The 144,179-nt window shown below is 40.1% G+C and overlaps 2 protein-coding genes across 2 annotated transcripts; one reads left to right on the forward strand and one right to left on the reverse strand.

Annotated features, from left to right (window-relative positions):
- Positions 1-18,159: 18,159 nt before the first annotated feature.
- cldn1 (claudin 1) lies at positions 18,160-22,179 on the reverse strand. The gene is made up of 4 exons (XM_081374179.1): positions 21,763-22,179; positions 20,043-20,207; positions 18,845-18,929; positions 18,160-18,520 (listed from the first exon to the last, which is right to left on the reverse strand). Exons 1-4 carry the CDS (start codon positions 21,983-21,985, stop codon positions 18,361-18,363), a joined length of 633 nt encoding a protein of 210 aa, XP_081230305.1. The 5' UTR covers positions 21,986-22,179; the 3' UTR covers positions 18,160-18,360.
- Positions 22,180-28,199: 6,020 nt separating this feature from the next.
- On the forward strand, positions 28,200-90,525 carry LOC308695497 (uncharacterized protein). The gene is made up of 3 exons (XM_081373657.1): positions 28,200-28,292; positions 71,024-73,298; positions 88,923-90,525. Exons 2-3 carry the CDS (start codon positions 71,029-71,031, stop codon positions 88,927-88,929), a joined length of 2,277 nt encoding a protein of 758 aa, XP_081229783.1. The 5' UTR covers positions 28,200-28,292; positions 71,024-71,028; the 3' UTR covers positions 88,930-90,525.
- The last annotated feature ends 53,654 nt before the right edge of the window (positions 90,526-144,179 follow it).

The following is a 144,179-nucleotide window of genomic DNA, read 5'->3' on the forward strand; positions in this document are numbered from 1 at the left end:
ATCCGGCAGACTGCGGTAAACCTCGGGATAAACAAAGAGACTAATATTAGCGTAGACGAGTCCATCATGATTTGTGGGAAGTGTTCCACTTTAGTATCTTAAACGGAAGCTTGTGAAAGGCCCGATTCAAGACATGCAGATCCAAGAACAGCCAGAACCCACTGCCTTTCTTGATTACGATGAAGTGAGCGCTGTAAAACGTACACGTGGAGGAGCAGCGAAGGGGGACATGGAAGTGGAGAGAGAGAGCCCTAATGGCCATTTCTATAACACCAGAAAGGAGGAGACTCTGCAGGATACAGTGAAGTCAGGCAAAAAACAAAAAAAAAAAAATCCCAAACCTATAAGCCGCGACAGAAACTTTTCCACACTTAAACGCAGTAATAATAATAATAATAATAATAATTATATTAAACAATGGTAAAAAAATGACAATGCTTGACAATGGCAAAAGCCTTTTCAAAATCCCTTATATCTGCCATTACTGACAGATTAATTTGCATGTCCTAAGTCTTGAAAGGTTTACATTGTGCTGATGTTGTGTTTACTGAGCGCTACATTTATTCCTTATTGAATGAGAAAGCAGACACAACCAGAACTGCACAAATAAAAGAGTACTGTTTACATTGAGCACACATCCTTTTCTTATCGACATGACAAAACTACACAATATTTGAATCATTTTTCCTTGTATGCCAGGAAAGGTGTTTATAGGTGTACATGCATGGAGGTTTATATGTATATGTGTGTGTTTATAGGTGTGTCTGCGTGCAGCGAGTGTATATGTATGTGCGAGTGTTTATAGGTGTATATGCATGGAAGTTTATATGTATATGTGTGTGTTTATAGGTGTGTCTGCGTGCAGCGAGTATATATATATGTGCGAGTGTTTATAGGTGTATATGCATGGAAGTTTATATGTATATGTGTGTGTTTATAGGTGTGTCTGCGTGCAGCGAGTGTATATATATGTGCGAGTGTTTATAGGTGTATATGCATGGAAGTTTATATGTATATGTGTGTGTTTATAGGTGTGTCTGCGTGCAGCGAGTGTATATATATGTGCGAGTGTTTATAGGTGTATATGCATGGAAGTTTATATGTATATGCGAGTTATTCACAAGTGCATTCATGACTAACATAATATGTATTGGTATGGATTTCATATTAGTGTGCACGTGTATTTCATATATGTATTTTGAACATCCAATAGTATACATGTATATGCGAGTAATTTATAGGTGCATATGCACGTGTGTTATGTATGTATTGATAAGCGAAGTTTGATTTAAATCCTACCTGGCGCCTCATAGAACTGTACCTGAATTTAACTCAAATCCTGTTAACATGTACATGTTGAAAGAACTTCACACTAACAAAGTGTTTTGTAAGTTAATTTGCATTGTAAGATCATAATATACTGACAAACATGAATGTAATGGAGGATGTTTTTAGTTTAGCATCCCAAGTTTAGCATCCCAATCCCGTGTGGAGCATGCTGGGAAATTGACTGTACAGTTTCAGCTGTCAACAAAAAAATATTCTTGTAATTCCAACTCAAAAGCATGATTCTTAAACAATTTTAAGTAAATAGAGTGTAATGAAATCAAATGTTGTCTCATTTCAATAAGTAAACTGAACTTGCAGCAAAAGTATTTGGAGTGTTTTAGATGTCTTGTTCTGACAAATATGTTATAAAATTGTACTTGCCTGCAAGTTTGTCAGTCCTAGACTATTTCCCTAAAAAAGACAGAAAGTGACAAAAAAAGTGCAGGCCAATGTTATTTATTTAAATAAAACAGGTGATTATTGAAAAAAGTTATCATTTAGACAGTTTGCCAAAAATTCTGAGACTAAAGTATTCGTGATATTCCTGTAAAACACGTAGCATAATGCAAACAAAGCTAACATTACACAGATCACATCCTGATCACAAGATCACACATTAAGTATCTGATTACATGATGAGAAGTTATATAATATAATACAATATATACTACTAACGACAAGTCGAACATTTAATGTGTTGTGCCAACAAATTATGTAAATGAGACCCTCACGAGAAAAAAAAACATTATCTATCAAAAAGTACTATCACGCTGTGGTAAAGGACTTCCCGCATCAGCTCCGCTTATAAAGCCGTAATCTAATCTTGTAGACATGAAATAAGCTGCTCGTGAGCAGGGTTAAGCTTACGCACTATGACAGCAAGTTCAGGAAGAACCAAACAAACCAGGATCATGCCAAATCGCCAACAATCAAATCCAGCCAACTGAGCTAGCGACGTACGGAAAACACACCCCAGAACAGGGAAACAGATAAAAAACAAACATAACCCTGACAGTAATGGGTCCATTTGATGTTTATTTTACAGATATCAGATTCATTTATTTGGTTGGGAGGGCCTTAATTCAACAATAAATAGAGCATCATTTCTGAGCTCAATATTATTCAACTACTAGACCATCTTCAGACTGCTGGTTCGTATCAATATTCATATCTATGTTTAATAGCACGTTTTTGGTTTGAAATGTTTTGACGGCATAATATTGCTCATGATTAATATATTGGATAAAAAATAAATCTATAAATATAGCAATTGTTTATAAAAAATATTAATAATGCTATTTGTTGTTTATTTAAAAACGTACTATTTTGTTTAAAAGCAGATACCTGCTGAATACTGAAGGTCTTCTGTGAGGTTGAGACATTGACGAATTCCAGGTGAGTTGAAGGTTTATGCACTCTCTACAGCGGGATAACATTATAAATGGAGTCCATTAGTTTTCTTATTATTATTTTTCCCTAATGGGAGTCAATGTCAGCCGTATGAACTGTAAATAGGAATATTATGAAATATGGCACACTTGTAGTGATGGTAAAGAAAAGTAAAAAAATGTTAAAAATGTTACATTCAAACGGTTGTAATTTTTTAACCATTTGATCTAGAAAAATCAAACATAATACATCTGATGCTGATCACATTAAACATCTTACATCAAGACTCCACCAATTACAGTAGCAGCAATTTTGAAAAGTACAGTATTCTGTTTTTTCACCACTCCTTCAAATTTTGTCCAAAATCTGATAAAATGATATTTGGAACGAGCCGCACAGAAATGACTGAACAGTTTTTTTTTTTAAATGTATATTTGTTCAAAAGTGTACTTAACGAAGTCGACCCAGAATTGGTTCAGAGGCTGTATCTCGGCCGAACTTTGATCAATCGAAATGAAAACTGGTACGTTTAATCGGAACCACGATCTGAAAACGAATCTGAGGAATCTGAAAGGAGGAAGATAATTATTACACAGCGATGATTTAAGCACAGCAATATAACAATACAGTTCCAAAAGAAAGAAGAGGAAAGTTTTAGTTAACTACAATAACAGTGTAAAGTTTTACCAAATTGTCTTAATATCATGGGCGTAGAAGATGAAATAAATTAAAAATAGAGCAAACTACTACTAACAAACAAGCTACTCACATTATACTGACTTTAAGTCATGGGGTTCTTCTATATCATTTTATCATTACAATAGCAATATATATATATGTTTCTTTGTTTAAATGAGGAGGAGAAATTGAAAATGATTCCTTCATATGCTGATATGAGATGTGTTATGTCCTGTCTTATATCAGGATGGCCACGCGTGTGATTTTGTTTCTAACACTTTTTACTGGGATGTGCGTCGCTGATTCCAAAGGTACGTTTAGAATAATACTAGTAAAAATCTCTAACCATTGTGTATTATATTTTGATCAGATTGATTTATTAAAATTACACCCTGAAATATGGTAATTGAAAATGTTTTATTTATTTATATGTATTTGTAATGCTTTGAACCTGTCTTATCCTTTTTTTTTTTTTGTCAATTTCATATCATCTTGAACAGGGAATCTTGCTCTTAATGGCATGGCTGTGCAGTCCTCCTTAGGACACCCACAGGGAGATGCTCAGAATGCAGTAGATGGAAACAGAGACTCCGATTACAAGAAGGACTCATGCACTTTCACTAAAACTGAGTTTAATCCATGGTGGAGAGTTGACCTTGGAAATGTCTACAGTGTAAGCAACGTTACCATCACTAATCGTGGAGACTGTTGCAAAGAGCGGCTTAGAGGAGCTCAGATTCGTATTGGGAACAAGCTGGACAACAACGGAAACAACAATGAGCTGTAAGAAATGTTTCAGTTGTTCTGTCATCTTCCCATGTTTATGATGTTCAGTCTGGTTTAATAAAACAGGAGGCAATATTGTAGATCTTCCACACACCAACCACTCTTCGAGCCACAGCCATGGAGATGTACTTTACTTCAACATTTTATTCAGATTGTGATTAACATTGGTAAATTTAGACCAATGTTTCTTGTAGCAGTGCTATACAAAACCATTTGATTTCAATAGAGCTGAATTGAATTTGTTAGACGTGTGAATTGTGTTGTGTAGCTTCTGGTTTTCATTTTAACACTGTTCTTGATGTATTTGCAGGGTTGCAACTATTCTCACTGCTCCTAATGGCACACAAACATTTTCATTTGAGTCTGTTAATGGCCGATATGTCAACATTGTTTTACCTGGGAATGATGAAATCCTCACTCTGTGTGAAGTCGAGGTGATGGCAGGTAAGGGACAGAGAGAAGACTGGGATAGAATTTATGTACTTATTAATGTGTGTGTAACTGTTATTATTTTGTTAACAGTAAGTGACACACCAGCGTACATTTGTGGTCCAAGTGAGTGTTCTTCATTACTTTCAATGTTGTCGGTAACACACGTTTAATATTCTTCTTGATTTTTGTTAACCAATAAGGGATAATATCAAGACGGTTGTTATAGCAAAATAAACCCTGACAGGATGATCAGGACTCCAGCTTATTATTACATGGCTAAATTAAAGCATTAATTAGTTTGAATAAAATTATGTATTATAAATGATACACGCCTGCACACATATATATTTAGACGCGCATACCTAAAGACCAAACGCGCAACACGCTTGTGCACGCCGTCAGCTAGATCTAGATGGTAGTAAATAGTAAAATAGTTCTAGATCTGCTGTAAAGCCAAAACAATCTCTGTTACTAAAATGTCCTATTATCATTGTAAAGCTGCTTTGAAACGATCTATATTGTTGTTAAAGGGTTAGTTCACCCAAAAATTAAAATTATGTCATTAATGACTCACCCTCATGTCGTTCCAAGCCCGTAAGACCTCCGTTCATCTTCAGAACACAGTTTAAGATATTTTAGATTTAGTCCGAGAGCTTTCTGTCCCTCCATTGAAAGTCAATGGACGGCATACTGTCCATGTCCAGAAAGGCAATACAGACATCATCAAAGTAGTCCATGTGACATCAGTGGCTCAATCTTAAGCTTATAAAGCGTCGAGAATACTTTTTGTGCGCAGAAAAGGAAACAAAAATAACGACTTTATTCCACTATTCATTTCCTTCTCTCTGGGCCTCGAGCTATTTCACGTAGTGTTTTTGCGCAGCATGTCTGTGTTGTACGTCACACGTAGGCTCACTATTGGCCGACGCTGGTCATGTGTGATGCGTGTGACGTACAACACAGACGCGCTACGCAAAAACACTACGTGAACTCACTCGAGGTCCAGAGAGAAGGAAATGAATATTGGAATAAAGTTGTTATTTTTGTTTACTTTTTGCGCACAAAAAGTATTCTCGACGCTTGATAAACTTAAGATCGAGCCACTGATTTCACTTGGACTACTTTGATGATGTCTGTATTGCCTTTCTGGACATGGACAGTATGCCGTCCATTGACTTTCAATGGAGGAACAGAAAGCTCTCGGACTAAATCTAAAATATCTTAAACTGTGTTCCGAAGATGAACGGAGGTCTTACGGGCTTGGAACGACATGAGGGTGAGTCATTAATGACATAATTTTCATTTTTGGGTGAACTAACTCTTTAAGTGCTATATAAATGAAGGTGACTTGACTTGACAAAATATTACTTTGATCTGAAATATTTTATCTCTTGTAATAAACTTAAAGCTTCCGTGAAGAAAATAAATATTACTGGCACTAGAAAAAAACATTTATGGGATAATGTAAAGTCATGTACACCAAATAAATTATTACATGGACATATTGATTTGTGATGAAACCGTTTTAAATTCTTGCCTGTTTATTATCTTAGAATCCATTACAGTCTGACCAATCAGAATAAACTATTCCAGAGAGCCGTGTAATAATAATTTGGATTACATATCTAAGCATTATTTTGCTCATTTATATTGAGAATATATTAAGTAAAAAGAAAAAAGTTATTGATTAATATTGTATGTTAAACAGGAAATCTTGCTCTTGGAGCCACAGCTGTCCAGTCTTCCATATACAATGGAGCAGGAGCTCAAAGGGCTGTCGATGGCAACAGCAATCCACTGTTCAGTGCTGGGTCATGCAGTCACACTAATGCGGACAGGGACCCCTGGTGGAGAGTTGACTTGGGGGAGAAATACAAGGTAACCAGGGTTAGCATCACTTATCTTGCAGATGCTCCTGCAACGAGGATAAATGGAGCTCAGATCCGTATCGGCAACAGCCTGGAAAATAATGGCAACAATAATGAGCTGTAAGTATTGTCTCTCTCTTAATACTTTCATAAATGGTTTGAAAATTAGTAAATAAGATAACATTACTTTGAATAAATCCTTTTCATTCAAACTTGTCTTTGACTGAAGTATATTTAATATGCTTCATGCCGCTTTGATTCGCCCCTCTCTATTTCTCTCTCTGTCTTCACAGGGCTGCGACTGTTGTGTCCATCCCACTTGGAGACACAAAAACATTTGAGTTTAAGCCTATTAAGGGGCAATATGTCAACATTATTATACCTGGGCGTAATGAATATCTCCATATGTGTGAGGTTGAGGTGTTTGCAGGTGAGCGATAAAAGGAGAGAGAGATGATGTGTAGACATTTGTACTATTTATATTATGTGTATTGTGTCTTAATAAATGTTTTCTGATTTCATTGGCAGATTAAGTGGAATGAGAGGATGTTACGCCACAGTCCACTGATCCTACAAGCAAAATACCAAACTACGTTGTTGTTGTTTTCTGAGCAATACTAATATTGCACTTTTTTCATAGTTTTCATTTTACCTATGCAAATTTTATTCTTTAAGATAAAAGATAAGTTTCAGTGCACATTGAGTAAAGGTTTGAAATGGTTTTTAAAATGCACCTGACTCTTAACCCCAGTTTGATCCAAATAAATCTTTGTTTATCTCTCTGCTTTCTACATCAATAAATTACTACAGCATTGCATGTTGTATTGTATGTTTCTGGATCAAAAAAGAGAGGCTTATTTGGATATTTACAATGAGGAGGTAACAAAGTGAAGAATTACATTTTACAAAAAAAAAAAAAAAAAAGAAAGAAAAAGAAAACCATGGAGAGTATGAGGATTTCAACCTTCTGTCCCAGAATCAACAACACAACCACCAATTCCACCAATATTAACTTTTAATTTTCTGTTATAATGGGTAAAAAAGGCACAAAGGCAACAATAACTAAACTAGAAATATATATATATAAAAATGAAAATAGGAACAATAGCATTAGGGGAGAGCATAGCCAAAATAAACTAAACAAAAAACTAACTAACCCAGAAATTTCTCAATTTAAGACCGGGTCTCAAGACAGCACTCCTGACTGCGGTCACATGTACATAGAGGGTGTGGGTCCTGTAGTCATTTTCAGTCAGCGAAACATGCCTGGAATTTGGACCGGCTGACTCGCACAAAATCCTGAGACCCCGACCCGGATATGTGCCCAAAGTTCTCACAACCCCCTTCCTAGACCAGGTGGTGAACTTGCAAGCGCCACCCATGGAGGAGGCAGACCCAGAGACCCAGACCTTGCGTTGCAGTGTCCTGTTCATGCACTGCACATTTACGTGGACCGCACACAGAGCTTCAGAAGTTCTGAACAGATCTTCGTTTGCTTTGGAGATCAGCAGAAGGAAAAAGCTGTCTCCAAACAGAGGTTGGCCACTGGATAGTGGATGCCATCATCTTGGCGTATCAGTCCCAAGGTGTGCCGTGTCCCCTTGAGGTGAGGGCTCACTCTACAAGGAGTGTTCCTCCCGAGTGTTGGCGTGTGGTGTTTCTCTGTCACACATCTGCAGATCTGCGGGCAACACATTCACAAAATTCTCCAACCTCATGTTGGAGCCGGTTTCTTCCCATGTGTGATGTACAAACAGTAGCTTTGTTTATATTTTATTTCTTATGCTATGATGCTTTTCTGTTGTCTGATTAAGACATTTCGTATTTTGTAGGGATGGTCATTTCAAGCAAAAAATTATATTCGAGATCGCTGGGAATTGTTTGATTATTATTCAATAATCCCCCCCCCCCACATGCTCACCGGTAAAACGGTGTTCGCTCAAATTCCACTCCGACATTAAATGTCTCTGTACTGTAGGCCTACGTGTTGTAGCCATTAAAGAAAACGTATTTAGTTAAATATTCGTTTAAATAATGTTATTTTTTAATTGAATCCATGTTGATTATATGAAAAGTGATCAGCATGAGTAAAATAGGATCATAAGATGCGCAATATATATATCTATACAGCGCAAGGTTAAGTCTTCTCTGTTTATATTGTATCTCTGTGGCAGAATTACAGCACCACATACTGGAATTGTCAGTCAGCAGTCAATAAAGCTGACTTCATTCCAGCCTTTGCATCACAGTCTACTCTTAGTATCCTGGGCTTGACTGAGACCTGGATTCGTCCAGAAGACTCAGCAACCCCCACTGCTCTCTCTAACAACTTCTCTTTCTCTCACTCCCCTCGCCAGTCTAGGACGGGTGGGGGTACAGGGCTCCTCGTTTCTAACAATTGGAAATACTCAACTCTCTCTCCTGTATGCATTAACAACTCATTTGAATATCATGCTATTACACTTACAACTCCCAGTAAGATCAATATTGTAGTCATTTATCGCCCCCAGGTCAACTGGGAAGCTTCGTAGAGGAGCTGGATGTGCTGCTCTCCGCTTTCCCTGAGGATGGCTCCCCACTGGTAGTCTTTGGTGATTTCAACATTCATCTAGAGAAGCCGTATGTGTGGCACTAGTGTAAATAAAAGTCATTAAAACGGACTTTTATCCCCCCCCCCCATTTTGAAATTTGAGACTATTATATATTTCTATTCAGAGTTATCTATTCAGACTAAATTTCTGCTTGAAGTGCATTTTGGGACTCACTATTTAGTTACTATAATAGAGATCTGCAAGAATGTCATTTATTCATGTGTATACAGCGGCATAAACTATCCAAACCGCTAGAGGGAGCTCTCGCCAAGGTCTGCTCAAGAACGCGTAATATAGCAGTTAATGCAGAGACGAGCAGATAGACAATACACACAGATTTGAGATGCTCCACTTGTGATTGACTGTATATTGTCATATCTGTCTTGCAGGTTTGCATGCAATATTTCCCTATTAAATGTGTTGCACCAGAAACGACGCCTGCTCCTTTCTATATGTGTAACATATGCAACAGACTTCATCTCTCTCCTAGCCTCTTTCGATCTCAATCGACTCATCACCACAGGTACTCACACATCAGGCAACCAACTGGACCTGGTTTACACACGCAACTGCACCACAGACACCATTTTGGTGAAACCTCTACATGTTTCAGATCATTTCCTCATTACTTTCAGTCTACATCTCTCTACCCCTCCACCACCAACACCACCACCAGTCACCTTCAGAAGAAACCTGCGCTCACTTTCTCCCGCCCAACTTTCCTCTGCTTTGTCATCTTCTCTTCCCCCACCCTCACAACTCTCATCTCTGGATGTGAATACTTCAACGGATACCTTATGCTCCACAGTTATTTTCAAATCAAAGTACATTTGTAGGAGTAAAAAGTACGAGTAAAGTGTACTTCTGAAATGTGAGTAAAAGTACTATTGTTCAGTCTAAATTTCACTTGAGTAAAGTACAAATCCCTTAAAATAATATTACAGTAGGCTACAGCAATCAAGTATTTCACACTGCTTAACTCACACTGGACTCGTGCTTCTAATGTTGGGTAATATATATTTGAAAGCATATTGAATCATCTGAATCCCCGCTTGAAGCAAGCATCGGACTGATTATATATCTGATATCTTCTTGTATTTAGTTTACTGTTGTTTGTACTTCTTGTTGAGCTGTTATTGTTCTGAACAGAACTGAAAGATGGTTTTATCAGCAGCGAGTGTTGCTCTGCTGCCCTCTTGTGTTCACAATCATTCAGCTCCAATACTTCCATCATGTGTCCAGATTTAAAGTAATTAGCTGATGAGAAAAGCATTGTTTTACCTGGAGTGATGCAAGAACAGAACGCCAGAAAAGCTTTAGTTAAAAGCGTCAAATGACAGGCGATCTGAAGAGGAGTGTGTATGATGGAGAATTATATCAGATTATATTTAACTAATGCACAGATAATCATGAAGAACTAGACCAATTATTAATGACTACTGCTTCTGCTGCTAATAAACATTATATATGATTAATAGATTATTGTCATCATGTATTAATTCCTTAATAACATAGTATTAATTAATACTGTAAATTATTGTGTTAAGGGTCAAAGCCATGTATTTCAACTTCCAGTTGTGTGTGTTAATTAATCATCAGCATAAAGTTCATCTCTGTGAAAAAGAAAGCCTGTAATACTCAAAATAGTTTGTTTGTCTTTACGAGTGTGTGTGTGTGTGTGTGTGTGTGTGTGTGTGTGTGTGTGTGTGTGTGTGTGTGTGTGTGTGTGTGTGTGTGTGTGTTGTTATGTTGGGAGAAGGCCCAGAAGAAGTGAACTTGAATTCTTCTGATAAATGCCCTGAACTGAGATCTCTCCTAAATGACTTTTTACATGTCTCAAAAGTAACCGATAAAATTGAAAAATTTATGGACAATCTTTTAGTTGAACGTCTCCAGAAAGACCACGCCAGAAAAGTCCATAAAGCCAAGAAAATGGAGAGGAAGAAGAAATGGACCCAATTGTGAGACATGATCTTATGTTGTCTTCCCTTCTACTCCCAGGACTTCTTCTCTTACTCCCAACTATTCTCTGAATATTAAATAGATGTTGTCCTTTATTTCCACTGTCCCATTTTCTTTGCCACATATACTTTACAGATCCTTTAATTAGCCATTTTATTTCCAATTTGCTCATTGGAGCATTCACCTCTATGTCTGAGTGTTTTAATGCTTGTTTAACTATTTGGACCACCACTTCATGTCCTTCTACCCCTACATGAACCCATACAAATGAAATATCTGTTCTTGTTTGATATATTCTGAACAAATATCAGATAAAATGTCTTGCCTAGTCGATGATTTTCCACTCTTTAAACTTGATAATTCTGCAAAAGAGTCTGAACATATGACCATATTGTAATCTCTTCCAGCCACAGGTGGCCCCACCTGCGTGAAGTTGGCCCCCCACCCAACGCAAAACGTCGTCAAACTATGCTCAATCGTTTGTGCTCCGTTTGTGCTGGTTTGTGCTGTAAAAAATTTCGTTTGTGCTGTTTCGGTTTTTTAGATATTAAAAGAATATTTTTAGGTCATTCTGAGGTCACTCAGCCCCCCCTCATGTTCCAAATTCACCCAAAATAGTCTCGTTCGTTTGTGCTTCGTTTGTGCTGGTTTGTGCCGGTAAAATTTTCGTTTGTGCAGCGTTGGGTTTTAAAATATCAGAAATTGAATTATAGACGATGACGTCACCAGCCCCCCCACATGCTCCAAATTCACCCAAAATAGACGCAATCGTTTGTGCTGGTTTGTGCTGTAAAAAGTTTCGTTTGTGCTGCTTCGGTTTTTTAGATATTAAAACAATATTAGGTGGTCATTCTGAGGTCACTCAGCCCCCCACATGCTCCAAATTCACCCAAAATAGTCTTGTTAGTTTGTGCTTCGTTTGTGCTCGTTTGTGCCGGTAAAATTTTCGTTTGTGCTGCTTCGGGTTTTAAAATATTATACATTCAATTATTTTTGATGACGTCACCCGCCCCCCCACATGCTTCAAATTCACCTAAAATAGTCTCGTTCGTTTGTGCTTCGTTTGTGCTGGTTTGTGCTGTAAAAAGTTTCGTTTGTGCTGCTTCGGTTTTTTAGATATTATAATGATATTTTTAGGTCGTTCTGAGGTCACTCAGCCCCCCATATGTTCCTAATTCACCCAAACTAGTCTCATTTGTTTGTGCTTCGTTTGTGCTGGTTTTTGCGGGTAAAATTTTCGTTTGTGCTGCGTTGGGTTTTAAAATATCAGAAATTGAATTATAGACGATGACGTTACCAGCCCCCCCCACATGCTCCAAATTCACCCAAAATAGTCTCGTTCGTTTGTGCTTCGTTTGTGCTGTTTTGTGCCGGTACAATTTTCGTTTGTGCTGCACAACAAGTGTTACAATGTGGAAACAAACCCACAAAAAGTTTCAAAACATTTTTGGGAAGTTGTGAGACTCTGGGTGTGTAAAATCAGTATATTTTAATCCAATGTAATAACAGAAACTAGCATTTTCAGGTAGGGGAAAATATGTGCTCTAGAAATAAACTTGACTGACTGTTTAACTCAGTCACTAAGCTCTTAGGTTTTAAATGAAGCTCAACACTGGACATTAGTTAAGTGTGCAGTGAAATGCATTAAATGATTCTAACCCTGTTGTTGCATCTCTTCAGTGTAAATTCTGCAGTGGGTTTTATGGCAAGTGATAAGGGTGAACGCAGGGCTGCCCACGATCACACTGTTCTCACGCTCTCACACCACATGTTCACTTCTCACGCAGAGACAGAACACACACTGCTTCTCTTTCAGTCCAACATCAGTCTCTTCTAACAGCAGTGTGTGTTTCTGTGACATGATGCATCAAACACCATCACTGCACATTATTATGTTATTATTATTATTCCTGAATGTTGTCTGAGCGTTCAAAACATGCAGTGTTTTAAAATGTTTTTTTTTGTTGTTTTTTTTTTTTTTTTTAAATGAATTGGTTATGTGAACATTGGGAAGATGCCATTTTATCATTCTTCAAACATAATGGGAATGTTACTTTTGAATGTTCTGAAACAAGAAGCAGCATTTAAAAACGTTACTAAAAGTTTCACAAAAAAACGCTCCATGAACGATATTATTAATGTTTTTGTGCTGATGTTTTGAGAACATTATTAAAGACCAGATAACTTTGAACAAACGTTTTATTAACGTTACTGGAAGCAGGGCCGGTTCTAGACATTAGGAGGCCCCTATAGGCAAAATTGATGTTGGAGCCCCCCACCCCACCCCCAATAAACAACACTTGAAACAAATATGATATCTTAATATACCAATACCAATATCTTGGTTTCGGAGATATTTATAGTCCGCTCAGCTCGTAGAACCCTTCAGTTTTGTTTTGATACAATAAATTGTAAACAGATTCTTTGATCGCCTGTTGCTATGGTTACTCACAGCTGATAAAGCCAGCGCATTTATTTCTTAATTTCGAACGGTAAACTTTTCACGAGAACTCCTTGACTAGGTGTCCTCTATCACTTTTTAACGGACACCCTGCAGCCAATCAGAATCGAGTATTCACCCAGACCATGGTATAAGAGATAATAAGGCATGTGGTCCGGATCATATTACAGCTGAACATCTTAAACTTGCCAGTATGAAACTGTGTCCTCTGGTGGCTATGTGCTACACAGGGTTTTTTGCTCATGAAGAGTTACCTGATTCTATGCTGTCTGTTGAGCTGGTACCTGTTATCAAAGATAAAGTGGGGAAGCTGAATAGCTCAGATAACTATAGGCCAATAGCTCTGGCCAGTGTTATGTCAAAAGTGCTGGAGACAGTTATATTGTGTAGACTTGAGAGTCATGTCTTGTCTACTGATAATCAATTTGGTTTTAAAAAAAAGCATGGTACTGATTTATGTATTTTTGCACTAAAGGAAATTTTAGCATCTTCATTGATGCTTCTAAAGCATTTGACTGTGTCAATCATCAAAAATTGTTTTTAAAATTGATTAAAAGTGGGGTCCCTGGTTTTTTGATTAGAATCTTGGTCTATTGGTATTCTCATCAGACAATGAGAGTTAAATGGGGGAGTGTAACATCGGCTCCCTTTCAAGTGACCAATGGGGTTCGCCAGGGTGGAATTCTGTCTCCTTTTCTTTTTAATGTGTATATGAATGATTTGTCTGTGTTTTTAAATGTTTGTGGTAAAGGCTGTAGGGTTGGTGACTTACTATTAATCACCTCATGTACGCTGATGACTTGGTCATTTTTATCCCATATAGTGCTGGTATACAACAGCTTCTGAGACTATGCACACAGTATGGTGCGGATTTTAAAAAGAGTAAAATTATGACTATAAGAAGTAGAGAAGATAGACAGTCACACTTTCCTGACTTCTATCTATCTGGTACTGTACTTGATGTATGCACAGATATTACATATCTGGGCCATATTATTGCAAATGACCTGTCCGATGACAAGGATATTTATAGGGACATCCCGCGTGACGTCACGCCATTTGGAGCAGCCATCTTGACGGAATAGAAAATGCTAAACCGCCGGTGATACTCATAGATATAGTATATAAACTACAGTGATACTACAGCTCGTCGCGAAATATTCCTATCATGCCCAAGCGATGCTGTGCAGTTGGATGCGATCAGTGATCATACAAAAGGAATATCTTTATACTGTATCCCAAAATAAACAAAACGGAGAAACAAGTGGTTTGGCGGAAATAAACAGGCAAAATGCTGATGGTGGTGTTTGGCTTCCAACTGTTTGTGATATAAGGTACAAGAAGTAAAATGTAAACAAATTATAAAGTGCATGTAAAATATACAATAAAGTTTAGATGAAATTATACAATGTTACTTGACTTTTTACGTCTATTCAGTTTTTGTACCATGTCCATGACAACCGATAGCCTGCTAAGCTTTTGTATGCTTTTAATGCAGCTCCGGTGTAGCGTGATGGGAAGTGAATAAGGTAACGTTATAGCTATAGCTGTAAATGTCAACGAACTCAATGTCAGGAAGTTTTTCTACACATTAAATGCCTGTAAAAAGAACTTGTGGTGCTTCATATTGATCTATGATTTCTAATTCCTTTATCTTCCTCTTATATACTTGTATATATATCTTTTTGTGATGCTAATAATAAGTTCGATGACATGACGTGAAGAGTTAGCTGACGGCCGCTGCGCTAATAATAGTGGTGGGGAAAAAATAGATTCTGTTCAGTATCAAGATATTTTGCGCACGCAATTATATCAATACTGTAGTGCAAAGTATTGCAATATTTAGGCTAATTATAATATAATTATATTATAATAATATACTCCCTAATATATTACCCACCCCTAATAATAGATCCATTGCCACTGAGTAGCGGCTAGGGGTCAGGTGACTGGGACATCCCTATAGGCAGCGTTGTAAGCTGTATGTGCAAGCGAACATGTTGTGTCGTAAGTTTAGTATGTACTCTGTCCCTGTGAAGATCTCACTCTTTAGAACGTACTGTACACCACTGTACACTGCCTATCTGTGGTGTCGTTATAAGCAAGGCAGCTCATAGTGGCTTATAATGACAGCATGAGGCTTCTGCTGAGAGCTCCAAGAGACTCCAGTGCAAGCCATATGTTTGTTAGTGTTGGGGTACCTACCTGTGCTGCAGTTTTACGTAACTTGATGTATAGATTTATGGGTAGGGTGTCTGAGTCAAAAAATGACCTAATCGCTGTGTTGGTTAACCCTGGACGAAGTTCTGTAAGATTTTCGTCCAGACTGTGGAACCACTGGCGTACATTTCTGTATGTTAGACGCTGAACACTGTGGAAGTTTTTATTTATTTATTTGTTTTACTCGTATTTCTTTTTTATGTATTACTATGTATGTGTCTTGTATTGTATTATGGATCCCTCTGGGTCTGAAAAATAAATAAATAAATAAATAAATAATTACGGTTATGGAGGCCCCTCCTCAAAGCCCGAGGCAATCGCCTGCTCTGCCTATAGCTAGGCTGACTGGAAGAATGTTTGTTCATAACTGTGCCAGAGCGTCCCCTGTTTTCTGTGTGATCCTCCACATGATCCTGGTGTTCGGACCACCGATGATCGTCACTTGTGGTTATGTTTCTGATTGTTTTTACTTTAAAATAATTTATTTTAATTCTACATTTATTTAATTAATTATCTTTTCCAGCCACCAGAGAGTTGAGAAACACAAACCAACAGCAGATTCATCTTCAGATCATCTTCAGTGCATGAAGCAAAATCTAAACACTAACACGATCCGATCATCATATACATGTCGAATTTCTTCATCTGGAAGTGTAAGAGGAAATTCATGATTCAATTTATGATTCAGTCCCAGTCTGGTCATAATAATAGGCAGATCAGATCCTCAATCACACACTAATGTGTCTGACCTTGCATTATAATGAGCATAAACTAATATAATGCGACATAACCTCTGTGTGTGTGTGTGTGTTATTCTGCACTGTGATGTGTAGTGTGCTTGTTTGATGGTGTGTTTGCTGAGACTCATCTGTAGCCTGAGGAGAAACACACACCTCTCCTCATTATCAGATTCGCGACCTCATCCGTGGAGAGAGATGTTTCCATCCTGACTCTCTTCTGCTGCTATTCCGGGGGAGAATGAGGGAGGAATGTGCTGCAGGTCCACACAGGTTCAACCCCGAGCATGTACAAACACACACACACACACACACACTCGATAGAGGACAAACACTTCACAGCAAAGCCCGCTGAACGAATCTTTAGCAGATAAACTCATCTGAAAGCACCACTATCATCACAGATCAGCTGAACAACACCTGAGAACAGAGTAAAGCTGAAGTGTGTTCCAGCGTCACCATCAGCCCGACACTCTCACACAAGCTGCGTTTACGTCCATATATATTTTTTAATGTGAATTTTGCGATATCACATAAAAAACGCTGGATGGAAAGTCGAGATAGGATTGAAATCTTAAAATGTGCATGAAAGACTTGTGCGCTCAATTCTTCTGATAAACAGACGTGCGCATGAACTATGATGGAGACACATTTATCGAATGTATAGTTTTTGTTTCATGTTCCCTGGTTTGCCATGTGCTCCACTTTGTCATGTGATTCCATTGTCCTCATGTGATCACGTCATGTCCTTATCCTCTTGTGTTGTTTTCATTGGTTCATTGTCTTGATTGTTCACAGGTGTGTCTTGTTTAGTCACCAGTCCTTGTGTATTTTAGCCCTCATGTTTGCCTTGTTAAGGCTGATTTATACTTATGCGTTGGACCTACGCGTTGGTTCTCATTTATACTTCTGCGTCGTTGTCCGCGTCGACGCACAATTATGTAGCCTATGGCGCAGCTACGGCGTGAGTTCGACATATAAGTATACATTGAGCTTTACTTTGTCTAGTGTTGTCCCTGTAATCATTGTCAGTCAAGTCAAGTCAGTTGTTTATTTTGTATCTGTTCACATTGGAATTTAATAAATACTGCAGTTGTTCTATCAAACTCACCTACAGTGGACTACTTACAACATTCCTCAAAGGGGAGGAAGGGGAAGGGGAAGGGGAGGGGGAAGGGTAAGTGGAAGGGGGAGGGGGAAGGGTAAGGGGGAGGGGGAAGGGTAAGGGGGAAGGGGGAAGGGGGAAGGGGAAGGGTAAGGGGGAAGGGGGAAGGGGAAGGGGAAGGGGTAAGACACAGAATTGGGATTGGGCATAATTCCCTCCAGAAGCGTCTCTCACACGAGTGTGTTCCCAAACACCAGCATCCGAACGCAAGAGAACACGACAGCGTTTACTGTGTTTCGTCTGACGCTCTGAGACACACTCGTTTATGATGGAGGGGAAAACAGCCATATCACAGAAACTTACAGTTTTATTACTTGGTCTTTCCTGTAGCTCAAACAGTAGAGCGTTGGTGCTTGCAACGCCAAGGTCATGGGTTTGATTCCCAGGGAAAGCAAAAAGGAGGACAGCTATCAGTTTTCCTGACCAATGGCAGATTGGGGGCATGTCCATTATTTCAGCTCTGGTGACACTAGTGGAAATGACACACTTCAGCTTTACGGTAAGAATAAACTGAATAATGAATTAACATTAGGGCAGAAAATGTATTTATTAAAATATTTTATTGAGTATTTATGAAGCAACACATTGATTTAAATCTTTTGAAACCTCGTGAGAAGTTTTGGTATTACAACACATAGAGTAATACAAGTACATACAAAAACTGATTGGCACATCACTGGCAAGCAGACAGAGGTGTGTGTTCATGCCGCAGACAGAGGTGTGTGTTCATGCCGTTCCTGATTCACACACGCTCCGCTCCTGGCCGCGCTGCTGCACGTGTGGGAGGCGGGAAGGTTTTCCCAGCGGCTTTGCTGGGACAGTTACAGCACAGCATGCTTCCACCGATGACGGTCAGTGCCGACGCTCCCCAGCCCACGTACAGAGCCTTGCCGAACTCATACCTGTCGGCACACCAGCAACAACATCAGCGCCTGACCACTGTACCACATGACCACTTAGAGCCGCACACGTCACATGACTTCAAGACACAATTAATTAATCAAAAACAAAATGCACTATAATAGATGGATTTACCAGTGTATTATTGAGGTGTTAAAAATGAAGATATTAGACGTAAAGCCACACACATTTAAAAGGCTAATTATTGAACCAAACAATAATACGGTAAAGAAAAACTAATACATTTGGCTGTAATAAATTAAAAGCATCCAAAGTATCATTTTGAAGAGTGAACGCTGCCCGTCTCGTGGACTCCTGACGCTTACCTCGCATTTGTTGGAGTGAACGGATCGAAGAACTTCCGTCTTATGTTTTCTCCATACCAGCTTGTGGCGATAAGAGCACAAACCCTTGTAGAAATAAGAAGAGGTTTGACATGAACATGCTGCTGAGTTCCTGTTTCAAAGGGGTCCTATTATGCCCTTTTGTGAAGTCTTGATTTTGTTTTTCAAGTGCACTAGAATGTGTTTTCATGCTTGATTGTTCAATAAACACATTATTTTTCACATATTTTACATTATTATATCTCCTCTCTGCCCAGACTGGTTGAACGCATTATTTTCGATGAAGCCCCTCCCTCTGACTGGAAGCGTTTGGCTCGTGTTCGGGAAATGTCCCACCCCTTCATAATCGCAAGCTCTACTCAGATGTAAAAATCAACGATGGCGTCAATTTGAAACCATTTCGAGCCTGATTCAGACCCTGACAATGTTAACGAACAAGAGGATCGGAACAGATTTCAAGCACGGACTTTGCAAGCACTGATTTCACAGGACGTTTCTTATCATTTTCTTATACATTATAGATACGATGTTATCCACCATTTAATCATATTTGTCGGAAAACTATGGTAGTAGAAACTGTAATCGATCATAAAATCATGGATAACTTTCCTAAGGAGCGGTGAACTATCTTAAAAAAGCAACAGAAAACAAGCTGTTCTCCATAAAATGTGCAGCGCACAGATAAACGTTGAGGCTATAACATTCAGAAACAGTGCTTAAAGTAAAATGTAATCACTCTAAGTTCGTCAGCTTTAGGAAGGTCAAACAAATGAGTTTTGGAAACGTGGAAAAACAGCGTCTCTTCAACATAGCGACAGCACGGTCTCCTCAGCTCAACCAGGCCTCGTCTCCCTTACTGCGTATTCCATGGGCAGGGATTATTTAAATGAGGAACATTATGACACGGAAGAATCGTGTTGTAATCCAAACGCGCCACTCGTTGTAGTTCTTGGAAAGTGGATTCTGTTCAATAAAATATCTCCCTTTGGAGTGGACTTTGAGCTTCGTAACCCTGTAGATCTTTTTTATGCTCAAACAGCAACATTACACACTAACTACAGTGGAAAAAATGCAAAACCAAAATAGGACCCCTTTCATAATTCCATAAGTTTGTTGACCTCGTTAAGCTGAGCAATGGCACACATGAGTCGTTTCTATAATGAATATAATAGCAACATATCTGCGATGACGAAGAGGACGCCTCCAGCCAAGGCCACCTTGTTCTTCTGCTCTTTGTTGTCAGACAGGCAGGTGGTACACTTCATCCCGACGGCGGCGATCAACAGAGCGATGCCACACAGGAAGGTGGCGAGGATCATGAGGGCGCGGGTGCCCTGGACTTCCCCTGAGAGAGGACCGAGAGACATCACATCATGACATCGCATACCATCCCATTACATCAGCATATCACATCGGCACATCCATCACATCATCACATCACACCATCCCATCCCATAGCACCGCATCCCATAGCATTGCATCCCATCCTATCCCTTCCCATCCCATAGAATCGCATCCCATCCCATCCCATCCCATCCCATCGCATCCCATCACATCACATCACATCCAATCCCGTCGCATCCCATCACATCCCATCCCATCACATCCCATCCCATCACATCCCATCCCATCCCATCGCATCACATCACATCACATCCCGTCGCATCCCATCGCATCACATCGGCTGCTTCATCAACAGTCCAGGCTTGTTCACTTAAACCTGACAAGAAACACTATTCCATTAAAAAAATAAGATCTTGATTTCACAGTGACTTGTATGTGACTTGTACAGTGACTTTTCTTATCAAATGTAAGAAAATGAGTCACTTATCATGTGACTGTTTTCAGTTTATTCAATTGGTTATGCTGAAATAAAACATAAAAGAAATAGAAGTGTAAAAGAGAATCATTCTTGCCAACTCTGCATTTGATACATTTACTGAAAATACCTGGTGCCCAGCTAATAAAAATATGTTTTAAGACTGTTATTTCTGAATGTTCTCTGAGTGTTCAGAATGTCTTGGTTTTGCGAATGATAAGGGAACATTCCATTTTATCATTCTTCAAAGATTATGGGAACGTTACTTTTAAATATATAAAATAGCTGCACTGATCAAAAATTGTAGCTTAAATGATATCATTCACTGGTTAAATTCACAAAAGTAAAGAATATTGTTTTAAATTGTATTGTAATACTGCTGAATCAACCTAAATACATTAATTTATTCCAGCAAAATACATTTTTTATGGGTTAAATCAATTTTTTTTTAAATTCTGTGAACTTTGGCTAAAGTTATGAACAAAAGTTATTCAAGTGATGTTAATGTTAATAGAACGTTCGTTCAGTCTTATCTGGTCTTTAATAATGTTCTCAAAACTAGCATTTAAAACATTAATTCATCGTTTATGTGTTTTTTTCTGAAACGTTTTAGATTTACGTTCCTTTTTTAAATATAGCAACTTGTTTCAGAACGTTCAGAGAACATTAAATTACTCATAATGACTGAAGAATGATAAAATGGAATGTTCTCTGAACGTTCTGAAACAAGTAACATTTAAAAAGTGTTGACGAAAATCCAACTAAAATTTTGGAAAAACGTTCCATGAATATAATAGCGTAATGTTTTTTGTGCTAACGTTTAGAGAACATTATTAAAGACCAGATATCTTTGAACGAACGTTCTATAAATGTAACAGGAAGAACGTTTGTTAATAACTTTAGAGAACCTTGTTAAAATAAATTATTTTTCTCAAACATCCCGAGGTTTTCCAGTGATCTACTACGTCTTCTGAAGAATTCGCGGCATTGGCCAGACTTGTCTAAACCTGCGCAGGAATAAGCGCTCACACACACACACACACACACTGATGAACGGAGCGGAATGAACGGGCGCGCGCACCTGGTATCTGCAGTAGGGAGTCGTAGACTTTACACTGGAGCTGGCCCGTGCTCTGGGACACGCAGGACTGCCAGAGCCCCTCGTACATGGCCTGGGCTGTGATGATGTTGTCTCCGGCGTAGGAGGAGATCTTCCACTCGGCCATGGCTGTGGAAGCGATGAGACCCAGGAGACCCAGAAAGGCCAGGATATACCCGAGGAGCTGCAGACCCGCGTTGGCCATCAGTGCGCTGAGTTAAAGCCCGCTGGAGTGAGTGAGAAGAGCTGAGAGCTGCTGACACATGAATGAAACTCCTCCAGCATCATCATCATCCTCCTCCTCTGGAGCTCTGAAGCCACACCTGAAGATCCGCTGCGCCTCCTACCTCTCGCGCCCGCTCACAGACACTCATATACTCACTTTATCCGTTAGCTTCACTAATAAAACAACAACAACAACTAAACGTATATTAAAACATAATTAAATTAAATGACAAAATAAATAAATAAATAAAATAAAATAGTAGGCTAGGGGTGAGCGGGGCGCAAACTAACTAAGTTGGGGTTGTAACACTTTTTTTTTATTTTTATACTTCCACACATGCCAGCATTATGAGTGTGTTTACTCGTTTCCATATCAACACTAGAAAACATGGCGCCAAAATTCAGAGAGCTTTGGAAGATATCACTGAACATTTATTTAACAGTAGCAAAAGCTGGCTAAATGTCTTGTGTCAATTTTCATCTGTTTTTTTTTTTTTTATTTTTTTTTTATTAGACAAATCTTATCTGTTATTTAACAGTTGATATAATTGTTTAATGCTGATCTAACCAGCAGGAACACCGGGTTTAAACCCCAGTTGCTCAGGCGGGGAATGTTGTCACACTGTGTTACAATGAGCCCCTATTAGAACTATGCTATTAGATTATATTAATTCTATTGAGAAACCATGAGAAAAAGGTGCATAAGGACTCATAGTCAATGTTCAGAAATTATGAATTATTATTATGTTTTGAACTATGCTGTATAGCTGTGTTTTGCGATGTGTTTATTGTCAAACTCAGAAATGTGTTTATTTTGAATGATTAAAAGATGAAAAATTTAATAATAGTGTTTTATTGAGAAAATAGTTTAGTTTGTCTTGTATATTGTTTTGATTAGATCAGATAGCATTTTAATCTGTCATATGGTCATGTTACAGTGAGCACCACCTATGGGGCATGTTGTCACATTTCACTTCCATTCTTTCAGGGTATATCAAGAAAAAAGTAAACACTGTATTAATGAAACATTATTAACATTGTGTTATCCAACATATCTAATCGTGAAGTTTATTTAGATGATGTTGTGTGTTATGCTAGCACTTGGGAAGAACATCTTAAAATCTTAGAGGAAGTCTTCAAACGTCTTAAGGCGGGCGTACACGGTGCGATTTTTGCTGTTTTTACGAGCTCGCAGATGATTTTTTTTCACTCGGGAGAAATCGAGTGGAATCGGTGATGCTCGCATGGTCGCGGCTCGCAGCGTGTGAGAGGAATTACGAGCCGAGCCGAGCACGTTATAAGCACCTCCCCGACCTCCCGATCATCTTTAAACATGTTTAAAAAATTCGGGGAGTCGGCCCGATTTTCACCAGCTGTCCCCTATTTCCAAATTATACACAACCACGTGGGGCTATACCTCAGTGGCAGCAACCATACAGCGTGCGCATACACTGTCTCTCTCACACTCTCATACACACACAAACACACACACACACACACACACACACACACACACACACACACACACACACACACACACACACACACACACACACACACACACACACACACACACACTTCTCTCAATTCAATTCTGTTCAATTCAATAAAGCTTTATTGGCATGACAAAAATACAATTGTATTGCCAAAGCATCAACACAGCATAGAAAATTATTTTGAACATTGTACTACAGAACATAATAATAATAATATTAAATAAAAATAATAAAATAAAAATAATAATTCTCTCTCTCTCTAGTTTTTATGTTGAATGGCTACTGTTCTCTGCTTTACAACAAATCATTTGCACACACATTTCTGTCATTTTTTCTATCTGAAGCTTTGCCTGCATGCAATATTGACGGTCTCTGTGTTTAGCGCGAAAGCTCACGTGATTGCTGATAAAATTCGTGCAGGACAGTCGTGCCGTGTACCAGCTGCATTGACGCGATTATCAGTTAAACTGACTCGCAACGTGTGCAATATCTCACGACCTCCCGAGTGTCCGATCCTGGTCCGAACTCGCACCGTGTACGCCCGCCTTTATGGATGCTAATCTTACCTTGAATCTAGCAAAATGTGAATTTGGTTGTGCTACAGTCACATATTTGGGTAAGGAGGTCAGTAGTGGTCAGATTTGCCCTTTGAACTCAAGCTGTCCTTGATTTTCACTGAGTGATTGTGCTCAGTGCTGTTTGGGTTTAACGTTAGGGAGAAGTGACAGCGCGCTGTGAAGAAAAAGATGAAGCACTAGACGAACACGGCTAGTTTTTAATAGTTTTAAAGGGGTCATATAATGGTACATGCACTTTTACAAGTTGATTGCACTGAAATGTCTGTTGGCAGTGCCTGTACACAACCATCCTATCATGATAAAAATCCATCCAGTGGTTTTGTTTTAATCTCCTTATATGTTTGACCATCTCTGAAATCAAGCCGTTCGATATTGTGACGTCATAAGATCGTACGCCCCTCCCGCTATTGTGATTGACAGCCGTGTTTCAACACAAGACCCGCCCTGAGCGAGCTGTGACAGCTGTCGTCTGTAGTCCGCCATTGTTGATATGCTGGAGTAGAATGGCGTCTAAGCGATTGTGGTGTTCTGTTCTTAGATGTAATAAGGAACACAGCAATCATTTGGATGTTCCTAAATCCGAGCCGTTGAAGAAGCAGTGGCTGAGTTTTGTTTTTGAAGCGATATGCCCAAAGGATTGACGCGGGGATTCCCTCACGGGGATTCCCCACGATCGTCTGTGCTTTCATGTTTGCGCGAATCATTTCACACCAGACAGCTTCACAAACGAGAAAAAACGGATCGGTACCAACGTGTTCCTGCTGAACCTCCAGAAGATGTGAGTGTAATGTTTTATTAACCTTTATATTAGTATTTATATTAATCTTTGCGAAATTTGCAAACCTTGCTGCAGGCTTCACGATGAATGCGTCTAAGGTTTACACTCAAGGTACATTACGGCATGTTTTCTATGTACGACGTTCTCAATATAATTCATAATCCCACGTTTATAACGAATAACACGTGGTTATTGTGTATACGGTCAGAGAATGTCTAATATACGGTGTACCCACAGAACAGAGGGGCGGGGTGAGCAAAGCTCATTATCATTTAAAGACACATGCACTCAAACGGCGTGCTGAAAACAGAGCTGTTTTTGACCAGGTAAAATTAGTGTGTTCTTACAATACTAATGAGAATTTTTAATTAAAGTATATTACAAACTTTTAATTTAGACCCTAAAGAATCATATTAGCTTGTACAAAAATGGCATTATATGACCCCTTTAACTCACATCTTCTTTTTATAATCCTTGGAAGCCAAAATCGAAAATAAAATTAGATGAACTACCCAGATAAGATGTATATTTGATGGGCAGACTCTCTCGAAGCACTCGGCAGATATCATCAACATCTTATAAATAGCTTCGTGAAATATTTTCTAACATTAGTGTTCAAAACTCAACAGTCCATTGGATGTGCATCAAACTAACATATTCCAACATATTTAGAAATTTTAACATGCTTATCTGCGAAAATATACTTAACAATTCAATTGTTCCTTTCCAGCGGTGTCCGCCATCTTGTTTAAAAAAATGTACCGGCTTGCTGAGTCCGCAAGGTATCCTGGGTAATTTCATCTTCCACTTAGTTTTAAGCCTGCATCGGACCGCACTATGTTTTGAGGGTTGATTTTAAGGGGAGAATAGCACTCCCCCTTGCTCTTTAGAGTATTGGGACACCCTACCCCTACACGAGAACGTGCAAAAACAAGGGTTAGGGCAGAAATCTAGGGTAAGGGGAGGTATTGGGACAGACAGGCCCTAAGAGTGTCGTGCCAGAGAGATAGTGTTTAGTGAAACTGTGAGTGTTTGTTAAATGTAACTACTTCTGGTTCTCTCCTATATCTGACGCTAACCCTTCATTGTCAAGAAAATTCATATTACACGTCATCTCTCTGGTAGTGTGACACTCTTCCTTTTCCTGTTGGCGGCTGACCCCTAGAGGTCATAACAGTATGCATTTCTAAAAAAGAAGAAAAAAAATATTTATTTATTTATTATTAATTTTTTTTATTATTTTATTTTATAATTGTTGACAGTTGATGTGTCTTATATTCAGTCAATGTACATGTACATTCATTTTTCTCCTCACACTTCTGGGGTGGAAACCTTTGTCTTCTGTTGGACAGTGCTGTAGACCAGCACAAACAATGCTCAAACACACACTGTGTGTGTGTGTAGAGTGAGATAATGAGTAGGCTTACGTTAGATCTTATTGAATCATATAAGCTCATTTTATATTTTACTGTCACACTTTTATGGGTAAAATAATTTATTTAATGAACAAATCAAACACAAACATGTGAGGCTTTTATTTGTACACACAACATTGAAACTATGGAGTGTGTTGTGGTCATAGACATCATATAGACGAATCCGACGAGCGTTCTGTGTAGGCTGCCATCTTGTGGCGACGCCATTACTGAGCTGTTACTAGTATGTAAACAAACCTCCGTGATAACGCAAACGCACCCTCGATGACAGCTACAGCCAGGCAGTATGACTTGTTGGGTTGATGATGTTAGACAGTGGCCTCCAGTCACAGATGAAGGTACAAACGAACGATCTTACAGATTATTTATGAAAATAGCTTGGCAATAACTATGCTAGCTAGGCAACTAACGAGGAAACTATTAAAAGATCTGTCCATTTGGCAACAATAAATAAATTAATGATATCAAATAAACGAATTCATGTTTTTCATTTGTGACCATTATTTATCTCATTTTCACATTTCAAAAGGAAAGGGTAAGGTACAGCTAACTGCTAGCGTTGTTGGTTCTCAGAGTGAGAGTCACAGTCAAGCAAATACAGTAATGCTACTACTGCCCCAACGCGCCCCTTCGGTTGTTTTAAATGTATTCAAGAGTATTTTCTCCTTCGCCTGGCATCCGATGATCAACAAAATGCCAACTACAGGTCACTGATAGAGGGTCAAAAAAATTATCTGAGCTCCGTATGGGTTGGTCAAATAATGCACACTCTACCAGATGATAAATACATAGTTCTTAAAGGACCTGTCCGATTTTCACAGACCATTAACAACACTTATACTGTTCAAATAACTCTGCAGAGAAAGAATAGTAAAGTTGTAGATGTAACGTTAGTGACAGTCGTAAATCGCGGGTTGTTTATTCCAGTGGACGCAACCAAACCAATAGGAGGCAATGGCGCAACGCTACCCAGCAACAGCTCAGTAATGGCGCCCGCTTACTTCCGGTAGTTTCGCCGGATTCGTCTATAGCTAGACGTATTGGCCGCTGGGCGCAAGAAATGCGGCCGCCATCTTAAACCGGTCATATTTGCGTTGCATAGCAGCAGTAGACGCCAGACCACTGTGCAGCATATTCCTGCTCAAATCGGCGTACCATCGCTCTGGGATTACTTTTCACAAGTTAGATTTAACATTACCGTACTATTGGTTGTATTTTGTGAATAAAATATGCAATGTGTCCTCTATCATAGCTACCTGTATGACCTTTGCAGCAAAAAAACCCGCGTGAAAATCGGTTCGGTATTCAGTGAGATATGATTAATTACATGTGCTGACACCTGCCAAACAGATTACACTGAGCGGAGCGGCTGACCGGTTTAAGATGGCGGCCCCACGGCTCGTCCGTGCCAATAGGCAGTAGCGGTCGATAGGGCGTCTACCTATAGGCTATGATGTCTATGGTTGTGGTTGCTTCATCTGCCAGAGCTTCTAACACAGGCTTCTGGCGGCTTTATTTTAAATAAGCACCAGGTGGCGCTGTTCTCCACACTCTTGAAGCTTTGAGTCTTTCCCGGAACAGTCAGGGGAAAGCCTCAGTGATTCACGAGGCTTCATTTCCCCATCCCTACCACCATACGTCCCCTTTTCCCGGACATGTCCTCTTTTTGGACCTTAAAAAATGATCGCCCAAAAGTAGTGTAGTGGTGTAAAAATGGCTTTGGAATGGCAGCATTCGACCGAAAATCTTACTAAAAATGGTGTATGACCGAAACTTGTCTATAGTCGCCGTTCATTCATTGTGTGCGTTCGTGCATTGCTTTAGGTCCCGCCTTCTCGCACGCCACCATTGGTCGGTCGGTCGTAACGCCGCGGGAACTTTGAAATGCGGAAGTGACGCGTGTCGCGTAGCAGCTGATAGCATAGCCGATAGTCCCAGCAAACACAGACAGCTCCAGCACTGAACCCCATTCACCAGTGTTTCCGAAGCACGCGCGCCGGTAAGTTGATGAAATTACTGTGTTTTTCACTTTTAAACACTTCAGCCGTCCTCCCGTGAATCTAGTCAGTATAGTTGTATTTTATTTGACCAGCTTTAGTTAGTGTTTATTGGAAGAGAATAGTTAACTGCAGCTAGCTTAGTGACCAACACTTCACTAATGTACGTTAACGTTACCAGTCAGAAATGTGTAAATTAAACCCTGAGGTCATAGTTAAATAATGTGTTGCACTTCATAGTTTTGTTTTGTCAGCCCTATTTACTTAGGCTACAGAATAGGTGGTCAGAATATTAGAAATATATCTGGATATATAAAGCAAATAAGCAGCAGCAGCAGCACCCCCACACATAATAAGACATTATAGAAAAGCTGAATTCATGGCTGAGAATACAGTATCATAATGCAATAATGAAATAGTAATGTTATGTAATATAATAATGTTATGTTATACATTCATATGTTATACATTCATATGTTATACATTCATATGTTATACATTCATATGTTATACATTCATATGTTATACATTCATATGTTATACATTCATATGTTAAACATATGTTATGTTTTTTTGTGTTCTCATTTAAAGGTACAATATGTAAGACAAAATCCCCAAAATCACTATATTTCCTGCAGTTGTGTACTTACAATATCCCAAAAGTCTCCAAATATTTTTTATATTCCATTGTTTCCAAAGAATCCTGAAAAAAATGTGTACACAACTGTTTTCAACATTGATTATAATAGCATTACCTTTAACGGGATTAATTTCAGTATACATTTACATTTACACTTGCTGTAGATCGTATGACTGTATCTGTGTGTGTTCTGATGAACGGTTTGAATGGAAGTAGGGGTACATTAGCCATACTGAAATTATTTTAACAGAAACGTTAATGCTAGGGATTGTATAGGAACATAGGCTAGTTATTTCACTCCATAGCACTTTGGGCTTTCCTCTACTTGGGCTTGAGTCTTGGATATCACCAAATATCGGGTCTGACACAATGTTAGCTTGTTTTTCTTATGATTTGTACTTGATTGATTTTCTTATTTTCAAACAAAACAAGAAATTATATAAACAATCATGTACTTGACATATAACCAAACCACTAAATCAAAAACTTGTACATAAAAAAAACAGTTAATCAATAAATTGTAACAATATAACAATATAAATAATAAGTGAATAAATTAAATAATATGAGGTAAAAAACAAAACAACAAAGGAGAAGAAGAAAAGGATCACCAGGGGTGTTGCCAGCACCATAAGTTCCCACGGTATGCTTTACCATGACTATTATTTTATTTTTATCTCACCACATGCCAATACCAAATGCAAAAATGTTCCCCATTTATCAGAATAAATATCAATCCTCCCGTGCAGACTGCAGACTATAGGAGAGTTTTTTAAGGGCTGCCACCGGCCCTAAATCCAAAAGCCACTCAAAAATAGAAGATTTCCTCAGTTTTTCTCAGTTATCATTTATAATTTCTTAATTTCATTTTAGAAAAACTACTGTCAAATACACCTTGAAACTCAAAGCTCTTCCCTTCAACCCATCAAAATAAAAACCCGCTTTCTAACTTGACAGTAATTACGATTGTACAATAAAATGTACTTTTCAAAATAATTATAATAATCATAATAGTAGGGTATTGCAATTTATTTAAACAATGTTTAAGAAATATTAATTTTACCCCATCATTTAATTGAGTAAATCTCTGTTGTGCAGCACTTTGCCAAAATATAAAAGGATAAGTTATTTTCAGTTGATTACATTTTAAAACTTTATTTAAAGTATGCATTAATTTCATTGCCACCATTTTGTATAGTATATTTGTGTTAAATCAGTACAGAAGCCAGAAAACAGTCAAACCAGAATTCCTGATTTTTTTTATAAATTATTAATGATAAATATAAGTAGTTTAACTAATCTGTAATTCAATTATTAAATTTAATTGATTGGATGTTTTTGATGAATAAAATAGAACAAAATATAATATGCTTTACAAATTAAAAATACAAAAATGGTTTGACCATTTAATACCGAAAACGTGATATTTTCGGAGACTATTATCGTACCATGAAAATCTCATACCGTTACACCCCTATAGTTAATACCACCCCTAAAGAACAATTACAGTTCTTTAAACTATAGGACAGGAAGAGCTAAATAAACTAATCTCTGCTTCTAAACCAACAACATGTTTATTAGATCCAATACCCACTAAACTACTGAAAGAAGTGTTACCTGTAGTGGAAGAGCCTCTTCTCACTATTATCAACTCGTCTTTATCTATAGGTCATGTTCAAGATCATTCAAGCTGGCCGTTGTTAAAGGGTTAGTTCACCCAAAAATGAAAATTCTGTCAGTAATTACTCACCCTCATGTTGTTCCAACCATGTAAGTCTTTCGTTCATCTTCGGAACACAAATTAAGATATTTTTGATGAAATCTGACAGAATTCTGACTCTTCCATAGGCTTCCATAGTGACCGAAACTCGCCGACCCAGAATAGTTATTAAAAACATTAAAATAGTCCAAGTGACTCCAGTGGCTCAATCTTAAGTATATCAAGCGACGAGAATACTTTTTGTGCGCAAAAACAAACAAAAATACCGACTTTATTCCACTATTCAATTCCTTCTCTCTGGGCCTCGTAGTGTTTATGCGTAGCGCGTCTGTGTTGCACGTCACCACGTAGGCTCACAATTGGCCGAAGCAGGTCATGTGTGTGATGCGTGGTGACGTGCAACACAGACGCGCAGCGCAAAAACACTACGAGGCCCAGAGAGAAGGAATTGAATAGTGGAATAAAGTCGGTATTTTTGTTTGTTTTTGCGCACAAAAAGTATTCTCGTCGCTTGATATACTTAAGATTGAGCCACTGGAGTCACTTGGACTATTTTAACGATGTTTTTAATAACTATTCTGGGTCGGCGAGTTTCGGTCACTCTGGAAGCCTATGGAAGAGTCAGAATTCTGTCAGATTTCATCAAAAATATCTTAATTTGTGTTCCGAAGATGAACGAAAGACTTAGGCCTACATGGTTGGAACAACATGAGGGTGAGTAATTACTGACAGAATTTTCATTTTTGGGTGAACTAACCCTTTAAGCCTCTCATCAAGAAATCACAGTTAGATCCAAATGAATTAGCAAATTACAGACCCATTTCAAATCTTCCATTTACGTCTAAAATACTAGAAAAGGTTGTGTCTGCTCAATTAGGATCTTTTTTTTATGCAAAATAATATGTATGAAAGGTTTCAGTCTGGATTTAGGCCACATCATAGCACAGAGACTGCACTCGTTAAAATTAAAAGACTTCTAGCTTCTGACCAAGGCTGTATCTCAATACTAGTTTTACTTGATCTTTGTGCTGCGTTCGACACTATAGATCATTCAACTCTTAGGCTATGTTTACACGGAAACGATCTGAAGAGTGGCGTTGCGTTATCACTTTCTATTCTGCGTTTAGACGAGCGTTATGGGGGGGAAATCTGCGTGCATATGGTGATGCAAAATTGTGTGAAATTCTATGTAGTATGCACTAGAGCCCGACCGATATATCGGCGGATATCAGGCATTTTCCAAACTATCGGTATCGGCATTTATAATGGCCGATAGATGAATATTTAAAAAAATAAAATAAAAGCCAGCTAGGGCTGGACCCAAATATTCGAATATTCGTTCGGTGGGTTGGTATTCGATTTTAAATTTTGACATTTGAATATTCGTTTTCTTTTTTTTCTTTTTTGCACACCTGGGATCCCCCCGCGAAACTGTTCTCATTCGTGCTTGAATAAGGCCGGCGACACACTGGCTGCGTGGCGTGAGCGTCTCAGCTGCATGGCATGTCCGTTTTTATTTCGGCTCCCATGTTAACAGGTTGGAGTTTGCACACTGCCTGTGTGAGACACGCGTCTAAAATGCGGCTCGAGCCACGCGGAAAGGCTAGAGCGCAGAACAGCGGAGTTTGTATGGACCGAAGTGCATGCCTGAGCTTGTGTTTTGGGTTAAGCTGCGTTGCTTTGTGGAAAATAGAATAATAGTAGAAACAAAATGTATTAGCCTTTTTACCCCTTATTATCAATCTAAATTAATCTCGTTTTTAATTTAACTTAATTTCGTTTTTCTTTATTTAAATTTCGTTTTTCTTTATTTAAATTGTTTTTTCTTTATTTAAATTTCTTTTTTCTTTATTTAAATTTTGTTTTTTCTTTATTTAAATTTCGTTTCTCTTTATTTAAATCTACCCTTTACTGTGTCAGTAATTTGTTAGTCAGAAAAATATTAGACTACCTTAAAAGTATTGCTTAATTTAACAGACGTGTGCGTTGTCCGTTCTCGGAGCATAATGGATAAGCTGGCATTGCTTTATTTCATTTTCAAATACATTTAAGAGAAAAGACTTGTCAAGAAGCTTATTTTATTAATAATTTAATTTATATAACTTTTGGTTCATCTTTGTTTTTATTATTCGGGCAACAAGTTTGTTTTTGGACATTTGTTTTATTTTTAAATTGCTGTTGGTCATTTGATTGACTGTTTAAAACACAATAGATATCATCAATGCACTTTTTGGATAAAACTGCGGTGTATTTTGGCCATGATCAATGCATTGTCACTTTAATTCAGTGTAAGCGGCGCAGCAAAAATAGACTCGGCGCCGAAACCCCCGCTGCACTGCTGTTCACGCGACACTCCTGCTGGACGATCACGCTCTGCTCCTGCTCCCAGTGTGAATGCATTATGCACTCAGTTCATTGATTAACATGGATGCCGGAAAAAATACGCGCTGCTCACGCGCCAGCCCTGCCCGCGAGAGGTGCACCGCTTCCCGCTCGCGCTGTTCTGTAGTTTACTAAAAGTTTATTAATTCTGAACGTGTGGCGTCTCGCGTGTCCATCTATAGGCTATTGCACCAAATGCGACACTACACTCCCTTGTGAAGTCGATTGGATGAACGGTTCTCGAAAGAATCAAAATGCAAACGGACATTTGACAGACTTGCATTGCATTTCAAGGTACACATTTACAATCTTATCAGTTCTTGCTTTGAACCCATGACCACACACACGGAATGACCTTTGTCTTGTTTAATAATAATACAAATGATGATGATAATAATCATCATCATTGATTTTTTTTTATTATTACTGTCAACATTAATAATAATAGTTTTTTTTTTGTTCAAAGATTGTTTTCATATCTTAAGTTTGTATTTTTATATATTATATTTATCAGAACTGTTCATGTTTTGTTAGGCGTTTCTGGATTTTTTTTTTAAATATATATATCGGCCGAATATCGGATTTTTAAATCACCAAATATTTGTATCGGTATCGGCCTTAAAAATCCTTTATCGGTCGGGCTCTAGTATGCACTCCAGGCGGCTAGGTGGCAATGTGAAGCACTGCCACACAACAACACCAAGTTCGCGCGGCTGCGTACAACCTTCCTTCTACTTCTCTCCCTAGCTGACTTTTGCGTTTTTACCCATTAGACGGGAACGCGACGGTGGAGCGTTTTTAAGATTTCCACTCTGGAGGGTGGTTTCACTTTTTTGCGTTTTGAAGCCCCAAAAACGCAGTCGCCGTCTAAACAAAAGGCACATCTGATAAAATATTTTTACGTTTTCACCCCCGAGCGTTCTCATGTAAACAGGGCCTTAGAAAAATTTGTTAAAATTATTAAAACTAAATTAGCCCATACAAGACCATATTAGCCCAGTTCTGTCAACACTGCATTGGCTCCCTAATAAACATCGTATACATTTTAAAATATTGCTGATTACTTACAAAGCACTAAATGGTTTAGCTCCGCAGTACTTGAGCGAGCTCTTAACGCATTATAGTCCTTCACGTCTATTGCGCTCTCAAAATTCCAGCCAGTTGATAATACTGTTACGAATTAAGTGAAATCTCTACTCAAAGAGCATTAAAACCATTCATAACAATTAACAGGGATCTAATCAACAGACTCCCTGGAGTCCCCGCTCTCACTCCCAAGTCTTCAAAACACCAAAAACACTCTTTAAAGTGAAAAAGTGAATTTATTAAACAAAAGTAAATAAGGAGCAACATAAGCTTCAGGAGGGGGAAAAAGCCAAAACAAATAGCAAAACAAAGCTAACTTATTTTAGAGATACTAACCTAGAATTAAGATAAACAAAAAAAAGTACAAAAGCTCCCCTTCCTAATTATCATAACCAAGAGAAAACAAATAATAAATCAAAAAGGCACCCACCTCCCTACCATGCTCCAAGTAGATAAGGATTAGAGCTTAACAAATCACAACTTAGCAAAAGGTAGTGGTTTACATCAAATCAAGTCAAGTCAACTTTATTTATATAGCGCTTTTCACAATACAGATTGTATCAAAGCAGCTTCACAGTATTAAATAAAATAGTACATCAGTGTTTGTTTCTGGTGTAAAACATCCACGTTTGGTAATGCAGATCAATAGCACTGTTGAATCGATTAATCAAATTAAGTATCCCCAACTGAGCAAGCCAAAGGCAACAGTGGCAAGGAACCGAAAAACTCCATCAGGTGACCTAATGGAGAAAAAAAAAACCTTGGGAGAACCCGGGCTCAGTCGGGGGCCAGTTCTCCTCTGGCGTTTATGAAGTAGAGACCGGATTTAACTGTAAGATTAAAATTTTATATGAATGCCTGGCTGAAGAGATGCGTCTTTAATCTAGTTTTAAACTGGGAGAGCGAATCTGAGCAACGAACAGTATCAGGAAGGCTATTCCAGAGTTTTGGAGCTAAATGTGAAAATGATCTCCCTCCTTTGGTGGATCTGGATATCCTAGGTATGACCAAAAGCCTCGAATTTAGTGATCTTAAAGAGCGCGATGGATTATAGGGCGATAGAAGATCCGTTAAATAAACTGGAGCTAAGCCGTTTAGGGCTTTATAAGTCAGTAGCAATACCTTGTAATTAATACGGAACTTTATAGGTAACCAATGTAGGGATGATAAAATTGGTGTTATATGATCATATTTTCTTGATCTAGTTAGAACTCTAGCGGCGGCATTTTGGACTAACTGTAGCTTGTTTATTGACGATGCAGGACAACCAGCTAATAACGCATTACAGTAATCTAGTCTCGAGGTCATGAATGCATGAACTAACTTTTCTGCATCAGAAACTGATAGCATGTTACGTAACTTAGCAATATTTCTAAGGTGAAAAAAGGCTGTTCAAATGTCTCATATCAATCATTTAACAATCACTATGGGCACCATATTATATAAGCAACACATCTGTCTGTCAGTCAAGGAAGCCGTAGATCACAGCACCAATCACTCCAGTCACCAATCAGGTCACTCGTTAGCAGCTCCACCTGTGAGTCATTACAGTGAGAGTAACGAGAGAGAGAGAACACGACCAGGGAAAACTAGACCACCAATACACATCTTCCCCATGAACACCACACAGTAAATACACTCCCACGTAACACCGCCCCACCAAAAAGATGCTAACAGGAAGTTTGTATCTACTACACTGCACAACTGCAATTATTTTACACTTCAGCACCATAAACTCGGGACAGCGCATCCGTGACAGTATTCTGCGAGCCTTTTTTATGTCGGATATATCTAAATTAAACTTTTTAATTATTAATGCCCAATGCATTAAGCGTTGATTCGAATTAGACATCCGAGCCAAAAAGACAAGTGGGTTGTGGTCGGTATACACCACAATTGGAAATGAACTTCCACCTAAATACACCTCGAAATGTTGCAACGCTAATAGAGCAAGAGCCTCTTTTTCGATGGTACTATATCTGCATTGACATAACGTGAACTTTTTCGAGAAGTAACAAACTGGGTGATCAACCTCAAACTCACTCTCTTGAAGTAAAACCGCACCAGCTCCAGTAGCAGGGGCATCCACTTCCAACTTGAAAGAGCACGTCTGGGGCTGCCAAAACAGGAGCGTTGCACAGCAAATCCTTAGCTGTATGAAAAGCCTGCTCACAAGCAGGAGACCACACGAAAACTCGAGCTGTGCTGAGAAGATCAGCTAATGGTGATACAACACTGGCAAAATTACGACAGAACCCTCTGTAGTATCCTGCCATCCCCAAAAATCGACGCAGTTCTCTTTTATTCTCTGGTACTGGAAACTTCATAACAGATGCAATCTTCGCATCAATCGGACATACCTGACCTTGACCCACTCTTTTCCCCAAGTAAAACACTGAACCTAGCCAAATGTGAGTTCGCCAAGGCAACAAAGTCAAAGATGCATCACAAAAGCATGAAAGCCCTTCACGTAAGGAACTTAGATGTTCTTCCCAACTAGAAGAATAGATCACAACATCGTCCAGATAAGCCTCACACTTCTGAACTCCACTTAGTACAATATGCATTAAAGGTTGAAGGCGCATTTCACATTCCAAACGGCATAACGGACTACTGCATGAAGTCATCAGGGGTTACAAACGCTGAAATCTCTGAGGCCCGAGGAGTAAGATAAACTTGCCAGTATCCTTAAGAAGATCTAATTTTGTAACAAACTTTGCGGGACCAACTCGATCTATGCAGTCTTCCATACGTGGAAGTGGGAAAGAGTCAGGTTTAGTTACTGCATTGATTTTGCGATAGTCAGTGCAGAACCGAACCGATGAATCAGCCTTGGGAACTAACAAACAAGGCGAACTCCATGCACTCTGACTGGGACTCGCAAAGTTATTCTTACGTAAATAGTCAACCTCAGCTTTCATTAACCCACGCTTGAATATCAAAATCGCTGTATGAGCTGCAACTGTCTTATGGTCTTTTTGGGAAGGCCAGTGAGGAGTCCATTACAATAATCCACCCTGCTGGTGATGAAAGCATGCACAAGTTTCTCTAAGTCTTGTCTGCAAACAAAGCATCTAATTCTTGCAATATTTTTCAGATGATAGTATGCTGATTTAGTTATTGCTTTGACATGGCTACTGAAACTAAGGTCTGACTTAGGGCTGGGCGATATGGACGAAAAGTCATATCCCGATATATTTAGGCTGAATATCTATATACGATATATATCCCGATATTTTTTCCACAAAGTGAGAGCAAATATTCAGTCAAAGTCAAAGCCAAATATGACATGTTAAAAGTAGTTTTATTGAAACCAGCTATTTCAGTAAACAGTTGCAAAATCAAATGAATAAATAATAAACAGGTTTCTTCACCTTAGGGCTGCACGATTATGACAAAAATCATAATTGCTGATATTGTTATTTGCGATTTATTAATTATGATTATCAAAGTTTACATTGAATATATAAACAAATTTTGTCATTTAAAAATATTAAAAAATAACAGTGGCATTTTGGGGTTAATATGGAAACGACAGTTGCCATGGTGAATACACAATTTTAACAACTGTTAATGAAACATTGAAACTGCTCCTGGTGAATAGAATGAAAATCATACCTGCATTACTTTTATTTTGTGTAATTTACAACGTAACGGCGTTGCATGCTCGTAGTTTATTTTGCACTTGATGAGTGAGGCGATACACAGCGCGCACGCGCTGCTGCATTTGCGCGTGCAATTGAGTGTGCGCTCCGAGCACAGGATAACAAGTCCGTTTTTCTGAGGTGAAAGACTTTATTTCAGGGTACACTTATGTCACTGCCTGGTAGTTCTTATTGTGCTGTGGTTTCTGAAGTAGTCATTATTCGCCTCTTGTAACATAACATGCTCTAAACACGCACGCAGAGTGGGAAAAGAGGAGCGGAGGCGTGGGGAGCAGAGCGCAAATTTGAACTATATCGATATATGCGATATGGTCTAATTTCATATCACAATTAAAAATATATCGATATATTTTTTATATCGATATATCGCCCAGCCCTAGTCTGACTCTAGTGTCACACCAAGATTCCTGACTTGATTTTTAGTCGTTTGACCCCTAGAGTGAAGGTATGCGTTCACCTTGAGAACTTCATCTTTGTTTCAAAACGCAATGACTTCAGTTTTGTCTTTGAAGAAAGTTTTGACACATCCAACTGTTGACTTCATCAATGCATTGGCACAGGGAGTCAATGGGGCTGTAATCGTTAGGCGATAGGGCTAGGTAGAGCTGTGTGTCGTCTGCATAGCTGTGGTAAGAGATTTGGTTCTTTCTCATTATTTGGCTCATTGGGAGCAATACAGGTTGAACAGGAGTGGCGCAAGAATTGAGCCTTGATGGACTCCGCATGTCATGGATGTCCACTCAGACTTATGGTCTCCTATACTCACATAATAACCTCTCCCATCTAAGTATGACCTGAACCATTTTAGGACTATCCCAGAAAGCCCCACCCAGTTTTCCAGCCTGTCCAGAAGTATGTAGTATGACAGTGTCAAATGCAGCACTGAGGTCGAGTAGTACCAGCACTGATAATTTGCCTGAATCAGTATTTAAGCGAATATCGTTTATTATCTTTATGAGTGCTGTCTCTGTGCTGTGGTGCGGTCAGAAACCAGATTGAAAATTGTCAAAGTATCCATTCGAGCATAAGAATTTGTTCAGCTGATTGAAGACAACTTTTTCAATGATCTTGCCTATGAAAGGAAGATTTGAGATCGGTCTATAGTTGTTTAATATAGTCTTATCCAGATTGCTCTTTTTCAGGAGGGGCTTGACAACTGCAGTTTTCAGGGAGTTTGGAAAACTCCCAGAGCGAAGTGAGGCATTTACCAGTTCTAGAAGATCTGCTTCTAAACTGTTTAACACACTTTTGAAAAAAAATGTGGCGAGTGTGTCAAGAGCGCGGGTTGATGTTTTAAAGTGTTGTACGGTTTCTTCCAAAATTTTGCCATCAATTTCTTTGAAATCAGACAAAGTTACTACTTTTTCAGGTGGTCTGATCTGTCTGACCCCAGACTAACTCAAGGATGTGCTGATCACCTTTCTGATATTATTGATTTTCTCAGAGAAGAAAGAAGCAAACTCACTGCACTTGCTGTCTGAGAGCATTTCACTGGGAATCTGGCTTGGGGGGTTTGTCAGTCTCTCTACAGTAGCAAAAAGAGTGCATGTGTTGTTTAAATTGCAGATTATAATATTTGAAAAGAAAGTCTGTCTAGCTTTGCCTAGTTCCAAATTGAAAGCATGAAGGCTGTCTTTGTATATGTTATAGGCCTAATGGACTACAAGTTTTGTCTTCTGCCACATGCACTCTGCTTTTCTGCATTGTCTTCTCATATTTTGCACTGCTGTTGAGTTTCTCCAAGGGTCTTTTTTGTCTGCCACTCTTCTTCCTGACTTTCACAGGAGCAATATCATCAATTACACTTAACTTTTGAGTTAAAAGAGTCAAGGAGAAAATCAGCAGATATGCTTGGTGTTAAGGATATAGCCTTCATAAATAGTACACTAGTGTTCTCATTTAAGCATCTCTTCTTGACAGACACAGATCTAGCTTCAGTGGCAGGAGAGATCAATATATCAAAGAAAATGCAGAAATGATTGGGCAGTGCTACATCCTTAATACCAATCGATGAAATGTTTAGACTAGAGCCCGACCGATATATCGGCGGGCCGATATTCTCGGCCGATATTAGGCATTTTCCTAACTATCGGTATCGGCATTTATAACGGCCGATAAATTAATATTTAAAAAAATGCAGGGTGCAGTGATTTATGTAAGGATGGCGCTGCCAATAAAGCACCTAAAAGCTGTTACAAAGAGCTGGCAAAAGTGGCAAAAATGTGACATGTTCAGAATTAATACACTTTTAGTAAACTACAGAACAGCGCGAGCGGGAAGCGGTGCCGGCAGACAACGCCTCTGAGAACGAACACTGTTAGTGATATAAAACACACACACACAGGTCTGTTAAATTAAGCAATACTTTTAAGGTAGGCCTAGTCTAATATTTTTCTGACTAACAAAATTACTGACACGGTAAAGGGTAGATTTAAATAAAGAAAAACGAAATATAAATAAAGAAAAACGAAATTTAAATAAAGAAAAACGAAATTTAAATAAAGAAATTAAACGAAATTTAAATAAAGAAAAACGAAATTTAAATAAAGAAAAACGAAATTTAAATAAAGAAATTAAACGAAATTTAAATAAAGAAATTAAACAAAATTTAAATAAAGAAATTAAACAATTTAAATAAAGAAAAATGAAATTTAAATAAAGAAAAAACGAAATTTAAATAAAAAACGAAATTTAAATAAAGAGAAACGAAAATAAGTTAAATTAAAAAACGAGATTAATTTAGATTGATAATAACGGGTAAAAAGGCTAATACATTTTGTTTCTATTATTCTATTTTCCACAATGTCAAAGCAACACAGCTTAATCCAAAACACAAGCTCAGACATGCACTTCCTCCATACAAACTCCGCTGTTCTGCGCTCTTACCAGAGAAGACTCCCATTGCTGGAACACTTGCGCGTCGGTTCTATATTTCTAGCATGCATGCGTTTTCCGCGTGGCTCGAGCCGTGCCTGAGAGACGCGTGTCTCAAGCAGGCAGCCTGTTAACATGGGAGCCGAAATAAAACGGCCATGCCACGTGTCGCCGGCCTTATTCAAGCGCGAATGAGAACCGTTTCGCGGGGGATCCCAGATGTGAAAAAAACAACAACAACAAAATTCAAATGTCAAATTTTCAAATCAAATACCAACCAACCGAAGAATATTTGAATATTCGGGTCCAGCCCTATTAGCCTAGTTTCACGTTTTGTACATTTTGCTTACTACACAGCAAAAATCAGAGTGTTCAATGTACTCTATAGGAGTTCACTGAACACTGGTTTCAGTGTATATATAGGTCCAAGAGTTCGGTGTTCAGTGAACACTGTAAAAAGTGTAAAATATATACTCTCAAAATAGAGTTACATTTGAACACCTGGAGAGTTAAAATGTACTCTTATAACTAGTACTTTTGACACCGTTTCAGTGCTTTTGAACACCTGCAGTGTAAACCTAGAACCTTTGCAGAGCTCATTATTTAACACTTGGAGAGTACAAATGTACTCTAAAGCTGGTACTTTTTATTTACAGTGTTACAATAGTTTCCAACACCTGCAGTGTAAACCTAGAACCATCAGTAAGTGAAAAATACTCAAAGTCAGTGCTTTTTCCAGTGCAATGTCTGTTTATTTAACAATGTTCATGGATGTTCAAAAACCACAAACTCATACAAACACATGTACAGGAACCACATATTGATAATCTCTATCAAAACCATAAGTAGTTTGGTCTCATTACAGCTTTGAGAATTCTCTGGATGCTCTGGAATTAAATTAACTACGGGTTCATCAGATACGTCAACTATGACGGGTTCGTTCTCAACTATGACGGGTTTGTTCTCAAATTGATCTAGACTTTTAACGTTATGTTTGTTATAGAGATGTTTTCTAAAGCCTGAAAAAGTCCAAAATCTCTGGTGGCATCCAGTCTGGGTCACACATCAATTGACTGACCCAGACTTGCAAACAAAGCATCTGAACATCATAACTCTTTAGTTGAGGAGCTTAGCTCTTAAGGTCCTTGACTCTGGGAGTTTCGTGAGAATGATCTACATCAATGTTGTAGATGGTGGTCTGCACAAATGTGTACATGCCATTTAAGGCTTGGTCATAGGAGATGCAGAAAACATAATGTGCTTTGAAAAGTTCATCAAAGGCTGACAGGGAAGACTTGCCCTTGCAGGGAAGGAGATCACCATCCAATGCAATGTAGAACTCGTGGATGTGCTTTCTTGTCATCCCAACTGCCAGGATGTAGGGCTGTCTCCGCTGGTTTGGACCAGAGTGCTCCTGAAGGCTGCGACATGACTGTAAGATAACAATAAACTGAAATTAATTACACTGAACATCATATTTTGATGGATAAGTCACACTCTGACAGAAACCTTTGATTGCACAGTTAGCTTTCCCATGCAGGATATATTCAGCATGTGATAAGGCAACCAAGGTTTGTGTACCACGGTCACACAAAGAGAGAGAATTAAACAGAGAGGTCATCAATGTTGGTTACCTTATCACATGTCCCAGCAAACTCCAATAAGTTGGCAAGACAGACAACTAAAAATAAGAATGAACGAGCACAAGACTGCAGTCAAAAGAGTTGAACCCCACTCTCTATTCGCTATGCACTTCAAGGAGGCAAAACATTAATTATCAGACTTAAAATTCTGTGAAGGTGACATTGAAAAGAAACAGATCAATAATCTGGGGGAGTTACACAATTGCCTTTTGACAATGGCTATTGCCATTGGAGATCAGGACACACTGACCTTATGAAATTTGACTACATGGTCCACAGCTTCCCGGGTACTGATCTTTACAGCTCCCTTCTTTCCACTTGGAGGTGGTGGCAGTAGGTAGACCAGCAGCAGCAGTGAGGCCATGTCACTATCCCAACCTGAGAAGGCAGAAGCACCTGCTTTAAGCATGATATACACCTGACCAATACTAGTTATGCAACTAACATTTTTTTTTGATAATCGATTAACCTGTCAATTATTAATCAATTGGTTGGATTAAAAGGCCATTTTTTTATTTTCTGTAGTTTATCGGGGAAATTTTATTATGCACAATGCTCTCCTTCAAACATTGTGCAGATTGAAGCCTATGAAAACGATAGTAAATTGTTCTTAATATTCCAGGCAATGTAGCCCTCATTGCTGTCTATGTCAAAAAAGTGTTCCTAAAGACAGTATCAACAAAGATGGAAATGTATAAAAAAAAAATTGTTTTAGCATGAATCAATAGAGATCTTTAGAAAATAAGTGTGAGGCTTCTAAAATGCACCAGAACATTATTCATTTGTTTATTAAGATTAACCTTACTTTTAAATATGTACTCACATAGCCTTTTTTGGAGTAGGGATCTTTTAGAGAGGGGAACAGTGTTACTATCCAGGATGTCGCTGAAGACCTCTTCGTCAACCTCTGGTCCACTGTCATCCAGCACATACATGTTTGTCTCAGGGGGTATGCTGAACTTCTCTTTAGCTTTGAATACAGAAAAAACATATGTACTTGCGTTTAAAAATGCAACAAATTGGGAGAACAATAATGTTTTTTAGCACTATTTCTATCTTAATGGGCAAAGCTACAGTAGACTAGCATGGTGTTAAGAATAAAATTTCATATAAACATACATCTAAACCAGTGGTTGCGTAAGACTTTCACATTGCCCTTTATTTTGATGGATATGGTCGTAAAAATTGCACCATAATCTATTTCATATTTTAATTATAAGACATTTAATAGCTTTCGTTTTATTTCCTAAATCCATTTTTCAAGCAGCAATAAAAATAAGAATATATATTAGAATCTTCAATATAAATACAACTTATGTATATTAAATCACTCTTTGGATAATTTTTAAAAATGTGGTTATATTTTTATATATTTGTTGTCAACTGGTTGAGTTTTTTGTAGATGGTTGGAATAATAATAATGATAATAATGAGTATACAATGCATGAATATCTTCCTTAAATACCTTAAAATATTATTTTAATAAATAAACATTGTTTTAAAAAGGACACGTGAAAAAGAGTGTTTAAGTGTTATCAATAGACTATTTAACTGAATCTAAACATATTCAGCAAACACTGATTTGTTTTATTTATTCTTGTCAGTGGCAGCTCTGTTAGTCTGTATTTACACAGTAAGACATGATGCACAGATCTACAGTAGGCTATATTGTCATAGAGTTTTTTTTGTCACGTCCGTTGCTATGGTTATCACGGAACTATTATTTACAGAACTCACTCTGGTAAAAGCGGTGGTCACTCCCGAAAGTTTAGTCCTCTAAGCATCATGAAAAACTAAACTTTCGATTGGCTACAATGCATACAATGCTGCAGACGTTAAAATTTAAACTTTTGCTTTTGTAAATGGAAACCAGAGTGCTCACACAAACGTGCACGACGGAAAGAACACCCCCCTCCCTCCCTACATTACAATTATATATTGATTCGATGTTAATTAATTTATTAATATTTTTAAAGAATTCATTCAAATTTATAATTGTATATATTTGTCTCCGATTACCTTTGGAGTGTGTTTCTTACAGAACGGGATGCCTTTCTGTCTGTTGATCGTCGACGCAATCAGTTTTTATTTATCATCTTCTAGCCAGTTATCGATCAAATGAAAGCAAGCAACATTTCTTAATGTAGATGTTTGCGCGTCAGGTGAATAGGCTGCACGAGGCGCCAAATACATGGAATTACGCGAGACGTGCTTCAGAGGATGCCTCGCGAAAAATAAAAAATAACGATTGTCAGCCAGTTTTATTTATATTTATAGTTACATCTGACGTCATGAAAAAATTAATTAAAATCAAGTGTAACCCAGGTTAAATAAAGGAGATCAAGTGTAATTTATTCACAATTTATTAACATCTAATTTCCTTAATAAAGGTTTAAAAGTGATGTGTAAAAGCGATTTAGGTAAAACTGTTGAAGTTTTAAATTATTATTAGTTGAATTGTGATTGACCAATGAGAATGCTCCGTCATCACGCGCTGTGTGTGTGTACGCGCGCGCGCCTGTGTAACGAGAAAAGAGAGAACTGAACGTAGAGGAGAGAAGACGTGAGTTGATCTCCGTGATCGAAGATAACATTATATAGTTAAGAGAAAAGTAGAAACACCCGTTAATTTGATTCATTTCATATCGTGAAGTGTATGGAGAAGCTGAGTGAATGTTATTGAGTCACATTTTACTCCGTGAACCGCGTGGGTGTTCCTCGTTCACTGACGCCATTGCTGACCGTGCGTGCCTGTGAGACGCGCCTGGGTGAAAGCAAAAGACGATAAATATAGAGTTCACCGGCGCCATTATTGGTCACATGCGCCTGCGTGAGAAAGATCAAATGCGATTATTCTAGAGGCCAGGTTTTTTCTTCTTCCCTGTATTTCTATTTTTTTTCCTTGGTTCCACGGATTGTGATCTTCTGCGACATCCCTTGAAATTTCACGTTTGATGGCGAGCCACCCGAATCTGCTACAGAGAAAGGACGATTCATAAAGAAGAGGACAATATCCTTTCTTTCATTCTCCCGTCTTGCTTGTTAAGCAAGACAACTACTATTTAGAGACTATTAAGTTCCCTGTCGATTTTGACTGACAAATACAGGGACTGATAGGAAACTGATCCGTGTTTTTTTTTTTTGAAGAGCACTGAACACTTTTTATGGTGTATGGTTACCCATAACCAAATTTGATTATTGAGATCCTTGCTTGATTAAACCATTGATAATTGTGACGTGTTGAGAAAAAAAACACGTTTTTAGAGAAAGAAAGAAACCACTCCATTATTTGCATTTTATTTTATTTCTTTGTCATTTCAATCACCTGTCTGTGTATGTTTTTTGGGGTAAAAGAAGAGTGCACTCTCAAGGGGAGATTTTCATGCTTGAGATTTGTATTATTGCCTGATATTGTAATTCTGTTTATTATTTTCACTGTAAATCAAATTACATACCAGTTCGTATCTAACTTGTGTTGTCTGTTGTTTCTCATCACAACCCGCTACCTCCTTTACGAATTTTATAATCTTCTGATAAATCTATTTGCACCAACAGCAATTCACTTAATTAATTAACTGTTAAATTCTTAGACACCTGTTACATAGGGTAAACGTACCTATTAAGCTCACCAAAATCTACATTGAGACATTTTTAGTGCACAAGATATTGGTTTTAGTACAAGAAGTTATTTTAAAATAAAATATTAATCTCTCACACTATAATATTTCATTTTATTTTAAATGACAAAAGTATTTCAATTAAGATGTACATCATTAAATATAAAAAGTCTGGCTGTGCTTAATGGGTACGTTTTGTACCCTTTAAGCACACCCCTGTTCCCAATAAGCTCACAACAAGTTTTATAAAAAATTCTTGTTTATTTTAAACAACCTTTTTAAGGGATAATTGAAAAAAGTTTTATTTGAAGGTACAGAGTCAATCACAAAAAACCAGAACACTAAAATCAAGCAACAAGGCATTCAATTTGATCAGGTAGCCTATCCTATTCATAGTGATGTGTCATTCAAACTCATTGCAACATCTAGACTAGTCCACGTTCAGCTATGTAACCCATATTGAAAAATCAAATAACAAAACAAACCAATGTGCTCCTTAAAGGGATACTCCACTTTTTTTGGAAATAGGCTCATTTTACAACTCCCCCAGAGTTAAACAGTTTTACCGTTTTCGAATCCATTCAGCCGATCTCCGGGTCTGGCGGTACCACTTTTAGCATAGCTTAGCATAATGAATTGAACCGGACAAGACCATTAGCATCTCTCTCAAAAAAATGACCAAAGAGTTTCGATATTTTTCCTATTTAAAACTTGACTCTTCTGTAGTTACATCGTGTAATAAGACCGACGGAAAATGTAAAGTTTAAATTTTCTAGGCTGATATGGCTAGGAACTATACTCTCAAAATCGCACCTTTTCATTCTCCGTCCATCTTAGTACACGATGTAACTACAGAAGAGTCAAGTTTTAAATAGGAAAAATATCTAAACTCTTTGGTAATTTTTTTGAGAGAGATGCTAATGGTCTTGTCCGATTCAATTCATTATGCTAAGCTATGCTAAAAGTGGTACCGCCAGACCCGGAGATCGGCTGAATGGATTCGAAAACGGTAAAACTCAACTGTTTAACTCTGGGGGAGTTGTAAAATGAGCTTATTTCCAAAAAAAAGTGGAGTATCCCTTTAACTCTCTGGGTCAGAGCTTTCCTGTCTACTCCAAACTTCTTGGACAGATACGACAGGTTTCTGATGGCTCCTTCTTTGTATGACATGCCTCTTTCATCTTTGGGCATACACTATAGTTTCGTCTAGCTTTTGTCATCTTAAGACTGTGAAAATAAGTTTATTAATAATTTTTTTGAAGATTAACATAGTGACAACCATCAGTTAATATTTAAATTCTGATTATTAAGTATTTACATAGACGTTTAATGTGGGTGAGCTTAAAGGGAGCACACACTGTGCTTAATTGGAGCAAAAACATTTTTTAATTAATAAATATTAAATTAAAATTTAAAGGAAAATATTTAGCTAAATTAATAATCTAGGTAATGTATTAAGTTTATACCAATTTTAATATGAACAACTATTATAGACAATATCTATGAAATTATGCTTTTTCTAATTGATGTCACACTGAAGCTGTGTGATTGTCATAGTAGTGCACCCTTTAAGCTCACCTAACAATAATATGAATTCTTTAAAAATTACAGCAGTTTAAAACCAAAGACTATCAATAAAATGTAAAATTATAATATTATGGATTTAAAAGTACAAGCCATTAATTCCTGTGAAGTAATATATTAATGTAGCACACAATCTTATACAGCTAGTAAGCTAGCTATGTTCGTAGCATCTGGGCTATGTTGCTAAAACTATCTTTTAGATCTAACTGTAATTATTTCCCACATCCAGGTTCCAGGTTATAATATTCAAAAGTCTAAACATTAATCTCTTAATTTTGCAATAAGAAGATGTACTTCTTCAAAATAAAGTCCTAAACATATAAAAAATGCACATCTGAGGGGCTCCTCTTCTGGTGAAAGTTTTCAGACAGCTTTGAAAATAGCCGCCAGACAGTGTGAACACATGGACACACATATCTCAGTGTGCAATGGTCTGATTGGTTTAAAATTACAGGAGGTATATAGTAACAAACACATCAATTGGTTAATACATCAAATAGGATAATACATTGCTGTTTCTTTTTATAATCTGAGCTCCAAGATGGTAGTGTGCTTAATGGGTACTTGAGCTTAATAGGTACGTTTACCCTAAACTTTGGCGAGCCAGCCAGGAGGTGGCGCTGTTGCTGAGAACTAACAGCTGCATATTAAACGGGAATATTTTAGGTTCTTTTCTTTTGCTCTCAAACAAGCACCGATAATGGAGATTATTGAAGCTGAAGGGATTATTATCCCAAACGCCGTAATAGTCAGTGGTTTAACCGACACTGAGAGCGATGACGAATTGTTTGATGCTCTGAAACAACACGGGTCGTTTGCCAAAACCGTGCGGATCGACGACAAAGAATCCGAGTTCTACCAAAACGTGATTGTTGAGTACAACAGTAATCAAGCGTTGCAAACACTTGAACCAAAATTGCCGTATACTCACCAGCTGTCAAGCGAACCCGGTGTTAAGTGCCATGTGAGAGCGTTAGCCAGTGTGTTTACACAGCAACTGGGTAGTAGCATAACAAAATCCTACCTGGACAGATTAAAAGAAATAGCAGAACTGAGCGGAAACAACTTCGAGTCTATACTGAGTGAAATGCTGTCGCAAATGAGTGCTGACCTCCCACCAGAGCCTGCTGTTTCTGGTAGTACTGGTGACAATACCTGTGAGAAACCGTATTGGGCATCTCCGGATGGGAATTTCGACCCAATTCGTAATCCGCCGAGTCAGATAGATGACGTACCGTCCCAACCTACTCCTATCAATTTGATTGAGCCGACCCTTCGCACGTCGTCCAAATTTCTCAACCCGCCTGAGGTCCAAAGACTAGTAGTTGAGCATGTTGTGCGGAGCAGTGAAGTGGTTGCTCAAGGGCAGGTGCAGCCCAGGCTCAGAGTGTTTTCAGGAAAATGCCCCAGGCCTGGAAACGAGGTAGATTACGACATTTGGCGTTCTAGTGTCGAATTCATTTTGAAAGATCCCTCTTTGTCCGATTTGCATGCGTCTAGGCGAATACTAGACAGTCTTTTGCCGCCTGCGGCGGATGTTATAAAGCATCTGAATCCCGAATCTCCTCCTTCCGCTTACCTCCAGTTGTTGGACTCCGCTTTCGGGGCTGTGGAGGACGGGGACGAATTGTTAGCCAAATTCATGAACACGTTGCAGGATGCGGGTGAAAGGCCATCTACTTATCTGTACAGGTTACAATCAGCTTTAAGTGCAACTGTCAAAAGAGATGGTATTGTCCCAGCAGAGGCAGATAGGCATCTCCTAAAGCAGTTTTGCAGGGGCTGCTGGGATAATGACTTAATTGCCGAACTACGACTAGAGCAAAAGCGAAACAATCCTCCTTCCTTTGCACAGCTTCTCCTTATGCTTCGTACAGAGGAGGATAGACATACTGCGAAAGCAACTCGAATGAAGCAACACCTTGGGTCTTCTAAGCAGAGAGCGTTTATGCACTCTCAGAAAGCGTGGATTTCTGCTGAGTTAGAGCAAGATGAAGCTCCTAGAGTGAGTCCTCTTGAAACTGAAACGCGCGAGTTAAAGAAGCAGATTGTCAAGTTGCAGAGTCAGTTAGCTAATCTTGCAGTCCGACCAAAACATCCAAAGAGAACTCCGTCGCGAGAGGTAGTCAAAAGGCCTGCACCACCTGACCAAAGGAAGTCAGGGGCTGCTGCGAGTGTAGTTCCGGTCAATAAGAAGCCAACTGATAGACCTAGGCCGTGGTACTGTTTCACATGTGGTGAGGATGGCCACATTGCATCGTCCTGTAGTTCTGAGCCAAACCCCGAGCTTGTCGCTACTAAACGTAGGCTGTTAAGGGAGAAACAGTTACAGTGGGAGTCACAGAATCCGTCTACTAGCCCAGATTTAAACTAGAGGCAGTTCCTGTCGCGGGACATACAGGAACTGAGCTTAAATCGAGTGGTCCCATTGTAAATCGTGTCTTCAAGAAATGCCAAACTCCTAGAACGCGGAGCGCAAACCTACCTAAGGGCTTAGTCGGAGCTAGATGTGTCGCCGAAGTCAGCATAGCTGGTAAGAAATGTCATTGTCTACTCGACACTGGATCGCAGGTCACAACTGTGCCTAAGTCTTTTTATGAACGACACCTCTCAGAGCGCCCGATTAACCCTCTTGACGATATTTTGGAAGTAGAAGGCGCCAATGGTTTTTCCGTTCCGTACGAAGGTTACGTAAAGGTAGACATCACTTTCCCTGAGGAGTTTTTGGGTGCGACTATTGAAGTGGCCACGGTAGCTCTAGTCGTTCCAGATGTAAAGTCTCACACTCAGCCTTTGATCTTAATAGGCACAAACACTCTCGACATCCTCTATGAGCAGCAGTTAGTGGCAGTATCCCCGAAGCACCAGCCATCTCTATTTGGGTATAGAGTGGTTTTGAAAACTCTTGAAACGAGGCGAAAGCAGAACACGAGTGGCGTTCTAAGTCAGGTGAGATTAAGAGGCAACATACCGGAGGTCATGTCCGCTGGTCAAACTGTTGTGGTGAAAGGCTCTCTTGTGGTACCCGGTGGGATAGATAAGTGTGTAGTGGTAGAACACCCGTCTGATTCCTCCTTACCTGGTGGTGTGTTGGTGAAGCGTTGCTTACTTACTCCTATTCAGCTGCCTGACTTAGAACGCCACAGGTTTGTCTGCCTCTTCCACCTCTATCTGGTAATACCCAGATTTCAAGTCGAGAACGGAAAACCATTTTGATCCAGTTAAAGCGGAAAACGTCTCCTCGAGGTTGGGTAATGCATATGCGTCTTTAACTGTTTGAAGATTTAACTTCCTATAGTCTATGCACAACCGTACATCTCCATTTTTCTTCCGCACCACTACAATAGGCGAAGAAAAAGACGACTCAGACTCTCGGATAACGTTACTCGCAAGAAGATCGCGCAGATGTTTGCGGACAGCTTCCAGATCTTGTGGATGAATAGGTCGCGCCCTATGTTTAAAGGGAGTTTCATCATGCAGATGTATACGATGTTTCACCTTTTGCGTATGCCCAAAATCTAAATCGTGTTGGCTGAAAACATCAGGCATTTCTTTGAGTTTTTCTGAAATCCGGTCCCGCCATTCTTGTGGCAATGGGGACTCACCGAAATTCAAGGCGAAATTAGAATCCTGAGTAGGCAAGTGCTTACTAACAGGGGGAACACTCGGCTGGGGGAGCACGGACTCAACTGCATGCATCTGTGTTGGGCTTTGCAAACCCTAAACTTACCTATTTCCTACATACAGATGCCAGCACCAAGGGTTTAGGAGCAGCCTTGTATCAGGAACAGGAAGGGAGGATGCGAGTCATTGCATATGCAAGTAGAGGGTTGTCCCGCAGTGAGTCCAATTACCCGGCGCACAAGCTTGAGTTTCTTGCCCTTAAATAGGCAGTAACTGAAAAGTTTAGAGACTATCTGTATGGTAGCCAATTCACCGTCATTACCGACAGCAACCCTCTAACGTATGTTCTAACCACGGCGAGACTAGATGCGACTAGCTACCGGTGGCTTGCTGCCCTTTCCACTTTTTCTTTTAAGTTACAGTACAGAGCAGGCAAGCTAAATGCAGATGCCGATGGGCTATCGAGACGACCTCAAGAACAATTGGCCGAAAACCCCATATCTCAGAAAGAGTACGAGCGAATTCAACAGTTTATGCAGAATCATCTCACAGAAGCTGCAGATTCTTGTGACACCGCAAGTGATGTAGTTCAGGCTATATGTGAGAAGCATCTGGTCAGACAGCCAACGGACGTTGGGTGTGGTGCTGCGTTTGTTGAATCTCTTGCACTTTACCCTGATGCTGTACCTGATAGTTACGAACAAGAAGGTGATTTTGAGGGGTTACCTGTTGTATCTTACCTGACAGGGAACCTCGGTGATGAGCAAAGGGCAGATCCAGTCATTCGGGAAGTAGTATCGTGCCTAGAGTCGGGAGAAAAGCCTCCACCAACAGTCAGGAGGGAACTCCCAGATCTTCCTTTCTTTCTAAGAGAGTGGAACCGTCTTGAGTTAAAAAACGGTGTGCTTTATCGGAAACGGCAGGTAGAGGAGTTAGTTACTTACCAACTCGTGTTACCTGAGAAACTGAGGCCCTCTGTATTGACCAGTTTGCATGACAGTATGGGTCATATGGGGGTGGAGAGAACTCTAGATTTGGTAAGGTCTCGGTTCTACTGGCCGAAGATGGCTGCGGAGATAGAACAAAAGATCAGGACATGCGGTCGTTGCGTGAGGAGGAAATCATTACCTCAAAAAGCTGCACCGTTAGTTAATATCCAGGCCACAAGACCTTTAGAGTTGGTCTGTATGGATTTTCTCTCATTAGAGCCAGACATAAGTAATACGAGAGACATCTTGGTAATCACTGACTTCTTTACCAAATATGCTGTGGCAGTCCCCACACCCAACCAAAAGGCAAGAACGGTAGCGAAATGTCTTTGGGAAAATTTTGTTGTGCACTATGGGTTCCCCGAGCGTCTTCATAGCGACCAGGGCCGAGATTTTGAATCAAGCACCATCAAAGAGCTCTGTGAAATGGCAGGGGTTAAGAAAACCCGGACAACCCCTTATCATCCCAGGGGAAATCCTGTCGAGCGTTTTAATAGGACACTGCTCAGTATGTTGGGTACCTTAGAGGAAAAAGACAAGGTTCGTTGGAGAGATTTCGTAAAACCCTTAGCTCATGCGTACAACTGCACGAAACATGAGGTCACTGGGTTCACTCCCTATGAATTGATGTTTGGACGTCAACCCAGGTTACCCGTTGACCTTGCTTTTGGGTTGCCGTATCAAGATGGTCCGTGGCAGTCTCATTCCGAGTACGTTAAGCATCTGAAATCCAATCTGAAGGAGAGTTATCTACTTGCGTCACGTGGTATGTCAAAAAGTGCAGACAGAAACAAAGCTAGGTTTGACAAATCCGTAACTCATTGCTCTTTGGAGATTGGTGACAGAGTTTTGGTGAGGAACGTTAGGTTACGCGGGAAGCACAAGTTAGCAGACAAGTGGGAGTCTGAGGTGTATGTTGTGGTGAGTCAGGCAGCTGAATTGCCAGTTTACACTGTTCGTCCAGAGAGAAAGGACGGTCCTCTGCGTACTCTTCACAGAGACCTGTTGCTCCCGTGTGGGTTTTTACCGTCTACCGAAGTTGAACCATCCACTCTAAACAAATCCATCTCAAGACCTCGAACGCGACAGAATACTAAGGTTCCGTTAACTGATGACACTTCTCTTTCTGATTCCGAAGAAGGAAATTCGTATTGCGAGTACAGTCATACTCCAAAGACAGAGACAGTACGTTTCTCTACAGTTCATGATATCGGTACGGAAGGAGAGACATTAAATGCTGATTTTGCTGATAACTCGGCTGAACAAACTTCCCCCACCGGCATAATCCTGCAGGACGACCAGAGTGATAATTTACTTATTGAAGCCTTACCGATCGATAAACCTGGTGAACACTTACCTCTTAATGTTCCCGGTGCCCTTGAGCAAAGTAACTTACCTGATAAGGGCCAAGTTGAAGCTGTAATGGGTAATTCCGTTGATGAAGTTGAAGTAACCAGTGTTGTCGAAAGTTCAGATGTTCCTGAAAGAGCAGAACAACAATCAGAAGAAGAGATAGACACCTTACCGAGGCGTTCCGTTAGACAGAGAGGAGAACCAGAGCGACTTACTTATTTTCAGCCAGGAAACCCATTAATATATGTGGTCCAATCTTTGTTCCAAGGTCTGAATTCGGCTTTTGTTAAATCTCTTGGTGGAGATGAAAATCTGAATGTCCTTCCCTTGCTGCCTAATGGTTTACATGGTGTGGTCACCAGTCAGCCGACTAGAACATGCAAAGAGACTTGCATGAATTCAGGAGGGGAGAATGTAACCCAGGTTAAATAAAGGAGATCAAGTGTAATTTATTCACAATTTATTAACATCTAATTTCCTTAATAAAGGTTTAAAAGTGATGTGTAAAAGCGATTTAGGTAAAACTGTTGAAGTTTTAAATTATTATTAGTTGAATTGTGATTGACCAATGAGAATGCTCCGTCATCACGCGCTGTGTGTGTGTACGCGCGCGCGCCTGTGTAACGAGAAAAGAGAGAACTGAACGTAGAGGAGAGAAGACGTGAGTTGATCTCCGTGATCGAAGATAACATTATATAGTTAAGAGAAAAGTAGAAACACCCGTTAATTTGATTCATTTCATATCGTGAAGTGTATGGAGAAGCTGAGTGAATGTTATTGAGTCACATTTTACTCCGTGAACCGCGTGGGTATTCCTCGTTCACTGACGCCATTGCTGACCGTGCGTGCCTGTGAGACGCGCCTGGGTGAAAGCAAAAGACGATAAATATAGAGTTCACCGGCGCCATTATTGGTCACATGCGCCTGCGTGAGAAAGATCAAATGCGATTATTCTAGAGGCCAGGTTTTTTCTTCTTCCCTGTATTTCTATTTTTTTTCCTTGGTTCCACGGATTGTGATCTTCTGCGACATCCCTTGAAATTTCACGTTTGATGGCGAGCCACCCGAATCTGCTACAGAGAAAGGACGATTCATAAAGAAGAGGACAATATCCTTTCTTTCATTCTCCCGTCTTGCTTGTTAAGCAAGACAACTACTATTTAGAGACTATTAAGTTCCCTGTCGATTTTGACTGACAAATACAGGGACTGATAGGAAACTGATCCGTGTTTTTTTTTTTTGAAGAGCACTGAACACTCTTTATGGTGTATGGTTACCCATAACCAAATTTGATTATTGAGATCCTTGCTTGATTAAACCATTGATAATTGTGACGTGTTGAGAAAAAAAACACGTTTTTAGAGAAAGAAAGAAACCACTCCATTATTTGCATTTTATTTTATTTCTTTTTGTCATTTCAATCACCTGTCTGTGTATGTTTTTTGGGGTAAAAGAAGAGTGCACTCTCAAGGGGAGATTTTCATGCTTGAGATTTGTATTATTGCCTGATATTGTAATTCTGTTTATTATTTTCACTGTAAATCAAATTACATACCAGTTCGTATCTAACTTGTGTTGTCTGTTGTTTCTCATCACAACCCGCTACCTCCTTTACGAATTTTATAATCTTCTGATAAATCTATTTGCACCAACAGCAATTCATTTAATTAATTAACTGTTAAATTCTTAGACACCTGTTACACAAGCATTTTCACTGCTAAAAAAAAATCAGTCAATGACGGAAAATATTCGGTTAACACGACCACTGATCTAAACTTCAATTATAAAGAGAAGAATGATATTAACATTAACTTACCCTCCCTGAGAAATGCTGGATATGATGCTTCATTGAGTTTGATGTAACTTACTTCTTTCCTTGCCAAGGACCTTGGTAACTTACTGCACTTTGAAAAGCATTGCTGTAGTTTTCCTCACATGTTACTACAACATAAAAATGCAATTGGTTTATTGAACACGCACAATACCAAATGTAGTGCAAATAAAGTCAGACTCAATCATTTCAGACGGGAATCTGTAACGTTAACGTTAGCTTTCAAGGCTAGCTAACGTTAGTCAATTTTGCCTGCACAAGGCCCGAGATAGAGAGCGGGAGCACAAATGAATGCTGCATTTTCATTTTTAAATTTCATTTAATGGTTGATCATTTGATTAACGTTACCACAAAAAAAAAAACAGTTTTACCAGATTTAACACTGGCAATTACTTTAGCTACCAATGTATGGTAAGTTAGCTAAGTTAGTTAAACTAAATTACCAGACGTCACACCACTTCTACATTAGCGTTTTTAGTGTTTTAGTTATGAGAATTAAAACAAGAAGACAAACAGGAATATTCGGCATGATTCACTTGGTGGTTTCTTACCTGCAGTCCTGCGAAATCAAAATGTCGACGACGTCTTCGGATGTCAGTTGGAAAGAAACTGGTGTCGAGGCTGCATGCATCTTGATTCAACCAATGACAACGCGTAGTCGATCTGATGACGTATCGAAACCTAAACTCATGCGGACGGTACAGCAACAGATTGACTCTCAAAGAGTTCATCATCCCACCATTTACACTACAACAGCTCCACATCAACACTGAACCAACACACAACACTTGAGAGAGTTTATGGTGAAACCTGACAAGTGTACTTTAAGCCCAGTTTACTCCAAAGTGTATAAATTATACTCTGGTCATCAAAACTCTGGGATTTTAACACTCTGACATTTGCTGTGTACTTATTTAATAAAACTACTTTAGTACATATGTAATTATGAACGTTTTCATTATGATATTATTAATTTTGCTTTACTAAAAAGATCTGAGTTCTTCCTCCACTGGTAGATATTAGAGAAATTAAGATTAAAAATAGAAGAGTATTTAGAACATAATAGGCTATAATATAAAATGCAATGCAAACTAGTTTGGTTACAGCTCAAATTCTCATTCTATCATTCACCCTGCCTCCATTACATATATTTGTCACACAAGTGTTTAATCACCACATTTGAGTTATTATTGCAAAACGTTTATATTAGGGCTGTCAAAGTTAGCGCGTTAATAACGCGTTAACGCAAAATCATATTAACGGCACTATTTTTTTAACGCTCGATTAACGCAGCGCGGATTTTCTGTTTGACCCGTGGCCCAAAACCTAGTTGGAGAAATGGAGATACACAGTGTTGCCAACTTAGCGACATTGCAGACCCATTTAGCGATTTTTTTTATTTTTTTTTCCCTTCAACAAAGCGCCCAAACCTTATTTAGTTTCTGAGAATCTACCGGTACAGCCGGTACTGCTCTCCCAGCACGCGCGCGCGCCTCTCTCTCTCTCGCTCTCTCTGCGTCTCGCGCTGGAGAGAGGAGCAGCGATTTAATTCAGTTAAACACAGATATGATGTTGCTTCTCTAATTTTACATGCAAGTATAGCCGAAATCGCAAAACAGATATTGTGTTTATCTTATGTGTATTTGATTTCATCAGACGACGGCTCGATTATCAGGATCTTGGAAGGGAGAGCTGGTTATGTCTTAATGGGTCGCGTTTCAGTCACCATTTCATATGCATTCCGTTGTTTGACAACAAAAACAGTAAAATATATAAATGAAAAGTTTTATTGAGAATTTAGCTTCATCAAAATGGGCACAGAGAGAGGCATGAACAAGTTCTTTGAAAAACATCTATGACCTTTGAAACATGTCTTGTCTTCATGCTCTGTATAGCCTATGGTTTCAATACTAAACATACATTTACATAAAGCATCCATATTTATCCATGCCCACGTTGATTAGAGTATTACAAACTTGAAAAGTATTAATTTAAGGTATATTTAGAACAAATAAAAAATTTACTAAAAGAGTTAACTCATGACAATCATGCGATTAATCAATTAAAATTTTGAATCGATTGACAGCCATTTATTCTGTTTATACTGTGTATTCTATATACAGTACCCATCAAAAGTTTGCACACACCAATTGGAAAGTGTGTCCAAACTTACTGTACTATAATACACATAAATAATAGGGCTGCCCCCGACTAAAGATATTCCTATTCGACTAACACTCCTGCATTTTTGCGATTAGTCGAATAATCGTTCATATATGATATTAATATAAAAACTTGCATTTAAACAAGGAAAGGTACAGGCTGCGTTCGAAACCGCATACTCAATGAGTAGGTACTTAATTTCAATGAGTACTTACTTAATGAGCGCTAAAAGAGTAGGTACTTTATAGCCAGATCTCGTTGAGTATGAATGAGAACCGGACATCTGCCATGTTGACGATATCATGTGACCTACGACGCGTTATCACACGCGCAACAACTTAAAAGATTTGAACGACACGTTTAATTCATCTATCTGTAAATATCATGATATTGATTAAACTTGCTCATTTTGTGGTCTTTTTGAAGAAACTGCTGCCCATTTATTTTGTGAGTACATTTAGGGTTGATTTAAGTTCTTATATTTAACCCTACTAATGTGACCCACCGTTTTATCCTTAACGATATTTATTTTTATTACGAAATCCCAAAATTGTCATCTCTTGAATATGTTGTTAATTTCTTTATTTTATATCCAAACATTTTCATCCATAAGCAAAAGTGGCTTACTGCTTTGTTTTCCTCTTTTTCTTGTTAAATTTAACTATCGTTTCATCCCTCAGGCCTATAAATAACAGAAAATGCATTTTTTTAAATGTATTATATAATTATTTAAGAAAATATATATTGATATTCAACCTTATAGGTTTTTTCCTGTGTATAAAATCTCATAATATGTTTGCAAACCCATGATATATATATATATATATTATATTATATATATATATGCATGTATAAATACATACATACATATACATACATACATTTACCTCACATTTACTCGACAGCCCTACCTAGAACGGTTTTCCTCAGCGTTTGTAATGTCTGCACAAAGGGAGATTCACCTTTGGAGAAAACTGTTGATTTTATACTCGAAAAATATAAGTATCATTATTAAAAATTAATATTACCCCAGAATGAATTGCATTGCTCCCAGCCCAAAACATACAATAATAACAACGATAAATGCTGATCAATTAATTATATTACTTTTTACTGTAAATTATATAATTCAATAAAACAAACAAAATGTAATGTATATCATATGACATAGCTATGCATGAATACACTCTAGATGTGTATATAGTGAACATCTACATTTTCCTTCAAACAATAAATAAAGCATTAATTAATTGTATTTTATTTACTGACAACAATGAGAAATATTAATAAATTAGTAAAAGAATGAATCAAAGTCACCATCACACAATAAACAAATGCATATACAAGTCAACACATGAAACAAAGCTTTATTACAATCATGTATGTTGGCTACAGGCACTGAACCCCACATCCTTCTGCCATCTCAACACAGCGGTGCCCATTCTGCAGATTTATTCTGATGAATCAGCTGACCGCCAGAGGTGAGCCGTTCCCTCGTGCCTGAGGTTGTTGCGTGATGTGTTGTGCTTCACAATCTGAGGCAATAAAGGCAGGTGGAGTGATGGTGGGTCTCATGAGGGCAGGTGGAGTGATGGAGGGTCTCATCCATGGCACCATCTCCAGGATTCAGCTCTGTGCTCTTCGTCCTCAGTGCTCACACCAGTCTGCTGACATTTCAGATCCTACAAAATGCACAAACATAACACAAAAGCAGTAATTTTAACATCACAATGTCATTTGATTTCAGTATTATTTAGATGACAAAAATGCTTTTTTCCACAAATGCCGCCATCATCTTTCTTTGCAGGTCCTGCTCCACCACAAAAGCTGTGCAGCAAATGCACAGAAATCAAGAATCAGAAAAGTGCTGTAATAGCTCTGTTTGAAATTACAATAATTAAAATAAACTACAACTTAATATTTAAATAGTTGTTGTTATCCATTTCTGTAATGTCACAAAGTCTTTGATGGCAGCATTCAGCTTCATGAGCCACTCTAACATCCAGACCAGACTCACGTTACCTCTGTGATTTATGAGCTCAACACTACATTTACATGTTGAGGTTGTTTTAACTTTTAGTTTTTATCCAATATAAATGTTCCTCAATTTATCAACTAATGGACAAATAAAATAGATAACTTATGTTTAGTTACTTTATAGATTTGTTCTACATAATAGCACACATAAATCACTCAGATGCCTATTTCATATAGTAATCTGCAATTCTTATAGAAGAGTTTCTTGCCAGATATTAAATAGACATTTAGTAATTGTATTTAAGATGTATACGGTTTAAAATGTATGCAAATCCACTTTGGAGACGTATGTGTCCTTACTGGAGCTTCTCTGTTAGCTATACATAATAAAATGTGATTTACAGCAAAATCACAAATAGCCTATACAGCGTCTTTACACCTTAAACAATTCAACAGTTTACTGTACAGTAGTTCAACACATGCGATCATTTGATTTGTAATACTCACATTTGAGTCTCGTCCGTCATCCTTTCCGTCACGTTCGAGTATGACCTATCCTTCTTCTTCTTTTTTGTGACGTATCCTCTCGCGTGGCCTCCTGGGATAGAAGAGTATCCATCGGTCGAGCACTCAAAAATCTGGCTGGAAGCAGTAAGCCATCCGGGAACTTCTCGCCTACTCTTTTATGAATACTGATGTTTCGAACGTACTGCTTCCTTCACGTACTGTTTTCGCCTACTATATAGTAGGAAAGTAGGCATATTCGAACGCACTTAAGTCCGAATCTCGCGATAATTAGTACGTCACCCAGGTAATTCTCGCCTACTCTTTTGGATTCGTACATACTTTTTCGCTCGCCTACTCTTTTTCCCATACTAAATAGTAGGGAAGTATGCGGTTTCGAACGCAGCCATTGTCCAAGTTGAAGTTTAACACTTCCATATGACAGAAAATGCTAAAGCATGATATTAGCGCGTTCAAAATGAGAATTAAGTGCTTAAAACAGAATAGTAAAGCTTTAAAGTGTACAGCGCTTACGGACACAAAAATCAGTTAGCCGGAACGTTATAGGCTAATTATAACATAAAAACAGCAATCAGACTGCCTGTGCATTTTAATAATTTATTATCAAAAATACAAACTGTAACAGTTACATGTCAAAAAAAAAAAAACAGTTTTGAATAAAATAAAATAAAATTCGTTCTTTAAAATAAATTTAATAAACTTATTTGTAACTTAGGCCTAGTACAAAACAAGGCAAAAAACAAACAAAAATAAATACTGTAGCAAAAATGCTGTTTGGTATAAAAAAAAATACAGTGGAAAATTAATATAATTTTTAAATTGTTCAAAAGGAAAATTAACAAAAACGAACAATTTAATAAATGCACGGCACATCGCACAACGCCAAAACTTAGAATAAAAAACAAATCAAATCAACAGCCTAAGTATTTGATTAAATTGTTTAGAACAACTAGGCCTATATTTAAGACAAAATGTGGAACAAATAATTTAAAGAACACTAATACAAATCAAAAATATCAGAGCAAAGCCGAAAACTGCCATTAAGACGACGGATGAGTCTTGACCTGAAACAACAAATTGTAAACATCAGACTAATTTTTCTTACAGAATAAAAAACAACTTCTGCATTATATAAAAACGAATAAATAAAAATAATATGTATTTATTTATTTATTTGTATAGCCTACCCGTTATAAAAATAATACCCGTTTTTTTTTAATATAGCCTAACGGATAGCAAACAGAAACACTACAAAAAGGAAATTATTAAGCATTCTTACCTAAGCTTTCAATTCGATTTTAATTTTTTCATATTATGTGAGAGGAACACCAGCTTGTCCACATTGTTGGGAAGAAGGGAGCTTCTCGACTTGTTCACAATGAAGCCGGCCTTTGAAAAGATGCGCTCTGATGGAGTGGATGTGGAAGGGATACAGTGGAGGCGTTTAGCTGCTTTAGCGAGCTTTGGATATCTATGTTCATTTTTTTGCCACCATGCCAATGGTCCCGAATCAACCTTTGTTTTATCTGCCAAGTACATTTTTAGTTCATCCTTCTCTTCTGCATGCTCCTCCTCATCAATGGCCATCAGCATGGATATCTCGGCCTGCTTTTCCTTTTTCGGTGCGGGCTCACCCTCCTCTGCAGGGCTAATGCTGTCATGATCACTTTCTGGCGCAGCTTCTGTAGATAAACTTTCTGCCAGATCCGACACGGTGGAGTACGCATCTTCTCGTTCGTGTTGGTCAAAGAATGACAAGCTCTTAAAACGTGGGTCTAAGACAGCAGCTTGTATATAAATGCTGGTCGCGATATTTTCCGTCAGTTGCCATCTCGTGTCAATTTCTTTTGCTAGTTCTGTCTTTAGTGCTTTTGTGGTGGGACTGTCTTCGTTGCGCAGCACCAAATGGCGTCTCTTCATGTTTATTAACATGGGCAGTGTGGCAGATAGGGATGCGTTTAAATCCTGAGAAAGCAGCTCAGTGAGAGTGATCATAGGCTTTAGCACTGCGACCGTGTCCTCCGCTATCAGCCAATGTGCTGTTGTGAGATCAAGACCTCGTTCAGACCGTTTGGTAATTTCAGGGTCTGACAGCACAGCTGTAACCGGCCATCTCTGTTCCAACAGTCTCTCCAGCATGAAGAACGTGGAGTTCCATCTTGTGGAGACATCTTGGATAAGTTTGTTCTGCAACATTCTGCTGCTTCTGTTTATGAGTCAGAGCTGTTGTAGCCTTGGTACTTTTCTTGAAATGCCCCACAAGGCGTCTAGCAGCAGCGATGCATCGACATATGGGGTCAGTTTTAAGAGCCGCGTTTATGCATAACTGTAACATGTGCCCCGCACAACGGACGCCCTTCGCATTACCCCAGGATGGATCATCAGAAATCAGTTCTGTGCACAACACCATATTAGCGGCATTGTCATGTACGACTGCTACCCTCTTTTCTCCAGGTATTTTAAATTCTTCCATCACTTCACTGAGTCGCTCTTTTATGTTGGTAGCTGTGTGGCTCTCCTCCAGCACTTTTGTTTCCAACACAAAAGAATGTAGTTGCCAATCTTCAGACATGAAGTGTGCAGTAACGGTCATGTAACCCTCACTCTTGATAGAGGTCCATGTGTCTGTTGTAAAGCTGACTGCTGTACAACTTTGTATTTTCTTAACAAGAATTTCTTTAGTCATGTTGAACTTGCTTGTTAAGCCATGCATTATTGTGTCGCGTTTGGGAATGGTGTAGCCTGGTTCGAGGAATTCAAACATTTCTTTGAACCCGTCACCACGGACAACGTTGATTGGTCTCATATCAAGCGCAATGAAATCGACAATTTTCTCTGTGATTTCGCGCTTTCTTTTCTCACTTAGAGGGGGTCTCAAAACTAATCTCTGCTGCATCATTGTTGACTGCGAAGTTGAAGCGCACGACGCCACATCACCGCTACTATATTGTGGATGAGCCTAGAGACAAATGCATGTCAAAAACCATGAATATGATTTAACTTAACAGCGCAAATGTGTTTATATCCTTATTGTTAAAACGAGGGGCCATGTGGTGGTTAACGTTACTTACATGTTTTAAATGATAAGACATATTCGATGTTGACGAGTGATAGGCAAATGTTTGCCTGCAGAGTTTGCAAACAGCCTTTTTAGGGTCGTCCTTTGACTTTTCAAAATGATCCCACACTTTGGACTTTTTTCCTGACATAATTATTAGCATCAGCCAGAGACCTCTTCCACAAGTGCGCTTTGGTATACCGCGAGGCACGAGATCTCATTGACCGTTGCTTTGATGTCATATACACTGACTGCGCAGCCCCTGATTGCGTAATTTTGTCACGCGATTTTTTTTTTGCGACTAACCGACTAATGAAAATGTATTCGACCAAGCCCTCTTCATATCGACTAACCTTTAGTCGACTATTTGGGGGCAGCCCTAATAAATAATATTGCTTCTGTATTATAATATACACATAAATAATATCGGCCGATATATCGGTATCTGGCTTTTTTTATCGGCATCGGCGCCCAAAAATCCATATCGGTCGGGCTCTAGTTTAGACCCTTACTGATAAGTAAATCTAGAGTGTGCCCACGATTGTGTGTCGGTCCGTGTACATGCTGAGTCAGATCAAAAGGTTTTAAAACCGTTTTTAACAGATATTTGAAAGCTAATTCCCAAATTAGATTTGCTTACATTGATAGATATCTTTAAAAAGAGCAGCTAGACCCCCACCTCTCTTAACAGCTCTGCAGACACTCATAAAAGTAAAGTTAGGAGGGGATGTTTCATTGAGGACTGTTGCACTGCAGCTGTCTTCTAGCCAGGTTTCATTTAGAAGCATAAAATCCAGGTTGTTTGTGGTTAAGTCGTTGACTAGAAGTGATTTATTTTTAAGTGAGCAGATGTTTACTTAAGTGCTAACTTAACAGTCTTACTTCTTGTCCCCACAGCAATCTTAGTTTGACGTGTGATAGGCACCAGATTAGTTGGGTTTGCTGTACGGCTATTGAAGGCCTTAGACTTTTTATCTTGTAATAGAACAGCACTAGAGAAAGATACAGGCACACTGGGTTCCCACTTGTTCTATAAACATTTGAGAAAGTTACTGTTATCATAGCAGGGACCAAACACATATCACTGAGAGCTGGTATCAGTTGTTTTTGTTTGGTTCACCTCGAGCAGATGGAGGAGGGTGTGGGCCCTGGCGTTGTGGCAGAGGCCGAAGAGCTCTCACAGGAGGGGGAGGGCGAGCTGCCACAGGCTTTGGTGGTTGTGGTGCCTGCAGTTTTTTGGTTGGTATCTGGGGGCTTGCAGCAAAAGACTGGGATAGTTTGGTTCCAGCATACACCAGTTCTTCCATTTTCTGTGAGAAGCACAGAAGTGGAGATGCTGGAGAGGGGGATAAAGTGTCTGGTGAGAGGGGCTGTTGCTCTGGTGTTATCGGAGGCGTGAGTTATCTGTGGTGAGCTCTGTGGGCAGGGCTCAGCTGAGATTGTGTCCGTGAGCAGAGGTTGTTGTAGCGGAGTGGTGTTAGCATTGTCCTTGTGTTATATGTCAACCGCATGTCCATTCTGCTGCTGAAGTGAAGTCCTGGGATTTCATACTGTGTCCAGGTGTGTGTGTGTGCCGTTCAGATTGAGTGAATTGGCACACACTGCAGAAGGATGATTGAGGGAGAAGTAGGCCTAGATATTGTCCTTTAGCACTCTTGAACCAAGTTTGTTTGAGTGGTGTCTGCTCGACCTTGAGCGCCAGTTAACATCAGTGTTAGCTACTGGCTGATTCAGTCTGTACTCTGTATTCGATCACATTCATTGCGTTTGGGGATTCCTCATTTACATTCATTAGTACTTCAAATCTGTTCTCAAGATGTATAGGCGGTGGTAGGAGACCAGTGTTTGCAATCCTTGTCAGAGCCGAATCTGGGGTAGAGGATGCTACTGCGGCAATATGTGATGCTCGTGACAATCTGGTGTCTCGAGTGCCTTTGGGTCTCGCTCCCTGTTTGTGCAATCGATTTGTAAGTCAATCGGCTTGTTTCTCTACCTGTCGAGGAGCACTAGTTTCATGGGACTCACCGGCTATATGTTGAGGGTGTCCAAGACGAAGCTCTGTTGTGTGCTCCATCTGGTTTGGTGGTCCCGAAAGTAACTTTGTTTCAATAACTGCTATCCTTTGTAAAAGTCTGTGGCAGTTAGTGCAGCAAGTAGATTCTTGAACCAGAAGAGGCGTTTTCTCTCTTATCCGTATGGGGCAATTCCAGCGTTATGGACGTGACATTTGCAGTCAAAACTTGAAATATAAATTCTCAGAAAATGCATTTAATACCAATATATTGTAAACGTCTGTTTATATATCCATACTCCCTTAATAAAGGAGTCCAGACATTAGAAAAATATCAGTCTACGCATGCGTTTTATTTTTAATATGATGGAAATACACATGCGTTATGGACGTGACAAAAAAAATCTCTAACTTTTTGTTGCCAAAATATTTTTTAGTAATTCTGTGAATTACACTGCGAAAACCAAAAGTAATAGTACCCACCAAATGAAGAAGGGTTGGCTCTCCACAGAACATAAAATATTCATTTTATGTTATTTTTCGTTTTCGCATTTATGAGGAAAAAACAATGTTACGGACGTGACAGTTCTCCGTTATGGACGTGACCGCTCTGAAAGCGGCACTAAAATACTGCTTTAAAATGTTCACAGAGACCTCAAACAGGCATTTAAAACACCAAATATTAAGGATTGGCATTATAAGCAAAAATAATATTCGATGTTTATTCGAAAATCGTACCTCCCCCAACATGCTCACCGGTAAGACGGCGTTCACTCAAATCCCGCTCCAACATTACATTTGAGTAGGCATTTAGTCTCATATTAATGTTTAAATAAAATAATTGTATTTTTTATTTTCATATGTTGATTATATGAAAGGATAACAGCATGAGTAAGATCATAAGATGCAAATATATCGGATACGGTATACCAGTGGGCAGACATGATTTTGACATGAAATTTTTTTTTTTTGTAGAAAGCCTTTCTTTAATGTGAATTTCGTTTTGCATAAATTGTATCTTAATTTTAATCAATGTTTCATCAACCAATTGCCTGGATTTTTTTAAATAAGAAGCAAATAGTCTATAATCAGGACACAGAGGCGCCGTCGCGTGAAGTGGAGCGCGCCTCATAAATGAACCGAAACTCCGCGTATACTGTAGGCTACTTGCCTCACATACCTGATAAATATATCTATAGGACGTCTGAAATGTCTACTTTTAAACTACTTTTAAGTCGTGAGTCAAAATGATTGCAATATCACTGTTATTTTGTCAGCTTGATCACGGGTTTATGATGAATATTCATGTTTTAACCAAGAGGGAAAAACGCGACATCCCGAAGGAAGTGTCCTATGGCTATAAGACATATGCTCCTCTTTAAGTTGTACTGTATCATATACTACCTTCTGATTTTCATATTTCGTCCTGTAACTGGCAGAGGAAGAGAAGATCCGTTCATGTGCACTTTATCCGCCACGCACTGAGGCGCTATATAGCCTACAGAAATTTACCACACGCCGTATTAAAGAGCGGTCTCTATTGTTTACATTTTGTTATAAAATAGACAATTTGAAAGTTGAGACATTTTTTCATATTAAAACTAACAAAGCACAAATATTATTGCGATTATTGGATATTCATTAAATATATGGTAAGCCTGAAACCGATCACAAGTGCATGATTTGATGTGAAGCGTCCGTAACGGTCACGTCCGTAACGCATTATTATGGTTGTTCAGAGCAAAGTAGTGGAATGAAATGTCGATCTTAGTAAGCATAAACATAGTTTAGCTTTGCATATAAAGTTTCAAGTTATTTGCATTTATAATTGTTATATTATATAAACTTAATCTTTAAAACATTACGGACGTGACAGAGCACTGAAGCGTCGAGACCTCTTTATTAAAGCCCTTATAAATTCAACAGGCAGTGCTGTTATGACCAAATTGGTGTATTTATTTCTCAGGCATGCCTCCATCTTTCAGCAAAATGCTTTGTTCAAATTAAGTTTTTAAAAAGGGGGTCTTTGATACCTCTTTTGAAAGCATGAAATATGGCTGGTTGAAATGAAAATTTTAGCATTGTTGCTCACCTCATATGTGGTGGAAAAACAAGGCAATTTTCTTAATTTCTGATACAGCACATTAATACAGTATATTACAGACCTAAATGGACAACTTAAAAGGGGTTTTGATCTTTAGGTAAAAACTTTATTTTTTCATGGTAAGGATGACCTTTGCGTGGAATTGCCCTATGAATGTAGGCAATTGTGTTTTCCTTTCCCTGGAATGTAAACTGGTCGGGTGAAAGAATTCTGCGTTTTTGTAGTAATCCAAACTTTGTCGTTTGAGCACTGTGCTGTTTGCTGAAGTTAAAATTAGGTGATAAAAGGAGATAAAATATAAAAGTATATGAGATAAAATATAAAAGCGATAGAGCAAAGCGCGGAGCAGTAAGCAAGAGCGTCCGAACAGTAGCTGAGCAGGAAGTCAAAAAAAGCTTAGCACAGTTTCGTTTCGCTTGTTGGGCAACGTTGTGGTGTCAGCACGACTGCTAACAAAATTTTGGTCGCACCGAATCGTTCGGTTTGTAATGCGTACCGAACCGAAAGCCTCGTACCGAACGGTTCAGTACGAATACGTGTATCGTTACACCCCTAGCCTGGACACGATGACAACGCAGTCCTGAAGTGTCAACTAGTCTCTCCCCTGTGAAGGCCTCCCTCCCTTTGTCCGGATAAGTGATGTCGGGATAATTCCAGTTCGCCTGGCTACACGGAAGCGGTTAAAATTCTGTATTACAAATTAAGGCCAGACAAGTAGTTTGTTGAGGATTGGTTTGTAGGGAAGGACTACACACCTGCTCACATATATTCAAACGCACATACCTATAGACTGAACTTGCAATACGCATGTGCACGCCATCAGCGTTCTCACAGGTTCGCAGTTTTAAAGTTTGTGCAGAAAGAACATAAGAGTTTTCTGTTAAAACGGTGTTGTGTTAGCGGCCCCTAAGTTAATAACTAATGATCGTTGCGACGGAAGTGAATCAATCAAAACTAACTTAAGCTGAAAATAACTTTATTCTAGATCTGCTGTTAAGCCAAAACAATCTCTGTTGCTTTAATTTCCTATTATCACTGTAAAGTTGCTTTGGAACAATCTAAATTGTTCAAAGCGCTATATAAATGAAGATGACTTGACAAAATTACACAAATAACCGCACACCGACACGTTGCGGCTATTGAGCCTTCATCAGGGTGTGGGTAGCAAACACACTCAGAGTCATTTTAAGCAGCAATTAGTTAGTCATGTCAATCACCTGGTTGCGTAATATAGAATAGTCAAAAATCACAATATAGAAGAAATTATTAGAAAAATAGTGAAGACCTATCTCACCAAAACATCCACACAAAAAAAACACATAATATAATATAACAATGCACTAAAGTGTAACAAAACAACTGGTGAGGGAGGCACTTGCTCTTGAGAAGCTGAAGAGGCTTGATGTCTCTAAAGCCACAGGATTAGATTCGATTCCATCTAGAATCGTGAGGGATGCCGCTCCGAGCATTACTCCGAGCATTACTATAAACAGGTCGATAAGAACAAGGATACTTTCCCAATGACCTCAAGATTGCCAGAGTGATTCAATTATATAAGAAAGGGAGTAAACTAGACCCTGGTAATTATAGACCTGTCTCAATTCTCGGTTGTCTGTCAAAGATAATTGAAGGGATAATTTTTTAACAGATTGATAATTACTTAAAATCACAAAACCTACTTTGAGTTCCAGTCTGGCTTTCGTAAATCACACACTACAGATTCCTGTTTACTGTTTCTTACTGACTATATAAAAAAGGAGGTAGATAATGGAAACTTCTGTGGCATGGTCATGTTAGACTTACAAAAAGCCTTTGATACATTCGACCACTGTGTTTTAAGTCAAGTCAAGTCACCTTCATCTATATAGCGCTTTTAACAGTATGGATTGTTTCAAAGCAGCTTTACAGTGATAATAGAAATTAGCGTAACTGTAAAGTTGTGAAGATCATTAGTCATTAACTTAGGGGCCGCTAACACGACACCGTTCTAACAGAAAACCCTTAACGCGTTCCGGCCGCCCATCCACACAAAAAGTCCCTGGTGTCTCCAGAACGCACTCCCTAAAATAGGTTCGAAAGAGCAAACGATTATCCGTTTTCTCTGCGCTAACCACAAAAACGCAGACTGCGCGCACATGCGCATCACGTGTTCGGTTGATAAGTGTGCACATTTGAATATATATGTGCGCAGACGTGTAGTCCTTCACAGATCAACCCTCAACAAACTACTTGTTAGGCCTTAATTTATAATTCAGAAATTGTCACGTCTGCGTAGCCGTAGCCACGCAAACCAAAATGATCCCGACACCGTTTTATCTGTATAGAGGTAAAGGGAAGGAGGCCTTCACAGGGGAGAGACTAGTTGACACTTAAGGACTGCGTTGTCTTTGTGTCCTGGTGCTGGTCCTTCATCAGATCTGGATATGGCCTGGATCCGGCGGACAGCGGTAAACCTCGGGATAAACAGAGAGACATAGCATACAACATTAGCATATACGCCATCCTTTTTATGATGTACCAAGTACATCATGATTTATGGCAAGTGTTCCCGGTCCTTATTCATCAAGTGAATAAGATTTAATATTTAGTTGCAAATCCTTTGCTTGCAATAACTGCATCAAGCCTGTGACCCATTGACATCACCAAACTTCTGCATTCTTCTTTTGTAATGCTTTTCCAGGCTTTCACACTTTTTCAATTGTTGTTTGTTTTGGGGGGTTACTCCCTTCAGTCTCTTTTTTCAGCAGGTAAAATGAATGCTCTATAGGGTTTAAGTCTGGAGATATACTTGGCCAGTCTTTACAACTTTTCACTTCTTGACCCTGATGAACTCCTTTGTTGTTTTGGCACTGTGTTTTGGGTCATTCTTGCTGCATGATGAAAGATCTCCCAATCAGTTTGGTTGCATCTTTCTGTAAATTGGCAGACAAAACACTTCTGAGTTCATTTTTCTGCTGCCATCATGTGTTACATCATCAGTGAAGATTAATGAGCCCGTCCCAGAAGAAGCCATGCAAACCCAAGCCATGACATTACCTCCACCGTGTTTCACAGATGAACTTGTGTGTTTAGGGTCATGAGCAGATCCTTTTTTTCTCCAAACTTTGGCCTTTCCATCACTTTGGTAAAGGTTAATCTCAGGACATTCCAAATGGTTGTACTGGCTATGGCCAATGTTTGTGCAATGGCTCTGATTGATTTTCCATCTTCTCTCAGCTTCACAATTGCTTGTGTTTCACCCATAGACAGCTCTCTGGTTTTCATGTTGGTTACACGTCTAACTATAAATGCAGTCTGCACAGGCAAAATCAAAATCTGAAACTGAGCGCAGACATTCAGTGCTATTTATTGTTTGAATAATCAATGTAATAGGACACACCAGGGCAACAAAACACACCTGCCAGTCACATGTTCCAATACTTTTGGTCACATGAGCAATGGTTGGGTTCAAACAAAAGGTTATATCTTCTAAGTTGTGTATCAGATCCAGATGAAAATACCTGGAAATAAAAGCTGAAATGTTGATCTCTTCCATCATATTCATCTTTTGATGTCAAACCCAAATATTTTCAGTCTACAGATAAATGAATTGCCACTGTTCCAATACTTTAGGAGGGGACTGTATATCTCCAGATGATAATAGGCAGATACAAATTATCAATTCAATTTTGACGCTAACTTTTCCATCTCTTCACAATCAAGGAAAATATTCAAGGACATATAATCAATTTATAAAAAGGCATTAAATTATCATAATATTTTATAGCAGTTGTCTACTTTCTATCATTACATCAGGGCTCACTTTAATGTCCTTTCACTTTATATTTCTCTCGGTTAATTATTTTGATGTACTGAATTTAATTTCATATTTTTTTCTTTCATGTCAGACCTGATGGAAGTGAAGGAGGAGAGTGAAGAACTGAGTGAAGTGATGGAGGAGAGTGAAGAACTGAGTGAAGTGAAGGAGGAGAGTGAAGAACTGAGTGAAGTGAAGGAGGAGAGTGAAGAACTGAGTGAAGTGATGGAGGAGAGTGAAGAACTGAGTGAAGTGAAGGAGGAGAGTGAAGAACTGAGTGAAGTGAAGGAGGAGAGTGAAGAACTGAGTGAAGTGAAGGAGGAGAGTGATGAACTGATGGAAGTGAAGGAGGAGAGTGAAGAACTGAGTGAAGTGAAGGAGGAGAGTGAAGAACTGAGTGAAGTGAAGGAGGAGAGTGAAGAACTGAGTGAAGTGAAGGAGAAGAGTGAAGAACTGAGTGAAGTGAAGGAGGAGAGTGAAGAACTGAGTGAAGTGAAGGAGGAGAGTGAAGAACTGAGTGACGTGAAGGAGGAGAATGAGGAACTGACATTTTTAAAGGAAAGAAGAGCCAAGAAATCTTTCACCTGCACTCGGTGTGGAAAGAGTTTCACAAGCAAAAAAAATCTTGAGATTCACATGAGGATCCACACCGGAGAGAAGCCGTTCTCATGTGATCAATGCGGGAAGAGTTTCAGTCAATCATCATGCCTTAATGTTCACATGAGGATCCACACCGGAGAGAAGCCGTTCTCATGTGATCAATGCGGGAAGAGTTTCAAAGACAGAGCAAATCGTAATCAACACATGAGGATCCACACTGGAGAAAAGCCGTTCTCATGTGATCACTGCGGGAAGAGTTTCAGTCAATCATCATGCCTTAATGTTCACATGAGGATCCACACCGGAGAGAAGCCGTTCTCATGTGATCACTGCGGCAAAACATTTCCTAGTACATCAGTCCTGAAGGCACATCTGACAGTTCATACTAAGGAGAAGCCACATTTATGTTCTGTGTGTGGAAAGAGTTTTTCACTGCTGCGATATTTACATGCACATCAGAAAATTCACACTGGTGTCAGAGAGTACATGTGCTTTGAGTGCGAGAAGACTTTTACTACAGCAAACAGTTTAAAACAGCACCAGAGAATCCACACTGGAGAAAAACCTTACAAGTGTTCACACTGTGACAAGAGATTCAATCAGCCATCAAATCTGAAAACACATGAGATGATCCACACTGGAGAACAACCTTACAAGTGTTCACACTGTGACAAGAGATTCAGTCAGTCATCAACTCTGAAAACACATGAGATGATCCACACTGGAGAACAACCTTACAAGTGTTCACACTGTGACATGAGATTCAGTCAGTCATCAACTCTGAAAACACATGAGAGGATCCACACTGGAGAACAACCTTACAAGTGTTCACACTGTGACAAGAGATTCAATCAGCCATCAAATCTGAAAACACATGAGATGATCCACACTGGAGAACAACCTTACAAGTGTTCACACTGTGACAGGAGATTCAGTCATACAGTACATCTGAAAACACATGAGATGATCCACACTGGAGAAAAACCTTACAAGTGTTCACACTGTGACATGAGATTCAGTCAGTCATCAACTCTGAAAACACATGAGAGGATCCACACTGGAGAAAAACCTTACAAGTGTTCACACTGTGACATGAGATTCAGTCAGTCATCAACTCTGAAAACACATGAGATGATCCACACTGGAGAACAACGTTACAAGTGTTCACACTGTGACAAGAGATTCAGTCATACAGTACATCTGAAAAGACATGAGAGGATCCACACGGGAGAAAAACCTTACAAGTGTTCACACTGTGACAAGAGATTCAGTCATTTAGCATATCTGAAAAGACATGAGAGGATCCACACTGGAGAAAAACCTTACAAGTGTTCACACTGTGACAAGAGATTCAATCAGTCATCAACTCTGAAAACACATGAGAGGATCCACACTGGAGAACAACCTTACAAGTGTTCACACTGTGACAAGAGATTCAGTCATTTAGCATATCTGAAAACACATGAGAGGATCCACACTGGAGAAAAACCTTACAAGTGTTCACACTGTGACAAGAGATTCAATCAGTCATCAACTCTGAAAACACATGAGAGGATCCACACTGGAGAACAACCTTACAAGTGTTCACACTGTGACCAGAGATTCAGTCATTTAGCATATCTGAAAACACATGAGAGGATCCACACTGGAGAGAAGCCGCACACGTGTGATCAGTGTGGAAAGAGTTTCTCTATTAAAAGTCGCCTGAATCTACACATGAAGATCCATGCAGTGGAGAAACCACTTAAAAACAGTCTGAGATCACGGTAAGTAGTGTATTTTCATGTGCTGAGCAACAAAGTCTCTTCTGTGTAAGTTAGCCACACATCACCCTATAGCCAAATCTCTCCTCTCCACCTATAGCCAGTGTGTGGTGAGCACAGGACACTTTGTTGATTGATATCTATTAACTTGTGTTCAACCAACAGGAATGTCTCATTTGTCAGTTCAGATCAATGCAAAAAAAAACACATTCACTCTGACCGTAGGTGGCGCTCATGTACAGCAGAAATACAGCACTATACATGGCTCTAGACTGCGAGTAAATGGTCTCATTTTGCGACGTTTTTTTCCTGGCACACGGCAAACGAAAGCAAAATGAAACCACGCTACTTGTTTAAAGCTGCGCAGCGCAAAGTTTTTCAGCTCGGAGCAATACTAGACAGCGGTTTACTCGTGGGCCGATCTCGATCACGCAACACCATTACTACACAGAGCTGGCAGATTCATGCTACTGCTAACCCGGACGTCGAGGTCACTTCAGTGATTTGGGAAAAGCATGTAAAAGTCCTGGCATTAAGCGATGCATAAGGATTAGGGCTGCACGATTTGGGGAAAATGTCATATTGCGATAATTGAGGTCAATATTGCGATTACGACAGCGATATGCGATATAATAAACAAATGGTTTCATGAGTCAACTTGCTTGGTTCTCAAGGAAAATAAATACACACACAGATTAGTGATAATCAGCCTAAAGAAAAAAGTTCTTTAGTCAAGAGCAGTGAGTGTTTTTCTGTTCCCTTTGATCTTTGATTAACTTTAGCGACAGATTTTTTATTTTTTTTATTGCATTTTAACAAGAACAAAACATAATTGACATACAAGAGTACATATAACCATACATGTCAGGGGTAAAGAAAAATAATAATAATAAAAAAAAGAAAAAAAGAATAACTTTAGCGACAGATGTAATTAGTGGCTACTGTGTACTGTCCCTTTAAGACCAGCCGCTGTCAGAGACTCGGATCTCACACGCGCCTCATTCTTTCACGAGTCATCACAACTCTTCATGTTCATCATAAGACTACTCTTATGTTATGAAGACACTCGACAAAAAAGACATTTTGGCATAATTGTGTGTGTTATTGTTCGTTCAAGCTCGAAAGAGAACTATTCTGGCATGCTGTTTTGTGCGCACGCACGATATTAGCGCGAGTCTTTCTGTCTGTCACTTCACAGGCAGCGCGTTCATTTTGGCATACATGTGTGTTGTTCGTTCTACCGCGAAAGAACTTGATACTGGCGCGCGCGTGTGTGCGTGCGTGCGTGCGTGCGTGTGTGTGTGCGTGTGTGTGTGTGTGTGTGTGTGTGTGCGCGTGTGTGTGTCAGGAGGACATTCACAGGCAGCTTGTTCTTTTATGTCTTATCGCGTAGGGCTGTGTATTGGCAAGAATCTGGCGATACGATACGTATCACGATACATGGGTCACGATTCAATATATTGCAATATATTTCGATACTGTGCATAAGGCGATATATTGGGATTTTTTTAAAGTAAAATATATTAAAAATATTTTAAAAAAGACATGATGTGCATAAAAGTCAAAGAAGTTTACTTTAGGTAAACAATTCAGTACACAGAAAATCAAACTGCCAGTTTGGGATTGTGGTTCACAGGTTCTTAGTGAGCAAATGTTTATATGCTCAAGTAGGCCATAATAAAAGAAAATAGGTACAGCCCCTGTCACAATACAAAACAACAACGTGAACTGGACGAAAATGAATGAAAGTGGATGAAAGTGAACAAAATGTATGTGTCATATTGAAATCAAGTTTTATGTGATAATAGATTTTAAAAGAACTGGACGCGCGAATGAGGCGAACCGCGCCGCGCTAAACGCCTCGTGCCGCAGGACCTCCAGACGCGCGTAAACGCGTCTTTGCATTGACTTAACATTGCAATCACTCGCGCCAGATGCTCTATTCGCGTTTGTTGTGAACGATGCACGCGATTACATTTAGAAATAGACAAGCTTTGTTTCCAAATGCACCAAGCAAAGATATCCTTTCAACTGTATAAACTTTTATAAAACCAGCCAATATAGCCTATAATCACAATAAACACATCCAAAATGAAATATTTAACATATAGGCTATAATAACTGCATAACGTCTAATTTGTAAACAAAATGATTTACGCACTAAATCCAGCATAAACTCCGACACAATTTGCATATATTTAAACTCTCAAGACAGACGTCACATCCCGAACCTCACAGCAATTGGCTGCCGACTGCGTTTTTCGCTTGATATTTGCAAAGGAACTGCCCAACTTTTTGACGCTCTCGCTCTCAACGCTTTCTCCGGTCCGCTGTCAATCCTAGAATGTCCAGTGGACACGCACCGTTATAGGCGAGCCTGGCGAGGACACTAGTGGTGCGTCTCAGCATAGCTATCTAGTGGTAAGGATTTAAACAACATAAACGTGAACCACTGTCTAACGGTCTTACCATGAATATTTTTGGACGTAAAAAAAAAAATATATATCTTTTTGAAAATCGATACAGTATTGCAAAATAAAACATCGCGATACTCAAGTGTATCGATTTTTTCTTACACCCCTATTATCGCGCATGAATGGTTTAAAAGCATTTGCATTAATAAGTGCGTTAACAGCGCTAATTTGTTTATTTAATATAAAATCGCAGCATTTTGCGTCATACAATCGCGTAGGCTTGACATCGCGATTGCGATATGATTAATCGTGCAGCACTAATAAGGATGTAGTGTAACAACGAATTATTGTTTTTTCCGAAGTGTTGACAACTTAAGCCCTATTCGCACGGGATTAGTATTACCTAGGGACCTCCGGTAATTTGTAATAATCGCAGAGGTCGTCTGTGATTTTTATCCCGTGCGAATCTGCCATGTCTGTAAAAATGTCTGTAAAAATTCCCCCGAAAATTACCTACCGTATTTCGGCCAACACAGGGGTCCTCTGATAATACCAGTCCCGTGCGAATCCCCATGTCTGTGATTTGGGCTGTTTTTCTGTGAGCCTATCGTTTCCTAAAGAACGTAATAACCATTATGGGCCGTTTAACATTTTACGCCTGTATTAAAACTATATTAACAATAAAATCTCTCGATATGCTCTACTCCAATCCGATTATAGTTTTTCTCCAATAAAAACTATGAAGTGCTGCAAAAGAGAAAACAAACTACAGTAAAGACGTGATCTGGAAGCTCAACTCGGACCGTTGTCATGGAAACGTCAACCGAGCTCTTTTGGAAAGTTTGGACGCTTTTTGTGGTAGTGTAACTTAGTAGTCTGTATCGTGGAGCATTTCTTTGTCTCACACGGCCTCTAAAGACGTCCATCCTGTAATTATCTCAAGAAATCAAAGTGTGAAAGAGTAAAAATTATATAAAATGAAATAAACCAAATAAAATGAATAGAAAAACAAGCCTATCGCGACGTTTCGGTATTTATAATACCTTCTTCAGGCAGGCTTCTTGTAAATATGGACAAAGAATAAAAGAAAAAGATATACATTTATACAATAATATGATATTCTATAATATAAAATAATATATTTCTCTAATAAATTGGTTTTAAATAAGTTCTTTTTTCGAATTGCAATACTGCAGCGCGATCTTCGTTTCCGCTAGTGAAGTGTGAATGGGTGGGCACGCGCTGTAAAGTCTGTAAACTCGAGGGAATTACGAACATTTATTTGGTGTGTGAATGAGCCACCAGAAACACAGACGTCAGGGGTTAATTTCTTAATTACAGAGGTCCAGGGGTAATACTAATCCAGTGCGAATAGGGCTTTTGTGTTAACTAATAATTGTTGCAAACTGGTACAACAAACAAAATATTAGAGCATTCCTGGAACTGGGCGTCATTACACTACATCCTTATGCATCACTTTCTACCAGGACTTTTTCAAAAGATCTGATGCCATCACTAGGCTGATTTAAGAATTGAATTTAGGCTGCTATATTTAACAGTGAGTTCATTTCATTCAGGTGTGAGGATGGTGGATCAGGAAAGACAGGGAAAGGCAACAGGTAGGTTTAACATTAGGTGGAAGTGTAGGGGAGCCACTTGATACCAACAGATTCATTTCTTAAAGGGCACCTATTATGCCCCTTTTTACAAGATGTAATATTGGTCTTGGGTGTCCCCAGAATGTATTTGTGAAGTTTCAGCACAAAATTCCCCACAGTTAATTTATTATAACCATTTGAAAATGTCATTTTTGGGGCCTGTTTTAAAAAGAGCTGTTTTTTGGTCTATACCACCTTAAATGTAAATGAGCTGCATATCCCCGCCCTGCTGGACCCAGATGATGAAGAGACTCCGGCACAGAATAAACACGAATGAGAATGGACTAAACGTCTCGGAGAGGTTATTTGATACATTTATGTACTTATAGAGTTTTAATCGCGTCCCCTTTGCAATTATGGATGTGCAACACACACACACACACAAACAAATTGTGATAACTTTCGCGCAATTTTTTTAAACTAACTTATACACACGCTTATGTGGCAAATATGAGAAGATGGCTAACGTTACAGAACCAGAAAACAAATGCTGCAGGGAGATAGACATTTATACTGTCTATGGAGAGGTATTCATTTTACATTTTTTATTGCTGCAAAAAATAATGTACGTGACATAAAACTGTCTGACGTTGTTTGTTGAGACATCCTATGACGACGACAATAAATAGCTTTAGACGCATTTGTTATTGAACTGGCTGACATGACATCGATTGAAATGACTATTTGCTCAAAAATGATAAAATACACTTACTTCTTCTGGAGGTGACGTTGGATCGCGAACAGTAGGCAACGATCCACACTTGAGGATTAACTTTGACCCTCGTTCACTAAACAGTCAGTCAGAAAATGATTCTTGTATTTAGGAAGTTTAAGTGGTGCCTTTTCTTCATAAATAAAATCCATCCGCTGCGTTTTCAGTGGCTCTGATGTCAGTGAAGACTAGTATCTCCATTCTTACATCCCACAACAGAACACCTACACTTCTTAGGAGACATTACCGGCTGTCGTTGAAACAATGGCGATGGTGTGCAGAACAGATCACCGAGGGCGGGGTCTATGCCAAAACCAGATGTCAATCAAACCGCGTCGGTGGGGCTTAGCTCATTTCTACGTCACACTGAGGAAAATCTAGAACAGGGTGTTCTGAGACAGTGCTTATGATTTATTGAGATAGTAAAAAAACTACTGGGTGGATTTTTATCATTCTAGGGTGGTTTTGCTCACACACTGCCAACACACATTTATGTTCAAACACCATGTAAAAGTGAATTTTGCATAATAGGTGCCCTTTAATATTACTAATATGGAAAAAGTAATATGGAAAATCTATTACATAATGTTTGTTTGACAATATGTCATAGTGGAGAAGAACACAGGCATCAAGTACAGATGAGACCGGTGATGATATCAGGTAGGAGTTCTATTAGTTAGACCACACAAAACTAAATGTCCAGTATGGTCTGAAGTTCTGTTGACCAACCTATTCACTGTGTTCTTTTTGGGTAAAAAATAGTGCAGACAGAGATGGAAAGCCACTCACCACTGAGGAGGAATTGGAGGAGAATGTGGAAAATAGAGGTGAAGATGAGGTTTACGTTTACATTTAGTCATTTAGCAGACGCTTTTATCCAAAGTGACTTACAACTGAGGACTAAAGCAAGCGAGTCAAGAGGCAAAAAACTATGCAAGAAGTGCTCCAAAATACAAAGTTCAGGCATTGCACAGAGTAGGTGGAAGAGAATGTGGAACATTGAGGTGAAGAGGAGAGGGAGGTGGAAATGGAACAGAGAGGTGAAGAGGAGAGAGCTGAGACAAGGCCTTACTCAAAAGATCCATCTGACTGGCCACCACCACACCAGATTGGGGACTCATTTAGGCAGTGTATGGTTGAGAATGGCCCACAGAAATGTCCTGATGGGCCGTATCCAAGATCAGACAAGAGTAGACAGTGTTTTTCCAAAGCATACTGTTTTTGTTCAATGTCCAATGGAGAAAGTGCAGTGGGATTGGTTGCTGTACTCGAAAAGGACAAATAAAGTGTATTGTTTTGCGTGTAAGCTTTTTGGTGGAGCTAGAGTTGTTGACACGCTTTGTGGTGGGGTACAATAACTTTCAGTGTCTTTCAAAAAATGCTGCAGCATCATGAAACCAGTGTTGATCACATAAATGCTTGCCACTGAAGGGGAAGAATGCTAAGTTAGGAGATCCTAAAAATTGACATTTCCTGGGTGTCCTTGATGTCATAGCACAATATGTTGTCACACTAGCAGAGCATCTTAGAAAGGTAGCCTCTAAAGAAACCACAGGATATCTTTCCTGGTGCACTCAAAATTAATTTTTAGATTCAATTTCTGAATGTGTACTAGGTCAAATTTGTGCCCAGCTCAAAGCCTCCAAGTACTTTGAAGTGGAGTTGGATTGCACACCTGACATTTCAAAGCAGGAGCTGGCCTCTGTAATAATCCTGTATGTTCATACAGACGACAACAAGAATGCCACCATCAATGAGTCTTTTGTTGGCTTCACAGTCGTGAAGGACACAACTGGTAAAGGCCTCACAGAAACACTGACTGGGGTGCTGGATAACCTTGGGTTGGAGTTGGCTAACTGTAGGGGCAGAGCTATGACAATGGCTCAAATATGAGTGGTACACAAGGGTGTGCAAGCATTGGTGCAGCAGAAGTGTCCAGAGTAGAGGTCTGCTACCCGACCCTAGCCCGACGGGTCCCGAAAAACTCACGGGTTTCGGGTCAGGTTCGGGTTAATGTTTAATGAATGGCCTCGGGTTTATAACTTAGAAAAACTGTATAGGCTTATACATATACAGTGGGGAGAACAAGCATTTGATACTCTGCCGATTTTGCAGGTTTTCCCATTTACAAAGCATGTAGAAGTCTGTAATTTGTGAGAGATGGAATCTAAAACAAAAATCCAGAAAATCACATTGTATGATTTTTAAATAATTAACTTGCATTTTATTGCATGACATAAGTATTTGATCACCTACCAACCAGTAAGAATTCCGGCTCTCACAGACCTGTTAGTTTTTCTTTAAGAAGCCCTCCTGTTCTCCACTCATTACCTGTATTAACTGCACCTGTTTGAACTCGTTACCTGTATAAAAGACACCTGTCCACACACTCAAACAAACAGACCAGAGAGCTGTGTAAGGATATCAGGGATAAAATTGTAGACCTGCACAAGGCTGGGATGGGCTACAGGACAATAGGCAAGCAGCTTGGTGAGAAGGCAACAACTGTTGGCGCAATTATTAGAATATGGAAGAAGTTCAAGATGACGGTCAATCTCCCTCGGTCTAGGGCACCATTCAAGATCTCACCTCGTGGGGCATCAATGATCATGAGGAAGGTGAGGGATCAGCACAGAACTACATGGCAGGACCTGGTCAATGACCTGAAGACAGCTGGGACCACAGTCTCAAAGAAAACCATTAGTAACACACTACGCCGTCATGGATTAAAATCCTGCAGCGCACACAAGGTCCCCCTGCTTAAGTCAGCGCATGTCCAGGCCCGTCTGAAGTTTGCCAATGACCATCTGGATGATCCAGAGGAGGAATGGGAGAAGGTCGTGTGGTCTGATGAGACAAAAAAAAGAGCTTTTTGGTCTAAACTCCACTCGCCGTGTTTGGAGGAAGAAGGATGAGTACAACCCCAAGAACACCATCCAGACCATGAAGCATGGAGGTGGAAAAATCATTCTTTGGGGATGGTTTTCTGCATAGAGGACAGGACAACTGCACCATATTGAGGGGAGGATGGATGGGGCCATGTATCACAAGATCTTGGCCAACAACCTCCTTCCCTCAGTAAGAGCATTGAAGATGGGTCATGGCTGGATCGTCCAGCATGACAACGACCCGAAACACACACCCAGGGCAACTAAGGAGTGGCTCCATAAGAAGCATCTCAAGGTCCTGGAGTGGCCTAGCCAGTCTCCAGACCTGAACCCAATAGAAAATCTTTGGAGGGAGCTGAAAGTTTGTATTGCTCAGCAACAGGGGATACCAATTGTGCCAGGGTGGGATGAGCCACTTGTCCGCCATTTTGATTTTTGTCATAAATTGCAATATCTTATAAAATATTTGACATTGGCACAAAAATTGGTAAGGATCATCATTAGCATGGCCTGAAGGTACCTGAGAACTTTGAACACAGCGCCACCTAGTGTTCCAGAGGTATAAGGTGTTTTGCAAACGCTTATAACTTTTGAAAACATAGGTCAAAATTTTATTTCTTTGTCATTACGTTCCTTGGATTATGGCGATTCCGACGATGTCTCATTTGTCATTTGCCAAGAATGTGACTGTCCGCCATATTGAAGCAAATGGTAAACAGTTTTTTCGCTACTCCTCCTTCAAATCTTGCTCAATTTTACAGGGCTAGTATGAATTGCAGCTGTATAGATACACACCCAGGTATCGGATTAGTACTCGGTATCGGCCGATACCCTGAGTCCAGGTATCGGGAAGGAAAAAGGGGTATCGGAACATCTCTATTATAAAGTTTTGAAAGCAAAGTATTTTTAACTACTTTTTGAACCCAGGGAACCATTGGAAGGCTTGGCCCCTGTGAGGCTGCTGGCAGCTTTAGTTTTAATTATAGTTGTAAGCAATCATAAAATACAGAGTATTGCACCAAAAAAAAAGGTATTTACTGTGAGAAACAGACCTCAGGTTCGGGTTGGACTCGGGCTTAAAATATAATCGTAATGTTCTGGTCAGGTCGGGTTAAATGATTTCGGGTACGGGCCGGGTTCGGGCTAAAGTTTGAAGCCCGTGCAGACCTCTAGTCCAGAGGCACTATTTATCCCCTGCTGTAGCCACAGTCTGAACCTCCTGTTATGTGATGCTGCGTCATCAAAGAGAGGGTGTCTAACCTTTTTTGACACTCTCCAAAGACTGTAAACCAGTTGTTCGTCTTCGGTGAAGAGGTGGGATATTCTGAAAGAATTTGTGAACATTACACTGAAGCTCTTAGAGGCAAAGTCGCTGTTTGGCGAGACTGTCAGCACACTGCCATTGGAATGATAGACTCTTAAAGAGTCAGCAGCCATATCACCCTGTAGCCCAAGACTGGTCTCCCACTGAAGCTAAGTGGGGCTGAGCCTGGTCAGTACCTGGATGGGAGACTCCTGGGGAAACCAGGTTGCTGCTGGATTTGGTGTGAGTGAGGCCAGCAGGGGGCGCTCACCCTGTGGTCTGTGTGGGTCCTAACGCCCCAGTGTAGTGACTGGGACACTACTGTCAAAGAGCACCGTCCTTCGGATGAGACGTAAAACCGAGGTCCTGACTCTCTGTGGTCCGTAACTCCCGACCCAGAGCAGCACCCAGAATCTTGGTGAGAGCTCGTTGGAAAGGGCCCATCCTTGACTAGCTTTGATTCAAATTTGGTGTAATTTGCCCTGGGCATTCCAGAGATAAAAGCCCAAAAAGATATGCCTTTGAACGGTCATAACTCCCGGCCCCAATCCCCCAAAAACACCACGATGGTCCCATTCAACAAAGCACTATCTATGCTCTGAGTTTCAGAATTTTTCGCCTTCTGGTTCCCGAGATATAAATGAAAACCCAAATTCTCGTTCGTTCGTTCGTTCGTTCGTTCGTTCGTTCGTTCGTTCGTTCAATTCAACTGTAAGATGTAAGCTGTAACCACTGTTGTCCATTAGACAGAGCAGCAGGATTACACATGATCTTTTCATTAGCTTTTAGTATTGGGAAACAAACAAATGCTTTAAAAAGCAATCTTTTTTATGATGTTTTTTTTAATTTATGATATTTGTATATAAACTTTTAATTATGATTATGATGAAGTTTTATATTATTAGATCACAAAGAAATGCCTATAGACAATTAAATATATTTTCTGAATAACATATCCCAAACATATTGAAAACATATTTGTGTGTGTGTGTAAGCATGCTTCATGGAGTTAACATGGAAAAACTGCTTTGCTTTATTGGTGGAAACCAAGAAGTTTAGAAGAAATTAAAGTGAGCCAATAAGTGGTCTTCTATTGCCCTCTCCTGGACATTCTACTTATCAATTAAGTCTTTTCACAGGTGCTTTTGCATTCATATTTAGACAATATAAAATGACTTGCATGAAAATCACTATTATAACTCACTTCATTTGTACTGAGCTGTCAGTTTCGACAATTCTGCCTCTTAACCCCCTGAGGTCGGCTATCGCGCCGGCGCGATAGGCTCGTTTTTTTCCTTATCAGTGAAAACAAATAAATAAAATAAAATATTACTTTTTATCTTATATGCTTGTGCCATACATCAATCGATTCTGTTAAATGTGTATTATTTTTGTGTATTCTCACAATAAAAACAAAGTGTTGTGCTTTTTGCCAAATAAAGAAAAATAAACGTGATGCGAGTTCTGCCTTTTATCTGTCAGTGTAGTCCATTCTGAAACGCGTCTGAAAATGAACAATAAGTCAGCGAATTCTCAGTCAAACAGGCAAACAGACATACAGGCATGAAGCTTGAATTCTCTTCTCTTAAATGAGGTAATTTATAGAAAAAACAAATATTCTCATCTTGTGAAATCTGTATTAAAAGAGAGCGATTCCAGTCGACCTCATTACAACTAATTCAAATGTAATGTGACTCCGCCTACGGAGAGCGTGCGCTATTCAAACGCAAATGAATGAGGCAATCCGCGCAATCCTGTGAACTCAGCTCGAGAAACAAGTTTATTCAGATGATCATTACTTGTTTACACCGTCTCGTAGCGCTGTGAGGAGAAATAACAATAATGAAAAAAGTACCTCAGAAGTGCGGGTATATCGAGGAGCGAGCTGAGGAATACTGTAAGTTTTTTTTTTTTTTTCTTCTCACGTGAATCGGGTTTCTGTTTTTGATGAATGAACGGCAGAGATGCGCGCTGTTTACCACAGCTCGCAAAAAGACAGTTTAAATTTAAATTGCGTCTCTGTGTGAATGAATGATGATGTTTTAGCAAACTGTATTGCCGTACTGAGTTGAGTAAAAATCGACAGAAATATGTTGAAATAAAATGTAGGCTATTTGTATAAGCAACGTTTTAAACTGAAAATGAACATTTATATGCCCTAATATTTCATAAAAACAACGTTACAGTCAGGCGTTTCTGTTTGTGTATGAATGTTTCGGTTTTAGCAAACTGTATTGCTACACTCAGTAAATATCGACTAAAATATGTTGAAATAAAATGTATTTGTATAAGCAACGTATTAAACTGCAAATTAACATTTATATTTCTTATAATAAAAATGAAAGACCTATGTTACAGACATATGAAAGACAACATTTTGTTGATTAGTTTTGGATAGATTATACATTTTTAATGTAAAATATCTGCCACCTCAAATAAGCTTTCAAATAAGTTTGCCAATATTTGCTTATGTTAAATATAACATGTTTTGTCAAAAATAAAGTTATCAAATAATCAATCAAATCCTTAACTTTGAAATATGTATGATAAAATGTATACTTTAGTTTTTACAAAGAAAGATTACACTTGAATTGTTGTAATTGTAACCTTTTTAATAAAAAAATATATTTACAAGGTAGATGTAAACAAACTATTAAAAGGTAAATATAAGCCTTTTCTTTAAATAACTTTTATTGTGTTTTATTATTGACAAATTTGGGGAGAGGATAAATATTCCAAAACTGAAATTACAGAATGAGAATTAACTGCACAATTACTAGACATGTTTTCCTTGGATATTATAGGCCAAATTGCAAGCACAATATGTGGAAAAATAAAAAAGAATTGAGATGCTTCCAACTGTTGCTCTTGCATTCTTGTGGCTCAGTGACTCACCTGAATGAATGGCTAATTAAGTATGCGGCCCCATTGTCTCCTCGGGTGTGAACCACTACATATACATGACCGTTGACGCCCACTCCGCATATGGCCTTTCCAAACAGAAAGTGCTTTGCAAAATTCAAATCAATGTATTGTGTTATGTGAATGATAAGGCAGGGTGATTTTCACTTTATTTTGAAGAAAAAACACTAGGCGATGACATCTTTTAGACAAAAGTCTTATTGGCACATATTTAGAATGTGTTTTATGGCCTTATTTCAGAAACTTTAGTTTTTAGTTTTTTCAATAACCATGCATAAACATTATTCTCTCAAAAATGCAGACATGTACATTCTTGTTGCTCACATTTCATGGTAGCCCTGTTTGTGCTAAATAGTGTGTAATTTTTTTTTCTATTAACATGTTTATAAGCAACTGAAAAAAGCAAAAATGTCAGGGCATGTCAGAACATCTCAAGGACCCCAAAAACACCTTAGACCCCAGAGGGTTAAACATATTTGACAACGTATTACCTACACAAAAACAAACAAGTACCGGTAAATCTCTAAATGGCCAAGACCGCAGACCTCACTCTCGCTCGCTCACTCGCAGGCACTCTTTCTCTCTCTCGCCCTAACCCGCTGCGTTCACACACCAAACGCAAATAGAGTGTCTGGCAAGAGTGATTTCAATGTTAAGTCAATGCAAAGACGCATTTACGCGCGTTTGGAGGTCTTGTGGCGCGAATGAGGAGTCACACGCTCCGCGCTTCAAACGTTTGCTTTTGACTCGCGAATTCAAAACGCGGTACACGCGAATCCGACATTGAACGCTCCGAGCGAGCTGTGCTGTGGTAAAAATGTAACTTTTCCTTGACACGAAACGGTAAATAATCAAACCAGTGGAAGCCTGCAGTGCATGAAACTGCTGAATCTCCTACCTTATTCATGCTGCGCAATATCTATTCAGTCAGTACAGTAACCTACTCTTTAGTAATGTTTCTGTTAACCGTTAACGCTTCTTCCTGTGACCTGTCCCTAGCTGACCCACTCGCAAAGCAGACAGCCGCGCCTCTGCTACCGCGGGCGTTTTTCCACATTCGAATATTAATTTTCACATTCAAATTTCTGTTTTTAAAAACTATTCGAATATGTATTCGAATTTAGAATATTCGTTGACAGCCCTAATGTGTGTGCATGAGGGTTCAAGCATGCTTAGTTTTCGAGTTATCTCGAAAAACATGGCCGCCATCGGCCAATGAAGATTTTGCACCTATAAGCCATGGTTAAGGGAGGCCGAGCAGAACGAATCATGATGGGCGCTATAACTGTCGAAAAGCTTTGAAAACGATATATTTCCTATGGTACATTGCCTGTATTGGCTGTAAATGCTCTTTTCCATCTATTATATCAGTGGTTACATGCTTGTTAAATAAAACTTGATGTCTTTTGATGCTTTTGTGCTTAAAGGCCTTAACTGCTTGAACCCCGATAAATGCTGCTTGCAGCTTTAATTATTAATATTAGGGGCCAAGCACCGAAGGTGTGGAGGCACCTATTTATCTGTTCCCGTTCTTATTATTCTTCTGACTGGGAGTCAATGGCAGCCCATAGAACCGATTGCGGGAAAGTTGTTTTGGTTTGACATTTTGATAGAGGACAGTCCCAACATGAAATACACCAATTTTGGTGTTTCTGAGTCATTCCCTCTAGTGCCACCACCTGTCCAAAGTTTCACTATTATTTTGCTAATAACTTTTGAACCGTAAGGCCAATCAACAAAATTCATTTGTTGATTGCACCCTATATCGTCATTTTCCGTCATAAAAACATGGCCGCCATTTTGAATTTTCCCAAAAATCTACTTTTTCAAACTCGTCCTAGACGGTTTGTCCGATTTGAACCAGATCATCTTCAGGCAGTGGTGACAAAAAGTTATTAAAATCTTGTTGATTCGTCAAACCGTTTTCGATAAACGCTCGAACAAATTTTATGTAGCGCTTGCAAAAACAGTCATAAGGCTGTATCTCTGCAACGCTTTATCGTATTAAGACCAAACTTGGTACATGTCATCACAAGCATGACCTGAGGCAACATGCTGCGTTTCGGTGCAGCGCCACCTACTGGTCCGGAGATATGAAAAATGGCTATGTTTGCTTATAACTTCTGAACAATTTGTCCAAAAATCATAAAATTGGTCTCGTTAGAATCAGGGCATCATGCCGAGTCGACTGATATCCAATTTTACCATATCGGCCATTTTGACTGTCGGCCATTTTGAATTTTGTGCTAAAATGCTGTATTTTAAGAACGCAATAACGGATTGTTACGAAACTTGGTATGGGTCATCAGCACAATGTCCTGAACGAGCGTGAGAAGTTTCGAAACAGCGCCTCCTAGTGGTGAATTTTTTTTTCAAATGCTTATAACTTTGGGTGTGGTCGACTTATCTAATTAGACTCCTGAAACCTTGCCGAGTCCAACGATACCAAACATGCTAGGTTTCGCCTTACGGTTTGTGTAGTGTTGTGATTTAGCGCTTAAAAAACATTAGGCTATATCTTCGAAACCAACGTCAGAAGTTTGGAAACATAGGTCGATAGCTAAACGCCAATGCCCAAATGCGAAAATATTGATGTTTAGGGGTAGTAATATTCAATCAAAGTCATGTGTCAGTCATTTTTTTACGTGTTTTTTCATATAAATGTCTATAACTCCGAAGCAAATTGAGATTTTTGCACCAAAATCTACACATATATGTATGGGCTCACTCTGAGGACACATAAAAAAAATGGTGTGACTGAACCTCTTGGTGGCGCTATAATAGAACAAAACATGAAATTCCCATTGACTTCAATACAGTTTTGTGAAATAAAATGCTATACTAAACAAATGCATTGGTGTAATTTAATGAAACTCACAATGTGCTATCAACACCATCCCCTGAAAGTACCCAACATATTTCGAAACAGCGCCACCTTCTGGTCAAAAGTTATAACAAAATGTCTAAAAATGCTAATAACTTTCGAATAAATCTGCCTATTGAAATGCCACTGGTCTTAATATGTTCCTTGGGTCAAGCCGAGAACATAGATACCAAGTTTTCCTTATTTGGCCGAACTTCCTGTCCACCATCTTGATTTTCATTCAAAACCTACTTTTTCGAACTCCTCCTACACCGTTTGTCCGATTTTCACCAAAATCGAATCGTATCATCTCCAGACCGTGCCGACTAAAAGTTATGGATTTCGTGTCGATGGACAAAACCGTTTTTGTATAGCGCAGCAGCAAAGTTGAGGCATGATGCTAAAAGCACTATTCAGGCTTTATCTTTGCAATGCCTTGACATAGACACCAAACTTTGTATGTGTCATTGTCACTTCACTCTGACCACATCAGTTTTGTAACTGCGCCACCTATTGGTCGAAAGTGATAGTCCATTAAATCATATTTTTATTCACTGTTTCTATGATTTTTCAGGCATTTTGCCTAAAATCCTCTTTAATGTCTTTAATTGCTCATTGTCGCAGTTGGTCTGACACTTTCAGCAATGTTGGCATGTCTTGTCATCTGATTGTGCTTGGCCCCAGTAATTGCTGCTTGCAGCTATATTTATTATTATTATTATTATTATTATTATTATTATTGGAAGTGACTTGGCAAGTTTTTTTCAGTTCATAATTAGCATTCAGCTGCAATTTCTACAATCCAACATAACAATATTAAAGTTCTGAGCTTCATTTCACTAAGTTTTCTACCACTGTGATTTTCAGGTGCTGAAGATGAACAAGATGATCAGGAGTGCCTGAGGATTGCTCTGATCGGGAAGACAGGTGTAGCGACAATGCCTGACATGCGGTCACATGCTGTTCCAATCAGTAAATCCTTGTCTCCAAACACATCCTTCGTTGTCTTTTCAGACAACGGGTCTGTCCATGGCGTCGCTAAGTCTGCTTGGACATGTCAAAGGTGCAACCTTGTTGCCCCCCCAGAGGGACATTTTAGTCACAAAAGGAACCCTGTTCTGAACAATCCCCTCTAAAACCCCCATTTCAGCATGCACTCCCTGTGACTTTACAACCTCATGACCCACACACACACACACACACCCCCACACACAAAACCTCCTTTGAGTACAATTTCATGTAGAAATATGGCTCTTGAGTGTATACCTTCCGATATGTATGTATGTGATTAGCTTTGCTTTATAATAGAAGTGTGGTTTGCTAGAGTATAGGTTTGAATTCTAAATGTTCACTGAAAGAAGTTCCTCAATAGTGTCTTGTGGTAACCCTACCTCAGACCATAAAACTTTACGACCCAGGAAAGCACACACTCTGGACTTTGAAACAGATATTCCCCCACATACTGTAACAAGCCACTAAATGTTGATATGTATTCCTATGTTTCTCAAGTGTCTTCACATGCCATAACAGAAATACTGACCATTTCATTGTGTGTTTAATCAAACTTTATTTGTGTGTAATTATGCATATAACTGTAAAGTTATGTTTCACCAATTTTTACCTGTCATAATTGATATCTCTGTAATCCTCTCCATCTCACGGAGACGAATCTTGACTGCAAAGTACAATAATATGCATTTGTTCCAGGAAATATCATATTTCTAAGTATGAATCCTTTCCCTCATTAGACATATGGTAAAAGTAGGCGTGTCTTCTTCACACAAAGAAGACTTCTTCCCGCTACAGATCAGAAGATCTGGTTGGCTGTTGTCACCGAAAACAGGGCGTAAACAGATATCTTTAAAAAGCAAGAGACCCTGTTTCCTCTCGCTCTTCTCTCATCGATCCCGCTGATCCCTCTTCCTCGCTTCTCCGGTCCCTGACCTCCTCCTCCTTCTCCCTGTGCAGCGCTGCTCCAGCTGGACAGGCCTTGCCTTGGCCTCTGGGACACATGGCCCGCGCCATGTAAAAGCCTGCCGTCTTTGCAACCAAGATTTGAAACCTCTCCCGTCCCGGGAGACGCACCTGACTTTCTCGGTAATATTACATTCAGTGAGCCCTTTTAAACTTCGCGGCACTGGAAGACCCAGCAGAACAGGACACCGTCCGCACTGGCCGCTTCCCGCTTCCTGCCTCAGCCTCACCAGAAAAGAGCACAGAATTCCGCAAGTATATTGAGCTGATAAAAGCGGTTTCCAGGGGTCTCGTGAACAAAGGTTTCTGTATGTAATAATTACTAATTTTCCCTTCTCTCTACTTCTCTTTCCTTCTTTCATTTCATTTCATTCTGATCACTTATGTTATTGTTTGGTTAGATGTTTGTTTGTTTATTGTTTGCATTTTTACGTACGTTTATATTCGTAGCTCATATAATCTCTAGTTTTGCATTTATTAAAATTCATAAATACTTTTCACTGTCTCTGTGTTTGAAAATCCACCTTATAAGTCAATGAAACTTCAAAAAGATCCAATTATAAGCAACAAAGCTCGATATATAGACTACTTGAGTAGTTTTAATTAATAAACTCAGAAAGTTTGATGTCCGTGGCCAGAACATAAAACCTTTGTGAAGTTTGTGAATACCTCTTCTTAACTGTAATGATTTTACATTTATTTCGCTGGACGAATTAAATGTTGGTCAGACCAGTTACAGAACAAGGTAATCTCGATAATTGATAAAATAAATGTACATGCGACTTATGAATTATGACCATGAGTCATAAATATTAATATTCCCAAAATTCCCCATATTCTTGAGCTAATTCATATTTACCCAGAGTCGTATGCGCTACACAGGAAATGGGAAGAGTGCAACAGGAAACAGTATTCTGGGAAGAGATGAGTTTGTCAGTGAATTAAGACTAGATTCAGTCACGACTCAGGTTGTGAAAAGAGAGTTGGTGAAGTTGATGGTCGATCAGTAACTGTTGTTGATATTCCAGGTCTCTTTGACATGACACGGACGAAAGAAATATTGAAATGTTTTTCCATGTTGTCACCTGTACCTCATGTGTTCATCATTGGGTTGAGTTTGGGAAGATTTACAAGAGAAGAGATGGACACAGTAGATCTGATAAAGAAGATCTTTAGTCCAAGAGCTGCTCAGTTCAGCAACAAAAGAGTGAGAGAGAACAAATGAAGAAGATGATGGCAGATCTTCAAAGAGAGAAAACAACATGGTATGAAATGTAATTATACAGGATTCGGGAGAAATATGATGGCAGAACTAAAGCAGAGGAAATGTATAAGGAGCAGATTTGGGCTCTCAGGGATAAGCTGGAGGAAGAACATGATGGATATGAGTTACTGTAAGAACAGAGTGAAATCCTTCAAGATGAACTAGAGAAGAAATCGCTGTAATGAACCAAATATTCTGGAACGGAGAGATTTATAGCACTGAACGTGATATTACTGCAGTAACAAACCACCGTTTCTAATTCACGACGCATGCTTCAGTGTACATTGAAGTGAAATGTGCAAAACTTTGTCCACAATAATATTGATAACAGTGTGTGTTTATATTAAGGCGAGACACGGCAGGCAAAAATATCGTTTTTTTTTTTACTGGTCAATTTTGAGATTTTTGGATATTTGTCTTCAAATACATGTCTTCTTTCAGACTTGTGGTGAAAAAAAGTCCGAAATACACAGTAGGTCTTTATTTTACAACACTTCGTCTGTTTGCGTCTGTAGATTTCTCATACATGCAACAAAAGTTTGCGTTCTTAATCAACATACTTCTCCGCGATCTCTTCCGTCACCCTCTCATCACGCATCGTTAGGCAGCTCTCTCTCTCTCTCCTGTACAATGCTGTCAGATCCAAATATGGTCATTTCCTTTTTATCAGCAACCAATCTTGAAAGTAAAAAAGACTGAATGCGCGATTTCATTGGCTGATGATAAATCGTACTCTGTTACTAATGTAACCTCGGTTCTCTCTAGAAGAGGGAACGAGTATTGCGTAAGTAGCTTACGCATCGGGAAAGTCTTCTTTCTTCGAGATCTGAAGCCAAAAAATTATCCTTAATTTTGTATTCATTGTCAACGCAGTGCAGCAGCCGACAGACCTAGGCAGGCTATATAAGCGTGCTCATTGGCTGCTCGGCTGCAACTGCTTAAGCCTATCGGTGAGCGCTCTGAACGCGGCAACCAATGAGGGCGCTTCGCGCCCTCCACACCCTTCTAACCGTCAGAATGGGCGTGGCCAGCGTGTATATATTCAGCGCTCACAGGCTAAAATTCTGGTTTTCACAGTCTGAAGCGCAAAAGCTCGTGGCGCGACACGGCAGGTTACGCAATACTCGTTCCCTCTTCTAGAGAGAACCGAGGTTACATTAGTAACCGAGTACGTTCTCTTACGAGAGGTTCTCTCGTATTGCGTAAGTAGCTTACGCATCGGGAACCCTTTGTCAACGCTGTGTGCGCCGAGCATCCAGCCCATGAATCCCAGGGGAACCGGGGAAAACACTCTGCTGGGAAATGTGGCCGGTCGGAGAGACGGGCCAGCGCAGTACATGCACTTCATGCAGCATATGAAATAGAGCGGCACGGCCGGTCTATAAACATAACAGTACAAACAGTAGGGCCGGCGGAGCGAGCCCATACAGTACATAAGCACTCATAAGGGTAGGAGAAAACGACATAGTCGGTCTCACATGAAGAGAAAAATTCCCGCGCGGCAGAGAATAATACGGGCGGCCAGCAGCGCGGGCCAGCACCGATAACAGCCCGTAACGGGAAATAGGAAACAGAACGGATCAGCCGGTCTGAGTCAAACACTTCACCCTGAGTAGTTACCAGAATAGCGCCAGCATATGAACGTAGTCTGCACACGGGAGCTGGGCAGAGCATACATGTCACTTATACTGACAATATTTTTGCCTGTAGGGCAGGAACTTCCAGGTTATAAAACCTCACGAATGTTGACGGGGAGGCCCAGCCCGCCGCCATACAAATGTCGTGGATAGAAATTCCGCTGGACCAGGCCCACGACGAGGCCATGCCTCTAGTGGAATGGGCTCTGATGCCCAGAGGGCACTGCAGGTGTTTGGAGGCATAAGCTGCTGCTATCGCGTCCACTATCCACCTGGACAAGCTCTGCTTCGAGGCGGCAAGACCTTTGGTGCGTCCGCCGAAGGAAACAAAGAGCTGCTCTGAACGCCTGAAAGCGGCGGAGCGCGTGATGTAAACTCTCAGCGCCCGGACAGGGCATAGGAGGTTATCACTGTCCCCACTATCGGATGCTGGCAGAGCCTAGAGGGAAATAACTTGTGCCCTAAACAGGGTTCCAATCGCTTTGGGGATGTAACCGTGCCTCGGTCTGAGAATGACTTTCGAGTCATTCGGCCCGAACTCGAGACATGCAGGGCTAACAGATAGCGCGTGCAAATCACCCACTCGTTTGACTGAAGACAGAGCTATCAGAAAAACGGTTTTAAGCGACAGATACTTTAGATCCGCGGATTCAAGCGGTTCAAAGGGAAAAGCCTTTAGGGCCGCCAGGACCAAGGACAGATCCCACGAGGGAACCGAGGGGGGCCGCGGGGGATTCATCCGTCTAGCTCCTCTGAGGAAGCGGATAATGAGCTCATTCCTTCCCATTGCCCGGCCGCGCGTCGTCTCAGCGAACGCTGTAATAGCGGCCACATATACTTTGAGCGTGGAAGGGGATCTGCCCTTTTCCAACAGCTCTTGTAAGAAGGAGAGCACCCGCGGGACCCCGCATGCGCGCGGATCCAGGTTTTGAGTAGCGCACCATTTAGAAAACACCGACCATTTAGACGCATAGAGCCGTCTCGTGGAGGGGGCTCTCGACTGTGTGATCGTGTTCACGACCCCTTCTGACAGGTCAACGGGTATCCGTTGATCACCCATGCATGCAGCGACCAGCGCTCTGGATGGGGATGCCAGATCGATCCAGCGGCTTGGGAGAGGAGATCCTTTCTCACCGGGATCGGCCACGGGGGTGAGTGCGACAGCCTCACTAGCTCTGGGTACCAAGTTTGGTTTTCCCATCGCGGGGCTATAAGCAGCACTGAGTGGTGCGTTTCTCTGATCCTCGAAATGACCTGAAAAGATCGGAGGAAAAGCATACAGCGGGAGGCTGGGCCATGTCTGGGACAGCGCGTCCTCGCTCTTCAAATAAAACTTCAGGCATTGAGCATTGTCTTTCGACGCAAAGAGGTCGATTTCCACTCTGCCGAATAGGCGCCAGAGAAACTGGACTGTCTGGAGGTGCAGAGACCATTCTCCCGGGGGAATGTTGTCCCTGGACAGTCTGTCTGGACCGACATTCAGGTGGCCCGGTACGTGCGCGGCTTTCAGCGAGCGCAGCGAGCGGTAAGCCCACACGAGAAGGCGTTCTGTCAGCCTGCACAGATTCCTGGATCTGACACCGCCCTGTCGGTTCACATAGGATACCACGGACATGTTGTCCGAGCGGACTAGCACATGGTGATCCTGTATGAATGGGAGGAAGCGCCTGAGCGCGTTCTCGACCGCTATCATCTCCAAACAGTTTATGTGGAGGCATTTTTCCCGGTCTGACCATAGGCCAAAAGCCGGTTTGCCCTCGAACAGAGCGCCCCAGCCTGAGGTGGAAGCGTCCGTCGAGATAATTTTGCGGTGTGAGATAGCTCCCATTGTCACTCCCCGCTGGTACCAGTCGGCCGCTAACCAGGGCTTCAGAGCTGAAACGCAGCTCTGAGTCACTCTGATGCGAATACCGCCGGAAGCCCATGCTCTGTGAGGCACTCGGGCATTCAGCCAGCATTGTAGCGGGCGCATTCGTAAAAGACCCAGCCGAAGCACTGCTGCGGCTGAGGCCATACAACCCAGTAGCCTCTGAAATGTTTTGAGAGGTACGGTGCTGCCCGGCCGGAGGGACGCGGCCAGGCGTCGAATGCAGCGTGCGCGCTGTGTCGACAGGCGGGCCGTGTACTGATATACCTGACCGTCGAAGGCGAATCTCAAGAATGGCCTGTGACGGGGTATTATCAGGATCTGAAAAGCACGCGTCTTTTAGATCGAGAGATATAAACCAGTCCCTCGGGCGAATTTGCGCGAGAATTTGTCTGGTTGTGAGCATTTTGAACGGTCTTCTCATAAGAGCCTCGTTCAAACGTCTCAGATCCAAAATTGGTCTGAGTGCTCCGTCCTTCTTGGGAACGAGGAAATAACGGCTGTAAAAGCCCGACTCGCTCATGGAAGGGGAAACCGGTTCCATAGCCCTTTTGCACAGAAGTGTAGCTATTTCTGCTCGAAGTAGATGTGCTACTTCCCCATTCACTCTGGTCTCGATACGCGCTTGAAAGCGCGGAGGGCGGCGAGCGAACTGCAGAGTATAGCCCTGTTTTACTGTGCTTAGCACCCGTTCTGATGCGCCTGGAATAGTTTCCCACGCTTTTGCGTGTGCAGCCAGGGGCAGAATGGCCTCCGGGCTCCGATCGCCGCGCATCGCGGGCTCGAGAGCTCGAAACGGAGGGGCGGGCGCGGCGCGCTCGGCGCACGTGCTCTTGGTGCTTAGATACGGCAGATCGCACGCAGCGATAGCTGGCCGTTTTACACACAGTGTCCCGGTGGCTTTAGACGGGGAACATAAAGTGTGAGGCGCGACGCGCGATGGCGGCGTCGGGGCGAAAATGTTCGTTAGTATGTGTGAGCGCTCGAGGGCGGGCACAGGAGTTACATTCAGGGGCGGGCGCGGCGCGCGCGCTCTTGGTGGTTAGATACGGCGGATCGCACGTAGCGATAGCTGGCCGTTTTACACACAGTGTCCCGGTGGCTTTGGACGGGGAACATATAGTGTGAGGCGCGAAAATGTAGTTAGTATGTGTGAGCGCTCGAGGGCGGGCACAGGACTCACATTTAAAACATGACCGGTCGTGCGAGGCCGTGTGACAGAGCGGGCAGTGAGTAGGTGTGGGCACGGAGAAGTGGACACGTGACCTACTTTTAACCAGAGGTGTGGACTCGAGTCATGTGACTTGGACTCGAGTCAGACTCGAGTCATGAATTTGATGACTTCAGACTCGACTCGACAAAATGTACAAAGACTTGCAACTCGACTTGGACTTTAACATCAATGACTCGTGACTTCACTTGGACTTGCGCCTTTTGACTCGAGAAGACTTGCTACTTCCCATGAAAACTGGGGAAAAAACGTTCACACGCCGCTCTGTTTATCTGCATCTGTGAAAAAATGTGCACCACCTGTATGCATGCAGAGAGCGCGCGCGCTGCCTGCACGACATCCAATCACTGTAGTCCCGCGTTGTTTTGATTCGACAGCATCTAAGCAGGCACATTGCAAGACAACCAATGAAGCGCAACAAGCACAACGCATGCTACGAATTTGAACGAATGAAGAGGACACGGAGACCGACAGACTTGACAGAGCAGGTTAGTTATGATATAAAAAATCTCTGCTCTCAGATTCTGTCACTTTTATTACGAAATTCAGACAATAAATACCGTTTTGGCGCTTGTAAATGTGACACGACAGATCCCTAGCGGCACGTGAACCGATCATCTCTAGCTGATAGTAAATAACGTTAAACACGAATGAACACTGTTGAAAGATACAGTACAGCTTACCGAAATGTATTTTCCTCATACATAATATCGAGCCATCAATCAAAGGGGTCAATAAAACAGTTGGAGAACAATTATGTCACATAACATTTACCTCAGGAAAGCATTTAATGACCATAATATAGGCACGTTAGTTGGCTAGAAAAAAGAGCTATAGAGAGTATTTTGCTAAATATGTGTACTATTGCATGTTTATTATATTTTTACTTATATCATTATATAAAGTTGTTATTATAATAAAAAAAATGCATTATATTTAATTTGTGTTATTTTTAACCTTAAATAATACTGCCAGCTGATAGGGCTCTCTGTATGTTTAGGCTACAGCATTAGGTGAGTTGTTTTTTTCTTGAGAAAAATGAATGCCTATCTTGTGTAGCCTACCTAATATTTATCCAAATGAGTCAATATTAAATCAAATCATAATAAGTGAATTGAACTGAAATAATAAAAAAGCGTAGCTTACCATAAATTGAACCATGTAAACATTGTAACATGTCACTAAACCTAATAAAATTCAGTTTAGTTACTAAAATGTTTTGACAATACACTTATTGTGATGCAAAAATTACAATTATTAATAATTGCATCACAGTTGCACCTAGGAGTGTGACGGTTAGTATATAACCGTGAGACCGACGGTTATAGTTGAACACCATCATTAGATCTATATAACCGCCAAAACCGTGTTATTAAAATATTTTTTACAAAAAAAATTTTTATCATAGAGAATGTTTAAATACTAATTAAAAACAATTGTTAACAGTCTGTGTTATTAATGGTCTACGTCGTTTCCAACTGTATTTGATTCTTTGCCAAGTACCCCCTGACCGACCCAATTATTTTAGATAGAAATAAAAGCTATGATATAATGATATGCCATCATTATGCGATTTATTAAACAAATGAAAAACATTTGCAATTATAAACATTAGCAATGAACATTTGCAATCGGGAGACATGGTTTTTACCACTTAATGAAGTTTTGTTTTGTAAATCGTCAGACATGATTTTTACCACTTCATTAAGTTTTGCTTTGTAGAAATCCTTTCTTTAAAGCGAAGTTCGTTTTGTACAAATTGTATCTTAATTTTAATAAATGTTTCATCAACCAATAGGCTCTATGTACGATCGCTTCCGCGTTTTGTCTCAGCCTGCCCAGTTACATCCGGTGCTGCGTCAGAAGCCGTTTTTGCATTAGGTGGAGATAATGGCAAATTACACTCGCTGTTTACAAACACTTCCTGCGGTTAACGTGAATGATGTTAACAATATTGTGAGGCAGTTAACTGTTACACATATGAGTAAGATAGAGAAGTTCTTTAAATTATAAATTTCAAGCTACATCAACAACTTTGAGGGTGAGTATTCTCTCATATTGCAAAAAAATCCGACTAGCGAATCAGTTTCTAAAATCGTTGTCTCCGTTTCTGAGAAAATGAATTTTATTAAAGTGAATTGTCCTATAGAACGCGCTATGCGGAAGTAAAGACGCCGGCTTAGATCCTACCGGAAATACGTTAGCAGCGTTCGTGCATAGAGCCTATTGCATGTATTTAATAATTAAAACCTATTGATGCTAGGCCTGTCGCGATAGTCGATAAGTCGATTAATCGCACGATAAAAAAAATTAGCTCGATAATTTTTCCGGCCGCGATAATTCCATTTGCATGCTTGTTTGTTTTCCTCGTCTCTCTCTCTCTCTCTACCAAAGAGACTGGATGACCACTCTCGGTTCTTTAGCGTATAGGAGGAGTGAACCCTCTTGTTGTCAGTTGCATGGTCTTTGTGTGGGGAGGCGGCGGCGCGGCGCTTGTCAGTCACATGGTCTTTGTGTGGGAAAGCGCCGGCGGGACTGTTTGCGGCTACTGCCGGGAGAGAGAGAAGATGCTAGTTGTGAGTTGCGACAGCGAGCCCGATCACATGAAAATGCATATCTATACCACGAATGTTATTTCTCGTGCCATTTATACGCCAAAAATAGTTTTTGCGTGCATATGATACGCTCTTTATGGCGTGTAATACGCACGCACTCCTCACCCCTAATCCTAACCAAGTATTTTCAGTGCGTAGCATACACACGCAATAAAGTGCGTCTCCGTCTTCCCGACAGTACACAATCACTTGACAAAGTAACAGGAGGACAAAGTAACAGTGCAAAATTGTGCGATATGGCTTGTTGAGGCTTTTTTTTTTTGTTTACAAAGGTCCTAACTGTCAGTTTTGCCTGTTATGGAATGTATCACCATTTAATAATGTCTAAAGCCTAATGTTTAATATTTTTTGAAGTGCAATTTTGTTTCATTTTATATATTAACAGACATTTATTTTGTTAACAGACACTAAGAGTCCATTGCTTTCATTGTTTTTGGTTGTTTTGTTCATTTTTTTGGATATTTAAAATGTTTTCCGTTTTCAATGTTTAATATTCTTTAGAAATAAAAGTTTATAGATCGTTGAAAAGGTGTACCTGCATTATTATGCCATTATAATTATATTAAATGAAAATGGTCTCAGAACGACAATATTATCGTTTATCGCGATAATTTCTTGGACAATTTATCGTCCAGCAAAATTTGTTATCGTGACAGGCCTAATTGATACTTTGCAGTCACGTGACTACCACGGATACCTGGCGGCCAACAAATGGGTATTTTCAACGTTGAGTCCTGTCTTTCTAGTAGATATCAAGTCTGTTAGCGAGCTAGCTGCATAACTACGGACTAGGATTAACTCCAAGGTAACTAAATTGTGTAAAGCAGACAAGTTTTTTTAAGATAATCGAGCAGTAATAATTCCTCCGTAAATAATCTAGCTCTACTGTTGGGTCATCTCTGGTTCTCATTGAAAATCATAGGTTGTTTTGAGGTTTGCGATATCTATCACACACTTCTGTTATTGTTAGCAAAAGACGACAGCTGTTACTGTGCGTTCACACCGCCACCGGCGAGAGCATCAAAGTGCCTGGAAATCATTCATTTTCAATTAATTTTGCCGCTCTCGCTGGCGGCGGTGTGAACGTACAGTTAGCCTAGCTTAGACTCATAACACAAACACCTGACTCGCCGAACCAGCTGGTGAATACTGGTGGTGTTGATTGACAAAACTACAGTAACTTAAAGACACGATTAATTACATGATCATACACCCATTGTGTTCAATCAAATGTTGAAATTACCTTTGATGGTAATATGCACAGACGTGTGTATACTGTGAAGGTTGCTTATCTCATCTGCGGTTAGTGCATCCAATTGCACAACAACTATCTGGCATGTCGTTTACACCTCAAAACACCAACTTTTGTATAGCAAAACTGGCGACCCTTGATTAGTTTACTGGGTTTCATTGCTGGAGAACGACGTTCTTGCCCGCCAGCCAGTACTTGTGACGTCACGTGCAAAGTATCAATAGGAGACAATAAATAACCGTGACATTGAGGCTCCGATGCGCCGCGTTCACTTGCATTGCTTGTGAAGCTGAACTAGAGCGCATCTCATCGTAAATTAATGAAACTCAGCGTAGGCCTCATACATTAGCATTAAATATATTTGCTGCATCCTTTCTAGAACAGACAAGGGCATTCTTGCGGCTTTGAAATCTGGTCAAAAAAAGTTGGTGCGGATGATGAGTTTTGTGATGCGGTTGCGGATGAAATAATACACCATTCGCGTATCTCTATTGATAACAACATTGAACACTACACAAATATTACTTTTATTCAAAGCCCCCCCCCCCTCCGACAGTTATGTTACGAACGAACCGTCACATTTGACTCACGTCATAACCGTCATCACCAAATCTGAAACCGGCACACCCCTAGTTGCACCCATCTCCCGCCCCCCCTTCCTTCCTGTTCAGCAGAAGAAATAAATTCATGTGAATTTTTTAGTGAAAATTAAATTTTCTGTTTTTTTACTGTATTTGATTAATGTCATTGTATAAAAAGAGGTTTAAATAAATACAAATCTTACAGACATACATGATTTGTATGCATTTTATTTCTGTGGTAAGACGACTTGAAATGACTCGAAACTAAAATGGTAGGACTTTGGACTCGACTTGAGACTTGTTGGCTTTGACTTTTGACTCGACTCGGGACTTGCCTCATCTTTGACTCGACTTGACTTGGGACTCGAGGGCAAAGACTTGAGACTTACTTGTGACTTGCATAACAATGACTTTGTCCCACCTCTGCTTTTAACACTAAAGCGGCTTTTGCCTGCTTCATGAGAGTGGGCTCTGTGAGAGACACGGGATGTATAGTGCTTGTGTACAGGGGTGAGCACAGAACGTGGGCACATTCACTGTACTAGAAACACATACGGCGTCAGCCGTGCAACCAGACATTATGCTCTTTTGAAATTTTTCTGGGTTGCCGTGAGAACGGCGGATGCGCGCAGGCGAGCGGGTAGATACCGGCTCGTTGACTGCGGGGTAAACAGCTGCAGTAGCCGTGGCAACGGGGACTGACAGAGGCTGCGGGATTTAACCGTCTTTTCTTCTCTCGTGTTTAGACGCTCAAAAATACTCGAGCACCCTGAGAAGGTGTGGTGCGAGGGGCGGGTTCGCTTTCTGTAAGTAAGAAAGACTGGCCGCGAGCTCGGGGAAGCAAGCAGCATAAATTTTATTTTCCCCGAGAGCTGGGATCGAACGCGGATCTCTCGCATGAAGGCGTATGATTCTGCCACTGAGCCACAGGGGAAACACATAAGCTTTCAGTTAGCGCGAGCATATAAAAAGCGACCTCATGTGTCGCGTCGGCGTTTGTTTGCAGGCGAGCGTGTGTTTAAAACAGGCTTGTTTACTGCAATAGTAATATTTCCAGTCGCCTGAACTTAAGAGGGGACTGAGAAATGTTTAAGGATTGGCGGTTGTCTAGCCGTAGCGAGACTATCACACTCTCTTCTCTTTTCGCCGGTGAGTGAGGCGCGCACGCTGAACGCTGCTCGTGACCGTCCGCTTTGTCATCCCTTGAACGGCGCAATCTGCGCGGCCCAACGAGGGAGAGAGCGGGCTTGTTTTCTGTAAGAAAAACTGGCCGCGAGCTCGGAGAAGCGAACAGCATAAACTTTAACTACCGCGAGAGCGGGGACCGAACCCCGGTCTCTAGCTTGACAGTCTAAGATTCCGCCACTGAGCCACAGGGGAGAATACATTAGTATCATGTCTTGTGACGGCATTTGCTTGCAGGCGAGCGTGTATTTATAACAGGCTCGTATACTGCAATAGTAACAATTCCAGTCGCCTGAACTTAAGAGGGGACTGAGAAATGTGTGAGAATGGAGGTTATAGTCCAGGCCACGGCGGGACGAAAACACTCTGATCCCCTTTCACCAGTGACGCGCAAGGACGGAGTAGCTTTCTTGTAACGTAAAGAGAGCTCAGACCGTCCGCTCCTGCCATCCCTTGTGAGCGGCGCAGTTTGCGCGGCTCGAACAGAGGGAGAGGAAACTCGCTCCGAGACCGTCCGCTCCTGCCATCCCTCGTGAGCGGCGTATTGCACGGCTCGAACAGAGGGAGAGGAAACTCGCTCCGAGACCGTCCGCTTCTGCCATCCCTTGTGAGCGGCGTATTGCACGGCTCGAACAGAGGGAGAGTACGGGTATCTATCACATTCGCCTCATCTCCTGACGCGGCGGCGGCGCGGGCAGAGCCGGCGGTTGAGCGGCCGGGAGGGAGAGGGCGAGAGAGAGCTCGAGGGAGAGGTTCCGGCGAGCTCCTCAGTCACAACAGTCTCCGGTGGTCGCTGCGAGCGGCGCTTCTTATTGCGCGGCCCGGCAGGGACAGGCGGAGCGACAGCTTGGTCGAAAGCTTCAAGTCGAGCCCGCAGGGTCGACATTGAAAGCTCTTCGCACTCGGAGAGTGCGTTGGTGGCGTGCCCGCGGCCCAGGTGGAGAGCGCAGAGAGGTGGCGGTCTCCGTTGCTGAGCGGGGCGCGGCACGAGCCGCAAAAACGAGGCGTTTTTACAAAAACGCCTCGTGCTCTTTTAGAGTACACACAGAAACAGTAATAATGTGAAGGATATGTCGCCGGATAGCGTAGCAGGCACGGATGGCTGAAGGCGGCGAAGACGGCCGGCTTCCTCAGGCGCTGTCCTAAGCTTGCTGGTTGCTGGTTTCAACGGCGGCGGCTCTCAAGATCCAGCGATGCGAAGAGCGTCGCTGAAGACAAGAAAATCAGAATTTTAGCCTGTGAGCGCTGAATATATACACGCTGGCCACGCCCATTCTGACGGTTAGAAGGGTGTGGAGGGCGCGAAGCGCCCTCATTGGTTGCCGCGTTCAGAGCGCTCACCGATAGGCTTAAGCAGTTGCAGCCGAGCAGCCAATGAGCACGCTTATATAGCCTGCCTAGGTCTGTCGGCTGCTGCACTGCGTTGACAATGAATACAAAATTAAGGATAATTTTTTGGCTTTAGATCTCGAAGAAAGAAGACTTTCCCGATGCGTAAGCTACTTACGCAATACAAGAGAACCTCTCGTAAGAGAACTTTAAAGCCCGTTTTCTCAAAATGACCTTTCTCTCATACTCCAAGTCCGAAATCTCCACTTCAGTAATACCTAGTTATATTATGAAGACATTTACAGAGGGATTTGTAAATATATTATTCCTAGACTGATATATATAAAATTTTATTCCAAAAAACATGGCTTCAGCCATTTGCAGCTATGAAAAGTTTGGCGGCTGCAGCAGCCATTTAGGTTTTGGCTGAGCCGGCTAGCCAGCCAATAACTTCATCAGCCAGCCATTATTCTCAAAACAAATGGCTTCGGGCTCTAGTCCCTGTAAGTTGCTGTAAAGCCTTAAATCTAGCCTTTGGTTGATTGACTCACAGTGCATATTAATATTCTGTTTGCTTAGGATGCTGATATTCTCTATTTGTATTTTCTCTGATAAAATTCTATTGTGTCTGTGTCTGTGTTTGATTTGCCTTGACTGATTTTTGTTATAATTGTCTTTAATTCTGTTTTTGTCAAAATGTAAAAAAAAAAAAAAAAAAAAGTATGTGTGTTGAGTGTGAGACCTACGCTCATTTGCTGTGTGCCAACAACGGTTAGTTGGCTTGCCAGTTTATCCTTGTGAGGGACCTGGAACATATTAGATCATTTTAGTGATGACTCTTTACCTGTGGATAACTAAAAGATATTGTGAAAGGAGGCATTTACTTCATTTTCTGTTGGTAATTACAATGTATTGTATAACTTATTAGCTCGGTTCACTTGATTATCTGGGAAATGTAGGGATTGAGTGTTTTTTTTTATTTTGTGTGTGTGTGTATATATATATATATATATATATATATATATATATATATATATATATATATATATATATATATATATATATATATATATATATATATATATATATAAATTTCTCCAGTTTCTGGTTAGAGAGGAAGCTCAGGGAAGTTTGTGTTGCTTCTTTTCTGTTTATTATTTTAGGCCTTACTCTCATGGTTACACTACTTGAGATTTATTCCCATCTTTTGTTAAGCCTTTTTGATATATGAAGGAAATAAATACTTTTACTTTTACTTAAAGTTGTGTTATATTTTCACTCTGAGCCTGAGACTGAAGTGTGTTCTGCACATATTTTTAGATCTCTACGTTATCATACTTTCTTTTCCTTTGTTACCTCTCCTCCGACCCCTAGACTGGGAGGGGAACGCGTCACGGATCGCTCTGAGACTTTAGTGAGATCCAAGCGCAGCTTCATTGGAAAATGCAGAATCGTAGTCATATGCCAGACAAAGGGACAAAACACTTGCAAACAATCCACAATAAAAACACAAGAGACAAGGGAGAGCGCTCAGACGTGCAGTGTGACAACTACAAAACCTCGATGAGAAATGACTGAGAGAACATGGTATAAATCATAGATATCATATAAAGGCTAGATGGCTCAAGGCGGAGTCACTTCCGGCATCACCGGCGGCCATCTTAGGACAGGGCTCTGTGAATTAAGGTGAGTGAGCAGCACGCACACAAATCCTCTTATCTCGCTGAAATCTGGACGGATTTACAAACGGTTTGGTTTCTTACAAACGTTATCAACGTGGCTATAATTCTGAATGCTTAAACATTTTGAACATAATTATTTATATGTATGCAGTATAATAGCTACATCTCTGACGTTTATAACAAACCAAACCGTTTGAAAATCGGTAGAAAATTGAGCAAGTTATGGTTATTTAAAAGTACATGCACCATGTTATAAGTGAGCGAGCACCCTGTCGTAAGATGGCCGCCGTGTGCGGATGTCGAGCTCCATTGGCCAGCAGCGCGGACGAGCCATCTAGCCTTTATATGATATCTATGGTATAAAAAGGGTGAGACAAACAATAATGACAAACAGGTGAATGCAATAATTCATGACGAGTCCAGGCAAAGGATTATGGGGACTGAAGTTCATGGCTGAGTGGCAAAGGTCAGAGGAGGAGTGCCCTCTAGTGGCCGACCTCGGCACACCAGCTGGGGACTGAGACAGAACACAAGATTAAAGGTGCACTATTTAAGAATTTTGCAATAAAATATCCAAAAACCACTAGGCCATTGTTATATATTTTGTTTATATGATTACTTACAATATCCCAAATGTTTCCAACTATTTGTAAACCGTGAGAAAATTGCGATTTTAACCAAGGACGTGTGAGGGAGTAGCCAGTCAATGGCGTCAAACCGCGTTACCCTTGGTTTACCGCTCGTACTGCCAGTGATGGCCCGTGGGGTTGTGGGGCCTTAGACCTCCATTCATTCTGCACTCGTCCTGTGAGCGCCCTCATGTGGAGCCAGAGTGGAACTGCAGCCAGTTCAGAAGCCGGAAGTGTACCGAGAGTGGAAGTTCTCCCCTTATTAGACATTCTCTGTGAAGCCTCACTTTCTGTCCAATCACGTGCGTGTTTCGCTTTGGGTGTCAGATAGGGTGTTGGTGATTGGTGAAGGGTTTATTTGTATTTAGAGCAATGGCAACAGCCAAAAAAAGGAAGACTTCCCCTATCTGGGAATATTTTGAGCTTATAGCTTCCAAAGTATGTATGTGTTAGGACCCTGAGATATTTGTGTGTTTTTATCAAGTGTCCTTGTGTGTGGGTGTTTCTCGCTCGCTCTCTCTCTGTGTGTAGACAAGTTTGTGTCTCAGATGGGTGTTACCTCTGTTAACCTGTGGAAGACTGTGACTGGACCTGCTATGCACCTGACCTGGATATAAGGACCACCCTGACACACAATGGTTGCCTTTGCGCCTCGTTGACTTTGTGCTTTATCCTTTGTGCTTCGCGTTCGTACCATTTGATTGTGATTCTCTTTAACTTTGTTAGTTTCGCCATTATTTAATTGAGTAAGAGTGTCGTACCAGAGAGATAGTGTTTAGTGAAACTGTGATTGAAGTGTCGTGCCAGAGAGGTAGTATTTAGTGAAACTGTGATTGAAGTGTCGTGCCAGAGAGATAGTGTTTAGTGAAACTGTGAGTGTTTGTTAAATGTAACTACTTCTGGTTCTCTCCTATATCTGACGCTAACCCTTCATTGTCAATAAAATTCATATTACACGTCATCCTTCTGGTAGTGTGACTCTCTTCCTTTTCCTGTTGTGGCTGACCCCCAGAGGTCGTAACAGAAATTGGGGTCTTGTCTTAAAAATAATTTTATTGCAAAAACCAATTGGAGTTTCGTCACTGCGTGTTAGAGAAAAAAAAAAAAAGATAAAGAAAAACTCATGAAATTTGCTTTGTATATTGTTGCTCGGCTAGTGGTTTTCACTTTGAGGGGGAGGGAATTCGGAATGTCTTCAAAGTTTGCACTAGAAAAGTTTGCGATTCAGCCTACGTCTGAACAGTTAGATATTTGCCAAAAAGATGATCTGTTCACAATAGTGGGTTTTTATCAAATCACAGTTCCTCGTGGTGCAGTGAAACAGGAGATTAAAGAGCATCTTGCAGGTTAGAAGACCCAACAAGTCAATGTATAGAAAAATAATGTAGGAACTAGATTTTCTTTAAAAAAAAATTATAAATACCCTACAGTGGCTTCTGGAGTCGTTTTTGTGAGAAAATTTTACTTCCGCATCTGAAAATGGGCGTGACGTAGAACGAGGGAGAGCGGTCGATTCAAACAACAGGAAAAAATGGATCGCAATGACATTTCGGACGCTGAGGAAATTGTTGACGGACCACAGCCATACAATTATGAGCCTGCTAGGCTGCCCAGAGAGCAGGGACAGCCCAGGATTAATGTTAGACAGAACATATTGGAACTTACAATAACAGAAACTAAGCTTTGATCATGCGTTTGTCATGCTCATTAATATCCGCCCAGACTAACGTTACGTGATATAACTTAACGGTTTCTCATCGAGAGACAGAGAGATATTTATTCCTGATACATTTTTTGTTCCATAGGTGCTTGTGTGGGAAATGCGAGGCAATGTTTACGGCTGAGGAAAGTCAGTGTTGCAGGGAGGTGGATGCATACTGGGCCTTAGTGGAAAATGCCAAACTTCCATGGTTGCAGTTAGTGTTACTACAGTAAAGCCATGGTGAATGTTGCTGATCTGTGGACACTGGATAGTTCGTTCATTCATTGCACAATGTTTATTCCTGGTTTCCACGTGTTGTAAAGTTTTCTTTGTTCAAAGCAGAGACCAGGAGACAGTTGGGATCACGTTCAACAGAAGTTATTCTTTATTGAGAACTCCGCTGTACGTGGCTGCAGTCATCCAACATTATCTGACTAACGTAACTTTACATGGTTTCTTTATAGGCATTTCAAAGGCAAAGGGTGAGAGTCTCAGGAATTGACTCATTTAGAGAACAACACTGGAAGGAATCTCTTGATATACTCATCATAACCGCTGCTAAACTTTCTCAGTCTATATTGGAAACTAATTTAAACATTTAATAAAATATGTAATATGTAACATCGCAGTGGTGTTATTACTTCAGTGGCGAATTCAAATGCTTTATTTACTGGATCTCGCAATTACAGTGTTGCTTGATCAGGCTCGCGCAAGTTCCGCTTACATTGCGTTTGCCAGTAGATGTTGTGCTCGCGCCTATATCCGGCGGGAGAACCCGAAGATGCGTGCACTGAAGGAACCGCACCAGCTCTGAGTCTCAACCGGTTCTTACTTCGGTATCCCATGTTGAACTCCATCATATCGCCGGGACGATAATCCTCCGATCTGAAGTGAACGCTACACACGACCGCGTTTTCCGAAGCCGACGCGGAAGAGAAATCCCGTCTCTTCACCTGCACAACCCGCACCCAGGCACGAAAGATAGCACCGTCCTTTTTCTTGTTAGGAAACCGGTGGACTTGATGTCCTGACAGGCTGGAGTTTTTGCAAGCTCCACAAACACAAAAATTTACCATGACGATGATAAATTGAAATATAAAAACTACTGAGACACACTGACTCACAACCGCTCTTACTGTGAATGCCAGCCTACTCTGCACTGAGCTGCGGCAGAGCACAGCACACATCTCCCTTGTGAGACGTAAAATGACGCGATGTTGAAAAAAAGTGGTTTGTACAGCAGTCAAAGAAACGCTCACTTTATCTACTAAATTGGTGTCCTTATGTCGTTTTAAAACATTTTAAATCCTGCATTATCTTTTCGTATGGTATTTTCATACACGGTTATATGTTCATTTAGATTTTTTTTTACCTGCAAGATGCTCTTTAAGGAAGTAATTCATGAACACTTGGTGGAGCACGGAGTTTTGCCAGAGTGGAGTGAGTCGGCGGGTGTTGCATTTCAGTTGCCGGTTTTCGCAGGTGAGGGTGAGCAACCCAAACCTGAGGAGCTGGCCAGCATAGATCCCGTCGATATAACTTCTCCGCGAAATCCTTTACTGGCGATCAGATTGAAAGAGTTAGAGGTGGAGCTGGGCAGACAGCGTTATGAGAGTCAGCTGTTGCATGTGTGCACAGTTGAACTTGAAAACCAAGCGAGATATCAAGCTCAAGGAGCTGGAGCTCAAAACTAAATCACCTGTTCACCCCTCAGCTGTTGATGCGCCTGACATGAAAGTGAATGTACCGTCACCCATGATTGCTTCCACTCCGAGTCCTATTCCTGCACCTCGACTAGGGCTGAACGATATGGACAAAATTTCATATCTCGATTTTCATGCCAGATATCTCGATATCGATACAATACGATATGACTACGTAAGTACTAAAAAAACAATACATTTAGAGTTTGTAAAATACACACTGATGTCTATGGAAGAGGTAATAATAATCCTTTCCATTATAATTCGACACGTTTTATTCATATCAGATACACATTGTGAAAGTAACTTCAATGTTTACTCTATTCTATTCCCAGTTCACCAGCCACTTACTTTTAAGTATTTCGGGAGAAGTGGATGAATTGACACTGAAGATGCCTGAGCGTTTGGTTCCACCTGAACATGTTGTATTCGAATTCACGTGTTGTAAACATAGAGGTTGTAAATCCAACAGATCCGATTCTCTGAACTACGTCTGCGGCACAAACTAACACGGCGGCGCCCATCGCGCATACAGCTCAACTAACGCGATCATTATAAAGGTGTTTAAACAACAATATACTTCCACTTGCATGTATTTGACAATCGGAATATCAGATATTTCATGCCATAGCTAACACATTTGTGAATATTCTGAATAAAAAAGGAAAAATTACATAAAAGCAGATCATCATTCATTCAGCGCTGTTGTGTCACGTGACAAGCAATGACGCGTCACCATGGAAACGCCGCCCCCCCCCCTCACAATATAGTTCCCACGTCCCTGGTAGTGTGCACGCGTTGGCTTTAGCGGTGCATTCAAGGGCACTCGTAAAACTGATGTTTGTTGTGACTGCCAGAGTTGTATGCAGGGCGAGCGCGGAGAGGGGAAATCTATATCGTTGCTTTTTTCGATAGTAATATCTTGAAAGTTCATATCTCGATATAGATACGATAACGATATATCGTTCAGCCCTAACCTCGACACAACCCACAAGTAAGTCAACCTGAATTTGATATTAGTCGTCAAATATCAATAGTCCCACTTTTTTGAGAGACCGAGGTTGACACTTATTTCACCGTGTTTGAGCGAATCGTCGGCACGTTAAAATGGCCGCGGAATGTTTGGCCGCTGTTGTTACATTGTAAACTCGTGGGCAAAGCCCAAGAAGTCTGTTCAGTGTTAACACTTGAACAGAGCTGGGACTATGAAGTAATGAAAAATGCCGTTTTGCGTGCGTATGAATTAGTCCCCGAAGCGTACCGGCAAAAGTTCCGTAATCATGTGAAAACCCCTAGTCAAACATAGGTTAAGTTCGCTAGAGACAAAGCAAATTTGTTTGAGAAGTGGTGCGCCGCAAACAAAATAGTCACATTTGAGCAGCTTAAAGAGCTAATACTATTGGAGGAGTTTAATAATTGTTTACCAGAGAAAATCGTGGTTTACTTAAATGAGCAGAAAGTGCTCAGATGAGTTTGTACTTATGCACAGAGTAGTGTTTTCACCCACAAAACGTAATTTCCCTGATCGTGTTCGCAGTTCTAAGGATGCCTCAGTGGTACCTAAGAATGTTTTGAGGGCAGACTCTACTGAAAACCGTGAATGTTTTTATTGTCATGAGGTGGGACATCTCATTTCCGCCTGCCCTGTTCTGAAACGTAAAGCTGTCAAGAAAGCAAACACTTCCAAAAGCGTTGCGTTAGTTGATCTTTTCCCCCGAGCCGGTATCTCTGGAAACAACCGCTGAATCTGCTTTTAAGCCGTTCATTTTTGATGGTGTTGTGTCGTTTAACGAAGCAGACCCAGAAACAAAACGCGTTTGTATGCTCCGTGATAATGGCGCTGCGCAATCCTTTATTTTAGAGAGTGTGTTGACATTTTCTGAACATTCAAACTGCGGTTCCAGTGTGCTAGTGCAGGGCATTGATCTCACTGTAGTTAAAGTTCCTTTGCACAATGTTTATTTACGCTCTGGGATTATTTCAGGGAACGTTAAACTGGCAGTTCGGGCTGAATTACCTGTTAAAGGTGTATCGCTCATTCTAGGAAACGATCTGGCAGGTGACAAAGTTTTCTGTTTGCCAGAAGTGATAGACGTTCCTGATGCGCACAATGAAGATGCATTACATAAAGAATTTCCCAATGTATTTAGTACATGTGTAGTGACTCGAGCTCAAGCTCATAAATTTAAAGACTCTGTGGATCTGTCAAAAACCTTTTTGTGTGCTGATAATTCTGGTGAGACAGAGGAAAAAGTTGATGCAGTTGAGTTAAAAATGTGTGCACTTCCCAATTTTGATTTTCCATTTGGAAAAACCATGTTAATTGAGGCACAACATGCCGATCAAACTCTGTGTCACTGTGTTGCAGCTGTTGTTGAGCCGAGCGTTTTGCCAGAGTATCCAGTGGCCTACTTCTTTGAAGACGGCGTTCTCACGCGTAAGCGGTCTCCGGGTCATGTCAAGGAGGACTTGGATACTGTTGTTCAAGTTGTCATTCCAAAACCATACCGAGAACAAGTGTTGAGTGTGGCACATAACCATGAACTTTCTGGTCATGTAGGAGTTCGAAAAATGTATGATAATCTGTTGAAACATTTCTTTTGGCCTTCCATGAAATCAGATGTTTCTAAATTCTGTAAATCTTGTCATGCGTGTCAGTTATCCGGTAAACCCAATCAAGTCATTCCTCCAGCCCCATTGAGGCCGATACCCGTGCTTGGCGAATCATTCAAGCGTATTTTGATTGATTGCGTTGGGCCACTACCCAAAACAAAATCTGGAAATTCCTACTTGTTGACATTAATGTGTACATCGACCAGGTATCCTGAAGCGATACCACTACGCTCTCTTAAAGCTCATGCAGTTGTCAAAGCAATCATGAAATTCTGCACCACTTTTGGAGTACCGAAATACATTCAGTCCGATCAAGGAACCAATTTTATGTCTAAAGTGTTCACCAAAGTAATAAAAAAATTAAACATCAAACATCAGATATCTAGCGCTTATCACCCTCAGTCACAGGGTGCAATCGAAAGATTTCATCAAACTCTCAAGTCCAGGCTCCGAACTTTCTGCGTTGATCAACAGAAAGAATGGGATGAGGAAATCCCACTATTGTTATTCGCAATTCGTACCACGACTCAAGCTTCTCTTGGATTCAGTCCTGCTGAATTGATCTTTGGGCACACCGTGCGTGGACCCTTGAAGATTTTGCAGGAGCAGATCCTTTCTTCCGATCGTACATCTCCCCCAACGAACGCCCTAGATTACATTAGCTCGTTTCGTGAGCGACTTTATAAAATGTGGAAGCTGGCAAAACGCTCTCTTGATTCTGCCCAAGACCAAATGAAAATTCGATACGATCAAAAAGCTGTACCGCGCTCATTCCAAATTGGAGAGAAAGTTCTCGTTTTACTTCCTGTGCCTGGTTCGGCACTTAAGGCTAAATTTACTGGACCCTATGATATTAAAGAGAAACTGAGTGTAAATGATTATGTTGTTGACATCCCAAATCGTAAGAAAACGCCACGCGTCTGTCATATCAATTTGCTGAATGCATATGTGACGCGCTCTAACTCTGAGACTAAGATCCCTGTTGTCACTGTCGCTCCAGTAAATGTATCACCCTCAGAATATTCACCAGAAACTGATGGTTTGAAGATGAACAGTGCTGCATTCTCAACCGCTCGGTTGCCCAATTCAGAAACTCTGTTAAACTTTGCAACGAAATTGTCGCACTTGTCCAAATCTGCCCAGGCTGACATCTTAAATTTGGTAAAGAGGTATCCAACTTTGTTCAGTGACTCGCCTACAACTACACATGTGCTAAAATGTGACATTGATGTTGGTTCACATGCACCCGTTAAACAAAGTGCTTATCGAGTAAATCCACTTAAGAAAAAACTGATGAAGCAAGAAACTCATTATTTACTTAAACACAACTTGGCAGCCCCTAGTTCTAGTCCATGGTGTTCACCATGTCTTCTCGTCCCCAAGCCGGATGGTACTTCAAGGTTCTGTACAGATTACAGAAAAGGAAATGCGTTAACTAAGGCTGACTCCTTTCCACTTCCGCGAGCACACCATTCGTACCATTTGATTGTGATTCTCTTTAACTTTGTTCGTTTCGCCATTATTTAATTGAGTAAGGCCCTGTCCCATTTCTCCCCCCTTAAAACTTCCACTTGGTTTTGAGTGCCCTCGAAAGTAAAGTCCCCTCAACGAGGGGAGTGGAGTTGAAGATCTTTCCCTATGAAATGGGACATCACTACATGCAAATTAGCGCGGCAAACCTCAGTACGTCACGCGCAGCGTCTACTACTACTACTATTTTCAATCAGAAAATGTATTAGACGCTGGCACTTGTAAAAGTTTATACGATAAAATACCGTTCCAAATTATTTTATATCCTATCAGGACATATAAATAATCCCGCGGTATCTAAAGAGCCTAACCTTTAGTCGTACTTTTAAGAGTTAGGTGATCAGTCTCTACAAATTCGTATTTTATTATAAAGATAATAAGGATTATAAATATAATAAATGTCCCCTTCGTAGTATAAGTCTACCTGTTTAGGTACTCTTCAACCGTGTTTGCTATACAACAATAACCCTGTTATAAATTGTTTCTTTAGCCAGGCGTATCAATCAATCAAACAGTGCATACTGATTATTCACATATCAGAATTCATGCTCACCCTCTGTAGTTTTCCCCCGGTTCGGATCGTCCGGATCCAGGAAAGAAAAGGTGAAAACGTACTCAAAAATTCCAAGTTCCAGTCAGATGATTTTGAATAAATGTTTAACAATATTTATTAAAAGAATCAAAATGAAAAGAATACTTGTTACAGAATATAATAGAGTACTTAGACTAACAGAGTAATATTAGCTTGGTTTTTACGGCTTCCTGCGCCCAGGAACTGCTGGCGTCCTGGGCTGGAGATTGCAAGGATGAGCAACTTATCCGTCTCCAGTTCCTTTCTTTTATAATCCAGATTCGAATACCTTTCGTCATATTTACTGTAAGGCAAATCACATGTGTAGATGCTGATCCCAGCAAATGTCTTAACACTCTTATCCGTAGTTGCTTGACTGTCCAGTCAACGGAAATCCCCCCAGAAGATACAATAGCTTCTCTGTATGTGTGGACAAAGACCCATGTCACTGCTCTCTCATGTGACTTTGAGAGTAGCAGCGATGGACAGAAAAACTTTTCATACAAAACAATTATCATTGAACAGTCATGTGTTCAAAAAGACCAAGAATTGCATCTGCAGCAGTATTGGGTACAGGCTTTTTATTATGGCCCTTTCTGCGTTGTCGGCGAGTTTGAGGTATGGGTGAAGTGAATGAAATGCCGCTCTCAGGTGGAGCCTCGTGACTTGACTTCACACCCCCTCTCGGCATTAAATGAGCTTCTTTAATTCTTCTAAATTTGTTCAATCTAACTCTGGGTTTTCTTGGTTTCAGTTTATCTACAAAATCTCTTACACCAAATCTATCCATTTTGCTTACAAAGTCAGTACAGTAGATGCTTGGGGTAATGCCGTCAAATTCTATCTCATACAGTCTATGACTAATCCCATCATTTTTACATATCATCACTTTTAATGAGTTGGCTTGATCCTGGCTCATCCCAGCTTGATGACACCAGGTTCTCAGACTCTGGATAACCTTCTGCCTGTACCACGGTTTGAGTGCTGACTTCCACTGAAACTCGTGTTTGTTCCGCCAGACTTTTAGCAGCTTGTCCAAGTTCACTTGGTTGACTGCGAAGATGAGTCCTCTTTCGGCCACATCCAGAGTCAACGGTACCATTGTCCAGACTCCGGGGGCCTTTAATATGAGGACTCTCTGCGGGGACATAAACACAACTATAATTGAATTTTTGTCTAGCACTTCCGGGTTGGCTTGAATTATCCAGAACCCAATGCCTGTAAACAATTCCTATTATTTCTTTTAAACCTCCATTTTTCTTTTTCTTTAGATACACCTGTGGTTCCAGGTGATATCTGGTAGCTGCATAATTATTTCTGTAGCCAGCCTGTACGGTTAGAATTTCACTGACCTTACAGCATTTAAATTTCATTGCCATGCACCATTCTATATAAATCTTTGACACCCAAGGACCACTACGGTCCATTCTTTTTCCTCGTTGAGTCACAGTCACTTGTACAATTTCATCCATCTTTACATTTTGCATTACGGTGCAATTTGAACAGAGGTCTTGCCATTGATCCATCAGAAAACATCTTATTCTTAAACCTCCTGGAAGCTTTCCACATATAACACAGTTCGTCTGTTTTTTAACCACATTTCTTGGTCCACAAATTTCATTTGAGATGCAGTCTAAGTATATTTTCCTCTGCCATCCAGAAGCTGATGCATCCTATTGGTAGGTTATAAAAGGGCTTGTCAGCTCAATATTTAAACAACATTCTTTCCCAGCTTTTATCAGTTTTGTTACATAAAACCAATCATTACTAACTATCAATATTGCTATACCACACATCACATAATCATCATAGTACTCTGCAATCATCATTATCATAAATGCAGTTGCAATTACAGTTATTTCATAGACAGTCATTTTTGTACCTTCAATTTCTACTCTTCTTGTGGCAAGTATTATAAGATACAAAATCACCAATAGTGTAGAAGAGAGTACTATGTACTTTACAGATTGGATTTCAAGATAATACTTCAATAAATCACATGAAAAAAGTATTATATTAAGTGTTGCCAATCCGATTATGCCTCTAAGTCCAAAAATGGATTTTATCTTAGGGCTTTTCACAACTTGTCCTATTATCATGCTTGCCAGGTTTAGCCTTTTCTCCAAATTAAATGAGGCTATGTTACATATTGCAATTGGAATTTGCCATAACCCTTGTAAACCCATTAGCATAAATATCCAATAAAGGATCAAAATTACATTGTAGATTATAATTTGAAATTTATTTACCGGCAATTCAGAACAGGTTGCAGTTGAGTTATTTCCCCAATTTGGTTTTGTCAAAGCCATTCTTCAGGTTTCTCCAAACTTTTTAGCTGGTAAACTCCGTTCAATATGCTGGTTTTCAGGCGAATGAAGTGATTTTACGAGCCACTAACTTTTTACGATCTTTTTAATTAGCCGTGGGGGCTTCTCCTTCACTCTCATTCTCGGACTCTGAAAGATCAGCTGACAGTCGAATCTTTCTATATTTGGCTTGGACAGCTAACTGTTTTAGCTTCCTACAATGTAAGCATATTTTCACTAATTTAATTAGAATACCTATTATCACAATGATTGCTATCGTGACTCCCACACAATAAAGAATAGTTTTTACTATCTCCCATGCGTCTGTCATTACACTCCATACATTTGTGGCCACTGCTTTAATTTTCTCGCCTATATCTTCGAATGCTGTTTTCACTATTCTTCCAATTAATTTGATCAAAGTTACATCTGAAGGGCTTCTGGTTTTTGACCAGTAGTCTAAACGGTGAATCCAGTGAGCTCCAAGGCTCTCCGATTCTGTTAAATCATCGACTGGATGTAATAAGTCCTTCCACTCACTTATATATTTAATATAAGGTATAATAGCACATATCTTCCTGATTTGCGTTTCTCCTACCATTTGCTTTAGAATCAGTGGGGTAATCTTTAAGTTCTCTCCTGCCCAGAGGGCGCCTTCCATGGCCTCATAATTGCATGACATATAATTCCTATCAATGTTCCCCTTTGTGTTCTTAGCTGCGTAAGATTGCATTATGGGGGCACTAAAAGTTGCATGCTGCCAATTATTAAATAGCTCTCCAGTGCACAAGTACTTATTCTCTATGCGGTCACTCCAAAATTCGATCTTTTTATTATCCATTCTTTCACCTACCATCAATACTTCTGTTCCTAAATCGAATTCTTTAACACATTTAAGGTTATATGCTATCCTTTTTCCTTTTGAAGATTTTACAATATCGAAATTGCCTCGTCTTGTGCACGGTTCCCCATACCAATCCGTAACATTCCATCTTTTGTTGAAGTTTCCTCGAGTGGGCCTGATATATATTTTACTCTGAGTTCCCCACGAGTAACTATCTGGATCAGATACTTTTAAATAATAGCCAGTTTCCCATTGTCCTATATTTTGGGATTTATAGGAGTTTAAGATTTTGTGTGAACCTAGATATTTCATGTGTACCGGCCATATAAGGTTACCTTCTTTTCTTCCAGTATGTACATCTTTTATATCTTGATGTCTTCCGTGGTATCTTATGTAACCATTAGGTCTTTTAGTGATGGTATAATGCTTTAACGCTTCTCCTCCCTGCATCATGTATAACAACAATGCACTCCTGTACTGTTGATCCACTACCTTTGTTGTTAGATATTTTACTAGTCCAGAGATAGTTATAAGTTTCTCTGGAATCCCTGAATTCGGAAAATATTCTAGGGTATATGGATGTTTATAATTTCCATTTGCCCTTTTCTTTCCTTCTAATGTGGCTTTTATGGTCCATGTAGTCCTATCTGTTTCACTACCTGTTCCTTGTGTGAAATTATAATTCTTTATTATCCATTTGTGCCATATAGTAATAGTGTCTTTTTCATATTTTTCCATAAGGGTCTGATTCCATGGGGATTCAGCTTTTATGATACAATACCAAACTTTTTTATTTTTGTTCAATCTGTGAGCACATTGCTTTTTGTGATCAATTGTTGATCTGTCTTTATTACTTGGCCAGATCATTTTCCCTATCCATGGACAATTCAGCAGCTTACTGCACATCGGCGTAGCCATGGGCCTATTATAACAGTTTATCCACTCCGTGGTTTTTGCAGGAATTATAGGTTTGTTTTCATGGATTGAATGAATTATAGTTTTATCTTGGAATTCACTCATACGAAGCCAACGATCTATTGGTTTTGGCCCTGCGCGTTGCGCTGCAGGTGTCAGTGGACTTAATTTTGGTGACTCCCTTTCTTTGGTCTCTTCCATGTCACCTGCCACTTCAAAGTCATCTGCCACTTCTAAATCATCTGCCACTTCTAAATCATCTTGGTTCTCTTTGTCTACTACCTTTAATCTTTTTATGTTTGCTTTGGCTGTTTCACAATTCCATTCTAAAGTCGAGATTGTCTTTCCATACGAATATGTCCACCACACTAGGTCAAAGTTTTTTACACTAATGTTTCTAGCTGCACTACCATTTATTTCTTGGCCTGTTAATAATACATGTGTTTGATTTAGTAGTTGTAGTTTATTCCATTTCATTACAGTTAATCCTTTTTCAGTTGTTGGACCATAATCTGCAGCTGATTCTAAGAAACTTCCTTCACTAGTACAATTCCAGTATTCTGGATCTATGTCTGCTATCCAGTTTCTTATCAGCTTAGCATTATTTTCAGGATTGTATACTATCCCTGCTAAAATCAAAGGTGAACCTTTAACCATTATTGTCTGATTATAGCAGTGTAATTTAACTATCTTTTCCATTTTAGTACAAGGATAGACAGTATAGATTTCCTCTGTTTCCTTTGTTCCGAATCCAGCCAAAATGCATACAAAAAGAATGAAAGCCATACTTATCCACGCTATAATTTCCTGAAAATGTTCAGTCTTTTCTTGGTGTAGCCTTCTGTAGATGGTTTTCAATCTTTGTCTACTCCCCCCTCTAGGCATGTTGGTCTGTGGGTGAGAGAACAAAGAATTGCCTGTCTGACCCTAGAATCGTTGTTTTAGCAGCCAGTCTCGGACCCTTTGTTTAAAAGGTTTAACTTCTGTCATCCAATTAATATTAAAGCCCTGTATGGCAAAGCCGATGCCCATGTAACCCCTGTTACAACATAGATTTACCACCAGTGTTTTAATCATGGATGTTCCGTTTTCTTCATATTTGATCTTATAACAGGCTTCCCCAGTCATAATTATTTGACTTCTGGACATTCTTGTGATGTCTGTTTCTCTTACACCCAGTTCCCATGTCCTGGTCTCGTAGTTATAGTCTGTAATTAGGAAGCTCATATTTTTGATTTCAGTAATAATTAATTGTTCGGCTGAGCTGCGTTCATACTGTCCCTGTCTTTTCACAAAGATAGTTTGCTTTGGTTCATTTAGATTATGTGAGACAACTCTTTCCCACGCCTCCAAACAAGTGATTTGTCTCAGTACCTGACCTAATACAGATCCAATCTCCAGAGGATCTGTATAGGATGGGCTACCAAGCCCTGACAATTCACAGTATCGATATAGCCATGCTTGTTCATCTTCTTCCATTAATTGGATCAGATTACTAACCCATGCTGTCATTTTACCCTGTGACACGCATCCCATGGCTAATTTCGATTTTCTGGTTAACCAGACCTCTTTCTTACTGACAGTCTGGACCCATTGCTGCTCTTCTAGCTTTTCACATCTGTTGCACAGTTCCAGTTTAGCATCTCTAAACTGGAACATTTTGAGCCTAGTAAAATTAGTTTTTCTTTACACGTTTTACAGGTTCGGCAGATACAACTCTTTTCTCCTCGTTGTATCTTTTGAATTACCCATCTTTGTTTGCCTAGTCTGCAATTTCCGCATACTGAAATTTCTCCCAAGGCACAGTGGCCGATTCTACCTTCCGGATTGTACCAGGAGAAAAGGTTATGCTCTCCCTTGCTAGGGAGTGTTTTTAAGCTCGTTTTGGTAGGCCGAGACTCATTCGGACCTTCCCAAAGTAATTTTGCCATGTCCGCTGCTTCACAAATACAACAGCTTGTGAATGGTATTAATTTACTATTAGTACCATCAGGGCAGTCTTCATGCCATTTTTTAACTCTTAGCAGCTCATACGCTTCATTTTGGCACCTGACCCATCCTGTTTTTGACTCAATAATGGACTCAAATACTACTTTCTTCATGATTATGCCTTAATTAAGTCTCTTAAGGACCAAATGCCGTTGTTTTCTAATTGTACAGTAGTATTCGAAGTGACTTTTGTTACCGTGTCCACGGTCCCAGTTTTATGCCTAAATCTTTTACCTCTGATTTTATGCAATATAATTACTTGATCGCCTACCTTAAATGGATTGGCTTTAAAATTTCCCTGTTCAGGTTGATCTTCACTTTTGAGTTCACTCGGTTTGATTCTGTAATTTAGAAAATGCGTACATTGGTCAATCAAAGTATCCCACTGTCCTACCTGTTCGTTCTTTACGAAAAATTGTTTACATCTCTTAACAGCGTTCTCGGCTAGTCCATTGCTTTCCGGTCTATATTTTACACTTTTTATCAATTCGACCCCGATTTTATTACAATATTCCTCAACTTCTCGTCCTGTAAGGTTCGGAGCACCATCCCCCCTAATTCTTTTAGGTGGTCCCCGAAATCTGATCCACTCTCTTAGTGCTTGTACGACTACCGCACTAGTAGCTTGTTTGCATGGATATATTTGGAGAAAATTAGAACAATTATCTACAATTACTAAGAAGTAACAGTTTTTTAATTTTGTAGCTGGCCTAATAGGTCCTCCGAAATCCATCGATATTTCATCATTCTCTTTATCTGTTTTAATCTTTCCATACTCATTGAACCTGCTGTTCATGACCTTTCTGCATTCAGGACATTTTTTCCTTATTTCAAGGTAGGCAGCTTTTAGATTCTGTATATTCAGTCCTGTGGCCTTACAATACTTTGACATATAAGTTAAGCTTGGATGCATTAAATCCATATGCAGTGTTTCAACAATATTATTCTCACTTGCTTTAGTGATAACTTTAACAATTTTTATTGTCTGTACCGTTTTATGTCTAATATATTTGTCTACTTCAGCATTACCTTTTGCAGCTGATGTAGTTTGCACTGTGTGACTGCTTTGGTGCAACACTACCGGTCTAACATCTTCCAATAATATTGCAATTTCTTTCCACAAACTGTCCTGTTTTAATGGCTTTCCCTTTGCAGTGCAGAAACCATTTAGTTTCCAAGTGTCAACATGCTCTGTTAGTGCTCTGTATACATAATCACTATTTGAGACAATAAGTCCATTATTCGTGGCTGTGGCTTTCATATGCCTTAGGGCTTCCAAAACAGCTTTTACTTCTGCCAATTGCGCTGAGTCTTCACTAGACAATTGACCCTTTTGTTTAAAAACTATTTTTCCTTTTTCTTTTCTTATGAAGCCCCACCAGACTTCGTCATTTTCTTTTGAACCATCTGTAAAATAACAAATATAAGCCCCTTTAGGGATTTCTGTTATTTTGTCTTTTTTGTTAAGTTTACTGTGTCCAAAAATTATCTGAGTATCTTGCAGCAATTTGCTCCACTTAGCCCAAGTAAATTGATGAATCTTAGGAGCTTCACTGACTAGGTTTTTGGATTCTCTCACTAGCTGTGTGATGCCTTCACCTTTCGATTCTACAATTATCTGTTGATCTAGAGCTAAGGTTTTTATCGGTATCAAACATTTAGCAATACTAGCTAAGATGTCAGTTGCTGATTTAGGTTCCTGTTTCAGCTGATTAGCAGGTTTTGGGTATGACATGAACTGTATCGGATTCTTTTTATCCTTTTCATTATACAAGACCAGTTCTATTTCATCCGCAGTATTTTCAACACTTACTACCAACCTTTGATCCGATTCTCTTCTCGCTATTTTACCTGACGCTAATGCTAAGTCAATTAATTGTAGCCTGATATTTTCTAATTCATCGCTCCAATTAAATACATTTCCTTTTGTGGCTTCATAAAGTGGTTTTGCCAATTTTGCATATCCTGGTACTAGATCTCTGATAAAATTCATGTGTCCCATGAAGCTTTGTAAAATATTTTAGGCTTCTCGGGCTGTTTTATTTCAAATCTTCCAGTTTTTCTTTGGTGGTTTTTGAGAGTTCACGATCCATTCCTGTCATTGCAAAGCCTAAAAAATTTACTTTTTCTTTACCTATTTCGATTATTTGTAATTTGACTAAAAACCTGCATTTATTAGTCTAGTAAACACTTCATCTACTATTCTCAGGTGTACATCCTGATCGTCATTTATGATCAAAAGGTTATCCATATTAACTGTCACTGGTAAACCTGTCATTAGCGTGACCACAATATTATCTTTTGTCGGCTTGCAGCGGAGAATTAGTGATTGGATTATTGTATTTCTTTAATTGCTCCTAAGTTTTCTAATTCTTTAATAGTTTCTTTAATTTCAGGTAAAGCTTTTTTATTAATAGGGTATTGTCGTTGTGGTTTATGCACACCTCCATTTATTTCATACTCATATTCTTTTCCTAATAGGCCTACATCATTTTTAAATTTAGCGGCTCCACCTTTATGTTTTCCTAGGATTTCTCTCAATTTGTTTTTATCAATTATGGTTTCCTGTACCATTCTATCAATCTCTCCTTTAAAGTCGTTCATTTTTATCCATCTGACCGTTATTTCTTTATTAAATTTACCTACAAGTTTAGTCGCATCCTGCAATGTCATTAAATTCTTCGACTGATTATGAATAATGGCTATGTCTTTCCATTAATACCAGTCTGTATCAATTGGGCCTTAAGTTTTATTAAAACTGTACACCTTCATCATGCCTTTTTTTTTTTTTTTTTTTTTTTTTTTTTTTTTTTTTTTTTTTGCATCTACAGGTAAGTCAGTAAGGCAGCTTATCTCAGCTCTCGTATCTAAAATGAACATCCTACCATTGTAGTCTATATAAAAGAAACCTTCACGTTCTTTAACTAAATCAGATTGGATGGTCGCTTTTCCTTTAAGGATTTCCTATTTTTGTCTTTGTTCAGGCTTGCTAAGTCTCACAGATTTAGGCTTAGACTGACCAGCACTGGATGTTTTTTCTACAGTCATCTTCTGTTTAGCTCTCTGTTCCCTGATTTTGTTTTGTTGTTCAGGAGTCATTTTGTCCCATTCATCCCTAGAAACATACGTGGAGCTTGATTGCTTACTTGCATATTTTGTCAATGGACGTCTTTGTTCCCAATTTGGTTTTCTCTGCACTCCTCTGCTCTGAGATCTGCCTCTCCACTGAAAGCTTGCTGGTCCAAATTGGTCTCTTTCCTCCCTGTAAGATTTCTGCTGCCCAGAATATCTGGACCCCTGTTGACCATCACGGCCTCGAGCCTTAAGTCTCTCTGAACGTCTCAGACCTTGCTGTTTGCTATTTCCCTGGAAATTTAAATCTTGACTGCCTTTTTTCTCTGTCTCCTGTTTGGTCCTTCTATCATACCTCACAGCAAAAGTTTGTAACTCGTCCCATTTAGACTCATAACCCCAAGATTTTAAGTTATTCAGACCTGGTAAATCTTTGTCAAACAGCAACAGTTCTTACACAGTTTCTGATGCGCTTTTTCCTTCAAGGGCCCTATTCTTGCAGAATAGTAGTAACCCTGTGCTTTTTATTTCTTTCAGCCTTTTTCCATACCATTCTTTTTTAGTTTCACCAGAAATGTTCCTCTGGTGTAGAGAAACATCATTAATTCCAATATTTAGACCCAATAGTTGATTAATCATTAGCTTTATATCTTCATCATTGATATTAAGTCTCTTCTCAGCTGCACTATTTTCTGGCAGCTTCTCAGGTTATCTTTCGGATCTAACTTCATTCCATTGAACATTCTTATTTCTGTAGATGTTATAGTATGTTTAGTTCTCGATCTAGTTTTTCTCTCGGAGCCTTGGTTAAAGTCATCCTCTAAGCAGACAGACATACTGGATACAGAGTCGTCACAATAGTCATATTGTTCCCTATAGGCCCCCCTATTCTGAGGGCTAATTTTTTCTTTCTTCACTGATGAGGCTGCTATTTCAGCTAAGTTTATGCCTAGCCCCCCTCTGGGCAATCGTCTTTCTCTGTCTACGTCAGAGTACACTTCATCTTTTTGCACCAGTCCAGCCTTTGTTGTAAATTCTGGTAAAGGTCTCCTATAATATATAGAGTTTTTCGATTCTTTTAAAACTTCCTTTCTGAGTTCAAATATATCACGCATAATGGGATCCCTACCACTTCTCCCTCTATTTTCTGAGAGGGTCAAACGGAGCAACAATGACAGAGCTTTTTGACAAGAGTCTTTTTGTTCCGCAAGCATATCATGTTTAGCCTTAAGGCTTGTGTCCGGCATGTCCAAAATTTCATCAGCCGTTGGGCCTGTGGCCGCTAAGAAAATTTTCTGCATGTACTCCGGTTCTCGTCTGAGTCTGCTTTTTAGATTCTGCCTTGGTTTTGTTAGAGTTTTTCTCCCTGCCAGATCACGTGTTCTCTTGTATAACTACTACTCTTTCTCTCACGAGATAATGGTCTTGAATTTTTGTGATTAACTCTATTTCTCTGTTGGATGGGTTCGTCCCACTGTCAAACTACAGTTACTTCACCATATTATTCACTGTCTTCATCTTTAAGACTTCATGTTGGCTATACCGACCCTGTCGTCGTTTTGTGATTTATCAGAAGTACCTGCTCGCACTTCCTTATGACATGATGTGCAGATAAGAGACCAATGCCCACCAACAACACAACCCGAAGGGAGCAGCATTCGAGCTGTGCTGAAAGTCTGCACCGAAAACTTAGACACCCATGTGTCGCATACAAGTGATGCAACTTTCACAAATCTATACGACTCCTTAATCCCACATTTTCTGCTAGTGTCTGGGTTCACTAAAATTCCTTTATTTTTTGCAAGTGTTTTGATTCACTTAATATCCCTCATTTTTTCTTCACGTGTTTGGGTTCACTTCATTTTCTTTAGAAGCTTTCTGTTTCAGAAAATTATCACATTTTGTTATAGTGATTCTGTAAATAGATTCCTGCTGTGAAGCTGGACATACATTTAACTCTGGTGCTATTTGAGCCATTTGAGTCATTTTGGGTCTTTTATTTTTGGAAATGCAGACTAGGAAACTTTTATCCTCTATTTCGGGATTGTTTCTCAATATTTTTACAGATACTCTTTGGTTCTGCCGCGCGGATTCGCTTTTCTTTTAATAGAGCGTCCTCTATTTATTTTTGCGAAGTTTTTTTTTTGGGTCATTCAATTTGATTGATTGAATTATTTCATCATTTGCTCCGGGTTTTATTCTTTTAAGACCGACGAGCCCCCATGTAAAAGTTTATACGATAAAATACCGTTCCAAATTATTTTATATCCTATCAGGACATATAAATAATCCCGCGGTATCTAAAGAGCCTAACCTTTAGTCGTACTTTTAAGAGTTAGGTGATCAGTCTCTACAAATTCGTATTTTATTATAAAGATAATAAGGATTATAAATATAATAAATGTCCCCTTCGTAGTATAAGTCTACCTGTTTAGGTACTCTTCAACCGTGTTTGCTATACAACAATAACCCTGTTATAAATTGTTTCTTTAGCCAGGCGTATCAATCAATCAAACAGTGCATACTGATTATTCACATATCAGAATTCATGCTCACCCTCTGTAGTTTTCCCCCGGTTCGGATCGTCCGGATCCAGGAAAGAAAAGGTGAAAACGTACTCAAAAATTCCAAGTTCCAGTCAGATGATTTTGAATAAATGTTTAACAATATTTATTAAAAGAATCAAAATGAAAAGAATACTTGTTACAGAATATAATAGAGTACTTAGACTAACAGAGTAATATTAGCTTGGTTTTTACGGCTTCCTGCGCCCAGGAACTGCTGGCGTCCTGGGCTGGAGATTGCAAGGATGAGCAACTTATCCGTCTCCAGTTCCTTTCTTTTATAATCCAGATTCGAATACCTTTCGTCATATTTACTGTAAGGCAAATCACATGTGTAGATGCTGATCCCAGCAAATGTCTTAACACTCTTATCCGTAGTTGCTTGACTGTCCAGTCAACGGAAATCCCCCCAGAAGATACAATAGCTTCTCTGTATGTGTGGACAAAGACCCATGTCACTGCTCTCTCATGTGACTTTGAGAGTAGCAGCGATGGACAGAAAAACTTTTCATACAAAACAATTATCATTGAACAGTCATGTGTTCAAAAAGACCAAGAATTGCATCTGCAGCAGTATTGGGTACAGGCTTTTTATTATGGCCCTTTCTGCGTTGTCGGCGAGTTTGAGGTATGGGTGAAGTGAATGAAATGCCGCTCTCAGGTGGAGCCTCGTGACTTGACTTCACACACTTTAAGACCGAATGCAGATCTAATAATACACATTTTCTCCCAACTATTCCACAACTAACTCCCATTTAAGACATAAACTGTTTTAAAGTGAATCTCCAAACCGGTCATTTAGCCATATTTTTGTCTGTATTTGATCGTTTAGATGCGCACATGAAACCCAAAGTATAGTTTGCTTGTCTAGTTGCCAGTGGCGGCTTGTCCATAGGGGGCGCCGGACACATGGGTATCTATGTGAGTACACAAATTCTCGGGCAGCATGTGACCTGAAGCTGGTCTCTGATTGGTTTCTTAAAAATCCTCCTCGGGGCGCAAGTTGTTGCGTCCCTGGCCAATCATAATTGGATATATGTTATTTTATCCAATCTGATTGGTTCTCGTCACCTGTCATTCAACTGTACGCGGCGGGAAATAACCTTGCTTGCTACTAGGCTGATCACTTTTTATTACGCAATGGCAGCAGTTAATCCAAATTCTGTTATTTATTTACAAAAAAACCCTTTCTCAAGACTTTGAGAAAAAGATTAAGGATCTCGGACCGGAACAACCAGACTTACACATCCAGCAGCAGGCAAGTGACAGAGGACAAAGCTACAAACGGAGCTTTACCCGCGCTTGTTATGAGAAACGGAGCTGGCTGACTGGATGTGATGTTAGCAATGCCCTGTTTTGTTTTCCCTGTCTTCTTTTTCAAAGTGTCGGCACTGAAGTTTTGTGGACAACTACGGGGGTAAGCGACCTCAAACATCTATCTGATAAATGCAAACGTCATGAAAGTAGCCGCAGCCATCTTGAGAATAGCGTGAAACTAAAGTTTTTGGGCAAAGTAGGCAATGCGGAACAACTAGACAAAGGGTGCCCAACCAGTCGATCGCGGTCGACCTGTCGATCGCGGACTGCTTTCCAGTCGATCGCGGTCGACCTGTCGATCGCGGACTGCTTTCCAGTCGATCGCTGTCGATCGCGGACTGCTTTCCAGTCGATCGTGGTCGACCTGTCGATCGCGGACTGCTTTCCAGTCGATCGCTGTCGATCGCGGACTGCTTTCCAGTCGATCGTGGTCGACCTGTCGATCGCGGACTGCTTTCCAGTCGATCGTGGTCGACCTGTCGATCGCGGACTGCTTTCCAGTCGATCGCTAGAGTAAATTGTACTCTGGTTTGCCCTTTCTCTCTCTTCACCGCTCCCACATCTAAGACCTCAAAAACATACAATTAGGGCTGACTTCTAATAGTCGAGGATTCGACGATTCGATTCGGAGAGGTCCGATTCGACTATGAACCTCATAGTCGAATACATGGGCGTCAGTTTGTTTTGAAATGTGCTGGGGACAGAGACGCATTCGCATTTTCAGAAGGGCTGGGTACCATTTTTATTTTATTTTTTCAGGTCATGTTTTGAAAGACGATGTCCTGTAGCTTACTAATGTAAATAAATAAAAATGTATTCAAAAATCTGCTTCACATTTTCAGCAGGGCTGCGGAGCGGCTGTGAGTTGACTCCACACGGTTCTCATGTGCGTTAAAAGCTTTACATGGTTTAATGTACCTAAACAATGATTACCAAATTCCCCTCTCATGTTGCTCCACATAACCACTTAAAATGATAAAAAAAAATCGAACCCAGAGTCCAATTATTATGGTCGTTATCTGATATTAAGCATTTCTGCTTCACATTTTAGCAGGGCTGCGGAGCGGCTGTGAGTTGACTCCACACGGTTCTCATGTGCGTTAAAAAGCTGACTCCACACGGTTCTCATGTGCGTTAAAAAGCTGACTCCACACGGTTCTCATGTGCTTAAAAAGCTGACTCCACACGGTTCTCATGTGCGTTAAAAAGCTGACTCCACACGGTTCTCATGTGCGTTAAAAAGCTTTACGTTGTTTAATGTACCTAAACAACGATTACCAAATTTCCCTCTCATATTGCTCCTCATAACCACTGAAAATGGTCAAAAAATCTAACCCAGAGTCCAATTATTTTGGACGTTATCTGATATTTTCTGCTTCACATTTTCAGCAGGGCAGCGGAGCGGCTGTGAGTTGACTCCACGCGGTTCTCATGGGCGTGAAAAAGCTTTACGTGGTTTAATGTACCTAAACAACCATCACCAAATTTATCTCTCATATTGCTCCTCATGTTTATGAAATGTTATGATATATGTGTGATATATATGTTTTTAAGCTCTTTTGTTTGAAATGGAAAAAATCTAGCTGCTATCTAAGAAAAGAAAAAGAAAAAAAAAGGTTCGACTATCAGTCGACTACGGCAAAATCTAACGAATCAGATTCGACTATGAAAATCCTTAGTCGAAAACAGCCCTACATACAATATTAACCTTTATAGACATAGTATTTCTTGAGTAAAGAAAACACTGTACTTATTTTAAAAAACAGTTCTTTATTTAATCTTACAAGATCACTGATTAGCCTATGTTCAGCTATGCGCTGGCCGGAGGAGGAGGGGCGGAGCTACGAGGAGCTATGAGCTGTGAGGTTTTGCTTGACAGTCTAATGGAATAACAAGAATTAACACAAGCTGTTTCTTTTCATTGGTTGTTAAATATTTGTAAAATTCACTGACATACATAAAGTTTGACCAATAGTTTGGTCACATTGATTTATTAAAAAATAACAGCGAAGAAATAATGGGCTGAATTCGAAATCGCATACTAACATAGGCTACTCATACCAGTGGCGGATACAGAACATCATAATAGGTGGGCCTGGTGAATATATGGAGGGGCCTCTGGTTTTTTAAGCTTATACACACCTGATTCCCGGGCTCCGTATTAGAGCTTTCACACTGAGCGTGGATGCGGTCTGGCGATGCGTTCCATGTGCGGTGCGTAGAGGCTACAACAGTGCAGAGATCGTTTCCGCACCGAGTCTATTTTTGCTGTGCTGCACGCGCTGAATTAAAGTGACAGCGCAGGGTTCGTGGTCAAAATGAACACAGATTGACATGAAAATATAATAATCTCACCATAAATGCGTTTAATTAAATAAAATGTAGTAATCTCAACATAAATGCATTTAATTTAATTTTACTCTTTTTCACAGTCATCTTTTTAAGGCTAGCCAACTTTAAGACCGGGGTAAAGCAAGGAAAACTACAATTTTCTTCAACAAGGCGACATACAGTAATGAACAACACTGGTCTCATTCGTGGAGGTGAAAAAACAAGTTCTTTGTGACATGCAAGATTTATTGTATTAAAACTTAAATGCAAAAGAAAAGGCATGATAGTCGGCTGTTTTTGTCAATTTCAAGTTTTAATTTTAAATCTTTGCGATTTTAATATAGGTACATGGTTAAATATTTTACCACTTGCTTGAGCAACTATTAGCAACAGTAGCACTGAATGATACGTTGTTTAAATCAGTGGTTTTCAAACTGTGGGTCGCGACCCACTAGTGGGTCGCACAGTGAGAAAAGGTGGGTCGCACAAAGTCACTTAGCTGCAGCTAAATTTACGTTACGATGAGTGAAACAAAACCAGTTCGATTAATGACCAAACGACTCTTAAGCACTAGCGGCGCCAGGATTTTGATTGTAGGTGGGCCTCCAGAAAGCTGGATGGGCCAGTTAAAATAAGCCAAAAAAAAATAAAAAATAAATAAAAACGGGTTCCCCTTCATCTCCGTGTCAGCGCTTTTCTGGGCACTGAGGACAGCGACTCAGTAGCCTACCTGAATTTAATGCATAATTAGCATAGGTTTAAAAAAAAAAACTTAAACAGGATTTTTTTTGTTGCTTTTGTTAATACAATTACAATTCCATTTAATTTATTGTTTAATAAAATTATAGGCCAAATGTTTAGTTTATTAACAGCAACAACAGCTACAAGATTAAGTTGACCGTTGACGATCGCCATCTCCGTAGTGAACGCGCCTATATAGAGAGAAATGCACATCATGGATTAGGCTACATTATCAGAGAGTAGCCTTTTTCTTTTCGTTTTCGTATGTCTGTGAGTGAGGCATACGCTGAGTTTTCGTTAAGTTAGGATGATATGCGCTCCAGTTCACGAGCAGCAATGCAAGTGGTCTCCATGATTGTCGTCTGCTATATTTGCTTAATTAAATACAGGCAATCGTTGATTTAAAAAATATATAAAAAAAATATTTTAAAATGAAGATACAATTTATACAAAACGAAATTCACTTAAAAAAAGTTTTTTTTTACAAAACAAAACTTAATTACCGGTAAGTGGTCAAAATCATGTATGACCCACTCTATATCTCTCGATATATTGCGCATCCTATCTTACTCGTGCGGTTCACTTTTCAGTGAATCGTCACATATATTAAAAAATATATTAAAATGAAGATACAATTTATACAAAACGAAATTCACTTAAAAAAATTTTTTTTAACAAAACAAAACTTAATTAAGTGGTCAAAATCATGTCTGACCCACTCTATGTCTCTCGATATATTGCGCATCCTATCTTACTCGTGCGGTTCACTTTTCATAATCAACATGGATGAAAAAATTACATTATAATATTTTAACAAATATGAAACTAAGTGAGCTTATTTAATGACTACAACACGTATAGTAGGCCTACATACACTCTATTTGTACAAATTGCTGCACATTCATTTTATTCTGAATTTTGCACACAAGTTGAAAGGCATTTGTTTGTGCATGCATAGTAAAATATATCTGCAACATTTATCAAGTTCACTGATAATTATGCGTGCATTTATTAATTATTATCTTAATGAATAATGTAAGGACGAAGCATGTGAACTACGTTGTTTGTTTAGAATGGAATGGATCGCAAAGAGATCCAAATGAAGAAACGTACAAAACCATAGTAGAAATTGGGTGGGCCCAGACCTAAAATGCCCACCCGGCCCAATGGTAGTGCCGCAGCTGCTCTTAAGTGACGATTCTTTTAAGGAATTAAACACACACACACACACACACACACACACACACACACACACACACACACACTACATAAGAATCAGAAATCTGAATCAACGAATGACTCGCTGAATAAAATCGTCTGATTCATTTGAGTTGAACTGTCACGTGTCTCTAGGCCTACATCAGTACAAATACAGCATTCAATGACCACGCACTCCGCGTAGCGTAAAAAAATGGAAAAGTTTTTAAAACTAAAGGCATCACAGACCTGTGAAAAGTCGTCGGAAACAAAACAATCTAAAAAGGAGCCACGAAGAAAGTATGACCAGTCCTATCTTGATCTTGGTTTTATTGCCTGCGGAGGTCCAGACGGCGAGGAAGTCCCTCAATGTCTTTTATGCTTAGAAAGGTTGGCCAGTGCTAGCATGAAACCCTCAAAACTTAAACGGCACCTCACAACAAAACACTCTGCATACGCCAACAAGGGGCGATCGTATTTTCTTCTAAAAAAAGAAGAGTATCTTCGTCAGCAAAAACTGATTAAAGGTACAGCCACCATCCCTGAAAAAGCAATGCGAGCCTCATTTTTAGCTGCATACAGAATCGCAAAATCCAAAAGGCCACACACCATAGGCGAGGAGCTTCTGCTGCCAGCCTGCATAGACATCGTTGAGGAAATGCTGGGTAAAGAAGCTGCAGGAAAGATCGCTAAAGTTCCACTTTCTGATAACACAGTACAACAACGTATTGAGGAAATGTCCTCTGATTTGCGCGAACAGACAAGTGACAAAATCCGGAGTAGTGTTGCATTTGCGCTACAACTGGACGAAAGCACAGATGTTGCAAAATGTGCACAGTTACTGGCTTATGTCAGGTACGTTGACTCCACTGACATCGTTGAGGACTTCTTATTTTGTGAAGAACTGAAAGAACGAACGACAGGGGCAGATATTTTTGACTGCTTAAATGGATTCATAACGTCCGAGGGCTTCCAGTGGGAAAACTGTGTGGGCCTCTGCACGGACGGTGCGGCTGCAATGACAGGAAAGAAAAGTGGTCTTGTTGCTCGAGTAAGGGAGCTGGCCCCATTAGCTACTTTTACCCACTGTTTTTTACATCGAGAAGCCCTTGCCAGTAAGAAACTGCACCCGGAGTTAAACGATGTGTTGCAGACTGCCGTCAAAATAGTAAATGCTATCAAGGCCGGGGCACTCTCCTCACGACTTTTTACATCGCTATGCACTGAAATGGGCTCAGAACATCAGCACCTCCTACTTCACGCCGAGGTCAGATGGCTATCACGGGGTAAGGTGTTAACTCGTCTGCTTGAGCTGCGAGAAGAGGTCTCACAGTTTTTAGCAAATGTTAATTCTCCTCTTGCTGTACATCTGTCAGATGAAGAATGGTGCGCGAAGCTTGCCTATCTGTCGGACATATTCACTCATATAAATGTACTGAATGAAAGCATGCAAGGTCCATCATCATCCATCCTGACCTATATGGACAAGATCACAGCTTTCACCAGCAAGCTGAAATTGTGGAGATCCCGAGTGGAAAAAGGAGTGTGGGACATGTTTCCATCACTTTGTGAGGTGTGCGCCAATGACGGCGAACGCATCCGAGACACTGTGCATTCTCACCTCGGCGCACTCATTCAGAAATTCCACGAGTATTTTCCTGATATTAGAGGTAAGATATATATTTTTGGTTCTATTATTATTATTATTATTATTATTATTATTATTTTATTTTAATTTTTTTATACATGTTAAACACTCTTATCAGTTGACTTCATTGAAATAGTAATTTTATCTTTTTCTATCAAATCAATCATCTGTAGATATGACAGAATGGGACTGGATACGGGATCCTTTTTGTAGTGAGGCAAGAGAGCACTGTGTCCTAACAGGAAGAGCAGAGGAGGAGCTGATAGATGTGGCTTCAGACAGGAGCCTTCAACTGCTTTTCAGAGAGTCAAAGAGTCTCGGACAGTTCTGGGTGTTTGTTTCCAAGGAATACCCCACATTAGGAGCTGCTGCACTCAAAGTTTTGGTACCCTTTTCTACCACCTACCTATGTGAGAGTGGATTTTCTGCTCTGACTGCAATGAAAACAAAATACAGATCACAGCTACAACCATCACAAGACATGCGTGTCAGTCTGTCGAAAATAATTCCTAGATTCGATGTGTTGTGTTCAAAGAAGCAGGCACACCCTTCACACTAATACATTTAACTTGCTTACTCTTAAGCTTGAAGTAGTTATTAAACACAATATTTCAGTTCTTGAGATTTGTACATGTTTTTTGTAGTACTCAGCTATTCCTCTCATAACCTTAACATAACCATGAGGCTGCTGTTTTGACATCTGAGTGGTTATAACTTTCTGTATTTCTTTCAAGCCTTTTGGTATTGCAATCAATTATATATTTCATTCATATGAAAATAAATTAAATTAATAGGAAAATAAAAACTGTTCTCTACTACTAAATGAAGATGCGTTTTCCCCCTTATTTCCATTTAAACATTTTATGGTGGGTCTTGAGATTGATTATACTTGTCTAGGTGGGTCCTAGACTGAAAAAGTTTGGGAACCCCTGGTTTAAATTGTGTTAAAACTTTTATTAAAGAGTGTATGTGTACAAAGAGAATCGCAATGCTGACAAAACTTTTTTTTTAAATAAAAGTTGCTGAATAACTTCTGGATCATTTGAAATACAAATAGTGAGTATGTTTTTGATGAAAAAGCCACTAACGTTAAGTGTCTCACGACCATCCTCCTCCTCCTCCTCAGGTATGACATGGTCCAGAAGTAGCCTATATCATCATCTAGACGTGTTTTTTTTTTTTTTTTTTAGTGTGTCAATGACAACTGTTTAGCCATAGATCAGTTAGGTTGCCACTGCGACGGAAAACTTGGTCCGAAACGCGCCCGCGGTGTTGCGTGATAGCATCACTGGACTGACACGATATGTCAACATAATATTTTTATTTTGTAGCTATTTTTCGTAGCTACTGTACATACATTTTTATTTAAAAAAAAAAAAACTATTAAACATTCTAAAAAAACTATTACAATGAAATTATTTCATTGTATTATTTTCAAATTATTTCAATTATAATTCATTATTATTAAAATTAAAAATGTAAATTGTTTTTATTAATCTGATTGGGGGGGGGGGCACCGATCAATCGTGCCCACCCATAAATCCGCGCCTAATACTATTTCAAATACATATCAGAAATAGCAAGAGTAGTATGTTAGGACGCTAATCAGAATTCAGCAAGGATTTTAGCTAGGCACGTTACATTATTAGTAGGGACTCTCTGGCATTCCGGCTCGTTGACTCAGCTCACTGAAAATATATTTTGGGTCACAAATGGCTCTTTAGAAAATAAATGTTTTAACTATGACTTTGACTATGATAGGTGTAAAAAAACAATTCTAATTAAATTATTAAACGAAATCAGACTCACAATGTCTAACAATTTTTTTTTTAAATGCCTTGATTTGTTATAAAAAAAACTAAACCTTTCCATTTAAATGTAATATTTTCAATGTATAGAAACAACATTCAAAACAATAATATAATAGAACTCATATTAAAGAAAGGCCTGGTGCCCTGGTCCCTCTTTTTCTCTCTTCTTTATTGCCATGTTATAACCAGCACTCTAGCATTATTACTAGCATGAACACACACTATTGTTTTAAATAAAATTATTCAATATTTAATTATTACATAATTATTTAATTTCTATATAGGCTATATTTTTTAAAATAGAGTCGGCTCTTCTCCATTATATATGGATTACAGCTACTTTTCTGTTTGTTTTGTGCATATCTGCAGATGCGCTGTGAGTAGCGACTGGCTTTCTGTTTGGACTGGTAGATCTCGGCACACTGATAAATCTAAAAGTAGATCTTTGTTCAAAAAAGGTTGGGCTCCCCTGAACTAGACGAAGGCTACAGGATTGGCATTAGGAGGCACAACGAAGAGGTGACAAAAAATTGACAAGTAGTTTTTTATCAATCCAGGCAGATGAAACCACAGATATTGCCACACTGGCCCAGCTTGTGCTTGTTTTGCGCTACATCGACGACAAAAATAACGTGCAGGGAAGATTTTTTGAGTTCAACCCTCTGCAGTCTGCTACAGCTGAGTCCATTGCTACTGCACTAAAAGAGCGTCTTGCTTCTATCCTCCCTGAGGATCAGAAAAGGAAGCTCATCTGCCAGGCATATGATGGGGCCAGCGTGATGAGGGGTGCCACTGCAGGTGTACAGAGAAAAGTACAAGATGTGTATCCAAATGCCCACTATATCCACTGCTACGCTCATCAGCTCAACCTGATTATGCAGCAGGCGAGAATTTTTTTTTCTAACATTGGTGGATTTGCCAGCTTTTTTTCTAAGTCACCCAAGCGGACATGTTTTCTGGATAAAGTGGTTGCCCATAGACTGCCAAGATCCAGCAATGTCAGATGGAACTTTCATAGCCGTGCCATTAATACAGTTTTTGAGCACAGAGAGGATCTCATTCACTGTTTTGAGAGCATACAAGACTCAGGTGAATTTGACCCCAATACTGTCAGAGAAGCAGGTGCCCTGGCCATGCTACTGGAGGATGATGACTTTAAAGGGGGGGTGAAATGCTCATTTTCACTCAATCTCCTGTTAATCTTGAGTACCTATAGAGTAATATTGCATCCTTCATATCTCCAAAAAGTCTTTTGTTTTATTATATTTTTAATTGAAAGATTGGCTGTACCGAGTCTTTCCGGAAACAAACGAGCGGCTGGGGGCGGGCCGTGTGGGCGAAGCTAAAGCTGTGCTAACGCGCCGAGCTAACACACAGAGACATTTGTTCAACAGTTTTACTCACCGTTCCAACGCACGGCCGCGAACCTTTATCATTGTGACTGCTCGATCCTTAAGCATTAGACGATCTGCAAATCCATCGATCTGGGCTTTGTTTATAAAACAATCATCGTCGAAATGCAGGGAACAACAGTCTATCACAACTCTGTTTATGCTCAGGAAAACAAACTCCATCCACGGGTGCCTTAACGCTGGGTTCTTTGGGAATCTGTGCAGGGTTGTCTTGCCCTGGCAACCAAAAACACACTTCTTTGGTGACATCGACTTCCCAAAAGCCGGGCAGGGCGCTTTGATGGCGAACTGCTTTCACTCTCTTGCTCTGTTTTACGAGTGCGCGCGCGCCCGCGATCTTACCGGAGAAGTGCCCTTAGGACCCATATAAGGAAATTCCGCTCTATCTTACGTAAGACAGAGCCATACTCGAAAAAAACTTTCCGAAACTTGTGACAAACCGGAAGGACAATTTTTGGAACAAAAATACTCCTTCAAACGTACAACTTAACTTTTGAAACTTTGACCATGTTTAGCATGGGAATCCAACTCTTTAACAGTGTAAAAAACTCAGTATGCATGAAACAGTAATTCACCCCCCCTTTAAGTTATTTCTGGAACTTTATCACCACATCATGCCACATGTAGACTTCCTCTATGCTAAGCTCCAGAAGAAGAACATTGATTCGGTCCATATCAAAGTGAGCATCCAACAGTTCCAACAGGAAATACAAAAGATCAGGTAACTGTATTCCTGTAATATGATCTGTCACGGTTCATAAATTCATTGTTTCCTTCGTGTCTCGTGTAACTGTTGTTCTGTGTGTGTGTGTGTGTGTGTGAGTGGGCGTGGCACTCATTCCGGAGGATCAGCGATCCAGCTGATCTCATTCATCACCCCAGCTGCAGCTCATTCAGTCTCCTATAAAACCTCACCGCATTCTCCTCTCATTGTCAGATCGTTGGTTGATGTCTCCCGTTTGTGATCCCAGTATTGTCGGCGTTCCTGTTTCCTGTTCCAGTTCCTGTTCTCTGTTCTTCGGATATCGTCTTCACTTGGGTTTCACGGTTACGGCACTTCACCACGGACCTCGCTGACCATCCAGTCCCTGTGTCACCAGCATCTCTCTCACCATCGGACTTTCACCTGTTTCATCATCGGACTTTCACTTGTTATATCTTCAATAAACCTGAGTTACTTGCATTCTGCTTCTGTCGTCTTGATTCACCATGACAGAACGATCTGACCACGCTATGGAAGCAGCAAGTAATCCTTCATCTCTGGAAACCTTTGTCAGCACCAGTATACAACGCATGGATCACCAAGAGAAAAACCTCAACGACACAGCTCGGGCAGTTCAAGCGCTGGTGACACAGGTGTCCGAGCTCACCCAGCAACTTCAGACCTTGCGTAATCCCACTGCGCCACCCACACCGCCCGTTCCCCCCACACCACCGGAGAACACCTCCCAGTCGGAGCCGCGCCTTCCTATACCTGAGGCCTATGCAGGTGAGCCAAGCTTTTGCAGAGCGTTTTTGACTCGCTGTTCGATGCATTTTTCCCTGCAGCCGAGAACCTTCGCCAATGAGTCAGCCAAGGTGGCTTTCGTTTTGACTCTCCTGACTGGGAAGGCAGCACTCTGGGGAACGGCGGTGTGGGAGAATCAAGACCCATGCTGCACCTCGTTCCAGACACTCTCCGCCGAAATGAAGAGGGTCTTCGACCGCGCCAGCACTGGGAGAGAGGCGGCTCGCATCCTAGCTGAGCTAAGACAAGGAGAGAGGTCAGTTTCTGACTATTCAATTGAATTTCGTACTTTGGCGGTAGAGTGTCATTGGAACGAGGAGGCGCAGTGGGACATGTTCCTGCATGGGCTGGCTGACCACATCCAAAGGGAGATCTACGCCCTGGACCTGCCCACGTCTCTAAACGGACTTATAGAACTGGCACTTCGAGTAGACGCTCGTTTATCCCGTGTGGAGCGGAGAAGATTGCCTGGTCGAATGGCGGAAGGAGTAGAGCTTCCACGGTCCAGCGGCGGGGATGCGGTCAGCCCCGTCTACGATCACGAGCCCATGCAGGTTGGGCGGGCTCGGCTTACTCGGGAGGAGAAGGAAAGGCGGAGGTCCCAAGGACTTTGTCTTTACTGTGGAGCAGCTGGTCACTTTGCGTTCGGTTGTCCGGTAAAAGGGCAAGCCCGGCAGTAATTCTGAGGCTACTGTCGGGTGGGATCTCCGCCGAGAAGACCTCACCAACATCTACGCTCCTCCCAGTAAGACTGAGGTGGTCAGCTCACGAGCACGATGGACAAGCACTGGTGGATTCAGGGGCAGAAGGTAATTTTATGGACTGCACGTTTGCACACAAGTTTCAAGTCCCCTTATTACCACTCACCCGCAAGATAGAAGTCCGCGCACTCAATGGTCAAGATCTACCCAACATTTCACACACCACCGGACCCGTCACGCTCATCACATCTGGCAACCACATTGAGACCCTGTCATTTTACATTCTGGACTCCCCTCTTGCACCCATAGTTTTAGGATATCCCTGGCTCATCAAACATAATCCCAAGATAGACTGGCAGCAGCGCACGGTGTTGGAATGGAGTACTAAGTGTCATGAGTCTTGTCTTGTCTCTGCTTGTCCGTCTGTTTCTGTCTCTGTGTTTCAGGAGGAGGCAGGGGATTTATCTAACGTGCCCACGGAGTACCTGGACCTGAAGGAAGTGTTCAGTAAGTCTCGGGCTGCTTCTCTTCCTCCGCATCGTCCCTATGACTGTGCAATAGACTTACTGCCAGGTAAAGCTCCGCCTAAGGGCAAGTTATATTCGCTTTCTGTTCCAGAGAGGGGGGCCATGGAGAAATATATTTCTGATTCTCTGGCATCCGGGTTCATCCAGACTTCCTCATCTCCAGCGGGGGCGGGGTTCTTTTTTGTGGGGAAGAAGGACGGTTCTCTGCGACCTTGTATTGATTACCGAGGGCTGAACAACATCACGGTAAAGAATTTTGAATACTTGGTCATGCCCTTCGGGCTGTCCAACTCCCCAGCAGTCTTCCAAGCACTCGTCAATGACGTGCTGCGAGATATGGTCGACCAGTTTCTATATGTCTACCTGGATGACATATTGATTTTTTCGTCTTCTCTCCAGGAACACGTGTAGCATGTCCGACGAGTGCTCCAGAGGTTGTTAGAGAATGGGCTTTTTGTCAAGGCGGAGAAATGCGATTTTCATGCACAGTCTGTTTCTTTTCTAGGGTACATTGTGTCGGCTGAGGGAATTCGGATGGATCCGGAGAAGGTTAAGGCTGTGGTGGAATGGCCAACTCCAGATTCCCGTAAGGCCCTACAGCGGTTTCTGGGGTTCGCCAATTTCTACCGGCGGTTCATTCGCAATTTCAGCCAACTAGCCGCACCTCTGATTGCCTTGACCTCCCCCAGAACTACGTTCAGGTGGTCAGACGCAGCTAAGGCTGCGTTTGCCAAACTCAAAAGTCGCTTTGTTTCGGCTCCCATCTTGATTACCCCTGATCCATCACGTCAGTTCGTGGTGGAGGTTGATGCGTCAGAGGTGGGGGTAGGTGCTGTGATCTCTCAGCGTTCTCTCTCAGACGATAGAATGCACCCGTGCGCGTTTTTGTCCCATCGTTTGTCTCCTGCCGAATGCAATTATGACATTGGTAACAGAGAATTGTTGGCGGTCAAGTTAGCATTGGAAGAATGGCGTCACTGGTTAGAAGGGTCGGGGTTACCTTTTATCGTCTGGACAAACCATAAGAATTTGGAATACATTAGAACTGCCAAAAGATTGAACTCCAGGCAGGCTCGGTGGGCACTTTTTTTCGGACGTTTTGACTTTACCCTCTCGTACCGCCCGGGTTCCAAAAACATCAAACCCGATTCTTTATCGCGTATTTTTGATCGTTCCGAACGCCCGTCTACTCCCGAGTGCATTTTACCCGAGAATCTATTTGTCTCCACACTCGTATGGGAGGTCGAATCGAAGGTCAAGAGAGCCTTAGAAGGGGTAACGCCCCCGGTCGGTTGCCCACCGAACCGCTTATTTGTACCGGAGGGATTACGGTCCAACGTTATTCAGTGGGGGCATTGTTCCAATGTGGCTTGTCATCCAGGAGTTAATCGAACCAAGTTTTTGTTCATATCTTCAATAAACCTGAGTTACTTGCATTCTGCTTCTGTCGTCTTGATTCACCATGACATGATCATTATTTGGTTTCTCTTTCATTATTAACTCTCTCTCTTTTGCCAATATTATAATAAATTAGCTTTGTCCTTTGCAGAAACTCTCTCCACTCCATTGGTGAACAAAGCAGTGGTTCTCAGCCAACAAAGAGACGCCATGTGCTCAGTCCGGAAGAACGTGAAAGGATTGGAGCAGAGGTGAGTTTGTTATAGAAATCAGTCAAAATACTATTTTACAATATTGTTGTGCTGCAGAAATGTCCTGCCTGCATATCATATTCTACAGACTCAAGAAAACAATTTTAGTTTGGTATAAATCCTTACAAAAATCATCATTTTAATATTATACAACAGCATCCCAAAAATAATAAATTGGCAGCATAAATATAAATGATCAAATTAGGGATGCAAGTTATCGATTAATTCATTAATCTTTAGTTGATTGACCTTATCGATCGATTAACGATTAACTGATAAGTGGCTATTTTCCTGAGAATTTTAAATTTCTTACGGTATCAATAGTGTCTTTAACATAAAAAGCAAAATATTGCTTATATACCGAATAAAAATGCATGTTATATTGATGTTTTATTGTAACAGTTGGGATACGGTACAGATAATGGCATTTATGTAGTTTAACAAAATAAATTTTGCACAGAAAATTAAAATGCATAAAAAATAATTGTGGACTGGCACCTGTTGCATGTGAAACATTAAACAACATAACATGCATTTTAAATAAAAATCTATATGGGTAGGCTTAGCCTACACAATATTAAAGGGGAAATGAAGCAGTCAATCAAGTTTACATGATTTACTAGATGGATTTTCACTTTAATCATCAATTATATAAGAAACATGACAGTGTAAACATATAAAAGAAAAACTTTATATATTTCGTGACCAAGGAGCCGACATTGTGCAGTATTCTAACCTATGACGTCACGGGGTTGGTTGGCTCAGGAATATAATAGGAATATGTAGGAATATCCCGTCATCAAACTGTCTACACCACGACACTTTGACTACAAACAACTAACGTTAGGTACAGTCATTATTAGCTAACAGCTGTAAGCATGAACTAACTCATGCTAACTTAGTGTTTAGCTAACTTAGTGAAGTTTATTAGTACCAGACAAAAACACAGCATGGTAAGTGTGTGCGCCATGGTGATGCAGGATTGACTGACAGCAGATGAACTCTGACACGGTGGGCATCGCAGTACAACAGCCACGTTACAACAAACACATGCTAACTTACGAGACGTTGAAGAGAGACAGGAATATGATGGCAGACATCGCAAACATATGTTTCAATGTGCAGTTTGTTTACATATAACGTTAGATGTCGTCTTTTTGTCTGGTACTAATAATCTTCTCTAAGTTAGCTAAACACTAAGTTAGCATGAGTTTTTTTTATTTAATATTTATTTGACAGGGACAAATGCATAGAACATTGCTTTATAAAGAATACAAAGTAGATGCCATGCATACAGGTTTATAGCCATGACTAATTTGCAACCCCTGTCCCTGGTTAGGCTTGTAAAATTAAAACAGAAATTACAGTAGTATTGAGTATTGAATTAAAAATGTATAACCATTAAAACATGTAATAAATACATCCCATACATGAAAATAAGATATGGGCTTAAATAGATGTAGAAATCAATATAAAACTAGTCTAGACACATTTAACAATACAAAAACACAAAAATGTGCATATGTCTGTGCATGCTAACAACTTTGTTTGTATGCATTGTTGTATCCTGTACAGTCAGTGTTCACACATTTGTTTTAAATGTGTATTAAAAACCTTGAGTTCTGTCAATGTTTTAATTTCTGATGGCAAAGTGTTTAGTTCATGCTTACAGCTGCTAATAATGACGTTAGTTGTTTGCGGTCAAAACACAGTTTGATGTCGGGATCTGCTGAACCAGACAGTTTTAGATACCACTGACTTCCATGTCAATGGTACTTAAAACTGTCTGGTTACTGACGTTCTTTCTGTTCAGCAGAAGAAATTAATTCATACAGGTTTGAAAAAAACATGAGGGTGAGTATATGATGACAGGCTACTACCTTACATTTATATGTTGTTTAATTATCTCTATAGGTCTGTGACACAATCCTGGGACACACTAGGGAGCGTTTCTCCTTCACAGACCACCTTGTCTGTGCCACCTTGTTGCAGGGGGACAGGTTTGACAAGTACAAGGATACCTTTCCTGACGATGCATTGAGCAGCACCATCAGAGCGTACCCGATGCTCAATGGAAGCAAGCTCAAGACAGAGCTCAGTCTTATCTACAGCAAGCAAGAGTTCAGTGCCTGCTGTGGTGCTGTGGACCTATTCCAGCTGTTTATGGAGAATAATCTCGAAGAAGTCTTTTCCGAAACTGTGACTCTCCTAAAGGTTATCATAACCACACCCATGACCACGGCTGAAGCTGAGAGGTGCTTTTCAACCTTGAAAAGAATTAAAACCTTTCTCAGAAACACCATGACCCAGGAGAGGCTGAATGCACTGGCATTGCTGTCCATGGAAAAGAGTCTTGTCACAGAGATGACTGACTTTAATCAGAGAGTAATTGAGAAATTTGCTGGCCAGAAAGAGAGAAGAGCTAAATTTATGTTCAAGTAGGAAACATGCTTTTTGTTGCTGCTTTGTTGGTCTGAAATGTACAGACCCTTTCGTCGGAGATAACGTGAATTCACTTAAGAGATCTACAGACCCTTTCCAAAAAATTAGAATATCATGGAAAAGTTAATTATTTCAGGAATTCAACTTAAAATGTGAAACTAATATATTATATAGGCTCATTGCTTGCAAAGTGAGATATTTCAAGCCTTTATTTGTTATAATTTTGATGATTATGGCTTACAGCTTATGAAACCCACAAAATCTAAATGTCAGAAAATTAGAATATTACATGAAATCACACAGTAGTTACACAGTAATCCCATGGTCATTGAACCAGGTTTTGGTTATTTTGGCAGTGTGGGCAGGTGCAAATCCTGCTGGAAAATCATCTTCATCTTCATAAAGCATATTCATAAAGCTTTTCTGCTAAAGGAAGCATGAAGTGCTCTAAATGTCCTGGAAAGTCGGGGAACAGACACAGTCTCTATATGATAATAGCTAGGTGAAAGAGGCTCTATGTGATATGATTTATCTGACCTGGGTGACGCGAGGCCGCTAGCAGACAGTCGGTTAAAGGAGAACTTGTTAACTTTTTTAACTTAATAAAACTGTCTAGAAATCATTTGGATGGTTAAACAACCTGTTCTGGTGATATTGATGACTTTCCCCGCTCCCCCCAGCGTTCCCAGGCGGAAAATCATCCTTGCAACATGGGCACTACCGTCCCGGCAAGATAAAAATTGGAAGTCTTGTGAGAAGCGAGAACGAGCGTGAGCGCGAAACACAAATTGCTTTACGGCAATTCGACATAAACACACACGCATGTATGATGTATTACCAGATTTTACCCACCTCAGTAGACAAAGCTCCACACGATACAGTTGGCTTGCTCCGATCATAACAAATGCACATGAGCAGCGGTAGAGAGGGGGAGGAGGCCGCCGCAAGTGAGTTTTTTACGACTGTGTTGTGAAATATACGCCCCACCACAGCTGTAGGGGGAGCTCGTGGGGAAAACATGCGACAACAAAAGAGAAAATCAGCGAAGAAGTGACTAGAGTTCGCTAGAGTTGCCGAGTTCTCCTTTAAGCCAGTCTGTCTGCTTCCTGACCTGAGCCCCAGATTGTCATGTTTGAGCTCTAAGACTATGAGCCATATTACTAGAGAGAAGAGCAGCACCATCCCAGGAGGGATGAATACCATCTCTTTTCAACAGGTCAGGTCTGCCCCAAAAACTTTTCCAATTGTCTATGAATTCTATATTATTAAGCGGACACCACTTAGACAGCCAACCGTTAAGCGAACATAATCTACTAACTATCTCATCACTCCTGCGAACAGGAAGGGGGCCAGAGCAAATTACAGTGCTTGACATCGTACTTGCGAGTTCACACACACCTCTTTAATATTAATTATGGTGATCTCCGACTGGCGGAGTCGAACATCATTAGTGCCGACGTGAATAATGATCTTAGAGAATTTATGATTAGCATTTGCCAGCACTTTTAAATTTGCTTTGATGTCAGGCGCTCTGGCTCCCGGCAAACATGTGACTATGGTCGCTGGTGTCTCTATTTTCACGTTCTGTGTGATTGAATCACCAATAACTAGGGCACAATCATTATCAGTGGGTGTTTCACTGAGCGGGGCAAATCGATTTGTTATGGTAATCGGAACGGAAGAGTGTTTTTTTGATCCGCAACTAGAGCGAGGAAAAAAGATTCGCTGAAATAATGTAAACTATACAGGGAAACCTGTCAGTTGGTATCAAAATTGACAACTTGTA

This window comes from Scardinius erythrophthalmus, assembly GCF_964197995.2.
Source record: "Scardinius erythrophthalmus genome assembly, chromosome: 9".
Classification (NCBI taxonomy): Eukaryota; Metazoa; Chordata; class Actinopteri; order Cypriniformes; family Leuciscidae; genus Scardinius; species Scardinius erythrophthalmus.

Excerpts from the sequence above, each read along its gene's own strand:
- cldn1 (XM_081374179.1), bottom strand. The coding sequence starts at position 21,985 with ATGGCCAACGCGGGTCTGCAGCTCCTCGGGTATATCCTGGCCTTTCTG. Across the intron at positions 20,208-21,762 it reads CTCCCTACTGCAGATACCAG|GGGAAGTCCAGGGCACCCGC; the intron begins GTGCGCGCGCCC and ends GTCCTCTCTCAG. Across the intron at positions 18,521-18,844 it reads TTCACTCCAACAAATGCGAG|GTATGAGTTCGGCAAGGCTC; the intron begins GTAAGCGTCAGG and ends GTGTGCCGACAG.
- LOC308695497 (XM_081373657.1), top strand. The coding sequence starts at position 71,029 with ATGGAAGTGAAGGAGGAGAGTGAAGAACTGAGTGAAGTGATGGAGGAG.